Source organism: Astyanax mexicanus, unplaced genomic scaffold, assembly GCF_023375975.1.
Source record: "Astyanax mexicanus isolate ESR-SI-001 unplaced genomic scaffold, AstMex3_surface scaffold_34, whole genome shotgun sequence".
NCBI classification, from domain to species: domain Eukaryota; kingdom Metazoa; phylum Chordata; class Actinopteri; order Characiformes; family Acestrorhamphidae; genus Astyanax; species Astyanax mexicanus.
In genome coordinates, this window is record NW_026040044.1 from 3,606,752 (window position 1) to 3,708,823 (window position 102,072).

Consider the following 102,072-nt stretch of genomic DNA (forward strand, 5'->3'; position numbering starts at 1 on the left):
AAATTTTTGTCCAAACACTCTTTAGACTGGGTGACTTAAAACGTTAAATCAGTCCTGCCTGGGAACTTTATCTGAGGAGCTCCTGCTGCTGCTCCTCCCTGTATTAGTGTTTTTCAATCCATACAAGCTCAGAATCAGTCCTGGGTGCTAAATCATTTATACAGTACAGGAAATAAAACTCCCTTAAACACTGGATATGAGGTGCATAAAAACTTAAAGAGCTGTAACTATATACTTTAATAGTGTAAAGCCTCTAATGGCTTCAAGAATATCATATTATAAATAAATATTCAACTTGTGTCTTGCTTGTGCTACAAAGCATTTTAGAAATATTTATTGAATACTTAAACATTGAGTATTATAGTGTATATGGAACTATTTTAAATGCTTAGTTTTGTAAAGGAAGCTGTCTTAAAGTTGTTTGTGTTTCTCATTTTAAGTTCTGCTAATTAAGTCTGATTTCTTCATATATTGTGTAATTTTGAAACCGTCAGTATCTTGAAAAATACCATGATATAAATGACATTTTTTAGATTCTTGACCTGCTGTAAGAAAGCCAGAATAACAGTGGGAACTGTGTTGATCCACAAGGGGAAATCTGAAGACGTATTGTTTGATTTTTAGTACTGATGTAAAAAAATACAAAAAAAGTCTTTTTTTAAAGACAATTCTAAACCTACTAAACTGATCAAACTATTAAAGTGGTATTTACTGGAGTTTTAGATGGGCTAAGTGGAAAAATATATATTGTATCTATAACGTTAAATACATTTTTGTAATAATTATGAATGGCCATGATTAACCTACAGCCTTAACCTTTATTAATTTACTAATCAGCTAATTTCCTAATCTAAACAGAATTTCTGTGACCTTGTCCTAGACAACAAGGAGAAGTGAGCGAGGGAACATAGGGAACAGGAACGAAATGGAACATACCCAATCATAGCGGGACACTACCAGGCGATTCCAGCGCAGGGGGCGGGGCTTTGTCTGGATACGGGTGCAGGAAGAATGACGCGTTTTTATGTACTACGTCATTGTGCAGGAGAACCTTTGCTGCCGTGTTGCATCCTGGGAGCTGTAGTTTCCAGAGCCTGATTCAGAGCATTCGTCATACACTGCTGCGTATATGCAAATGAGAATGATGTCATATTTTTAAATAGGGATCAGGGTGAATTACAGAACGTGCAGTTCTGATCAGAATTAAACTGATAAATATTGATAATAAATAAAGAGAGGGATGTTTAATGGAGCCGGGCTGATGATGGAGAGCAGGTCTGGAGCTCGGGGTGAATCTGAGCTGTAATAAAGTGACTGATCTAATTCCTCTCATTTACTCTTGATCCCAGATCAATACTAACCAGATACTACAGAGAGAGAGAGAGAGGGAGAGAGAGAAAGAGAAGAGGGAGAATAAAAATGATGAGTTTCTTTGATTTCACCAAATTGAAAACCTCTATAATATAATCAAGAGGAAGATGGATGATCACAAACCATCAAACCACCAAACTGAACTGCTTGAATTTTTGCACCAGGAGTAAAGCAGCATAAAGTTATCCAAAAGCAGTGTGTAAGACTGGTGGAGGAGAACATGATGCCAAGATGCATGAAAAAAACTGTGATTAAAAACCAGGGTTATTCCACCAAATATTGATTTCTGAACTCTTAAAATCTCTTTATGAATATGAACTTGTTTTCTTTGCATTATTTAAGGTCTGAAAGCTCTGCATCTTTTTTTTGTTATTTCAGTCATTTCTCATTTTCTGTAAATAAATGCTCTAAATGAGAATATTTTTATTTGTAATTTGGGAGAAATGTTGTCTGTAGTTTATAGAATAAAACAACGATCATTTTACTCAAACATAAACATATAAATAGCAAAATCAGAGAAACTGATTCTCATCCATATTTATTCCTACCTAATATCAGTCTCCTATTTGCCTGTATGCATGTCTCCAGGGCAGGTCCCTTATCTATAATATAAATTAAAATATTAGGATTTATTGGAGCTGTGGGTGTAAAACAGCACTGGGATGGAATACTTGGTGTTTCATGGTTTTAAAGTAAAAACATTTCTAATTGAATATTTTTAGGATCCAGCTATTTCTGTTATAGCATTTAATTGTTATTTAACACATTCACACCACCAGGTGGTGCTGCTGTTCTTACTGCACAGTTACTTCTAAACTCTACTACACATCCTCTAATACTACACTATACTCTACTATACTAATACTGTACATCTGCCTCTAATCAATTCAGCATCACCAGGCCAGATCCCACAACTAAAAAAAAGACCTGCAATCAAATCCTTACACCAATCATCCATGATCTATTTAAAGTTACAGCCAGAATTCTAGAACTGCTGTGAGTATTTAAGAACCTTTCCAAGGAAGAATTCTAAGAATTTCTATAAGTATTCTAGATCCCTTTTTAACCCCAGCTCTAGTCACTGTGAGAATTCTAGAATGGCTGTGAATATTTTAGAACCTTTTTAAGGTCACAGTAAGAATTCTAGAGCTCCAGCTTTAGTCACTCTGAGAATTCTAGAACACCAGGTTTGGTTACTGTGAGAATTCTAGAACCTTTCTAAGGTCGCTGTGAGAACTCTACGTTTGCTATGATCATTCTGGACCCTTTCTAAGGTCGATTTTAGAATTGCTTTAAGTATTCTAGAACCTTTTCTAATGTTGCTGTGAGATTTCCTGAAATACTGTGAGCATTCTAGAACCTTTCTAAGATCACAGTAAGAATTCTAGAGCTCCAGCTTCAGGTTTAGTTACTATGAAAATTCTAGAATGGCTGTGAGTATTCTAGAACCTTTCTAAGGTCACTGTAAGAATTTTAGAATTGCTATAAGTATTCTAGAACCTTTATAAGGTCGCTGTGAGATAGAATTGCTATGAGCATTCTGGACCCTTTTTAAGGCCACTGTGAGATTCTAAAACTGCTGTGAGTATTCTAGAACCTTTCCAAGGAAGAATTCTAAGAATTTCTATAAGTATTCTAGATCCCTTTTTAACCCCAGCTCTAGTCACTGTGAGAATTCTAGAATGGCTGTGAATATTTTAGAACCTTTTTAAGGTCACAGTAAGAATTCTAGAACTCCAGCTTTAGTCACTCTGAGAATTCTAGAACACCAGGTTTGGTTACTGTGAGAATTCTAGAACCTTTCTAAGGTCGCTGTGAGAATTCTACGTTTGCTATGATCATTCTGGACCCTTTCTAAGGTCGATTTTAGAATTGCTTTAAGCATTCTAGAACCTTTTCTAATGTTGCTGTGAGATTTCCTGAAATACTGTGAGCATTCTAGAACCTTTCTAAGATCACAGTAAGAATTCTAGAGCTCCAGCCTCAGGTTTAGTTACTATGAAAATTCTAGAATGGCTGTGAGTATTCTAGAACCTTTCTAAGGTCACTGTAAGAATTTTAGAATTGCTATAAGTATTCTAGAACCTTTATAAGGTCGCTGTGAGATAGAATTGCTATGAGCATTCTGGACCCTTCTTAAGGCCACTGTGAGATTCTAAAACTGCTGTGAGTATTCTAGAACCTTTCTAAGGTCACAGTGACAATTCTAGAGCTCCAGCTTTAGTCACTTTGAAAATTCTAGAACCCCAGTTCTAGTTACTGTGAGAAGTCTTTAATTGATCTGAGTATCCTAGAACCTTTCTAAGGTCGCTGTGGGAATTCTTCAACTGCTATGAGTATTTTAGACCCTTTCTAGACCACCATGAGACTTCTAGAATATCTGAGTATTCTACAACATTCTAAGGCCACTGTAAGATTCTAAAACTGCTATGAGTATTCTAGTACCTTTCTTAGGTCACTGCAAGAATTCTAGAATATCAGTCAAAATTAAATAACTAATTATCTGATAAATCTTAAACCTCAATGATCATTTTAAAGTCACTATGGACATTCTAGAACTTCAATGATATATATAGAACCATAGTGACTTATCTCTAGTTATAGTGAGACATTGTGAACCACAATGATCATTTTAAGGTGAGTAGCGAAACGTGAGAAATGGAATGAAAAATACAGAACCACAGTAAGAATTCTAGAACAACAGTATTGCAATTGAGAAGCACTGTGAGATTTCTAAAGCCACCAGAAGATTGCGAAACTGACCATTTTAAAAGGGAACATATTATATCTCTTTTTACACTGGTTAGAATAGGTCTATGGTCTGTACAAAACATGTTCATGAGAATCTTTACACAAAAGAACAAAATCACTCTCACATAAAGAGAGATAAAAATCTCACCAGCTCAATTCCTACCTGTTTCAGTCTCTTTTAGAATGAGCTGTTTAAGGGCTCTGTCACTTTTATGCAAATAATATGTTGTTGCAGGCCACGCCCTATGTTTACACTGGGCGTTTAACACACGTTAGCATTAGCTTTTGCTAAATGGCAAAACGCAAACAAGCTAGTTCATGCCTAACTTCCTATCTGCTGACTGCAACGGACAGTAGGTACAGATCCCTCCCTCAGACAAAGTCTGCTTGCTGGCTTATCCTGCTGACTACTCAAATGGTGTTTCTTCAACTGATCTAGACGGTGGAGCTCTGGTGAGGGTTGACAGATGAGGGGTGGAGCCAGGGTGTTTTTATACAGGTTTCCTTATTGTGACATAACAATAAAGGAAGAGACTCCTGACACCAAATTCTTTCAGCTTATTCAAAGAAAACGGATGGATGGATTTTTTTGGTGTTTGGAGTGTTTCAAGGGGAAATTACCAAAGTGGAACTACAAAAGCACACAGAAAGTGAGTTTTGCATAATATGTCCTCTTTAATGTCCCTGATTTATATTTATTCTAATAATTATATGTATTTCCGAGCTACTGTAGAGTAAAAAGTTAAAAGCCACACATTTAAAAGTTCATGAAGTTCTTGTTCTCCTCACACTGATAGAAGAACCCAATTACCCTCCTCTGGACTAACAATGGATGGAAGTCTCATTTAACCATTTAAAACATCCCGAAACTTCGTCCATCTCCAGCCTTGCTGTCACGGACTACATCTCCCAGCATGCTCTCTGCCTCCTCCTCATTAAAGCTGTGCTGATAGAGGTGTGTTCTGGTTTTGCTCATTACAGAGATAACCTTTAACGTACAGGCTGGAGATTTCAGATTGGGCCGGCTGTTAAACGCAGCACCGGGTCTGAGAGGGACTAATGGGCATGTTGGGTCTGAGAGGTACATGAGGTCGTGACCCCGGATCAGAGGAGGTTTCAGGAGATAACTGCTGAAGTGCTGCTTCTGATAATCATCTCCTGATCTTATTTCTTTGAACTTTAACTTCCAGAAGAGATCCAATCCTCCTTACTGACTGAACTTCACTAGAACTGCACAGTCCAGCTCCATCACACTGCTATGAAATGCCCAGTTCTGCATGGCGAATGCTGGATAATTGAATAATTTAATAATCTGCATGTATAGGAAAGTGTAGGAAAGTGTGAAATTATTAGATTGTTTGAGTTTAATCTCTAAGTTAGAGTTAAGTTAAGTTAGAGTCTTCATCTTGAGTTCAGAGCTACAGGTTTGAGAGTTTATTCATAAGGAGTTTAAATAATGTTTAACTGTATAGCCACAGTATTGAAGGCCATAGAAGCAAGTTACCAATTTCTATACTGCAAAACTCACTGACTGTGGTATCTGCACAGGTTGCTGTGGGGTTCTGCTTTGCATGATTTCTGTGGTATCTACTCTGCATGAGTTGCTGTGGTATCTGCATGGGTTTCTGTGGTATCTGCTCTGCATGGGTTACTTTGATATCTGCATGGGTTGCTGTGGTGTCTGCTCTGCATGGGTTCCTGTGGTATCTGCATGGGTAGCTGTGGTAGCTGCATGGGTTTTTGCTTTGCATGGTGTCTGTGGCATCTGCTCTGCATTAGTTGCTGTGGTATCTGTATGAGTTGCTGTGGTATCTGCTCTGCATGGGTTACTGTGGTATCTGCTCTGCATGGGTTGCTGTGGTATCTGCTCTGCATGGGTTGCTGTGGTATCTGCTCTGCATTGGATGCTGTGGTATCTGCATGGTTTCTGTGGTATCTGCTCTGCACAAGTTTCTGAGGTATCTGCGTGGGTTGCTGTGGTATCTGTGTGGGTTGATGTGGTATCTGTATGGGTTGATGTGGTATCTGCATGGTTTCTGTGGTATCTGCTCTGCACGAGTTTCTGAGGTATCTGTGTGGGTTGCTGTGGTATCTGTGTGGGTTGCTGTGAATATACTAAAAATTGAATCAACAAGAGTGTGTAAATTGCTTTATCTACCTTTTAAAAAACTTCTCTGGGTCTACTTTTTGGGTAGTGCACCTCCTGGTGAGAGATTGTTGACTGTTAGTCATGCCTCTACGGTGCACTAAAAGACATTTTGCAAAGTTGACAGACCAAAGAATCGAGAAGAGCAGGATGGTAAAAAATGCCTGCAGTCTACTTCTTTCATACATTTTCTTTTAATTTGTTTTAACTCGTGTACAGGTTTGGGCAGGGGGTGTATTCTGAGGGTCTCTGCTGCTTCAGGGCTGAATATAGTGGATATGATGGTCACTGATGGTGTATTTGGGTCAGAAGAGCAGCGTTGTGGTGTTTATGTGGCTCTGAGGGACCGGCGTGGGCGAACAACAGCTCTGTCCTGTCAAAACACGTCAAAACATCAGCAAAACATCAAAAGAACATCACATACAGACAGAGAGAGAGAGAGAAATGGTGCCAGATTTAGTACATTTATCCAATACATACAGTACCAGTCTAAAATTTGGACAATCTTTTTCTCATTTAATGTTTTTATTCTCAATTTGTATTATTTTCTACATTGTAGATTCATATTGAAGTTATATTGATAATGGTGGAATGCATAGGCAGTTATGAAGTGAACAAAAAAGTGTTAGCTAGCTATCTATCTACATATTCACAGATGTTTATATAGATGCATCTCTGTCCTGGTACATAAATTAATTCTTAGATCCTATTTGTAAATTTTGATTACAGTGTTTTCAGTGTCCTCACACTATTAGCATAGCTGCCATTTAGCTACCTTTTATGTTTTTGCTAATTCTATGCTAAAATACATATAAAAAGTAACAGGAGTGAGTTCCAGTAAAAGGAGTGATTTTTTTTTGTCGTAAATATCAATTATTAGAACATGCAGTCAACCATTTCTTTAAAATAAAGCCTTTCTTGAGAGAAAAGCAAAGGAATTAGTGGACTTGCTTTTAAACATGCTTTTTAAATGTAACATGAGGTTTGGTAACAGGACTGAGAAAATGAACCATGTAAAAGAAACCTTGTAGGAACCTTGTAAAAAATGAGGTAAAGCTGCCCGAGTTTGACCGGTTCATGTTTTGTATAGTTAATTTTTATATTTACTAAATTAATACCTAAAATCAAAAGAGGAATTTGTTTTTTTATTCTTTATATGATTTTTATGGTAAATACAACAAATTCTAATTCAACTGCATTAATAGAAACAGCTGTATGTACAGTATTTACAGTATTTATGAAAATATTTATTAATCTATAGCAGTAACCCATAGAGAAATGTGTGTAGTACAGCCCTAGGTTATCCTGAGTTACTGGATCAATGAAGGAAAGCAGGATCCGCTGACTGCAGCCGTTATTATAATCAGCGTATACAATAAATAAATAATACACGTCGATAAATAACTGTAAGCAGCCTGCATTAACAGCTCAGCGCTGGAGTGATCTGAGTGATAAAACGTATGGAATATTCAGAGACACGGCGTTTACACTCAGCCTACAGCATACTTAATGCACCCGCCGCTACATTAACATTAGCCTGAAGCTACAACAAATCTCCTGCTGGAGCGTGACGGGTCTGAAGGACACAGGTTTAAAATGAGTGTACAGTAATCTACACAATATTCTATATGCTACAGGAAAGAGTAAAGACAGTATGTGCTCTTTAAGGGCTGTAAATAGTATTAAAGCTTAATTTTCATGATTTTATTTTAGACATATCAAAGCAATAGTTTGATGAAAACTCAAATTAATACTGGAGCTAGTGAGCTTGAGGTGTAGGGAGAGTTAGTTATGAGATTTAATCCAGTCTAGGGAAGTGTTTCCAGAGACATGAATGGAAAAAATAATATTTTAATCTTAATTAATTTAACAATTACATATTAAAATTAGTGGTGTCTTTTAATTAAAACAAATCAGTCTGATTAATCACAACAGATTTAATTGACACTAATCAAATCTTTCCTTTAATAATGGGTATTTAAATGTAAATAAAATCATCACAAAAAATAATTTTGGTAACACTTTACTTGGATGGTCCATTTTATGCTTAACTGACATTCAACTAACACTGAATTGAATGTCCATTAAATTTAACTTAACCCTATGTTGAATGTAAATGATTCAAAATAGAACCTAACACTAAACCTAACCCTAACCCTAACCTTAACCCTTAATCAACCACAAAATCAAACCCTACAACTAACCCTAACCTTAACCCTTAATCAACCATAAAATCAAACCCTACACCTAACCCTAACCTTTACCCTTAATTAACCCTAAAATCTAACCCTACACCTAACCCTAACCTTAACCCTTAATCAACCATAAAACCTAACCCTACACCTAACCCTAACCTTAACCCTTAATCAACCCTAAAATCAAACCCTACACCTAACCCTAACCTTAACCCTTAATCAACCATAAAATCGGACCCTACACCTAACCCTAACCTTAACCCTTAATCAACCATAAAATCAAACCCTACACCTAACCCTAACCTTAACCCTTAATCAACCATAAAATCGGACCCTACACCTAACCCTAACCTTAACCCTTAATCAACCATAAAATCAAACCCTACACCTAACCCTAACCTTAACCTATGCTTAAAATCGAACCCTACACCTAACCCTAACCTTAACCCTTAATCAACCATAAAATCAAACCCTACACCTAACCCTAACCTTAACCCTTAATCAACCATAAAATCAAACCCTACACCTAACCCTAACCTTAACCCTTAATCAACCATAAAATCAAACCCTACACCTAACCCTAACCTTAACCCTTAATCAACCCTAAAATCTAACCCTACACCTAACCCTAACCTTAACCCTTAATCAACCCTAAAATCTAACCCTACACCTAACCCTAACCTTAACCCTTAATCAACCATAAAATCAAACCCTACACCTAACCCTAACCTTAACCTATGCTTAAAATCGAACCCTACACCTAACCCTAACCTTAACCCTTAATCAACCATAAAATCGGACCCTACACCTAACCCTAACCTTAACCTAAGCTTAAAATCGAACCCTAAACTCAATCCTAAAATATTAAGATAAGCGTTTGGGTTAGAGTTGAATGTAGGGTTACATTCAATAGAGAATCATTTACTTTTACCTTTTAGTTCATTTGCATTTAATAGACATGTAGTTGAATGTTAGTTGAATGTCAGTTGAGCGTCAAAGAGGCCATCAAATGGACCATCCAAGTAAAGTGTTACCGTATTTTTATTAATGAAAACAATATTCTGTGATTATTTGTGCTTAAAATCATGATTAAAAATGTAAAATCATGATTAAAAATGTGCTGGTACTTCCCTGTAATTTTTGGGAGGGAGGCAGTAATATTAGTGTACTTTTTGTTGCTCTGTTATACTATCTCAGTTAGTTAGTTTTGATGCTTTTTATATGAGAATATTTTAATTAGAGTTACTGAATTTAACTGAGAGTTTAACTAAAGGAAATAAACACTTGTCTAGCTCCATATTCCACACCTTCAACAGCCTGAAAAGTCAACTACATTTGTCAATTATTATTTCGATTAGAAAACCACTAAAAGTAGAATAATGTGAAGGTTTTAGGAAAAAAACAACCATGATAAATTCAGGAATTTCAGGAATGATTTTTATTTATAAAAGTAAAACTTAATGTAAATGTTTTTAAGGAATCCTTTATGACGCTTGAGAGTAAAGACGCTTCTAAAAGTCAAAGCAAATGTAAATGTACTGTGAGGAATCCTGAAGGGTTCTAAGGGTTCAGGAAGAACCCTGTGTGATGTTTGCTTTGCTAGAACATCAGCAGCTCCATGCTAATAGCCTGGTGAAGGTTGAGGCTGCAGTTAGTTAGCATTGTGCTGATGGCTGTGGGTCTGAGGGTAGATTTAAGGCTGTGGAGCTGATGAGCTCAGCGCTGCCGGACAGACGGAGGCAGAACACTGCACTTAAATCAGAACCGACAGCAGCGGAAGAACGGGTCGGACGGGTCAGCATGTCTCAGAGAAAGAGAGACGAGATGTGGGGGAGGGGCCAGAGCCCATTGGTACCTTTACCTTATACAGATCCTCAACACTGAGCTTACTGACCACTCTAATACACAGTTTTGAACATCTCTGCTGGATTTTCTCAGTCAGCTTTATGAGGTAGAGTCTCCTGGAATTCAGGCTTTCAGTTAACAGCTGTGCTGAACTCATCAATAGTTAATTACTTGAATTTCTTGCCTCTTAAATGTGTTTGAGAGCATCAGTTGTAAAGCTGTGAAGAGGTAGAGTTTGAGTAATGTTCTAATCCAGATTATGAGAAGCAAGAAATACTCAACTAAGTAAAGAAAATGTGTAGTTGCAAAGACCATTAAAAATATTATGATGATGAAACTGGCACTCATCAGGACCGAGAGTTTCATCTGTTGTACAGGATAAGTTCATCAAAGTTACCAGCCAATCAAGCTCCCCAGATCTAAATGCTTCTTCACAGAGTATTTTGGTTTGTTTTACGCTTTTAAGTTACTACATGATTCCTTATGTGTCCCTTCATAGTCTGGATCACTTCACTATTCATTTATATTGTGTCCAAACTTTTGACTGGTACTGTATGCACTTGCGGTCCAATGAAAAACATCTACCTCAAAAACAGCAACTTTAAAAGAGTGAGATAAAACATTCTTAACTTTCAATAGAAGTCAATGTAAAAATAATTTATTTCAGGTCATTTTGGAGTTCACTTCTGTTGGTCTATTCATCAAGAAATTTTGTGTTATGTAAAAAATTATGTAGAAAACTTAAAATTTTAACTACTTGTTTCATTGGAGAGCAACAATATAACACTTTAACTCTGTATAAATGGCAAAATTTTAACATTCTAATTTATAGGAAGAGATATAATCTATATAGTATAAATGATTAGAGCTGTGTTTTGATTATACACTGGATCTGGCCAGAAGAGGGTGTAAATATGCTCCCCCCTAAAAAGGCTCTCAGACGTTTTTACTGTTGGGTAGTGTACCTCCTAGTGAGAGATTGTTGACTGCTAGACATGCCTCTACAATGCACTCAAAGACATTTTGCTGTTGACAGATTTTGAGAGGAGGGCATCAATCATTGGACTGGGAGAATAAAGATGGTCATTTTGATAAATTTACCACCATCTAGGTCATCTACACTCTAAGAAATATAAGTACAGATTTGTACTTAAAAGAGTACAAAGCTTGTCGCTGGGGCTGTACCTTATATTGAGGTACAAAAAAGTACCTTTCAGTGAAAGTACTTTTTTGTACCCATGGTTTTTGTGCCAGTATAGATTATAAAGATTATAAACATTATCATCAACTAAAAATGGCTCAAAAACTTGATGATACAAAATTGTCTGGCTTTCAAATAAAAAATGTGCAATTTAAATATATACTGTTCATTAGTACAGTGATGCAGAATACTGAATGTACCTTTTGGCTGGTTAAATGGTACAAATCTGTACTTATTGCTGTTAGAAATGACTTTGTACTTCAGAGGGAACAAATCTGACCCTGTAAAGACCAATATTGTACCTTTGAGGGTACAATTATAAAGAATGTACCTTCGAGTACAAAAAAGTACTCATATCGTACCTCTGTTTTTTAGAGTGTAGGACCAGGACTGCTACAAACTAGAAAAATTATCTTTAGCAATGAATCCGTGTTCTGTTTGGGATCTGATGATGTTCAGGTTTGAGTATGGAGTTCTCTTGGTGATTCTCTTCAATCCTGCCTTTGACGTGGACTGAAGAGTTCACAGTGTAAACTGCAGGAGTGATTAATGATCTGAGGATCATCTCATACAGTGACAGTCAGTCACTCCTAGTAGTGATAGGAGGAACACTAACAGTGATCTCAGTCATATGAACAGAACATCCTGCAGATACACATGTTGCTGCCTCTCATGCAGAACTTCCAACTGATAGCAGCATTTTTCAGCAGGATAATGCTCACCCAGACACAACAATGGTTTCCCAGGAATACAGAAACGTCTCCACCAGATTGTAGCACCTCCTCGTCCTGCCCGTCTCCAGATTTATCACCATTCAGCATTTATGGAGCAGCTGGGACTCAGCAGCTTCAGCTTCAACCTACGAGTGTAGAGCTACAGGATCTACAGGCCCAGCTGTAGCAACACCTGTTGGTAAATGTGCTGCAGGATCCATACAGAACCTGTAGAACCTGCATACCCAACCGTCTCAATCTCATCTTATATCCAGCATAGAGGAACCAACAGGGAACTAGAGCTTCCATTTAATTGTATACATATATAAGTAGTATATAAAGAGTATAAGAACAAATCCATACTGTCCAGGCAGAACCCAGACCTGTGTTTTTACTGTGTTTATGTTCATTTGTATTGATCGAGGTAATATTTGTATTGATTATGAATAATGAATATTAAATGTGCTGCAGATTTACAGACACAGGTCTGTGGTTGCTGATTTGGTTTACCCTTCACTGAGTCCTTATTATGGAAATCTCTCTCTCTCTCTCTGCTGGTAATCGGTGCTCTGTGAAAGCAGATCTCTTTGTGTGAGTGTGTGCGTGTGTGTGTGTGTGTGTGTGAGTGAGTGAGATGGAGCTGGACCAGTCAGTGCCGGTTGCACATCGATCTAACAGTAGCAGACCACTGCCTTAATGGATGAGACAATTGTTTGTGTGTGTGTGTGTGTGTGTATTCGTGTATGTGTTTAACTGTTTATTTGACGTCAGAAGCAGGTTTATCTCTTGCTTAGGCAACAGACCCCAGCCTCGGCCTTGAGGAGGACTGGACTGTGGTTATGGAGGAGGATGGATGCAGGTCAGCTGAGAACAACAGGTTCTAGCAGGAAAACTCTAGAAACAAAGTGCAGCAAGAAAAATTTAATCCCAATAAACACGTATGACAATTAGTAATAGTGAATATAGTGTATATAGAGTCTTTGGCGAAAGCCCTGTCGAAGCCCAGGTCCGCAGCGTCTGGAACCTCGCAGATCCTGCCGTACTTGTACGGCGGGGGCGGAGCCTATCCCCTGGGCAACCGGCGGGACCGAACTGGAGGCGGTGGGGAAGGAGGAGGGCGAAAACGTATGTCAGCGTCTGCAAGCAGGGGAGAACAGGTATGAGGGAGGTCTTTTAAGGACAGGTGGGAGTTGGTGATTGGCTGAGAAAAGTGGCGTGATTTCGAGTTTCCCGCTAGAACCTACGCGGAGCTTTCAGTTCCCTTAGTCACAAAACACACTTTTAATTTTTACATTTACCTAGACAAAGATTTTGTAAAATATGTAGGTAAAAATAAAGATTCAAAATGGGTTTTGATGCTCCAAAGCAGATGTGGGAACAAGTCACTAGGTTGCACTTAACAATTAAGTCTGTAGCAATGGCACTCCAGTACCAAGACAAGTCCCATGTCTTAGAACTCAAGTCCCAAGTCTTGGCACTCCAGTTTTAATCCAGTCCTAAATCCAAAGGCTTGAGACTCAAGTCTTGTCCCAAGTCTGGGCACTCAAGGCCAGAGCCAAGTCCCAAGTCTTAGCACTCAAATCCAGAACCAAGTCCTAGGTATCGGTACTCAAATCTAGAGCCAAGTCCTAGGTATCGGCACTCAAATTCAGAGCCAAGTCCTAGGTATCGGTACTCAAATCTAGAGCCAAGTCCCAAGTGTTGGTACTCCAGTCCCATGTCCAGTCGCAAGTCTTAGCACTCAAGTCCAGAGCCAAATCCCAAGTCTTGGCACTCAAGTCCCAAGCCTTGGCACTCAAGTCCCAAGCCTTGGCACTCAAATTCCAGGTCTTCTCAAAGTATCCAAAGTCCAGTCTTGATTTCCAGTTCCAAGTCAAACATCTTGGAACTCAAGTTTAGAGCCACAGCCCAAGTCTTGGCACTCAAGTGTCAAGTCAAGTTCCAAGTCCCTGTGAGGATGTGATTGCATTCAGACTTTTCTTTATTGATACATAATATGGATCACCAAGCTTTATTGACAAAGTGATTGGAATATTGCTGTTATTTGATGAATGTTTCACCCTATCGATCATGTAGTTTCTGTCAGCAACAATAGAATCAATGAATTGAATATCTTAACTTATCTTAACAACCAAACTCTTTATTTTGCAGAAGATACACTACATGAAGAAAAGCGTTGGGACAGCTGCTCATTCATTGTTTCTTATAAAATCAAGGGTATTAAAAAGAGATTATCCTGCTTTTGGAACATTGCTGTGAGACTTTGATTGCATTCAGCCACAAGAGCATTAATGGTGCCAAGTACTTGACCAATGACTATGATATTTCCAGGGTTGTCCAATAATAATGCTAAGAAGCCCTGTGATCTCAGTGTCCGGTTACTTCTGAACTGCATTTTATATCCCTGCTTTAATAAATTACACCGGCTGAATCTGTACCACCGGGTCCTGAGGTCACGGTATCTGGATGATGTTTTACACTGACTGTACAAGGCCTTCACAGATACAATCCATAAACTCAAGGACATCTTTAACACTGTGCCTCTGCAGCTCCACCTCATCTCTCAGGCACTGGATTTAAAGATGTTTCTCTAATCTGAGACAAAATTTAATTCTTGAACAATTTTTATATAAAAAAACAATCTGTCTGCAAAGAGCTGAGTCAGGACCAGAACATCCAAATCCACAGTCAGGATCAATCTACCAACAACTTCATCAGTACAGCATCCTCTTAAACCAAGGTTATTAATAGGGAATTTGTTCCCCATAGACTGCTGATAACAGGGTGCTACCTATAGGGTGCTGGTGACTGGACACTCCCCACAGAAAGCTGTACACTGCCTACAGGACACTGCCAAAAGGATGCTGCCCACAGGACACTGTTTCCAGGATGCTGCCAAAACGACTGCTGCCCACAAAATGCTGTTCATAAGATGCTGCCCACAGGACGCAGCCCACAGGATGGTGCCCATAGGACGCTACTTACAGGATATTACCCACAGGATGCTGTTCACAGGATGCTGCTCAAAGGACATTGTTTACAGGATTCTGTTCACAGGATGCTTTTCACAAGATGCTGCCAATATGACGATACCCGCAGGATGCCACAAACAGAATGCCGCCCACAGGACGCTACCCACAGGATGCTCCCCACAAGATGCTGTTCACAAGATGCTTTCCACAGGATTCTATTCAGAGGATGCTTCTCACAGGACACTGTTCACAGGATGCTGCCCACAGGATGCTACACACAGGACACTACACACAAGATGCTTTCCACAGGACGCTATTCATAGGATGCTTCTCACAAGATGCTGTTCACAGGACGCTACACACAGAATGCTTCCCACAGTACGCTACCTACAGGATGCTATTCACAGGATGCTGTTAATAGGACACTGTTCGTAGGACGCAGCTCACAAGATGCTTTCCGCAGGATGCCTTTTAAAGGACGCTGCTCACAGGACGCTAATCACAAGTCACTGTTCGTACGACCCTGTTTTATAGGACGCTGCCTACAAAACACTGCCTACAGGACACTGCCCACAAGTCGCTGTTGTTGGACTACTCTCAGAGCAGCAGTGACACTGATGTGTTTAAGAACTCCAGCAGCACTCCTGTGTCTGATACACTTAAAGAAACTGGTGAAATGATACCAGAGTAATAAAGTATGTCTAAGGTCTTATTGTTTGTGTTTTATGTGACTATTTATTATGGAGAAATAATAGTTAAAAACTGGGTATTTTACAATAAAAGGTTCATTTAAAGGGGCAGTTCAAGCAATGTTTGGCTACGTTGATTGTTGGGCTGCATTTTGTTTATATTTTAGATGGTTGATTGGTAGATTTTTGTGTGGGCTGTGGATCTTAGGAATTGTTTAAGCTTCCAGTTGTGAAAGGTAAGGTATATACTGTATACCCCTGTATTAGTGTATTTGTATATAGGGAATGTATATTTATTTGATATCACACAGATATACAGATATACCACAAGTTCCTCAGCTTTTTATGGGTTATGTTGCACTCCTGCCCTCAGTCTCAGTGGAATCTCTAGTTTGTGATGTGTTTTTGTTGCTTTGTTGTTTTAATGGGGTTTAAATCGGGACTTTGCTTGGATGGAGTTGATCGATTCACTCTTTTTTCATCCTGCCAGGATTGTTCTAAACTTGACAAGTGAAATTTTTCACGGTAATAACTGTCTCTGATGGACCAGGCGGCTGCATCTCCAGCCAACACTTAAACAGATTGGGAGAAGCATTTGCTGTGTTCACGTAGATCCTTCACGCTAACTCTGGATGATGAATGGAAGCTGAAGTTATTCTCTCCAAACTTTCCATTCGGACTATAAAAACTCCTCGTTTTTTTTCAGGGTATTGAGATGCAGGAGCTCAGGATCAGCACTCTGCATCAGGCTCTGCTGTAATGGATCTGAGGATGGATTTTTCAGCCCAATTTAATTCAGTTTTTGGACAGTGGTCTGACTGAAGCTGCAGCTTTACTGTAAATGGCCTCCGAGACCATCATTAAAGAAATATAATATTGTGTCTGTCTGTTTCTGAGGATGGAGTGATAGACGGGCAGACAGACCGAGTCAGTCAGGATGAAGGATGAGGAGCGTGCAGGCCTTTAGTGACTTTATTACTTACTGTGAGACCATGATAATAGAGCCTGAGATTATACTTAGACCAAAGGAGCTGAAAACTCAGTAGAAACTCTGAAATCAGTAGATCAGTCCAAGCCTATATATCCAGAATTATCACAACAGATCCAGCCCATAAACAGATTTATAGAATCAGTAGAGCAGATTCTGACCAAAGACTGATCAGACTCAGTCCATTTACCTCGAACCAGCACAAATGACCCCGCACACAGATCTAGAATCAGCAGAGCGGATTTAGCCATAGATCGTTTGACCTTCTCATAAAACCTTCACTCCATCCATACATTGATACATCCATCTATTGGAAATCTGTCGGTCTGTCCATTCTGCCTTTAGTCCATCCATCCATCGGTCCGTTCATTCGGCCTTCTCATAAAACCTTCAGTCCATCCATCCATCCGTCTGTCCATTTGACCTTCTCATAAAATCTTCAGTCTATCCATCCATCCATTCATACATACATCTGTCCATCCATTTGGCCTGATCTTTATATTAAATTTAATGAAGAATGGACCAATAGAAATGCTGCAAAGTTACTTTGAATAAAATCAGTTTACAGTGATTCCCATTAAAACCAACCTATCCACCTACCTACCTTTAGTCCATCCATCTATCTATCCATCCATCAATCCATTCATCAAACATTGACCGAGCTTGTTGGTTGTCTAGAAGCTGCTCAACCAATTAAACTGAACCAAATGGGTTAGTCTAGTCCAATAGATCTTAGATTTTAGATCATCAAGTATCTATTAAATGATCTTCAAAGACAATCTGAGACCATCTGAAACCTGTAGGCACTGTAAATCCATGTGCACGTGCCTGTTTTCCACTTTTCTTCATAATGTGAGTCTGATAGTGATCTTTATATTGTATCAGAATTTAATGAAGAATGAAGCACCTACAAGACACTAGGAGCACCTAAAGAAATGCTCCTACAGGACACTGAATCATACAGAAGGATCTCTATAGTTAATGTGAAGCTGCTGCTTTAGAGAGACATGCATGCATGCTTTGAAACTCCTCGTATGTGACGTCACAACACGGTAGGAGGATGGAAATGCACGCGCGCGCCACGTAGAAGCCCTCGCGCGGGTTTGGGCTGCGGATAGAGGGTGGATGGTAAAGGGGGGCGCGGGGCGCGCGCTGCGCGTGCCGGGCTGGGCTGGGCTAAGTGGTGGGCGGTGCTTCAGCTTGTTGGAGCTGCTGGAGGGAAGGAGGAGTGTGCGTGTGCGCGCGCCTGTGCGCGTGCGTGTGTCTTCCTAGAGGAGAAGACTCACTCAGCGCGCGCGAGAGAGAGAGACAGAGAGATCCACCCACCGCTGCAGTGTAAACACCCCGCGCTCGTGCCATGCCACTGCCCACCGGAGCACGCGACGCGAGCACGGGCACCACGGGATCAGCGCGAGCGCGGCCGCGGCGCGTATAAGGCCGAGGAGGAGGAGGAGAAAGAACAGGAGGATGGAGGGAGGAGGATCAGACAGATAGAAGCTCTTCTGGACCGGAGATGGGTCCGCTGGTTCCGCTGGTTCTGATGGAACTGACCCACGCCCGCAGATAAAGCCTCGAGTCCTCCGCACGCGCGCCATGGAGAAGACGCTGCACGCGGGCCTGGATAAGGCGAGCTGGGCGCGCAGGACGGGTCGGTCCGCGCAGGGTTCTGCCCCGGGATCCGGGTCCAGCTCCGGCTCCGGTTCCGGCTGCGGTTCTCCGAGCCAGGGCTCGATGGGGAGGCGCAGTAAAGCCCAGCTGGAGGGAGTTCTGAGCAAATACACCAACCTGCTGCAGGGCTGGCAGAACAGGTACAACCAGCACTACCACCTATTATACCATGTTGACCACCTATAATACCATTTAGACCACCTATACCACCATATCAACTCGAACACTTACAACACCAACACTACCACCTATAACACTACCTACAACACTAACCTGCTGCAGGGCTGGCAAAACAGGTACAACCAGCACTACCACCTATTATACCATGTTGGCCACATATAATACCATTTAGACCACCTATACCACCATATCAACTCGAACACTTACAACACCAACACTACCACCTATAACACTACCTACAACACTAACCTGCTGCAGGGCTGGCAAAACAGGTACAACCAGCACTACCACCTATTATACCATGTTGGCCACATATAATACCATTTAGACCACCTATACCACCATATCAACTCGAACACTTACAACACCAACACTACCACCTATAACACTACCTACAACACCAACCTTCTGCAGGGCTGGCAGAACAAGTACCAACACCACCTACAACACCAGCACTACGGCCTGTAATACCATATAGACAACCTATAATATCATATAGACCACCTATACCACTTACAACACTTACAACACCAACCTTCTGCAGGGCTGACAGAACAGGTACCACACTTACCACACCACCACTACCACCTAGAACACCAGCAGTACCGCCTATAATGCTATATAGACCTCCTAAATACCATCGTATCACCTAGAACACTTACAACACCAACAGTACCACCTGTAATACCATATAGATTACCTATAATACCATATGGACCAGCTGTAATGCCACCATAACACCAACACTACCACCTATAATACCATATACAATGTCTATATACCACAATACCCCATACCACCACTTATAACTCCAAGACTACCTCCTAGAACACCACATGCAACACATAGAACACCAACAGTACCACATATAACACCAACTAAACTACTTGTAACATTTAAAACACCTATAACACCAACACTACTGCCTATGACACCACTTATAACACCTACAATACAAACAATACCACTTATTACTACCATCTATAACACCACGTAGAACAGCTATAATGCCACCATGCAACCTAGAACACGTACAGCTCCAACACTACTACCTATAACACCATATATAATACATAGAACACCAGCAGTACCACCTATAACACTACCTATAATACCACCTGTAACACCTATAACACTAACACTAACAACTATGACCGTCTTAGTACCACCTATAATACCATTTATAATACCAACACCACCACAATCCCTAACACCAGTACTTGTAAAATGCTTGCTGGTTGCTGCCTCGTATTTGTCCACACTAAATTTATACTGAAGACACTGCCGTGTTGTAATTTATGAAGAATGTTTTTGGGTCAGATTTCCATCTTATGAGTTTAATCAGTGTGGTCAGTGTGCTGCAGAATTCTGCATTTTTTCAGTAAACACTTTTCCACTGTGCTCTATCTATAGAACACATAAGAATCTCCCACATTTGAAATGATAGTAGCATGTGGCCGAGTAACCTCACACATTTCTCTGCCCTGTGCTCTACTTATGACATGGGTTTATGGTCCAAACACAAAGGTCATTCTGGTTATAAAAAACGATGGAGTATTTTTGTGTTCTTAATTTAGTAATAAACACCACTGTGAGCATGTCTAGAAAAGCTCAGATAATACATTTTTGACAATAAAGCATAATTTTTGTCATTTTTATCATACCATGGTGACCACAGCTTATCCAATTCCTGGAAATGAGCATGCTTATGCTGTGCAACAATGACAGTATTTGTCTTCATGAGGAAATGCATTTTTCCATTTTACTTTATACTGTATATAAAGTACCAGTAAAAAAAGTTTATACACAAACCATAATACTCTGTATAGAAGTATTTAGGTGCTCTTATCTGAGGAGCTGTTAACTTGTGGTTTCTGAGGCTGGTAACTCATCCTCACGAACTTATCTTTTCCAACAGAGGAAACTCTTGCTCTTTCTTTCCTGAGGCGGTCCTGATGAGTGCCAGTTTCACCATTATAACATTTTTGATGGTATTTTTTGTGGTTACTGCACTTAAGGATACTTTCAAAGTTCTTGAAATTCTTCATTTGTTTCTTAAAGTCATTTTTGTTCTTTATTTAGTTGAGTATTTCAGTATTTCTTGTTTCTCATAACCTGGATTCGAACATTACTCAAATATTCACTATTCTTCACTGTATACCTGTAACTCTACCTCTTCACTACTTTACTTTAACTGATGCTCTCAAACACTTTATTAAGAGACAAGAAATTCAAGTAATTAACTCTTGATGAGTTCAGCACAGCTGTTAACTGAAAGCCTGAATTCCAGGAGACTCTACCTCATAAAACTGACTAATCTAAGCAAGAGGAGCTACTTTGAAGAATGTCAAATATAAAACATATTCTGGTTTGTTTGAACATTTTTTAGTTTAATAAACAATTACATGTTTTTCTTTATAGTTTGATGACTGTAGTATTAAAATCTACAACACAGAACATTTTAAAATAATGAAAAACACTGAATTTACTGTATATAGTATATGTATACATTGCTGCTTACTGCTAGGCATGTAAATAAGAAAATTAAAACTGAATGTGAAATATGTTTTTTTTTTTCAAACCTTATTATTTTTTTAACAATAGCATCTTTTTTTGCTTAAATATAAATATCCAGTTTACATTCCAAATCCACTATATTGCACATGAAGCCACAATTAGCACCACTGAATAATTTAAATAGTCTAAATATAAATACTTTTAATATCTTAGCAGACATACCAACAAAACACAGCATTGTTCTGTATCAATTATTTAATCTTTCTACTTATTTAGGCATTTTTGGTCAAATTATTTTAGTCGCTGAATAATGCCTTTAATTCTGTGTTTTTTCATTATTTTTTTGTATTGTAGATTAATACTAAAGTCATTTGAAATTATGTACTGAACAAAACAGTGTTAAACAAACCAGAATATTGATGAATATTCAGTGTGCACCTGTTTAATGCAGTATACAGTGATTAAACACACCCTGTGTGATTATTTGCTTTGTAATGAAGTTCACATATAAAACATATAAAAAGGGTTAAATTGCGCCTCCACTGAGTTATGCAGTGGAGACACATTTCCTGTATTATGGCCAGCTGTGCTCTGGCAGTGTGCTGCAGTGTGTTTATGGGGAGTTTTGGCTTCACAATCAGACTGACTGTGAGGATCGGCTCTGGAGTTACAGGTTTAAATAGAGCGTTTTTATGTATTTAAAACATTTCCTGTGCTGATTTATCAAATATTACATTAAAACACCAGCTGTTTCAGTGTTCTCTCAGTATTATCTGGTAATTTGTCCTCTTTTACTGTAGTAACAGATGTTGGAACATTGCTGTGAGGAGGGTTTGATTGCATTCAGCCTCAAACTCATCCAACCTAGTGCTGGGGGGGCATTACACCCCCCTGACACAGGCCTGGCGCTGGGCACCATTAGTGCTGGACTTATCTGCTCATGCCTGTTTAAGAGCGTCCCTTTAAATTAGTCAATTATTAGTTATAGAGACTATATATATATTGGCATGCCAAAAGTCATGGGACAGCAGTATGTAAACTAATCATAATAACCTGCATAAGTAGTGAGATATCTTGAATATATCTTGAAAGTGAGGTTGAACACTGATTAATCAAATCAAATTAAGTCCAATTTATTTACTGTATTAAAGCGTTTTACAGAAATACCTTTCAGTATCAACACAGAGAATCAAGATCTGAATATAACTGAAGCAAGAGAGCCAGAAGGTAACATAGACACGGAGGAAACACTAGCTTTGGTTGCGTGTAGTGGGCAGGCTAACATGCTCATGGCAAGTTCACTAGGTATAATGCAGAATAATATCGCCATAAGCTTTCATAAATTACTCTTTTTGAGTTGCATTATTAAATGTGTTATTATTGTTATTACATACAAAATCAGCGTTATGTCATGGTTGTTTGCTAAAATAGACAAAAGTTTACAGATTTTATTTGCTTCTACGTAATGTTTGAAAATATTACATTCATAAGAAAAATAGCACTGATAATTATTTTGCTGCAGTTGTATATTCTTTTTAAATAAATATGTTTCTGTGTTTTGTCATATCGCCAAGAACATTGTTATGACAAACATACCGTGTACTGGTCTCTGAATGGAGAACGAGCTAGTGCTTAGCGTAGTTAGCAGCTAATGCTAATGCTGCTCCAGCAGTGCTAGCTGGGGTTAGCAGCAGGCTACAGGCTGATAATACTCAGCTTTGAAAGGAGAAAGAGCTAGTGTTTTGCGTGGTTAGCGGCTAATGCTAATGCTGCTCCAGCAGTGCTAGCTGAGGTCCGATAATACTCACCTCTGAGTAGCAAAAAAGCTAGCGCTTAGCATGGTTAGCAGCTAATGCTAATGCTGCTCCAGCCTTGGTGCTGGAGAACTAAACTGAAACTCCTATATAACTCTGTACTTCAGCAGAGAGGCTTTACTGCTCCTTAATACCTGACTGATAGAATTCATACATAAGGAGCACCGGATTATAAGGAGCTCTGATGAATTTTTGGGGAAAATAAAGGATTTTAAGTGCATCTTATAGTGTGAAATATATGATACCCTAAAATGTAAATTGTTATATTATTATAGAGCCACGTCATCCACACCTAAAGACAATGCAACACAAAGGTTATGATGGTGACCGGCAGTGTCTGGCTTGAATTGGCTGGTGTCCTATGACATTTGGCATGTATGTCATTGTACTGTGAGTGTAGAACTTAAAACCTGGCTCCTTAAAGTGTCTAAATACTTACGTAAATATGTATAGTTATTGGATACACAGCTCTGTAAAATATTAAGAGGCCACTTCAGTTTCTGAATCAGTTTCTCTGATTTTGCTATTTATAGGTTTATGTTTGAGTAAAATGAACATTGTTGTTTTATTCTATAAACTACAGACAACATTTCTCCCAAATTACAAATAAAAATATTCTCATTTAGAGCATTTATTTACAGAAAATGAGAAATGACTGAAATAACAAAAAAAAGATGCAGAGCTTTCAGTCCTCAAATAATGCAAAGAAAACAAGTTCATATTTATAAAGTTTTAAGAGTTCAGAAATAATCAATATTTGGTGGAATAACTCTGGTTGGTTTTTAATCACATTTTTTTTTCATGCATCTTGGCATCATGTTCTCCTCCACCAGTCTTACACACTGCTTTTGTATAATTTTATGCTGCTTTACTCCTGGCTTGTAATCATCCATCTTCCTCTTGATTATATTCCAGAGGTTTTTTAATTTGGTAAAATCAAAGAAACTCATCATTTTTAAGAGTTTTTAATATTTTTTTCAGAGCTGTATATTGTTTTTTCTACACTCAGACTCCTCCAGTTACAGGTCTGTAAGTTATTAGCTGTTAACAGATGCTGGTTTGATGAGGCGTGAACGTCTCCGGACTGTGGTTATGATGTCCGGTGATGCTCCATCAGCTCCCTAATGCAGCCGTTTCCCCTCCGCCCTGATTTAGTGGAGTAAGAGCTGCTCAGCGAGGCTCAGGCTGGCCGACTGACTTGGACGGAGAAGAGCAATCCATTATTATCTCCTGAAAAACTCATCTCACTTTAGCTGTGGGTGTAGGAAAATATCAGGAAGCTTCAGTATTGTGATATTTGTTTTGCGATACTGTAACAATTGTAAAAAAAAAACTACAGTATTCTAGATTATTTATAATAGTGCATCTCAAAAAATTAGAATCTAATTTAAAAAAGTTGCTTTATTTCAGTAATTCAGTTCACAAAAATGCGAAACTCATATATTAAATAGATGTTTTAAACACACAGAGTCTCTATTTTAAGAATTTATTTCTTTTATTTTTGATGGGTTTCATGGCTTACAGCCAATGAAAACCCAGAAATCAGTGTCTCAGATAACTGTGAGCAGTGTGGGCAGTGTGCCAAGTCCTGCTGGATAATGAAATCCACATCTCTGTAAAAGTTGAGCGAGTGAGTGCTCTATAAATGGGGTGAATGAAGCTAAAAGCTAAAAACTTTAAATAACTAAAAATGAATTACTTGTTTTGAGTATTTGCTTAATTTTAGAAAGTAAAATAATGTATTTTAGTAAAAAAAGCAAAGAAAGTGTCCCGTATATTTCAGTTTATCCACAGAAAACAGGTTTTACTCTGTAAAGCTCTAGCAGCATTACTGCTACTGTGAGCTGATTGGTTGATTAGTGAGCTGATCCTGAGCTGAGATACAGGTAGAGCATGTTTAAAAGGCTTATAAATTATGAAAAATGATGTCTGTGGTTCTGAAACATTTGACATAGTTCTGTGTTGAGGACATAAATACATATTTCAGTATAAAACTGATCAGACATTTAAAAATTCTGATTTTGCTCAGTTTTGGCTTCATATGAACATGTTCATGTTGGACTCACTTTAAGTGCGTATTCTCCTCTATAGAGATTCTCTGGTTTGGCATCACTAGTTCTCGCGTGTGTTTAGTTCTGGTGTTTCTGAAGAGCAGCCAGGTGAAAGAATCGTGATCGTAATTTGTGAGCCTGTAATTAATTATCTGAACTCTAGACTAATTTATTATTTATTTATTATTTTTTATTATTTTTAACATGAAAAATCGAATTGTTATATGGATTTGTGGAATAAGGAGATGGACAGCACGCATGTATTAACGTTTAAACTAATCTCGTGTAGTCTATGTCATTACTTATTTATTTATTATTTTTATTTATTTGTAGTTTTATTTGTCTTTTTTTCTCTTATATAATTATCTGTTTGTGAGAAAACCCTCTTGTCTGAGTTCTAGTGCTGAATATTGATTTTTACCGTATTCAGAAAGTCGGCAGTTGGCAGAGTCACAGTAAGGTGTTTTTGAGCATTAAAAAAAAGCAGTATATGGTTATTTATCTAAATTTTAGTATAATGTAAATATTGATGTACAGTAATATAATAATAGGCTGTCATATTGCTTTGTGGAATAATGAGATGCATAGCACTTATGTATTTGTGTTTACAATAATGTTGTATAGCTTGTATTTTATTATTTATTTATTTATTTTTATTTAATACGAATATTTCTGTTATTGTTTAAGTTTTCCCCGTTATAATTATCTATTAATCAGAAAATCCCCGTGTCTGAGTTCCAATGAATCAGTCATGTAGTGTGAAAGGCTGTAAACTCAATGAAGGCAGGCTGAGACACACAATCACATTCATGCCTGGTTTAAACAGCAAACCGACCAGTCTGGCTCCACCTCTGGTCTCTATTTCATTGATTCTGGTTGCAAATTCAACAATATTGACTTCATTTCTATGTAGAAATTCAACAAACACAACTGCAATGTCTTTACTTTCCACAGTTATGTATTGGTTTAATCATGCAGTTAGCTTCATGCTAGCTAATTAGCTCCTGTAAGTGATTGGTGGACCACCTGCCCGAGGTCTGCTGGATATATGTGTATATGTTTGTTGGCCCAACATGCCGAGATTACCTGTGCTTCAGTGAGCTGGACTCGTGCCATGGCTGGAGGAAGTGGAGATTGTGGTGTTAGCATGAGCGCTGTGCTAACAGTGAGATCAGGCTAAAATCTTTTCTGCTCTGTAAATTCGCTGGGATTCGCTTTCCCTGCCTTTTGTTTCCTTTTCTCCTGGGCTGAAGAAACAGGAAGCCAACCCGCTGACCCCATAACAGAGCTGCACAGCCAGACGCGAGTGTGTGTGTGAGTGTGTGTAAGAGCAGCCGCGAGTGTGTGTGTGTGAGCAGAACGCACTCACAGAAATCTGTGTCCTTGGGCTAGCGCTGTTATTAGCGTAGCGTGGCCCAGTTCCTCCTGCCTCTGCTGTTCTGCTGGCGTGAATACTACTACTGCTCTCACTGTGGGGAGGTGAGGGTGGTTCTGGTAGATGTTCTGGAGAAGGTTTCCTCAGACAAGCTCTGGAACATTGATTAACCACGCCCACAAATTTGAATAAGGCCATGGTTCAATTCCCAGCCTGGGCATTTAAACTCAAACTACTCTGCATTAATTAACTACCAAAGAGTCCTTGGCTAAGACACCTAATTCTGCGCATCATCCAAGGTGGAAGCTATGTTGATGCTAAGTTGTTGGTAGGTGGTTGCTAAGGTGTTGCTAGGTCTTTGCTAAGGTGTTGCTTGATAGTAAAATACAAATATGTTTGGTCAGTAGAGTGGTGTCCCCCAAACTATATAACCAGTATGGTTGTTGCGGTAGTGGTAGATAATCTATCCAAGGTTGTAGGTATGGGGATGCTAAGCTGTTGCTGTTTGGTTGCTAAGGTGTTGCTAGGTGGTTGCTAAGGTGTTGCTTTATGGTGTAATACAAATATGTTTGGTCAATAGAGCAGTGTCCACCAAACTTTTGACCAGTAGCTGGTTCTATGATCTTGCTAAATTTGGTCTTTATAACTTAATAGCTATTGTGATGCTTGGTGGTTTCTAGGTGGTTGCTGTTGTGTTGCTATGTGATTGCTGTTGTGTTGCTATGATGTGCCTGGTTGTTGCTATGGTGTTGCTAAGTGGTAGCTAACGTGTACAAGGTGGTTCTTAATGTGTTGCGATAGTATGCCTGGTTGTTGCTATGGTGTAGACTAAGTGGTAGCTAATGTGTCCAAGGTGGATTCTATGGTGTTGCTAAGTTGTTGCTTGATGGTGAAATACGAATATGTTTTTTTCAAACGAGCAGTGTTGAGTATAGAGCCCCAAACTTTTGACCAGTAGCTGGTTCTATGCCCTTATAGACCAAATTTGGTCTATATAGCTTTATAGCAATGGTGAGGCTAAGTTGTAAATAAGTGGTTGCTAAGGTGTTGCTATATGGTTGGTATGATTTAGCTATGATGTGCCTGGTTGTTGCTATGGTGTTGCTAAGTGGTAGCTAACATGTCCATGGTGATTGCTATGGTGTTGTTAGGATATGACTGGTTATTGTATTGGTTTTGCTAAGTGGTAGCTAACATGTCCAAGGTGGTTGTTATTGTGTCGCTATGGATTGCTTGGTTGTGGCTATGGTATTGCTAAGTGGTTGCTAACATGTCCAAGGTGATTGCTATGGTGTTGTTAGGATATGACTGGTTGTTGTATTGGTTTTGCTAAGTTGTAGCTCATGTGTCCAAGGTAGTAGCTACGGTGATGCTAAGGTGTTGCCTGACACTGAAATACAAAAATATTTGGTCAATAGTGCAGTTGTCCCCCAAACTTTTTAACCAATACCTTGTCAAATTTGATCTTTATAGCTTTATAGCTATGGTGATGCTAAGTGGTTTCTAGGTGGTTGCTAAGGGGTTGCTAAGTGGTAGCTAACATGTCCAAGGTGGTTCTTATTGTGTTATGGTATGGTATGCTACGATATAATTGGTTGTTTCTGTGGTGTCGCTAAGTGATAGCCAATGTGTCCAAGATGGTAGATATGGTGATTCTAGGTGGTTACTAAGGTGGTCAATAGAGCAGTGTGACCTTGCTGAATTCGGTCTTTATAGCTTGAAAACGTGTACACTCATGTTAAGTAGTTAGTTTTGTCTGTAGTCTACAGCAGAGCGCTCGTTCTCCTCAGACAGAACCAGAACCAGAACACTGAAGCAGAAGACTGAGCCGGACTGTGAGACGGGTCGACACTTAAACCAGAAACCCGAGACACAGATCAGCTCTGACGGCTCTGCCCTTACTGAGAGCTCCTGTCATCAGAACTGACTGACTGGATGTGTTAAGAGGAAGTGTGAGAGTGTGTGTGTGTTAGTGTTTGTGATGTGTGTGTGTGTGTGTGTGTGTGTTGTTTCTGAGAAGCTTGATGGAGTAACTAGATGCACCTCTTGCTTAAAGGAAAAGTAGTTTGCTAAATTCAGATTTACACAATTTCCTCTTTTTATAGGTTTATAGTGGCTGTTAGACCAACCAAAATACTCTGTGAAGAAGCTTTTAGATGCTCTTATCTGGGGAGCTGTTTGTTAACTTGTGGTTTCTTTGAATAACACTTTCTTTGAATGTCATCTTTATAAGACTCTATAGACATACTCATAACACATTATAATGCATTCATAAGGCATTATAAACATGACTATATATATTTATAAAAATTTATAATTCATTATAGCCATGTTTATTATGCATCATGAACTGTGATTATAATGCATTAATAGCTGTGTTTATAACATGTTATACATCAATACCAAAAAACTCAGTCCCTATAATATTAATTATAGTCAATTATAATGTATTATAACAGGTCTTTGTGCGCTCTAAGTAAAGTGCCAGACTTTCATTGTAGGACTAGATTATTAATAATAGAGACATACTATTTTAACATATATATTATAAGCACAGCTTATAATGTATTATAATCACAGGTCATAAGGCTCAACAAACATGGCTATAATGGGTTATGCGTTTTTATAAACATTTATAGCCATGTTTATAATGCCTTATGAATGCATATTGATATGTTATGAATGTGGTTATAGCATCTAATAAAGATGACATTCATAGAAAGTGTTACCACTTATTCTGTACAACAGAGGATACTCTTGCTCTTTCTTTTCTGGGGCGGACCTGATGAGTGGCAGTTTCACCATCATAACATTTTTGATGGTCTAAATTCTTGAAATTCTTCTTTTCGGATTGACTGACCTTCATTTCTTTTTAAAGTATTTTTTTCTTTACTTAATTATTGATGTAAATGTAAAGTCTGGGTTTGTGCTGTTGTGTGTGCATATGTGCGTATGTAATAAGCGGGGGTGTACACACAGTGCCAGGTCTATAAAAGCTGTGGATGGTAAAATAAGTACTTTTTCAGTTAGAGTGTTAAAATGAGTGGCTCGTTTCTTTATTTCACGCCAGCAGATCATCAGCGCTGGCAGATTGCTTCAGACGGAGCTCCTGAACTGGAAAATCCGATCAGACTGAGGGTAAATTAGTTGGAAGTGGTGAACTGGGTGAAAATCGGTGTGAAATCTGATCTAATCTGATTCTCTCTGCTGTTTAAACAGAGCATCTGTGTGACACACAGCTGCCGGGTGGGATGTGTCACTATGGCTTCATCACAGGTTGCTATTGGGGTCCATTGAGGCATTATAAGCTAAGCTCAGGGGTCGTAATGACCTTATAAGGCATTATAATGCCTTATAAGGTCATTACGACCCCTGAGCTTAGAGTCCAGGGGCACTCAGGGCTGGTTACCTGAGGTGATGGCTTGATCAAAACAGGAGTTAGATATTGAAGGATGTAGCTGCATCATGATATTATTTATTGACAGAATTGTAATGATCAGAATCATTTGTCTAAATTTACTTCATTGCCACAGTTTACTGTACCAGACTGAATCCAAACCAATGTAACCCAAGCCAAAACAATCCAAGCCAAATGAATGTAACCAAATACAATCCAATCCAAACCAAACCAACCCAACCCAAACTATTCCAATCCAACCCAAACCAATCCAACATAAACCAAACCAATCTAACCCAACCTCAGTCATCCTACCCAAACCAATGTAATTTAACCCAACCCAATTCAACTTAACCTAAACCAAACCAAACCAATCCAGTCCAAACCATACCAACCCAAACCAAACCAATTCTAACCAATCCAACCCAAAACAAACCAATTTAACCCAACCCAACCTAGTACAACCCAACCCAAACCAAACCAAGCCAAGGGGGGAAACACTCTAAGTTAACAAACCTGATCCAACCAACCAACTTGATCTATCCCAAACCAAACCAAACCAGTTCAACTCAACCCAACCCACACTAAACCAAACCAAACTAACCAAACCCAACCCAACTCAAACCAAGCCAAGGGGGGACACACTCTAAGTTAACAAACCTGATCAAACCAACCAACCTGATTCAACATAAACTAATTCAACCCAATCCAAACCAAGCCAAAGGGAAACACTCTAAAATGGCATGCCTAATCCAAACAACCAACCTGATGCCCAATCCAAACCAAGCCAATTCAACCAAATCAATCCAACCCAAACTAATTTAACCTAACACAAACCAAACCAATTTAACCAAACTCAACCTAGAACAATCCAGACCAAACCAACCTAGAACAATCCAACCCAAACCAAACCAGTTCAACCCAACCCAACCTAGAACAATCCAACCCAAACCAAACACTGCTAGTTAACAAAACCATTAACGAATTTTGCCCTGACCTAATCAGAATATATACAGTGAGTTTCCTCATACAGGAAGATATTAATGGTTAAAAGTAAATCCCAGTGTTTTTATTTGGAATCTAAAGTGCTTCATCTTTTGTATTGATAATATAACAGTTTAAATCATGTTAAATTATGTTTAACAGTGAATCAGGGCAGAGTAAATATGCTTTATTTCAGGATCATCCTTTTCCTCCTCTTCCTCTGTGTTTACTCTCTCCGCCGCTGTTCAACTCGTTTCTGACCTCAGGTTGTGTTTCTGCCTCTTAACAGAGAGCCAGACTGGAGCCGTCTGTCTGAAACCTGATAAACCAAATGTCTGTCTGCAGTACTGACCCACTCTGCTTTTATACTGCTGTATAGGCTGAATGGGAGGGGTTAAACTGCTGTATAGTCTGAATGGGAGGGGCTAAACTGCTGTATAGGCTGAATGGGAGGGGTTAAACTGCTGTATAGGCTGAATGGGAGGGGTTAAACTGATGTATAGGCTGAATGGGAGGGGTTAAACTGCTGTATAGGCTGAATGGGAGGGGTTAAACTGCTATATGGACTGAATGGGAGGGGTTAAACTGCTGTATAGGCTAAATGGGAGGGGTTAAACTGCTGTATAGGCTGAATGGGAGGGGTTAAGATGCTGTATAGGCTGAATGGGAGGGGTTAAACTGCTGTATAGGCTGAATGGGAGGGGTTAAACTGATGTATAGGCTGAATGGGAGGGGCTAAACTGCTGTATAGGCTGAATGTGAGGGGTTAAACTGCTGTATAGGCTGAATGGGAGGGGTTAAACTGCTATATGGACGGAATGGGAGAGGTTAAACTGCTGTATAGGCTAAATGGGAGGGGTTAAACTGCTGTATAGGCTAAATGGGAGGGGTTAAACTGCTGTATAGGCTGAATGGGAGGGGTTAAACTGCTGTATAGTCTGAATGGGAGGGGTTAAACTGCTGTATAGGCTAAATGGGAGGGGTTAAACTGCTGTATAGGCTAAATGGGAGCGGCTAAACTGATGTATAGGCTAAATAGGAGGGGTTAAACTGCGGTATAGGCTAAATGGGAGGGGTTAAACTGCTGTATAGGCTAAATGGGAGGGGCTAAACTGCTGTATAGGTTGAATGGGTGGGATTAAACTGCTGTATAGGCTGAATGGGAGGGGTTAAACTGCTGTATAGGCTCAATGGGAGGGGTTAAACTGCTGTATAGGCTAAATGGGAGGGGGTAAACTGCTGTATAGGCTAAATGGGAGGGGTTAAACTGCTGTATAGGCTAAATGGGAGGGGGTAAACTGCTGTATAGATTGAATGGGTGGGATTAAACTGCTGTATATGGACTGAATGGGAGGGGTTAAACTGCTGTATAGGTTGAATGGGAGGGGCTAAACTGCTGTATAGGCTGAATGGGAGGGGCTAAACTGCTGTATAGGCTGAATGGGAGGGGTAAAACTGCTGTATAGGCTAAATGGGAGGGGTTAAACTGCTGTATAGGCTAAATGGGAGGGGTTAAACTGCTGTATAGGTTGAATGGGAGGGGTTAAACTGCTGTATAGGCTGAATGGGAGGGGTTAAACTGATGTATAGGCTGAATGGGAGGGGCTAAACTGCTGTATAGGCTGAATGGGAGGGGCTAAACTGCTGTATAGGTTTAATTGATGGTTTTAAACTGTGCTGAATTGGTGGTCTAAACTGCTGTGAAATATGTTTATAATGTTAATTATGAATGAGATAGTGGAATATTTTCAGCGCTGTGTTTTATCTGTTGCTGATTAATGCGTGTCTGTAATCTGGGCTGATTTTATCAGTGGAGTGGAGTATTGATTGGACCTATTAGTGTTATTAGATTGTTTGTCTCAGCAGAGCAGAGGAAGATCAGTCTGTCTGATCAGTTCTCAGATCAGCTCTTCCTCGTTCCTCTGCTGTTTATTATGTTTTAGTAGGACGTCTGGGTCTAAAGTACACTGGAAACGTCTCAAAGTTAAATATTCACCTTTTGCCCATTTATTGGGGGCAGACAGTCGTTACTCAGACTGGGTGAGATGTTTGTGTTCTTGTGTAATGCAGGAGGACTGATCGGGCGTGTTCCAATTCGCCCTTACAGTCTCTTTTTCTTCTCCTCTTTAAAAAAAAAAACTTTTTATCAGTATTAACCAAAAATATTTCAGGTTTATCCAACATATTTAACCAAAGTTTGGATGATAAGTCAGCATTTTCCACTTTTTAATGCTGCCATTCCTTCTCACAACATTTAAAAAGATGTTTTAGCACTGATAATACCAATTAATGAAGAGTTTCAGGTGATATATTTTAGCATTAGTTTTGCTTTGTTTTTGATGTGGTCTTGAATGCAACATATGTTGCTCTGAGATTTCGAAGGTGTTCTTTTAAGATTATCTTTTTGTCCTTGATCAAGACCTCATGGCATCAATTTCTTACAAAAAAGATCATGAATACTGATTGGTCTGAACACAATACACTGTATTTCCATTGTGTGATGGTCCATTAGAGTTCAGTAGAGAAGTGGATGCTGCTCTAATAAGGCCAATTCTTATATTATACTCAGCAACCAGGGTGTTGGAACAAGCAGCTCAAGCCGATTCCTATATTATACTTGGCAACCCGGGTGTTGACACAAGCGACACAGATCAATTCCCATACTATACTCAACAACCTGGGTGTTGGCACAAGTGACTCAGGTCAATTCCCATATTATACTTGGCAACTGGGGTGTTGACACAAGCGACACAGGTCAGTTCCCATATTATACTTGGCAACCAGGGTGTTGGAACAAGTGCCTCAGGTCAATTCCAATACTATACTCAGCAACCGGGGTGTTGGAACAAGTGACTTAGGTCAGTTCCCATATTATACTTGGCAACCAGGGTGTTGGAACAAGTGCCTCAGGTCAATTCTCATATTATACTCAGCAACCGGGGTGTTGGAACAAGCGACACAGGTCAATTCCCAACAAGCAGCTCAATTCGATTCCTATATACTTGGCAACCGGGGTGTTGGCATCTAATATTAAGTGGATTATTTAACTTCGTTTAATAGTGAGATGTTAAATTGTATATGACTGAGATAATAAGACGGCTGTATCTATATATTAATATCTGCAGCTCTAGTGACTGATTACACTTCGAGTTAGAGCTGGAGAGAATTGGGACACAGCCCTGTGCTTATCTAACTCTCTGAGATCCCTGCACCTGTATCCACACAGAAGCCCTACTTTCCAGCTGCAGATTCACATGACTATTAATGGTTTACTATAAACAGAGCTTTAAAAGTTTTAGTCCCCTGAGAAAATCTGAATGAAAATGGCTTGTTTAGATGGAGTCTAGTATTATTTATACTTCTCATATCAGCAGCTGGTTTGGTAAATCAGAGCTTAATGATGAAATGATGGAGCTCCATTCAGTACTGTGTGGGAGTTGGGGATGAGTTGGAGTTTACCATCCATCATCCTGATTTTACTCTAAATCTGCTTTGTGGCTGAATGCAGTCATATCCAAATATAGTAGAAAGTCTTTTCTGGACAATAGAGAAAGTTACTCCAACAAAAGCAGATTAAACACTTTTTAATAGCCTTGTTTTCAGAAGAAGCTATCCAGGTAACATGAAAAATTGACCCAAGCTGACATAATGTATGGCTGAATGTGTTTTATACCTGGCAACCAGAGTGATGGCAAAAGTGTTGTGGCCCAATTCCTATGTTATACTCTGCAACAGTGGTGCAGGCTCAGGTGGATTCCCATAGTAAACTCACTAAGCGGGATGTTGGCATATGAGGCTCAGGCCAATTCCCATAGTATACTCAGCAACTGGAGTGTTGGCAAAAGTTTTGCGGGGTGATTACCATACAGTATTATACTCGGCAACCGGGGTGTTGGCAGTTGCGGCTTGTGCCGATTCCCATAGTATACTTAGCAACCGGGGTGTTGGCACAAGCAGCTTGGGCCAGTTCCCATACTATACTCAGCAACCTGGTTGTTGGTACAAGTGGCTCAGGCCGATTCCTATATTACACTTTGCAACCGGGTGTTGGCACATGAGGCTTGGGTCGATTTCTTTATTAAACTCAGCAACCAGGTTGTTGGGCAGATGCGACTTGTGCTGATTCCCATATTATACTCTACAACCAGGGCCTTGGCATATGTGTCTAAAATCTATTCCCATATTATACTGGCAGATGCGACTTGTGCCGATTCCCATATCATACTTGGCAACAGGGGTGTAGGCACATGAGCCTGAAGCCGATTCTGATATTTTATTCTCTGAACCCGGGTATTGGCATATGTGGCTCTGGCCAATTTCCATATTACACACTGCAACTGGGTATAGGCACATGTGGCTCAGGCTGATTCCTACATTATACTCAGGAACCAGGGTGTTGGCATATGTGGCTCTGGCCGATTTACATATTATACTTGGCAACAGAGGGTGTTGACCCATGTGACTCAGATTGATTCCCATAGTATACTCATCAACCGGGGTGATGCACATGTGGCTCAGATCGATTCCCATACTGTAAAAAGCAGTCGGGGCATTGGCACATAAGGCTCGGGTCGATACCTATATTATACTCAGCAACCAGGGTGATGGCATACTGTATATCTAAGGCCAATCCCCATATTATACTCTGCAACTGGGATGTTGGCACATGTAGATTCCCATATTAAACTGTGCCAAACATTTGTGCTAGAATCTGAACTAGATTTAACCCAGATTTGGGCCAGATTTTGTGAAAATTAGTGTGAATGAGTTAAGTGTCCTATTACTTTTCTTCATATAGTGTTTCATCCTTTAAATTCTTATTTTTGTGCTCTTTAGTCGTTGTATTTCATTCTGCTCAGTCTACTCAGTGGTAAGCTAATGCTAACGCTAGCGTTGTCTGTTGAGAGTCAGTAGTTAGACTCTACAGGGGGCGCGGAGCCGGTGGGCGTCAGACGGAGTGTAATACAGCAGTCTGTTGGGATTTGGACGCTGCGGTTGTGTGATGTAAACACAAGATGGATGGTTTGACTCTCTGAGTCTGGGTTTGTGAATAATGAAGCTAACGAAGCTGAAGCAGGAGAGAGAGCAGACGCCGGGGCTCTGAGCGGGGGTGGGCGGGGTCTGGGGGGATGGAGCTGTTATCTGGGTTATTTTCAGACTCTCAGACGGTGTTGATGTTCTCTTTGTTGGGAGGTTTTTGTGTGTGAGTCATTATTTTAGTGCGGGTTTTCAGGCTGGGAGGTGGGCAGGGAAGCGTGGGCATTCACACTGTCAAAACTTCAGCTCCATCTCAAACAGTGACAGTCTGAACCGTGAAGAGCAGATAAACTTCCTGCTAGAACATTCTCAGTGTCATTCTCGGTTTTAGCGCAACTCAGGCCTTATAGTTAGAGGTGGGCGATATGGCCCTAAAATAATATCACAATATTTCATGGTATTTTTGCGATAACTATACTCTTGGCGATATGACAAAACACTAAATTATCAGGAAAAAATATATATATTATTGCATATGATATGATATGGCACACCCCTAATAATGCACTCCTAATATCTCCATGTATCCATGATACTGGACAGATATAATCTGTCTCTAGTAGATATTTAATAGGAAATGAGAACAGTGTGAATTTTCTTTTTGCTAAAAACAGTAAAAAAGTAGAACCCTGATGTGATAATTAGGGGTGGGTGATATGGTACCATATTTCAGGGTATAATATTGTTTACAATTTTCAAAAATGTTGGTGATATTGCGTACAGTACGATATGGCACACCCTACTTATAATATAACATACATTTCTCTGTGTACAAAAAAAATGCAAAAACGATCATATATAATGCCTATATTAGCGTGCCAACCCAGTAGGGGCGCTAACATCTAATTACATTTTTGGCCTAGCTCTTTTTTGTTTCGCTAGCCCTTGTTTTTGAGTGTAAGTATTTGGAAACCCTTCAAAAACCCGATACAGAAATAGAGTTATAGCAGTGGAGCGCTAAAGTTCAGCAACCTACCTGCTGCTGATTCCCTAGTTAACTTTAGGGCTTATTTTAATATTTTTTGTCTTTAGAATGGGGGCAGGTATTGCAGAAATTAATGATTATTGCCAATTTAATTAGCTAAAATTAGCTTTTATTAGCTTTAATTTTATTTTATTTTCCCATTCCACCCTAAATACTGCAGCCTCTGCCGTCTGTTGCACCATTTAAGGTGGAACATGAAAGTTAGCTAGCTTCCAAAGTAGCTACTGAGACAAGCTACTAGCAATTTTTAACATTTTTGAAAATGACCATAAAACTGAACAAAGTGAAACTACATGGTAATATAGTGGGATATTGTAAATTTGTCATGCTATTTCTCCATCAGCAGCCGGAGTCTGAGAGAGAGAGAGAGAGAGAGTACAGTAGGTCATGCTACCTCTCCATCAGCAGCCGGAGTCTGAGAGAGAGAGAGAGAGTACAGTAGGTCATGCTGTTTCTCCATCAGCAGCTGGAGTCTGAGAGAGAGAGAGAGAGAGAGAGAGTACAGTAGATCATGCTATTTCTCCATCAGCAGCTGGAGTCTGAGAGAGAGAGAGAGAGAGAGAGTACAGTAGATCATGCTATTTCTCCATCAGCAGCTGGAGTCTGAGAGAGAGAGAGAGAGAGAGAGTACAGTAGGTCATGCTGTTTCTCCATCAGCAGCTGGAGTCTGAGAGAGAGAGAGAGAGAGAGAGAGAGAGTACAGTAGGTCATGCTGTTTCTCCATCAGCAGCTGGAGTCTGAGAGAGAGAGAGAGAGAGAGAGAGAGAGAGAGAGTACAGTAGGTCATGCTGTTTCTCCATCAGCAGCTGGAGTCTGAGAGAGAGAGAGAGAGAGAGAGAGTACAGTAGGTCATGCTGTTTCTCCATCAGCAGCCGGAGACTGAGAGAGAGAGAGAGAGTACAGTAGGTCATGCTGTTTCTCCATCAGCAGCCGGAGTCTGAGAGAAAGAGAGAGAGAGAGAGAGAGTACAGTAGGTCATGCTGTTTCTGCATCAGCAGCCGGAGTCTGAGAGAGAGAGAGAGAGAGAGAGTTCAGTAGGTCATGCTGCTGTTTCTCCATCAGCAGCCGGAGACTGAGAGAGAGAGAGAGAGAGTACAGTAGATCATGCTATTTCTCCATCAGCAGCCGGAGTCTGAGAGAGAGAGAGAGAGAGAGAGAGAGTACAGTAGGTCATGCTGTTTCTGCATCAGCAGCCGGAGTCTGAGAGAGAGAGAGAGAGAGTACAGTAGATCATGCTATTTCTCCATCAGCAGCCGGAGTCTGAGAGAGAGAGAGAGAGAGTACAGTAGATCATGCTATTTCTCCATCAGCAGCCGGAGTCTGAGAGAGAGAGAGAGAGAGAGTACAGTAGATCATGCTATTTCTCCATCAGCAGCTGGAGTCTGAGAGAGAGAGAGAGAGAGAGAGTACAGTAGATCATGCTATTTCTCCATCAGCAGCTGGAGTCTGAGAGAGAGAGAGAGAGAGTACAGTAGATCATGCTATTTCTCCATCAGCAGCTGGAGTCTGAGAGAGAGAGTAGAATTTTAACTCAGCAGGGTCAGGGCTGTTGGTACAGTGTTTTACCCTCAGCAGGCTCTGATAATGTATTCACCGCTACTCATTAGCATGGTGCGTTGTTGTGTCAGCTCTTTAATGAGGCTTAAAGTAGCAGCTTGACAGAAAATGCTAATGTGGCTAATGGACGCTACTAGTCACCCATTATAGACTGTAATGCAGTGTGTAATTAACATAGTGGCTGTTCTGTTCTGTTGTTATTCAATATTTATTAATATATAAATGTATACCTGGTTTAATAAGACATTTCTGATGGTGTATGATGACCAAACTGAACTGCTTGAATTTTTGCACCAGGAGTAAAGCAGCATAATGTTATCCAAAAGCAGTGTGTAAGACTGGTGGAGGAGAACATGATGCCAAGATGCATTATAAAAAATATTGTGATTAAAAACCATGTTTATTCCATCAAATATTTATTTCTAAACTCTTAAAACTTTATGAATATGAACTTGTTGTTTTCTTTGTATTATTTGAGGTCTGAAAGCTCTGCATCTTTTTTGTTATTTCAGTCATTTCTCATTTTCTGTAAATAAATGCTCTAAATGAGAATATTTTTATTTGGAATTTGGGAGAAATGTTGTCTGTAGTTTATAGAATAAAACAACAATGTTCATTTTACTCAAATATAAACCTATAAATAACAAAACATTTTTCCAGAGCTATATATTATGTTTTATTATTTTTGGGATTCCCAATGTCTCCCCAATGTAATTCCAATGTCTCAATATTAATCATAAGTAACATTTAATTTATTTTGCAAAAGGAAATTGCATTATTATTGAAATTAATTAAAATTATATAGTACCAGTCAGTAGTTTCTGAGGCTGGTAATTCTGATGAACTTGTCCTGTGCAACAGAGGAAACACTTGCTTTTCCTTTCCTGATGAGTGCCAGTTTCACCATCATAATGTTTTTGATGGACTTTTTGTGACTGCACTTGAGAATACTTTTAAAGTTATCGAAATTGACTTTTGGATTGTCCGATCTCGCTCTTTCTTTCAAGAGGTAATCCTGATGAGTGCCAGTTTCGTCATTGTTTCGTTTCAGAAACAAAAGGGTGTCTTGAGCCTTTGACTCACTCAATATGACACCAAATGTGTTCAGGTGTTTGTAGGAATTACAACTCAATAGGTATGGAAATCTTTTGGAATGTGAATTCCTGATGAATGCCAGTTTCACCATCATAACGTTTTTGGATGGTCTTTTTTTCTGACTGCCTTTGAGGATACTTTCAAAGTTCTTTAAAATTCTTCCTTTTGGATTGAATGACCTCCATTTCTTAAACTTATTTTTTGATTATTTTCTTAACTTTTCATAGCGTTAGCGTCAGTGCTGGAGTGATTTTGGGGTCTGGCTGCAGTAGCAGTTTCTGAGCTGTGTTTTCTGTAGGGAAAAGTGTTTGAGTTGAAAGCAGGTTATTTATGGGTGTTAGAGGAGTGAGAGGCGTGGGATTCATGGTGTCAGAATGACGTTTTCTCAGACTCCCGCTCTGATTACCTGCCTGACTGAAGTGTTGCTGCTGCTGGAAATACAGCCTGAAACAGATAAAACAACAACAACAAATTAAGCCAATAATCTTAGAAGTGTTTTAAAGCTCATGTTTGGATAAACTTTCAACTACAGTGGAGGAAATAACAACCCTGTGTTTTATCCACCTGTTTTACATTTACATTTACGGTATTTAGCAGACTCCCTTATCCACAGCGACTTACAACTGCATGTTGTTTACTTCAAAATATCCATAGCTAGATATTTTTACACTAATAACAGTCTTTGCAATGTTATATGTTACTTTACAACATGTGTAATAATGCCCTGCTAAGTGCAGTTCAGCTACTGACCCAGTCTTAGAGTCTCTGTAAAACACCAAATCCACCGGAGATCCTATTTAAACCTGTAGTTACACACAGAGGTGGGTAATCCAGGTCCAGAAAGTTAATTAGTGTAAACAGAACTGTTCTAAACATCTAAACTCCTACATATCTCTATTGTACTTGGTTGCTGGTGTTTTTCCTCCATAGACTAATTCTAACCCATTTGTTACTTAGCTCTGAATTACTGGGTAAAGTATATAAACACTGATGTGTTATTCGCACAAATAACACAGGAATGAACTGCATGCTGTTTTTAGCTCTGTTATTTAGCTCCTATCTGACGAGAGGGTGTCGCCGCCCGACTTCAGCTCTGCCTGTGGGCGGTCCCGAGCCGAGGTGGGCGGGGCCATGAATACTAATTCACGGGTTGATGTAGACACGGTGCTTTTCCTGATCGACTCGTATTTCTGAATATTTCTTTTACTAGCTGCTGCAGACAATGAGGAAGAGGTTGAGGAAGAGTTTCATGTGCAGCATCATAAACAACTCAGAGAGACCCACTGTATTTCACAGACAACAAGAACAAGAGGATTTTAGTGGAAGGAGAACTTTAGGATTAGTTTAGGAACTCGTTGAAAGTCTTCAGTCGGCGTTTGAAGACTGCGAGTGACTCTGCTGTTCTGATACCCAGTGGAAGTTCGTTTCACCACCTTGGTCTTCGGATGTCATACAGGAAAAATCTGTTGACCAAGTCAGATTTGGAACATTGGTCATCCATTACTACACCAAATCCATCCTAACAGCATCATGCTTCTCCTTCTGGCAATCTGATGGACGAGTCTGTGATTGGTTGTTGCCAGGAGAATGGTACTTTTCTGACTGCATTCTCCCGAGTATATAAAGTTTGGTAGAGGGGGGATCATTATAATTATTAGGGTTTGGGGCTGTTTTTTTTTTCAGGAGTTGGGTTTGGATCCTTAGTTCTACTAAAATAAACCAAATATTGTATTGAAATTGGACAATTTCAAGCTCAAGCACATACCTTTCTGTTCTACAGACCTCCAAACTTCCTGTAGCTTCAGATTAGATCAAGAACAGTGGAGCATAGAGAAACTCATGGAATGGAGAGAGTTTAAATGAATGAGCAGCTCAATTCAATCCAAACCTCACCAAACATCAGCAAACACAATAAAAATGCAATGCAAAACATCAAATGCAGTTGTGTTAAGAGCATCACCAATGGACTCTAGAGATGAATCATGCTTCTCCTTCTGGAAATCTGATGGACAAGTCTGTGATTGGTTGTTGCCAGGAGAATGCTACTTCTCTGACTACATTGTCCCAAGAGTAAAACGTTTGGTAGAGGGGGGATCATTATAATTATTATGGAATGGGGCTGTTTTTTAGGAGTTGGGTTTGGACGCTTAGTTCTACTAAAATAAACTCTTAATGTTTCAGCAAACGAATAAATTTTGGACAAATTCAAGCTCAAGTTTGGGGACGACCACTTCCTGTTTACAGACCTCCAAACTGCATGTAGCTTTAGATTAGATCAGAAAGAGTAGAGAGTAGAGAGACTCATGGGATAGAGAGAGTTTACATGAATGAGCAGCTCAAATCCATCCAAACATCAAATGCAGTGGTGTTAAGAACATCACCAATGGACTCTAGTGACGAATCATGCTGCTCTGTCTGTGAATATGATGGAAGAGTCTGTGATTGGTTGTTGCCAGGAGAATGGTACTCTGACTGCATTCTCCAAAGTGTATAAAGTTTGGTAGAGGGGGGATCATTATAATTATTATGGTTTGAGGCTGTTCTTTTTTTAGGAGTTGGGCTCGACCTCTTAGTTCTAGTGAAAGGAATTCTTATTGCTTCAGAAAAAAGCAAGAGATTTTGGACAATTTGAAGCTCGAGTTTGGGGACGATCCCTTCCTGTTCTACACACCTTCAAACTTCATGTAGCTTCAGATTCAGATCAGGAACAGTAGAGAGTAGAGAAACTCATGGAATGGAGCTCAAATCCTTCCAAACCTCACATCTCCAAACACAGCAATGCAGACCAGTGCTGGTTACCTTTATAGGCAATATATTGTAGAGTGATCATAAGATCTAAGCTGTAAAAATGACTGAGATCAGAGAATTCAGGAGTACAGTACTGGTCACTGTGACACACACACACTGGTGTTTTAGTGGTGTGTCAAAGGGCAGCAGTAAATGGGTTTTTTTTGCTGACGGACGCTTTCTGTTCTATGAATAAAGCTTCTGTTGCTGCCCAGAAGACATCCATTACCCCCCATCACCTCCCATCACTTCCCATCCTCCTCTCTCTCTATATTACAGCATGAGTTTAACCCTTTAATCTCCTCCACAAGGAAAAGAAAGGAATGTTAAAATACACTATATTGTCTATAAAAGTATCCTGTGCTGGTCTGCATTGCACTGCATTTTGTTTAGTGATGTTTAGTGAGCTTTGGATGGAGTCTCTCTACTCTGTTCTCTCTACTGTTCTTGATCTTATCTGAAGCTACAGGAAGTTTAAAGGTCTGTGAAACAGGAAGTGGTCGTCCCCAAACTTGAGCTTGAAATCATCGAAAATCTCTTGGTTTACTGAAGCATTAAGAGTTTCTTTCACTAGAACTGAGGGGTCAAACCCAACTTTTGAAAAAGAAAACAGCCCCAAACATAATAATTATAATAGTTATAATGATCCCCCCTCTACCAAACTTTATACTCTTGGAAGAATGTAGCCAGAGAAGTACTATTCTTCTGGCAACAACCAATCACAGACTCATCCATCAGATTGCCAGATAGAGAAGAATGATTAGTCACTATAGTCCAGTGGTGATGTTCTTTACACCACTGAATTCGACCCTTTGCATTGCATTTTTATTGTGTTTGGTGATGTGAGGTTTTGGATGGAGCTGCTCATCCATATAAACTCTTCATTACACGGCCGAACCAATAAAAGAAAACCTGGATCAGAATCGAGCCCAAAACACTAGAGCTGCACAATATTGGAAAAAATTGATGTCAGAAATTTTCTTTTTTCGGCTATATATATTGCATTATTAAACAATGCAGGGCCCATGACGTCACCAGCCCCACCTTCACCCGAGCACTGTCTCGTGTCTGGACCAATCAAGAGCTGAGTCAGCGCTGAGTCTCAACTCAAAACCCGAGGAAAACCAACAGCAAAACAACAGTAATCAGCTCTTTAATCAGGCATTTAAATGGCTTTTTAAAAGGTAAATAAGAGCGTTTGATTTTCTGGGATTAAAAGCCTGAATTCAGCTGTAACTGGAAATAACTGCACTGCAAAACTGTGCTGGACTGAGGTGCACAGCTTTCCACACATGCTCACGTTTACGAGCACGTGCCCAACCATGTGGATGGAGGCCATGCGTGCGGTTACCTCGTGTTTTCAGGCAGCAGCAGCCTGTCACTCAAACAGACACAGAGACAGCGCTGTGTATCTACTTCTTCTGTCAAGAATCAAACCATTGCAACATGACCTGTTTGATTTAATTGCCTTAAGTGACATCACACGTCCAGCGATGTGACTATTGAGCATGCGCACATCACGATGACAATGCTTAAACGATATATCATGCGGCCCTACGAGTCACTGTATCGAATTGGTTTGGATCTAAATCTCCCTATAGATGTTGAAACTCTGAAGATGGTGAAGCTTTGAGGAGGAGGATGAGGAAGAGTGTAGTAGATAAAATTTAGTGAGCTGTTCCTCTGAGGAGGAGCTGAGTGGGGGGGATTGGTGGAGAAGGTGATTGATCAGCAGAGCTCTGTGTGGTATTGATTAGGGATCAGGCTGATTGAGTGATGAGCAGGATTTTGGGGATCAGTGGTAAATGTGGATGTGATGGAGGTTCAGCCGAATTGAAGGAGTTCCTGGAGGTGCTGAACAATAGTTGCTGGTATTCTTTCACACTGTGAAGCTCCAGCTCATCCTAAATTCTCGTTCTGGGTAACTGGATGCTGTAATACACCAAAGAGTCTTTGGGCTGGACTTCTAACACTACATTGAACCACCTCTGTAATAGGAATAACCTTGTAGGTCGCTCTGGGTAAGAGAGCATCACATAAATTGTATACATGTAAATCTCTACTTGACTCTGCACTCATTGTAGCGAAAGAATATATCCTTTCTGAATCAGTTTCTCTGATTTTGCTATTTATAGGTTTATATTTGAGTAAAATGAACATTGTTGTTTTATTCTATAAACTACAGACAACATTTCTCCCAAATTCCAAATAAAAATATTTTAGTCATTTAGAGCATTTATTTACAGAAAATGAGAAATGGCTGAAATAACAAAAAAAAAAAAGATGCAGAGCTTTCAGACCTCAAATAATGCAAAGAAAACAAGTTCATATCCATAAAGTTTTAAGAGTTCAGAAATCAATATTTGGTGGAATAACCCTGGTTTTTAATCACAGTTTTTTTCATGCATCTTGGCATCATGTTCTCCTCCTCCACCAGTCTTACACACTGCTTTTGGATAACTTTATGCTGCTTTACTCCTGGTGCACAAATTCAAGCAGTTCAGTTTGGTTTGAAGGCTTGTGATCATCCATCCAGGTTTTCTAATAAGTTAAGTAAAAATTATATTTTTTAAGTAGTCTCTTATTTTTTAGGGCAGTTTTTGGCAGTTTTAAAGGTCACCTTCCGCGAAAATCCGATTTTTCTTGTTTTTTTGTGGAATACAGTAGGTCTCTCCGAGTTGAATGTGTACACCTGCACATTAAACTGTTTTGCAGCCCCCATTGTCTGCAGGAGCTAAGCAAAGAAATCCCCCCTCCGAAAAACGGGTGAATTTTGAATTATCTTTCTGCCTACATAGGCAGAAACTCACAGACCAGCCCACCTTGGCTCGAGAAACTCCCAGAGGCGGAGCTGAAGCGACGCAACATCACCGCTCATCAGTTAGGAGGTGGGAGGCAGTGAGCGGCAGAGCGGCGGAGGGGCGTCGCAGTGCTCCTAGCCGATCAGAGAAGAGATATTTGCATGCTGTTTGCATGTATGAATATTCATGAGCAAAGCTGGAATCCGGTCATTTTGGACACACCCCTAAAACAGTCCATTAAAAAAGAGCTATACAGAGACACCTGAGCACTTTTTTTTTACAAAAACGGCTCACATGTCATTCATTCATACTAGAGACCACAACTAGACATTTTAAAATGAAAGAAAAAACGACGGAAGGTGACCTTTAAGGCATTTTTTACACCTGTAGTTGGTTTCTCTGGTCTGAATCAGTTGATGATTTTGTTTAATTGGAGCATATCTGCTTCAGTTTGGTTTGTTTTCATGCAGGCATAAACCTAAACACACCAAAATGTGCAACAATAAACCATGTGAGCACATTCTCTTCTCTTATTGGACAGAGCTGTCTGTCGCTGGAGCAATAAGGTAAATACAACAAGAATAATGGGATTCGCTGTGGATCCACCTGGATGTGAGCAGTGAACGCTGCACATACAACGTCTATTGTGAAACAGTTTAACATGGAGCAGCAGCAGAGATTAGGTTTAGTTAACAGCTGTAGTAATAATTACCTGGGTGATAAATCTGGTTAAACTGCACCTGAAAAGCTGAACAGCACATTTTCACCACAAACACAACCGCTCTCAGAGCCTTTTAATAGAGCCGGTGGGCCAAGCCCATTCACGCCCTCTGGTGGTAAAACCCAGTGTAATCAGGACACACCTGTAATCATTTACATATCTACCTGAGATATCTGAGGTACGTTATAGGAGCTCAGAGGATCTACAGCCAGTGTCACTGTCATACATATCGATCTTACAGCACACAGCCCTCACAAAACATCCCCCGAGTGTGTGTGTGTGTGTGTTAAAGTGTGTGTGTGTGTGTGGGGGGGGGGTTATTGACAGCTGTGTTTGTAAGCAGTTGTTCTGGTCAATACAGTTTTCCCAGCGATCAGGATAAAACTCCACTGATCTGCTGACAGAGAGAGAGAGAGAGAGAGAGAGAGAGAGAGAGAGAGAGAGAGAGAGAGAGAGATAGATAGCGAGATGTAGAGGTATAGCGAGATAGATAGATAGATGTAGAAAGAGGTAGAGTGAGGTTCTTGAGCCACAGTATCGGTTCGGTTTTGATATATATCAATATTAGAGCTTAGATTCTCTGCCCCCTGTGGGAAATCTTGGGTCAGATCAGTCATCTGTTTTTAATGCTATTTTTATTTTATATAAAGTTCTGGCGTGATAATCACAATATAACCAAGTAACCAAGTATTATCAATAACGAAAATGAACAAAATAACGAAAACTGAAAGTAAAAAAAAAACATTATCGTTAACTGAAACTAATAAAAACAGTAATAAAAAAAAAACAGATAACTAACTGGAACTGTACTGAGAGTTTATAAAACTAACTCAAACGAATTGAAATTACTGATAGAATACCCTTCGTTTTTGTGTTTGTTAATTCATGTCACGTCTGGTGCTGTAGGCGCTTCTGTTCCTTCCACACTTAACTCCAACGGAGGTTTTCCGTTAGACAACTACACTACCCAGAACGCACCACCCCCTGACATCACACACACCCGATCACGTGACACCTCACCTGCTTCCTCCAGGAAGTCCTGAATTATAATTTCGCGCAGTATAAGCACAGTCCACGCACACACCTGTGCTGCGTATTGCCTGGTTTCATCTACTTTACAAAGCGTTATTTTCTGTGATTGTATTTTATGTATGACCTTACTTTTTTGTTTTTTTTTTCGACACCAATTTTTGCCTTTGCCTCTGCTGTGGATTCTCGTGTATTTACTGGACTGTTTACGTTTCTGATTTTTGGATTATCTCTGATACTGGCTTCCCCATGTATGAACTCTGGACTGTCTCCTGTTTCTGGTATGGTCTTATCCTCTTGGTTTTTGTTTGCTGGCATTATCTGTTTTTTTTTTGTATCAGACGCACCCTGTTCCTAACTCTGTTTTAATAAAAATCTCTAAACTGGTTCCGCGAGTGTGTGTATTCCGTCCCCACCATGACAATTTATTTATAATTTATAAAAACTAGAAAACTAACTCTAAAAACCAATTAAAACTAAACTGAATTAGAACGAGAAAAGGTGAAAGCAAAATAAAATTAAACTATAATGAAACATTCAAAACTATTAAAACCTTAAGTAACAAATAAGGGGCTCAGCAGCCCCTCCCCCTGGCCATTCAGTACCATATACACTCCTATTAGGACCGAGTATCATTCCTGTCTGTTGTAAATGAATTAAACATTAATAAAACATTGGTAATCATTGATTATTCCAGTTTCTGACTTCATTTCTGAAAGTTATCTAGCGCTCCACAGCATCCTCCACCTCCCAGCTCATTAGTTACCCACTCCACACTCCGACCCGCCATGGATATTGAATATTTCGCTCTCTGAGAGCTTCATTAATCACCGCTGATTTCATGCTAGCTCATCCCACATGCTTTAATTTCCTGCAGCCGATCCATCGATCCTGCTCTAAATTACGCCCACTAGCGCTGGCTGTTAGCGATTAGCTCTGGGCTGGGCCACGGGTCTGAATTGGTTAGCATGCTGGTTGTGTTTGGTAATGAGGTGCTACTCTGTATTTGTCCTGAGTGGAGCAGCGTATTCACGTTTATTCACTTCCTGTGTTCTTACAGATGAATAATCTGCCTGCTGGAGGTGTGGAAATGAATGGTGTTTAATCTTCAGAGCTTCAGCACGACTGGCTCAGTGATGAACATTCAGTAGAAATTAAAGAAATAAATGAGGATTTGTCTTGTAACCAGATCCAGTCCAACATAAACCAGCATTTATTAGGTTTTGCACATAAATATGTTGGTTTACCAGGTTTTTGTTGGTTTACCAGGTAATTGTTGGGTTTTGAATCTAAATATGTTGGTCAACCAGCTCCAAACCAGCATTTGTTGGAGTTGCAACATAAATGTGTTGGTTTTCCAGCACTACAATGGCATATACCATCATTTGTTGGGTTGCAAACAGGAATATGTTGGATAATCAGCCCCGTATCAGCACTAGAGCAGCAATTGTTGAGCTTTAGGTCTGAATATGTTTGTCAACTTACCAGATCATCATTTTTTGGGTTTAGAACATAATTACATTGGTTATTTAACACCACACCATCAACAGACAAGCATGCTTTGGATTTTTTTGCCTGAATATGTTGGCCAACTAGCCCAGCATTTATTGGGTTTGGAACTTAAATATATTGGTTATCCAGAACTACACTGGCATAAACCATAATTGTTTTGGTTGTAAACAGAAATATGTTGGTTAATCAGCCCCATATCAACACCAGAGCAGCCATTGTTGGCTTTTAGGTCTAAATAGGTTGGGTCAACCAGAACCAGACCAGCATGTGTTGGGTTTTAAACATGGATATGTTGGTAAACTAGCACCAGACCAGCATTTGTTGGGTTTTCAACATGGATATGTTAGTATACTAGCACCAGACCAGCATTTGTTTGGTTTTAGGTCTGAATATGTTGTGGAGCATAAATATGTTGGTTATCCAGCTCTACCCTGGCATAAACCATCCTTTTTTGGAGTAGTAAACATGGGGTATGTTGGTAAATCAGCCCCATATTAGCACCAGAGCAGCAATTGTTGGGTTTTTTATGTCTGAATATGTTGGTAAACCAGCACACACCAGCATTTATTGGATTTGGAACATAAATATGTTGATCAACAAGCACTACATCATCATTAACCAGCATTTGGTGATTTTGAACATCAATATTTTGGTTAACCAGCACCACACCAGCACTGGAGCAGAATTTTTTATATTTCTTATCTGAATGCTTCTGTTTCTCTGTGTTTTTCTGTAGGTACTTTGTGTTGGATCCAGAGCTAAGTCAGCTACAGTATTTTGTGAGTGAACAGGGGCGGAGTCAAAAGCCTCGTGGCAGCCTTCCTTTGATTGGTGCATCGGTTACCCCAAGTGACGAGGCTCCCCACATGTTCATCGTCAGCTCGGCCAATGGGGAGCTTTTCAAACTCAGAGGTAATTATTGCCCTGACATTACCATCAGAGAATGTATTAGAAACTGGTCATTCTAGAGAGCATTTGAGACCCTTAGAAGAACATTCTAAAGACCATCTAAGAACATTCTAGGGACGAGTTGAGATAATAAAACATTTTCCAATCAAAGTAGAACATTCTAGAGACTATTAGAGATCAATGCAGAGCATTCTAGAGACTGTTATAGTATAGTATTTTTGTAAAGTATATATATAGTATAATATAGTATTCTTGAGACTGGAAAATATGTCTGGAGACTGAAAAAAACCTGACCACCAAAAACATTCTAGAAAATGGCCATTCTCAAGACCATTGGATAACCTAGAAAAAACAATTTAGAGACAATCAGAGAACATTCTAGAGGCAATCTGAGAGAATAGAACATTCTCCAGATCTTTCGAGAAGATTTCAAAAATCGATGTGGAACATTGTGCACACTAGTAGAGATCAAAGCAGAGCATTCTAGAGACTATTAGAGATCAAAGCAGAGCGTTCTAGAGACTATTAGAGATCAAAGCAGAGCATTCTAGAGACTATTAGAGATCAAAGCAGAGCATTCTAGAGACTATTAGAGATCAAAGCAGAGCATTCTAGAGACTATTAGAGATCAAAGCAGAGCATTCTAGAGACTATTAGAGATCAAAGCAGAGCATTCTAGAGACTATTAGAGATCAAAGCAGAGCATTCTAGAGACCACTGAAGATTAAAGTAGAATATTCTAGAGATCATTAAAGATCAAAATAGAATATTTGGAAACTTGACTGGAAAATATGATTTCTGTATACACTAAAGTAGGGATGTGCCAAATCATATCATACACAGTCTACTTTGTATTTGTTTTACTATTTACTGTATTTGCAGTTCATATTTATGCACTTAATTTGCTGCACATTCAAAGAAGAGCATTCTAGATACCGTTGGTTACCTTTGGAGAACATTCAATGAATGTTCTCCAAATATTCAATGAATGTATATGATGAAGGTGTTGTGCAGTGCTGATGCAGTAGAGGGGGAATCTGCTGGACAGGGCTGTGGATCTGTTGATGAAATAAATGGTTTGTTTTCTCTGGTTAGAGATAAATGTGGATGGAAGCAGATTTCCTCAGTCTGCTCCTCAGCCTGCTGCTCCATATGCTCCTCTATAACACACACTACAGAGCGTAACACACACTACAGAGCGTAACACACACAGCCAGGGAAAAAAAGCTAAATCAGTTAGTCACTCATGAGTAAACCCAGCTTTTTATTTAGCTTTATTTAGCTTATTGAGTGAAACCATGTGAATTAGAACCTGTGAAACCTACCAGCCTGCCTGTCCGTTAGTATACGGACACCTGCTCTTTCTGAAATTAAGGATATTAACAGGGAATTTATTTCACTTTATTGCAGTAACTGCTTATGTGACTCATAACTTATAGTTTAGGCTTAAATACAAACGGAGATACACACTGTAATACAAATAAATATATATTTATATATATAGACTCTACTATTACTACCCTAAATAAGGAAAATAATAATAATAATACTGTGATTTCAAAAAGAGAACTTTCTAGAGACCATTAGAGATCAAAATAGATTGTTCTGAATATCATTAGAGATAAAAAAACATTCTAAAGAACATTATATATCAAAGTATAGAACATTTTAGGGACGATTAGAGATCCAAGTAGCACATTCTAGAAATAGTTAGAGATCAAAGTATAACATTTTAGAGATTCTTAGATCTCAATATAGAACATTCTAAAGATCATTACAGATCAAAGTATAACATTGTAGAGATCATTAGATGTCAAAGTAAAACATTCTAGAGACCACTGGAGATCAAAGTAGAACGTTCTAAAGATCATTACAGATAAAAGTGGAACATACTAGAGAACATTGGGGATTAAAATAGAACATTACAGAGATCATTAGAGATCAAAGAAGAACATTCTAGAGATCATTAGAGATCAGTATAAATCATTCTAGAGATCATTAGAGATCAAAGTAGAGCATTCTAGAGATCATTACAGATAAAAAGTGGAACATACTAGAGATCATTACAGATCCAAGTAGAGCATTCAATAGATCATTTGGGATTAAAATAGAACATTATAGAGACCATTAGAGATCAAAGGAAAACATTCAAGAGACCATTAGAGATCAAAGGAAAACATTCTAGAGACCATTAGATATCAAAGTAGATTATAGAGCATTCTACAAATGATATTACAACAACCCTAAATAAGGAACATAATAAGTAAGTGTTTTAATGTCAACAAATTCTAGAGACCAGTAAAGATCAAAGCAGAACATTCTAGAGATACTAAGAGATCAAAGTAGAACATTCTAGAGAGTATTAGAAATCAAAGTAGAACGTCCTAGAGATCATTAGAGATAAAAGTACATTCTTGAGATCATTAGATATCAAAATAGAACATTGTAGAGACCATTAGAAATCAAAATATAACATTTCAGGGACCATTAGAGATCAAAGTAGAAATCAAAGACCTTTAGAGATCAAAGTAGAACATTCAAGAGCATAACGCTGACTAAGAAAATGCAGAGATGTTCAAAGCTGTCATTTGAGTAAGAGGTGCTACTTTGAAGAATGTAAAATAATGTTTTTCTTCAGGTGAGTCCAAACTTTTGTATAAATTGATTTGGATGGACTTTTATGGACATTTATTTGATATATATTTATTTATTTCTCATTATTTAATGAATGGATTGAACACCTGCGTCAGGTTGTGATTGGTTCTCTGACTGGGCCTTATTTACATATCAGGCTCAGTTCTACAGGCTGAGTGAACAGGTTCAGCTGTTTAATATTAATTTCAGTGCTGGTGTTTTACATTAGTGCTCTATTCTCATGTTTATTAGAGTCGTATGGCTGCTAATGACAGCTGCTCTGAGCGTGACTGCAGGGTGATTATGGGTAATTATGTGAACGCAGGTGTAAACGGTACTGAAGCTGCATTCTGGGCTGGGGTAGATTAGGCCGGGTCAGGATGGAGCTATGCGGATGGTTTTGTTCTGTTTTCGAGTGTGTTACGCTTTACTGAGTAGATACCACACTTCATGCTGATGAATGCAGCGTGACGTCAGCTGTGTGAAGAGAGAAAAGCCTGAAAAGAAGCCAAACTGAGTGAACCGGCTCTTACATCAGCTTTATATTGTAAAAATATCCGTATTTCAGTGAAAAAAGCCAAATATCCTAATTTACTCTTTTCATTTTAAACTTAATAAAGTTCAGTTTTAATATAAATGCACCCCGGCTTGCTTCAGAACTCAGCATGCAGTTATATCTCAGGCAGATTAGGTGATACCATATTTTTTACACTATAAGGTGCTTCTAAAATTCTTTAATATTCCCAAAAATCATCTGTGCTCCTTATAATCCAGTGCTCCTTATGTATGAATTCTATCAGTCAGGTATTAAGGAGCAGTTCCACTGAAGTTCCACTGAAGTACAGAGTTATACAGGAGATTCAGTTTAGTTCTCCAGCACTTAGGCTGGAGCAGTATTAGCATAAGCCGCTAACCATGCTAAACGCTAGCTCTTTCGCCATTCAGAGGTGAGTATTATCGGCCTGTAGCCTGCTGCTAACTAGGGCTGCAATGATTAGTTGATATAATCAACAATATCGAGTATTTAAATTTGACGACTACAAATTTTATTGTCGACTAAACGTTCATTTTTAACAGTACCGCATTAATAATGCTTACCGGAACACTTGGGCGACATTAGCTTATGCTAATGCGAGAATGATCATGAATCACAATATGCAAATCACTTAATCAATAATACTGCCCCCCTTGTTTGAACTGAGGGTGAAGCAAAAATCAAGAGGGGTTAGTTACACTTTAATAACACTGGGCATTCCAATTCCATCTCATTAGCGCGACCTACAGTATAATCTGATCAATGCTCTCATGAAAAGGGCATATGATTGACAGGACAGGGGCACTTCAGGGCCAATCAGATTTCAGCTTGGGCCAATGCTACTGTGGCCCCACCCCTAGAACCGCCAGTGTCATCATTGAACTGATATAAACAGGATGGTTGTTTTAAAGAATTGACCACTAACTAGTTGTTTTTGTGAACAAGAACAAGAATCCTGGACCTCTAGAAACTGTAATCATATCGTCTTTAGCAACAAATCCAGGTTCTGTTTGGGATCTGATGATGTTCAGGTTTGAGTATGGTGTTCTCGTGTTGATGCTCTTCAATCCTGCCTTAGACATGGACTAAAGAGTTCACAGTGTAAACTGCAGGAGTGATTAATGATCTGAGGATCTTCTCATACAGTGACAGTCAGTCACCCCTAGTAGTGATAGGAGGAACACTTACAGTGATCTCAGGGATATGTGAAATCTTCAGCTTCAACCTACGAGTGTAGAGCTACAGGATCTACAGGTCCAGCTGTAGCAACATCTGTGGAACCTGTAGAAGCTCCATACCCAACCGTCTCAATCTCATCTTATATCCAGAATAGAGAAACTAACAGAGAACTAGAACCTCCTTTCATTTACATTTATTATTATCCTTTCACTCTAAAATAATGTTTTTTCTCCTTTTCTCTCTCTCTCTCTCTCTCTCTCTCTTTCTCTCTCTCTCTCTTTAGCGGGTGATGGTAAAGAGCAGCAAATGTGGATCTCTCAGCTTCAGGCGTGCGCCAGACGCCTCTCAGACTCCAGTGCCAAGGTGTGTTTTAGTGCTGATAAGCTTTTATAACAGTGCTTTTTTACTTTTAAATGTCATCTGAAACAGAAATGACTGATAAACATTATTACCAACAGACCACACGCAGCTCCGCCCACAATACCTGAAATTAACTCTGTATTACATTAGAATACTAAGCCCAAATAAACATTAATAAAGTCAGTGATCAGTGAGAGTATCTACCTGTAATTAACTCTATATAACATTAGAATACTAAACTGAAATAAACATTAATAAAGTCAGTGATCAGTGAGAGTTAGTGTATACCTGTAATTAACTCTATATAACATTAGAATACTAAACCCAAATAAACATTAATAAAGTCAGTGATCAGTGAGAGTATCTACCTGTAATTAACTCTATATAGCATTAGAATACTAAACCCAAATAAACATTAATAAAGTCAGTGATCAGTGAGAGTATCTACCTGTAGTTAACTCTATATAACATTAGAATACTAAACTGAAATAATCATTAATAAACTCAGTGATCAGTGGGAGTGTCTACCTGTAATTAACTCTATATAACATTAGAATACTAAACTGAAATAAACATTAATAAACTCAGTGATCAGTGAGTGTCTACCTCTAATTAACTCTATATAACATTAGAATACTAAACCCAAATACACATTTTGTTTGTTCTTTTTGTAGGTAAAGAAACTGAAGGACTCTGATGAACATCTGTGTGTGGATCGGTCCACCAGTAACCTGGACACACAGGTATTTAAAACACACAGCAGACTAATGGATGTTTGTCGATGAGGTCAGCCCTTATGGTCAGTGTGTGTATGTGTGTGTATGTGTGTGTGTGTGTGTGTGTGTTTTGTGTATGTGTGTGTTGTGTGTGTGTGTGTGTTGCCTGATGGCTGGTAATTGAGCATTAGGTTAATTCTGCAGATAAAATAACGTGTCTGTGAGTTTTAATGCCATTAATTCTTGTTTTTGTTGAGTTAATGAAGATTTATTGGGTTTAATTATTTCTGTTGATGTGTGTGTGTTGTGTATGTGTGTGTGTGTGTGTTTGTGTGTGTGTGCATGTTGTGTGTGAGTGTGTGTTTGTTCATTATGCCCTGAGGGCAGCAGGCCTTTATTGTCACGGTGCTGTAATAACTGTGTATGCCTCACTAATCACAGGTTGCCAGTTATGTGTGTGTGTGTGTGTGTGTATGTGTGTGTGACTCAGCCATACACTGTTGAAATATCAGACACTCTACCCATCAAAAGTTTGTGTACAGGCATGTTTTAAAGGAATTTTCTTGTTAGGTTAAACGAAATTGTAATTTACTAACGATTATTTAAATAACAATAATAGAAGACCACATTTACCCAAACTTGTCCAAACCATAGAAGAAGCCATAAAACATTCAGTCATCAGATGTTTTACGAGATGAGATCTGCTAATAAACGTTTTAATTATTTGATTGCTCAATTGGTACACAATAAGCTGGGTTTTTTCCCATTTAGAAAATATTCTTTATTAATCTTAGCTAGCTAACATTAGCTAGGCTTAGCTGAAGCTCAGTGCTAACCTGTTCAGTAGAAAAGCAGCAGCTTTGTATCTGTCTTGTAGTCCTTCTGGGCTCTAAACTGTCTCCGTCTGTCAAACACTTTTTACTACAATATTTACTACAATTTTACTACCATATGTTTTGTATCCTCTAAATAGCGAAAGAGCTAGCACTCTTTAGCATGGTTAGCAGCTAATGCTAATGCCGCTCCAGCAGTGCTAGCCGGGGTTAGGAGCAGACTACAGGCCGATAATACTCACCGATTAGCAGCTAATGCTAATGCAAACAAGGTGATGGAGATACAGCAGGAGCATCGTCTGGTTTTTGAGAGTGAAAAGTGCTCTCAGATAATCCCTTTATAATGACCTGCTCTGTGTTTAAGCTGCACTCCACGCTTCACTCCAGCTGCTCAGCCTTAAAGTAGCACTATCGTTAACCTGAAACCCGAGCCTCGGCCAGAGTGGCCTCCATACGCCTGGTCCGGCTCCCCATTAAACTAAACGTCTGAATAACGTCTGAACTGACCTTCATACCTGGAAACCTGACTCCAGGGTCTTACAGCACACTGGATTTAATTTAGATACAGTGGCAGCAGACTGATCTACACATAGCACTGTTTGTTCAAAAGTTTCTTCAAGGATTCACACAGCAGGTAAAAATAGCCTAAATCTGGTTTGTTTTTACCAAATCTGATGTTTATTTTTAGCTGTTCACGCTGTATGACTTGCCAAATTTAAGTTCTATAAAATGTGTATTGTACGTTCTGCTCATTATCCTTTAGAACCAACTAATAAAATGTATAATTATTTAGTGTCAATCAAACTCACATAGTGGGAAATCACTATATTTTTTATGGCTGTTACATATCTGTATTTATTATCAGTCACATACGCTTGATGTATTGAACCCAGGCAGCATATCTTCGCATATGTCCATTGAAAAGTCCAAGTATCTCCAAAACAGCAACTTTAAAGGATAAAACCTTTACAGAAAAAAACTTCTAAACTTTCAATGGAAGTCGATGCGAAAAGAATTCATTTCAGGTCGTTTTGAAGTATTTCTATTGGTTCATTTATCAATAAACTTTGCCACAGTGTAAGGGACAGTTTGTCTGTTCAAATTATGTAGTAAACTAAAAATCCACAAAAATGGAGTGTTTTTCATTGGAAAGGAATAATATAATCTGTAATATGTACTCAGCAACACACAACTATAGCAGCCTGTAAGGAATGACTACACACTGAAGGTGGGTAAGAGGTGGGAGGACACGCCCAATATTCAAATACATGACCAACATCAGGGAAAAAAAAAACCTGCAGAATTGCTCAGTAGACTGTGATCAACTTAAAGAGTCAAACTAGAGTTCAGCTACAATTTGTTCATTTAGCCAAAAGAGTTTATTTAATCAGAACAACTTTTAAGAAGAAGCTTAAAAATATTAGTTGAGGCATTTTAATATATTTAATTCAATATTTTTTTTGCTTAGCTGACTTAAAATCACATTAAGGAGAACAATTTTAAGTTATTTTTTTTTACAGTGTATCAGGTCAGAGGATGAGCTCAGAGATCATTGGTTGTTTTAATAAAGAACATCTTAGCCTTTGCTAAGACATGTTCCTGTTGCCTTTGTGCCTCTTAGGAGGTTCTCCCTTTGATTCTTGGTTCCTCTCAGTTCTTTTAAGTTTTCCTTTTCCAAAAAAAGTTGTGAAACTCTGTGTATAAATCTGTTAATCAGCTTTATATCACAGACTCCGTATCTCCTGATGGTGTTCAGATCACCTTGTCATCAGGGTGCTGCTCCTGTTGCCTGGAGATGCCGTTTCCTGGTGGCTCGGTTGCGTCTCCGTCCTGTTGGCCAGCAGAGTTCTGGTTGCCTAGCGCCTGAACAGTCTGTTATCTCTGCCCACTCTCACTGCAGGACTCTTCCTAATGCAGACCTCGCCACGCTGTGCCCGCGGGCACGAGAGGAGATCCTGCCCAGTCAGCAGAGGAGCACCAGTTCTGAGGAGAGGACTCTTTAGGATGGGTCTTTCCTGCAGACCCTCAGGATAAAATCACTTTATAATGTCCCTCAGTACAAGTTCTGGTTGTGATAAATGGTATTGCTAAGAGGTTGCTAGGTGGTTGCTATGGTGTTGCAATGGTGTCTGAAGTTGTTGCTAGTGGTTACTAAGGTGTTTCTGTGGTATTTGTGTTGATTGCTGTGTAGTTTCTAAGTGGATGCTAGGTGGTTGCTATGGTGTTGGGATTATATCTGTGTTGCTTGCTATGTAGTTTCTAAGTGGTTGCTAGGTGGTTGCTAAATGGTTGCTAGGTAGTTGTTATGATGCTGCTATAGTATCCGTGTTGGTTGCTATGTAGTTTCTAAATGGTTGCTAGGTGGTTGCTAAAGTATTGCTAGGTGGTTGCTAATGTGTGTCTATGGTGTCTGTGGTGGTTGCTATGGTGTTGCTACATGGTTGATTTGCAATGCACAACCATAACTATAATTCATTTATTTCCATTATGACTCTTAAGTGCTGAAACTGTTCAGGAGAAAATGATGAGCTCTGTGTGCGTCTTGTAGTCCATCTAGGCTCCAAGCTGTTTCCCCCTATTAAATATTTTTGCATTTAATTTATTTACTGGTGTTTTTACTCCATCTCTGATCATGGAGTTGTTGTTTTTTTTTTTGTTAGAAGGATGTTGAGGCCACAGAACATTGTGGTCACCTGCTATTGCTTTTGGTGTGTTCCATAGCTGGCAACCCTGTTTGTGGAAATGGGGCTTGTTTTCATTAAATTAATAAAAGTTTTGCCATTTTAAAACTGGCTAGTGCGCCCTCTAGTGGGTAAAGATTCTGTTACACTGAGCTTAAATTAAAATCTCTCTCTCTCTCTCTCTCTCTCTCTTTCTCAGGGGCGAGTGTGTAGTTTCTCTCTTCTCTCCTCTTCTTCGTCTCCTGGAGTTCAGAGACACCATTCTGCTGCTCCGAGTAACATCATCACCATCACCCACACCCACCACAAATCCCCCGCCGCCGCCCGCCGCAGCAAAGCCCCCTACCCACACACACTGCTGGAGGTTAAAGAGGTCAGTACACACCTATACACACACACCTATACACACACTGCTGGAAGTTAAAGGTCTCTCTGAGTTGTTTATGATGTTGCACATGAAACTCTTCCTCTTCCTCATTCTCTGCAGCAGCTAGTAAAAGAAAATAATCTGAAAAACGAGTCGATCAGGAAAAGCACCGTGTCTACATCAGCCCGTGAATTAGTATTCATGGCCCCGCCCACCTCGGCTCGGCATCGACGCCGTCTCGTCAGATAGGAGCTAACAGTGCTAGGGACAGCATGCAGTTCATTCCTGTGTTATTTGTGCGAATAACACATCAGTGTTTATATACTTTACCCAGTAATTCAGAGCTAAGAAACAAATGGTTAGAATTAGTCTATGAAGGAAAAACACCACCAGCCAAGTACAATTGAGACAGATAGGTGTATGTTTACAACAGTTCTGTTTACACTAGTTAAAAGTAAAAATCCACCTGGACTACCCACCTCTGTGTGTGAGTAACTATAGGTTTAAATAGGATCTCCGGTGAATTTGGTGTTTTACAGAGACTCTAAGACTAGGTCAGTGGCTGAACTGCACTTAGCAGTGTCACATGTTGTAAAGTAACATATGACATTGTAAAGACTGTTATTAGTGTAAAAATGTCTTTATTTCTTTTCTTTTTTTTAAACGTTTCTAACTGTTTTTCGTCTCGCTGCCTCCTGGTGTCGCAGTGCTGTTAGCCAATCAGAGGCGATATGTTTGCATGTATGAATATTCATGAGCAAGAGCCGAAATCCTATCGTTTCTCCTCGTCCACTCCTCCACAGGACTAAAGCAGTGTTATACCGGATCACCGGAGCACTTTTTTTCACAAAAAAAAAACAAAACAAAAAAGCTCACATGCTATTCATTCATACTAGAGACACAACTGGACATTTTTTTTAAATGAATAAAAAAAAATGATGCAGAAGTCGAGTGAGTTCTGGAGTTTTTCCAGAACTGAAATATGTTTTAGTGGAACATATTTCAGAATCTGTGTGAAAGATTCACCATGAACGTCTTCTCAGAATACTCTTTAAGAGTGTGAAATGAAGGTAGGCTTACGGGTTTCTGTTTCTGGCGTTAGGTAAGCTGTGTTCAGGTGTGTTTTGATGAGACTGACACCTTAAGCTGTGTTTAGAGTGTGGGTCGGGCTGAGGGGGTTCTGCTGCTTCCTGTCTGTTTATGGAGGTTTTTTAGGACAGACTTTGTTGTGGATCTGCAGCAGTATTTCTGTCAGCCGTCGTCCAGCGTCCGGATTTCTTTATAAACCTGTATGGGATTAGGATACAGCAGCCAGAAGATGCTCAGAGCTTTAGAGCTTCTGTACAGTCATGCTGTGAGGAGTAAAATCCATAAAAAACGAAGGAAAAACTGGATACGTGGAGGATTATCTGATTCCTTTTGTATTTCGATATTTGATCAGCATGAAAAAAAAAGTTTTTCTATGAATTTTATCAGTCAGGTTGTAAGGTAATACACAGATCAGTTAGATACTGTAGATACTGGGTACCTCATTGCACTCTCTGATTCTGTAAGTACTTGGGGTACTGTAGAGTACCCTAAAATATTATTACTGTATTACTGTAGGTTACTATGCAGTACCGTAGAGCACCACACAAATCAGTCATCTCTGATTCTGTAGAATGGATGGGGTACCGTAGAGTACTAAAGGCTTCTGTAGGGTATTTAGAACCCAGTTTATTGTTAAGTGCTAGCAGTGGTGTAAGGTAGAAATGTAGAATGGAATATTCCCATAGGGAACCATGGAGTACTAGATAACTTTTATGTCCTCTATTGCTAAGTGTACATCATTATTAAAAAAATAAATAAAAGTGTCCACTAAATGTAATGTAATGCACTTTTAGCCTCGAAAACTGATTTAAAAACGTGCAACTTGACTTACGAAGTGTAAAACTATTACTTTACTATTAGTGAGCTCAAAATAGCTGGGCTTTGTAACGGAACGCAGACGGGAGGCGGACGTGAGAGCGGGTAAGACAAACTGGATTTATTAAATAACAAATGAACAAACAAACAAACAAGGAACAAATGAGAGATAAAGGTAACATAAACAAACAGGAAAGACAAGGATGAACTTAACTAGACAGGAAATAAACTAAACAAACAAGGAAACAAACTAGAAATAAACAAGGATAAACAGAGAATATATACCGGACAAATAACTAAGTAACGAGAAAATAACTAGAGAAAAACACGGATAAACAAACAACATGGGAAGGTGCAAAGACCGACAAATACAGACTGAAACACAGGGCTATAAATAGACAAGAACACACACGGGAAGTAGAAACACCTGGGGCTAGATGGCGGAGCTACAAATTACACACAGGTGAATGGAAAATAACTGAGGAACACACTGGGAAATGCAGAAACACAGGGAAACAGAGCAAGGGCGTGACAGCTTTAGTTTTTTCCCCTGTTTTAAATACTGTTTTGACTCTGGATTTATAGAACGCAAAGTCTCGCAATTATAGACAGTGGCGTGCAAAATTATTTGCCCCCCTACAGATCTCTTTTATTTTTGCTTTTTTGTCATAATGATATTTTTACAATGATCAAACTAACTTTAAAATCAGACAAATATAACCTGAGTAAAAGATAAAAAGCACTTTTAAAATGAAGAAATATATTTTTTTGTGTAAAAAAAGTGTTTGCCCTCTAAACCTAACAACTGTTAAACTGACTGTGTTTGGGGGGGGGGGGGGGGCAGGTATGCGCTCTCTGCTGCAGTGATGTTAGCCAATCAGAGGCGATATATTTGCATGTATGAATATTCATAAGTAAGAGCTGAAATCCTGTCTGTCTTCAGAGACCACTAATCCAGTGAACTAAAGCAGGGCTAAATAGAAACACCTAAGCACTTTTTTTCACAAAAAAATGATAGATCATACTAGAGACACAACTAGACTGTTTAAAATGTATTTAAAAACGATGGAATGAGATCTTTAATTCAGACACAAGAACATCCTGTTTAAGATCATCCACATTAGACTTTAACTAGACCCTTCATTTAGTTTATTAATCCATTCAGAGGTGAACTTTTTGTTTGTGTGCTTTGGGTCATTGTCCTGCTGCAGAATCCAAGTACGCCTGAGCTTGAGGTCACGAACATATTTTCCAGGATTTTCTGGTAAACAGCAGAATTCCTGCTTCCATCTATTTTGTCTGATACTTAAATTTGTTTGATAATTTGAAAAATGTAAGTATGACCAAGATGAAAAATCAAAATAAATCTGTAAGGGAGCAAATATTTTTTTCACACCACTGTACAGAGTGTGGATTATCCTCATAAAATAATGAATATTATTAACAAAATGCCTCAAAAGATGAATCTCCAGACTGCTGGTAGTGTTGTATCTGATTACCTGGCCTGTTTTTATTGCAGAGCTCAGAACAGTGGGATATCAGATCAGTTACATTTCACCTACTTTCCTCACAGTGGGTTACATTACATAACTCTATTATACATCCAGTATAGCACAACCTACATACCTACACTCTCTCAGTCTAACTCTAAATCTCTCAAACTCTCAGCCCAGAGAATCTTACAATAGGTTCTTAGATTTTGATCTGTTTATTTTCACAGCTTGTTCAGTATCAGAGGGTTTAATATCTTTATTTTTTGGAAGACCCACAGCTAAGACTAAAATAATTGCACACTTGTTACACGGCCAAAAGGCATCAAATCATTATTAAATCATTATTTCATGCACAAGAGTGCACTTAGTACGGTGCATAGCTTCAAAATGAAAACGCAAGTTTCAGATTCTGTATAAAAATAAAGAAATAAAGTATGTAGGAAGATTTGATTTCCTGCACAGAGAGATAAAAATGCTCAGCATCTGGAGATACTGGTTACTGAAAACCTGGAGATGAAGATAAACTAAAAAAGCTACCAAACACCCTGAGACTAAGATTCCTAGAGCCCTGTTTTAGTGATCTATAGCGCACCGGTCAATTGCGTGTCCTACAGCTTGATTTAGGGGCGTGTCGTTGTGTCTTTGGTATCATGAGGGCACAAAAAAATACATCTTGCACAGCTCAAAACACCCAAAAGTCATGTACTTATTCTCTTAATTATTCATGGGTGTGGTTAATTTTGGGCGAAACATGTAATAAACCAATCAGTGTGTCAGTTGCTCATCATTCCCTTTAAGAGTCAGGTGAGCTCTGACTTTGGCGTGTTCGTATCTTAACAGCGCAGCGCTTTTACGCTTCTCAGCAGAGGAAAATGAGCTGCTGGTTGACGCTGTGAAGGTTCGCCAGCAGCTCATTTAAGAGAACAGTAATGTTATTTTATTCTTTATTCTGTTTATTGTTGAGTTAAAAGTTGGGTTTGCGCTCTGCAGTGTGTGTGTTTGAGGACTGTTGTCAGGGTTTAAATCAGTCAGTGGAGCTCCTGTGTTTTCTGTTACTAAGATAGATATAACAAAACTCCAGAAATGGGTAACAATTTAATAGGATGGTCCATTTGATGGCCTCTTTGATGCACAACTGACATTCAACTAACCTTCAACTACATGTCTATTAAATGCAAATGAACTGAAAGGTGAAAGTAAATGATTCTCTAGTGAATATAACCCTACATTCAACTCTAATCCAAACGCTTATCTTAATATTTTAGGATTGGGTTTAGGGTTAGATTTTAAGCTTAGGTTAAGGTTATGGTTAGGGTTAGGTGTAGGGTTAGATTTTAAGCTTAGGTTAAGGTTATGGTTAGGGATAGGTGAAGGGTTAGATTTTATGGTTGATTAAGGGTTAAGGTTAGGGTTAGATTTTATGGTTGATTAAGGGTTAAGGTTAGGGTTAGGTGTAGGGTTAGATTTTATGGTTGATTAAGGGTTAAGGTTAGGGTTAGGTGTAGGGTTAGATTTTAGAGTTGATTAAGGGTTAAGGTTAGGGTTAGATTTTATGGTTGATTAAGGGTTAAGGTTAGGGTTAGGTGTAGGGTTAGATTTTAGAGTTGATTAAGGGTTAAGGTTAGGGTTAGGTGTAGGGTTAGATTTTAGGGTTGATTAATGGTTAAGGTTAGGGTTAGGTGTAGGGTTTGATTTTAGGGTTGATTAAGGGTTAAGGTTAGGGTTAGATTTTATGGTTGATTAAGGGTTAAGGTTAGGGTTAGGTGTAGGGTTAGATTTTAGGGTTGATTAATGGTTAAGGTTAGGTGTAGGGTTTGATTTTAGGGTTGATTAAGGGTTAAGGTTAGGGTTAGATTTTATGGTTGATTAAGGGTTAAGGTTAGGGTTAGGTGTAGGGTTTGATTTTAGGGTTGATTAAGGGTTAAGTTTAGGGTTAGGTGTAGGGTTTGATTTTAGGGTTGATTAAGGGTTAAGTTTAGGGTTAGGTGTAGGGTTAGATTTTAGGGTTGATTAATGGTTAAGGTTAGGGTTAGGTGTAGGGTTTGATTTTAGGGTTGATTAAGGGTTAAGGTTAGGGTTAGATTTTATGGTTGATTAAGGGTTAAGGTTAGGGTTAGGTGTAGGGTTTGATTTTATGGTTGATTAAGGGTTAAGGTTAGGGTTAGGTGTAGGGTTTGATTTTAGGGTTGATTAAGGGTTAAGGTTAGGGTTAGGTGTAGGGTTTGATTTTATGGTTGATTAAGGGTTAAGGTTAGGGTTAGGTGTAGGGTTAGATTTTAGGGTTGATTAAGGGTTAAGGTTAGGGTTAGGTGTAGGGTTTGATTTTATGGTTGATTAAGGGTTAAGGTTAGGGTTAGATTTTAGGGTTGATTAAGGGTTAAGGTTAGGGTTAGGTGTAGGGTTTGATTTTATGGTTGATTAAGGGTTAAGGTTAGGGTTAGGTTTAGGGTTAGGTTCTATTTTGAATCTTTTACATTCAACATAGGGTTAAGTTCAATTTACAAGGACACCAAGAAATTCAGGATGAAGATATCAATCAAATTTCGACAATGGTCCTTAATCAAGTCAAGATGAAATTACCCCCTATATTAGAATGAAGATACCCAGTGTATTTGCTAAGATGATGGGTATATTCACAATGTCTTTGTTTCAAAATGAAGCTACCCAGCCTCTTATGACAAATATATACAATGACAATATACAATTTTCTTTAAGATGAAGATACACCCAGTTTTGAAAAGATATCCAGCAAACCGAGGACACTGTACATACTGTAGAATATAAAATAGAGTACAATGTATTTCTGTAGAGTACTCACTGATTCTGTAAAATAGATGGGGTACTCTGGAGGAACTTAAGCCCTAACCGGATAGGATTATTATCTCAGGGGGTTCTGGGGTCATTTTCTCTTTTATGTTTTTTTTATCCTCTGTGATTTTATTCCCGTCCACAACGATCATGTACGTGTTTTTCTCAGATCTCCTCTGAGATAAAAAATTACAGGCTAAATTATCTACTGTTGTTCTCTGATTTCCTGTAATCGTGGTCCTCCGGTAATTTTAGTCCCGTCCGGACGCACATCTCTGAGTTTCTTCTCTTCGCATTTAATAAAACAGCTATTTGTCCACTGCCGTGCACCGTAATTACACTTCGGGCTTATCGTGGTTTCCACAGAGATCCACGTTAAAAACACAACAGTGAGTGGAAATGGAGGAGCTACTGAACGCTGTGATGTTATATGATCGAGAGAAAAAGCCTAAAAACTCACTTGCAGTCCGGATGCAGGAGTTTTATCATTGAGTAGAAGTCAGAAATATTTTTTTCACAGACATCCCCCCTGAGAAACTGATAATTTGAGTATCTTCACCTTGAATCTTTGTGTATCTTTGTTTGGAGATGAAGATATTCAACATCTGGAGGGAAATATTCCCAGCATCTGTAATGTGAAGGATACCCAAAGGTTTGAGATGATTTCTGGTACTATTAGTGGATCTCAAAAAATTTGAATATCATTGTAAAGTTACTTTATTTCAGTAATTCAGTTAAAATATGAAACTCATATATTATATAGATGAATTAAACACAGAGTGATCTATTTTAAGCATTTATTTATTTTATTAAAGCCCAAAAATCAGTCTCTCAGAAAATTAGAATATTATATAATAAGACCAATTGGTACTTTTGGCAGTGTGGGCAGTGTGCCAAGTCCTGCTGGAAAATGAAATCCTGATCAGAGGGAAGCTGTAAGATATGAAGTGCTGTAAGATTTTGTAGGAAAACAAAACTGCACTGACTTTAGACTTGATAATAAAACACAGTGGATCAACAGCAGCAGATCACATGACTCTCCAAACCATCACTGATTGGTGGAAACTTCACACTAGACCTCGAGCAGTTTGGACTGTGTGTCTCTCCACTCTTCCTCCAGACTCTGATCCCTTTATTTACTTTAAATGAAATGTAAAATCTACTGATGATCAGTGATGGTTTGGTTGATTTAAAATGATTAATTGTAATATTAAGACCTGATTAATCTGATATATAAAGATAAAGTCTGTTCCTTTAAACTTGTTTATTTAGCCACAAAAGCAGCTTTAAATAATGAAATATCAGTTTTTGAGGAGCTTGTCACACTTTCAGCTCTCAGACAACAGAGCACACTGTGACCAGCCCCGCGGTGACTACACACACACACACACACACACACACACACACACACACACACTCACCACAGTCTCTACCTTTACCCTGGTGACTCATACATCAGGGTGTATTTGTGGTGACACAGAAGCAGCACTCTCACAGATGAAAGGCATGAGTGTGTGAGTGTGTGTGTGTGTGTGTGAGAGTGTGTGTGTGTGTATACGGTAGTAGATCTGAATGTACTGATGAAGTTTTAGCTGTAATTAAATGTTTAGTTCAGGCTTTAGAGTCACGACTGAATCTGCATGCAGACAGCAGGTGTGTGTCTGTGAAAGACGCATTTCGATGCTCATTGCTATCTTACACCTCATCAACAGTTTGTTTTCATGCATTGCGCACACATGGACTTCAGTCATATATTAACGCTGATGGACGTGGTGGTCTGGAAGTAAAGTATGTGCAGGTACATTTCTGGTGAGTTTCTGTCTTGGTGGCTGATTAAAACCCTGACAACAGTCAACAGTCAGGAAACACTTCTCCCAGAGCCTTCAGCATTTAACTATAAAATATAATATACTTAAAAATCTGCACGGTAACTATAATTTATTATTAGTTATATTTATTTCTGACAGTTATAAGGATTTAAATTTATGTTCAGTACATGGACTTAATAATTGTAGCTTAATATAATAGATATACAAATTTTGCTGTTTGAGAATTTTAACAGATAATTATTCTCACTCATTCTCTCATATTCTCTCTCAAATAAAAAATTAAAAGAGAGAAGCTCTTCGACTGAACATAAATGTATTTTATTTCACTACGCTATTATTTAACTGAAAATGACTTTTATATGTTTTATATTTGAAAAACATTAAAGCACATTGCCGCCACGCTCTCACATCTTGCGCTGCTCATTAGTTTTTCAACATTTTAGAGTTAAATTTACGATAAAGCTAAATGTTCGCTTTATAGTAGTTTCTTACAACTAGGTTACATTTATTAAAATATTAAATATATTAATTCATTAATTTTGCTGGATATCCGTGTTTGCTGTTTTATATAGAGCTTTAATTAGAACCTAATTCAATCAAATCCTCAGAGCTACAGTTGTGGTCAAAAGTTTACATACACTTGTAAAAAAACATAATGTTATGGCTGTCTTGAGTTTTCAATAAGTTCTACAACTCTTATTTTTCTGTGATAGAGTGATCGGAACACATACATGTTTGTCACAAAAAACAGTCATAAAATTTGGTTCTTTCATAAATTTATTATGGGTCTGCTGAAAATGTCACCAAATCTGCTGGGTCAAAAATATACATACAGCAACAAAATTTGTCAATTTTGGTGATGTAGCGAGTTGTGTCAATCAAATTAGCTTCATGTCATGGCCTCTTCACTTCTTGTAAGTGATTCTGATTGACTACAGCTGTTGACTTCTCATGAGCCCATTTAAATAGGGCTCATTTGACCCAGTGATTAGACTCAGCTACAAAAGCTACAATGGGAAAGTCAAAGGAACTCAGTGTGGATCTGAAAAAGCGAATTATTGACTTGAACAAGTCAGGGAAGTCACTTGGAGCCATTTCAAAGCAGCTACAGGTCCCAAGAGCAACTGTGCAGACAATTATACGCAAGTATAAAGTGCATGGAACAGTTGTGTCACTGCCACGATCAGGAAGAAAACGCAAGCTATCACATGCTGCCGAGAGGAGATTGGTCAGGATGGTCAAGAGTCAACCAAGAATCACCATGAAGCAGGTCTGCAAGGATTTGGAAGCTGATGGAACACAGGTGTCAGTCTCCACAGTCAAGCGTGTTTTACATCGCCATGGACTGAGAGGCTGCCGTGCAAGAAAGAAGCCCTTGCTACAGAAAAGGCACCTTAAGACTCGGCTGAAGTTTGCTGCTGATCACATGGACAAAGATAAAACCTTCTGGAGGAAAGTTCTCTGGTCAGACGAAACAAAAATTGAGCTGTTTGGCCACAACACCCAGCAATATGTTTGGAGGAGAAAAGGTGAGGCCTTTAATCCCAGGAACACCATGCCTACTGTCAAGCATGGTGGTGGTAGTATTATGCTCTGGGGATGTTTTGCTGCCAGTGGAACTGGTTCTTTGCAGAAAGTAAATGGGATAATGAAGAAGGAGGATTACCTCCAAATTCTGCAGGAAAACTTAAAACCATCAGCCCGAAGGTTGGGTCTTGGGCGCAGTTGGGTGTTCCAACAAGACAATGACCCAAAACACACATCAAAAGTGGTAAAGGAATGGCTAAACCAGGCTAGAATTAAGGTTTTAGAATGGCCTTCCCAAAGTCCTGACTTAAACCCCATTGAGAACATGTGGACAGTGCTAAAGAAACGGGTTCATGCAAGAAAACCATCACATTTAGCTGAACTGCACCAATTCTGTCAAGAAGAGTGGTCAAACATTCGACCTGAAGCTTGCCAGGAGCTTGTGGATGGCTACCAAAAGCGCCTAGTTGCCGTGAAAATGGCCAAGGGACATGTAACCAAATACTAATGTTGCTGTATGTATATTTTTGACCCAGCAGATTTGGTGACATTTTCAGCAGACCCATAATAAATTTATGAAAGAACCAAATTTTATGACTGTTTTTTGTGACAAACATGTATGTGTTCCGATCACTCTATCACAGAAAAATAAGAGTTGTAGAACTTATTGAAAACTCAAGACAGCCATAACATTATGTTTTTTTACAAGTGTATGTAAACTTTTGACCACAACTGTATGCTCTGAAATCTATTCCATGCAGTCTTTTCTGTAAATTAAAGACAGTTAAACTCTTTCAGTACCCTTGATTTCAGTAGAAACCTTTTGAATAAGCAGGTGTCCCAATACTTTTGGACCCTTTAGTTTACATTAAGGCTTGTCAAAAGTCACGGGACAGCAGTATGTGTCAGGCTTGGAAATGAGTGAACACTGTGCCATTGTGCTCATGGCAAGGCCAGGTGAATTATGGAGTTACAGTGGCTTTTAAAAGTATTCATACCCCGTTAATTGTTGCACATTTTGTCACCTTAATTCCACAAACTTAAATGTATTTTATTAACATTTTAAGTGATAGACCAACACAAAATAGCACATAATTGTCAAAAATGTAATTAAATTAAAGTCTGAGAAGTTCACTCCTGTATCAATTTATTATTATAGCTGTAAGTGCTTTGGGGTTTGTCTCTACCAGCTTTGATCATCTATAGATTTTATAGATTTTTCCTCATTCTTCTTTATAAATCAGCTGAAGATCAGTCAGGTTGGATGGAGAGTGTTGGTCTGTGAACAGCAGTTTTCATTTCTCTCCACAGAAGATCAATGAGATTTAAGACTGGATCATTCTAACACATGAATATTCTTTAATCTAAATCATTAAATCATTCCACTGTAGCTCTGTTTAGCTGTATGTTTAGGGTCATCGTCTTGCTGGAAGATCTCAAGTCTTTTACAGCCTCCAACAGCTTTTCTTCTTCCAGGATTGTTCTGTATTTATTTATCTCCATCCATCTTCCCTCCATCAACTCTGACCAGCTTCCTAAATCTGTCCCTGCTGAAGAAAAGCATATCCTCACAGCATGATGCTGCCACCACCATGTTTCACAGTGTAGTGGGGATCAGGGTGTGTTCAGGGTGATGAGAAGTGTTACTTTCCCGCCATACATAGTGCTTTGCATTTAGGCTGAAAAATGTAACTTTGGTCTGATCTGACCACAGAACTACAAACTGCAAACAGCACTTCTTACGTCTTTCTTTCAACAATGGTTTTATTCTTGACGCTCTTCCATAAAGATCAGATTTGTGGAGAGCAGGACTTATAGTTGTCTTGTGGACTGTAGATTCTCCTGATCCACCTGAGCTATGGATCTCTGCAGCTCCTCCAGAGTGACCATGGGTCTCTTGGCTACTTCTCTGAGCAGTGCTCTTCTTGCTAGATCTCTCAGTTTGTCTGGATCATGGCCATGTCTTATTGGTAGGTTTGTAGAAACAGTTGTAGAATATTTTTTTTTAGGTTCATTGTTTTTTGGATGATGAATTGATGGAACAGAGCTGCTTGGGATGTGTTTTTATAATCTAACCCTGCTTTAATCTTCTTCTCCACAACTTTATCTCTGATCTGTCTGGTAAGTTCTTTGGTCTTCATGATGCTGTTTGCTCACTAGTGTTCACTAACAAACCACTGAGGCCTTCACAGAACAGCTGTATTTATACTGAGACTAAATTACACACAGCTGCATTAACTCTATTAAATAATTAAGTTAAGACTTCTGAAGCCGATTGATTGCACTGATTGATTTTATTTAGGGGCTTCAGAGTAAAGGGGGCTGAATACTTTTGCAAGCCACTGTATGGGGGTTGTAGTTGTCACACCCCAGCCTGTGCCTTATGTGTCTTATGTTTTTCGTTTTTTGGTTCCATGTGCTCCTGTCCTCTGTTCTTTGGTGTTCCCACCTGTCCCATTTTTTACCCTGTCCCCTCGTTTCCTTCCCCAGGTGTTTCCTGTTTCCCAGTTTGCATATATACCCCACTTGTTCCAATGTTCTCGGTTGTGCTTTGCGTTTGATTCCCGCCTCTGTGTTTTTCCCTGTCAATTTAAAACCTGCATTGGCACACTGATTGGTTTATTTTACGTTATGCCCAAAATGAATTGATTAATGATTAATTAAGTCAATTAGTACATGTCTTTTGCACGCCCTAAATCCAGCTGCAAATAGGGCCCTAATTGGTGGTTCTTTGTTTGTTTTTAAGACATCGAAAAATGAACGTAACTTTCATTTGCATCCAGCCTCCAATGTGTTACAGCATTGAGTCTTTTAACATGTTGTTCCCACCAGATAAATCTCTCTATCTCTCTCTCTGCAGGTGATGTCCCAGGCCGAGGCCCGTCAGAAGACCCTGGTGCAGTCTATAGACGGTTTACCCCGCAGAGGCTCGGTGTCCTGTCTGGATCAGGACCTCCTGCTGCTCAAAGCCACTTCAGCCGCCACCCTCAGCTGCCTGGGGGAGTGCCTGAGCATACTGCAGCACAGCCACGCCCACAGCCACGCCCATAACTCCACCTCTGGTGAGTCCGACACGGACCCTGTAAAGACTCTGGGCCCCCAGGGGCCCTCGCTCAGCCCTGATTGCGAGGCTGAGAAGGGCCTGGGTGAGATAGACTGTGGCCCCTGCCCGTACATCACGGGCCCCGTGCAACTCAACATGTGCAACAAGTGTTGCTGAAGGGGTTGTTCTTTCTTTCTTTCTTTCTTTCTTTCTTTCTTTCTTTCGTTCGTTCGTTTGTTTTTTGATGTTTGTTGCATGTTTTTCAGGGTGTGAATCTCCAGAATTAGTGTATCTGATTCCAGTTCTGCAGGAAATCATACAATATATGATTTTTTTAAATATTGAAATTTTAAAATCATCTTAAAATATACATTAAATGCACTAAATCCACTATCCAAATGTTAGGTTTTTGTATTGTGTTGCAGTAACACTTCAGTGTGGGCGGGGCATTATAACGCCATTTTTTGGCCTTAATACATCAATAGTCAGATATGAACCTGATAATTATTATTACTACATTTAGTATTACTTTTATTTTGGGATGTTCTGCTCATATCGCTAAGCTGTTAGTGTTCCTCGTATCACTACTATAAGGAACATCGGATTTTAAGGCGCACTGTGCAACACTAGTACGGAACAGGGGTGTTTTCATGTTCCCTTTCTAATTCAGCAGGCCTCGTCACTGAGTGGTTAGCGGCTAATGCTAGTACTGCTCAAGCTGTGCTAGCCAGGGTTAGCAGCAGGCTACAAGCTGATAGTACTTACCTCTGAACGGCAAAAGAGCTAGCGCTTAGCACGGTTAGCAGCTAATGCTGCTCCAGCAGTGCTAGCCAAGGTTATCAGGAGGCTACAGGCTGATAAACCTCACCTCTGAACAGTGAAAGAGTTAGAGATTAGCATGGTTAGCGGCTAATGCTAATGCTGCTTCAGCAGTGCCAACCGGGGTTAGCACCAGGCTACAGGCCGGTAATATCTCTCTAAATGGCGAAAGACAGACAAAGGCATGGGCCATGCGTAACCCCCCACTTAGTACACACACATGAACACACAGCAGCACAAACCCAACTTTCACATTAAAAATTAAACACACCCACGATTAATTAAGAGAATTAATACATTACTTTTGCTTTACAATTTCGAGCTGAGCAAGGTGTACTTTTCCCGTCTTTACGATAGCAAAGACACACTGACACTGACCCTAAATCAAGCTACAGGGCTTAAATATAATGAAGTGTTACTGTCTGTACAGTTATTTAGGAATTGATTCAGTGCAACATGAAAGTTCATGTTTTTAGTTAATCTTAAGTATTTTAATACAAATCAGGATTATTTTATACATAATATATTTAATAATGTACAGAACTCTCCAACATGCCTACAATACTGCAAATGCATGTATTGTTTTTTATTGAGAAAAGAAAAAATATATATTAAATAGTATAATAGAATAATAAATCAGTGCTGTTCTGTAGGCTGCAGAGCGTTTTGGCTGAGTATATACTGAATGAAATTAAATGAAATTAACTGCAAATGACAGATTGATTTTGGTACGAAAATCGATGCAGTTGAATTTCCACCCTCAGACTGATGCATCACTGTGATTGGATGCATCTGTACACCCCCTACATGTTGTTTCTGTTGGGTATTTTTACTGTCGTTTGTGTTACTGTTGTATTTTGCCCATCTGTGAGTGTGTTTTCAGTCTACTGTATTGTTTTATTTGTGTCGTCTGCCATATTGTATCATTTTTACTCAGCACTGTGTGACTAAAGGGCTAAATATCTCACAGCCTGTCAGTGCATGTCAGCTGTGTGTGTGTGTTTAGAGTGTGTGTGTGTGTGTGTGAGTACATTAATCTGCTGCACTTGGTTTCCAGTGCTGGAGTTTCCACATGCCAAAGAACACACAGTGGTGCCTGCTCATTTCCTGTTATCGACATAGAAAAAATTATCCAATAAAACATCTCAAATTTAAACCTGGCTTTAAAAGTGGCTTTCTTAACTCCTTTTAACCTGTTATTCATGCATGCGTTACAAAAGATACTTTAATTGTTACTGAAAAGCTTTAATGGCAAATGACTTATATCTAAAAACTTAAATTTACACTAATAAAATGTTCATTTCTTTCGCAGGCTCATTCTGACAGACTGTAATACACTACAGGAAGTGTAGAGGGCGCTCTATAATGCTCTATAATTCTTTAGAATGTTCGTATGATTCATACGCTCATTTTTACAGACTCTAATAAACTACAGGAAGCGTAGGGGGCGCTCTATAATGCTCTATAATGTTCATGTGATCCACAACACACTCATTCTAACAGACTGTAATACACTACAGGAAGCGGAGGGGGAAGCTCTATAATGCACTATAATGCTCTATATTGTTCATATGATCCCCATGCTCATTCTGACTGAGAGTAATACACAACAGGAAGTGTAGGGGGCGCTCTATAATGCTCTATAATGTTCATATGATCCACAACACGCTTATTCTGACAGAGTGTAATACACTACAGGAAGTGTAGGACGTGCTCTATAATGCTCTATAATGTTCATATGATCCACAACACGCTCATTCTGACAGACTGTAATACACTACAGGAAGTGTAGGGGCGCTCTATAATGCTCTATAATGTTCATATGATCCACAGCACGCTTATTCTGACAGAGTGTAATACACTACAGGAAGCGTAGGGGGCGCTCTATAGTTCTTTATAATGTTCATATGATCCACACGCTCATTCTGAAAGACTGTAATACACTACAGGAAGCATAGGGGGCGCTCTATAATACTCTATAATGTACATATGATTCACACACTCGTTCTGACAGACTATAATACACTACAGGAAGAGTAGGGGGCGCTCTATAATACTCTGTAATGTTCATGTGATTCATATATGATGCATATGTTTTATAATAGTTAACTATAGTCTGGTCTCAGTGTTGTAGACTGTAAGAACAAGTTACTATAGTTGTAATTTGTGTTTCTGAGAGTATATAGACTATATACTGACTGGATCCAGCTGCTTACATTTATATTACTGTAATCTTATATGACTAATAATAAATACAGATATGTAACAGTCATAAATTTAGAGTTCCCAGTTGCTTAAACTTAAATGTACGGTAAATATAGTGTTGCAATAAACTACATGAGTTTGATTAATGTTAAACCTGTGATTGAAACAACTTACTTTTTTTAGTTGATCCTAAAGGATAGTCAGATGGACTCATAATACACATTTTTAGAACTTAAATTAGGCCAACTAAAAACATAAAGTGAAATTTTAAGTTGTGAGATATAGGGCCCTATTGTACACCCTGTGCAAGGTGCGTTGCAGAGCTTATTGCTATCTTACACCCTATTAAAAGTCTATTTTCACACCTTGCACACGCGCCGTTAAAATAGTGTCAGAGTTTAGGAATAAATCTACACTGATGTTTCGACACATAATTTACCCTGATAAATCACTTTTTACACCGTTATCCAGCTCAAAGTCGCTCCACACCTCCTTACTAGAATCCGGAGAGCCCTGACATTTAAAACGAGGCATTAATGACTTAAAAAGTGCAGAAGAAGCTTATTAAAACCACTCTTTACATCCTATAGTGCTAGCTTCAGCTCCGAGCGCCACCATTACTGTACTGATAATGACATAGACATATATATATATATATATATATATATATATATATATATATATACATAGACTCTGCATAGCGTAGCAGCCGGCAGGCTATACAGAGTCTATGTATATATTTTTTTATACATATGAAAAATGAATTATCTGAACTAAAGGTTTCTAGTTGGCACAACTTGTGGTGGTTTTCTTCAAAAAGCCTTGCAGTTCTCTAGATCTTTCTGCAGTGAGCTCTGTGGTTCGTCCAGCGTTCAGGAAGTTAAGTGACCCGTTCAGACTCAGAGGCGGGACTCTCCTGGGGAATCTCCCTGTCTCGTCTCGTCTCGGTCTCGCTCTGTGCCGAGGCCGAGTGAAGATTCAGACGGAGATAAAACAGATATAATCCGTAATAAGGTCAGAGCTGAGGTTACAGGCTGCCGTATTGCTGATGAATGTAATTAGTTTTCTGATTTAATGGAACGTTTCCTTCCTCAGTCAGTTTCCTGAACTGTGAGGGTTTAGCTGAGCTCCCACACCCACAGCATTCAGACTCTTAACTGGGGGCTGATTGGCTGGACAGCAGAAGATCTGCTAATTAATATAATATAATTTCACACACTCATACAGTTCTTGCACAGGTTTATAGAGTTCAGTGCTACACATTAGCTTCCTAAATGTTACTTTGAGTCTGTAGTATTGCAAGCTAACTAACAGCTACTGTACATACAGTATGGACACACCTTCTCTTTTTCAATGCGTTTTCTTTATTTTCATGACTATTTACATTGTAGATTCTCACTGAAGCATCAAAACTATGAATGAACACATGTGGAGTTTTATGTACTTAACTTAAAAGTGAAATAACTAAAAAAAAAGTATATTCTAGTTTCTTCAAAACAGCACCCCTTTGCTCTGATTACTGCTTTGCACACTCTTGGCATCACTCTCTCAATGAGCTTCTTGAAGAGGTGGCCACCTGAAATGAAAGTTTTCCAACAGTCTTGAAGGAAGGAAGGAGTTCCCAGAGGTGTTTATTAGCACTTGTTGCCCCTTTGCCTTCTTCACTCTGTGCTCCAGCTCACCCCAAACCATCTGGATTGGGTTCAGGTCCGGTGACTGTGGAGGTTCAGCTCATTTTTTTTGTTAGGGACATAAAACTCCACATGTGTTCATTCATAGTTTTGATGCTTCAGTGAGAATCTACAATGTAAATAATCATGAAAATAAAGAAAACGCATTGAATGAGAAGGTGTGTCCAAACTTTTGGCCTGTACTGTAATTAGCTAGTAATTCTATATTTGACTAAAGTTTTAAATCGTGTGTTTTTTGATTGGTATAAGTATAGACATTTCCAATGAAATTCGGTAACAATACTTTGCTTGGATGGTCCATTGTTGCCTTGATACCTTTAAGTTGCTCAACTCTCATTCAGCTTAAAGTCAGTTAAATGCCTCTGCATTCTTAGTTGAACGTAGTTTAACCTAAACCCTAACTCTAACTCAATCTCTAACTCAATCTCCTAAACATAGTGGCAGCATTTAGCCCCCTGGACCACTTGATGCCCTTCTAAGGATCATTTACATTCAGATGAGAGTTCGGTTGCATTTAATAATAGAATAGACATTCAGTTAAATGTTAGATGAGCACCTATGAGGCATTCATAATGGACCGTCTGAGTAAAGTGATGCCAGAAATTCTACCAATGCCTGAAATAATAGCAGCATGCCAAGAACAACAGAAGAAAACGAAGTAGAATAATCCGAATATTGATATTCTGAGGGGAATTTGGGCATCATAGTCAAGGAGTACCTTTTTATATATATCATAAAATCCAAATTTCATTGGCTGTAAAAATGGATTTTTGGACACAATGGTGGCTAATATCAACCCTAGCAGCAGTTGAGTGGGCTGAAGACTTTTACACCTATTTCCCAAATTTACTATATTTGGATGGTCCATTATAGATGTCTCATAAATGCTCAACTAACATTCAACAGTATGTCTAACAGATCTCTAAGGTGAAAATAAATAAATATCAATTATGTGTAACCTTGCACCCAATTCTAATCCTTACTGTAATATTAACATTAAATTAAAAATAAGACTACCTTTATAAAGGATTTATAAATGGTTTACAATTAGTTTATTAATTAATGGTTACTAATTAGGTTGTAAATGCCTTAAAAAATCATTAATAATCAGTAGAATCAGTAGAAAGGGCAACAATATAGATGGCTGTAGGTTTACTGTTGGGTCATTGTTGCCCTTTCTACATATGTGTTATAAGTGATTATTAATCATTTTAAAGGCATTTACAACCTAATTAGTAACCATGAATAAATTATTTGGTAACCATTTATAAACCCTTTATTAAGGTAGTCTTATTTTAAAGTGATACCATTTTAGGGTAAGGTTTAGGGTTAGATTTAAGGTTAAGATTTTGGTTTAGGGCTGGGTTTTAGGGTTGATTTATGGTTAAGGTTAGGGTTAGATTTAAGGTTAAGGTTAGGGTTAAGGGTTAGATTTAAGGTTAAGGGTTAGATTTTAGCTTAAGGTTTAGGTTTGGGATAGGTTTAAGGCTGGGTTTTAGGGTTGATTTTTGGTTAAGAATAGGGTTAAGGGTTAGATTTAAGGTTAGGTTTAGGTTCGGGATAGGTTTAAGGCTGGGTTTTAGGGTTGATTTTTGGTTAAAGTTAGGGTTTAGGGTTAGATTTAAGGTTAAGGGTTAGATTTAAGGTTAAGGTTTTGGTTTACGGCTGCGTTTTAGGGTTGATTTTTGGTTAGATTTAAGGTTAAGGGTTAGATTTAAGGTTAAGGTTTTGGTTTATGGCTGGGTTTTAGGGTTGATTTTTGGTTAAGGTTAGGTTTAAGGGTTAGATTTAAGGTAAAGGTTAGATTAAAGGTTAAGGTTTCGGTTTAGGGCTGGGTTTTAGGGTTGATTTTTGGTTAAGGTTAGGGTTAAGGGTTAGATTTAAGGTTAAGAGTTAGATTTAAAGTTAAGGTTTTGGTTTACGGCTGGGTGGGTTGATTTTTGGTTAAGGTTAAGGTTAAGGGTTAGATTTAAGGTTAAGGGTTAGATTTAAGGTTTTGGTTTACGGGTGGGTTTTAGGGTTGATTTTTGGTTAAGGTTAAGGTTAAGGGTTAGATTTAAGGTTAAGGGTTAGATTTAAGGTTTTGGTTTACAGGTGGGTTTTAGGGTTGATTTTTGGTTAAGGTTAGGGTTAAGGGTTAGATTTAAGGTTAAGGGTTAGATTTAAGGTTAAGGTTTTGGTTTATGGCTGGGTTTTAGGGTTGATTTTTGGTTAAGGTTAGGGTTAAGGGTTAGATTTAAGGTTAAAGGTTAGATTAAAGGTTAAGGTTTCGGTTTAGGGCTGGGTTTTAGGGTTGATTTTTGGTTAAGGTTAGGGTTAAGGGTTAGATTTAAGGTTAAGGGTTAGATTTAAGGTTAAGAGTTAGATTTAAAGTTAAGGTTTTGGTTTACGGCTGGGTGGGTTGATTTTTGGTTAAGGTTAAGGTTAAGGGTTAGATTTAAGGTTAAGGGTTAGATTTAAGGTTTTGGTTTACGGGTGGGTTTTAGGGTTGATTTTTGGTTAAGGGTTAGATTTAAGGTTAAGGGTTAGATTTAAGGTTAAGGTTTTGGTTTAGGGCTGGGTTTTAGGGTTGATTTTTGGTTAAGGTTAAGGTTTAGGGTTAGATTTAAGGTTTAAGGTTTAGGGCTTGGCTCAGTTTAATGTTAGTTAAGCATCTATAAGGTGTCTATAATGGGACCATACAATAAACTGCTATATAATAGGCATTAGGGTATACATAGCTTAAATCCAGTTGATTTTCTAACCTTTTAATTTATTAACCCAGCTTCTCAATACACTATACATTCAGCTGTAAGCTTGAGTATTATGGGGTGTATAGTGGAACTGTTGGAGATATCTGAGGTAATATTGGATTAAACTGGTTTAAAGCTAGTGGGAGGGTGCAGGGTTTACCACCAGCACATTTAGCCAAGTGGGAAACTATAAAGCAGGTAATGGAAACATTTCTTCTCTGCATGTTTCACTGAATTTGTGAATCACACTTCACCTCCAGATCTGCATCAGTGTGTTGTTGCCTGTTCTCTTCTCCTGCATGACTGGATGGATGTTTCTGTTTGCCTTGATTCTTTAATTCACTGTCAGATTGTTTGGAATGGTTTGTCTACGTTTTTCCAGAACAATCCAAAACCATTATTAATGCTCAGATCCATCAGTTTAATTTAAGTTTAACCATTAAATTCCTAAAGAAGTCTTTCTGTTCTATTAAGGTTTTAAGTATAAATCATTTTACTGTAGCATTTTGGAGTAATCAAACAAAATATATCCATTTAATTTTGCCTAAACAAGATTTTGTAGTCCTATAAAGCCAGCAAATCAATCTGTTATTAAAGTACACCATAAGAGTATTGAAGAAGTTTTTCTGTTCTATTAATGCTATAGGTATAAAGTGATTTTACTGTAGCATTTTGGAGTAATGGGAGGTCAAACCTAGGAAAAATGTCTATTTGGATTTGCATAAAGCAAATTTTGGAGTCCAATAAAACTAGCAAATCAATCTGTTATCAAATTATACCATTAAATTCTTGAAGAAGTCTTTCTATACTATTAATTACAGAAGTATAAAGTGTTTTTACTGTAGCATTTTGGAGTAATGGGAGGTCAAACCTAGGAAAAATGTCCATTCAGTTTTGCATAAAGCGGATTTTAGAATTCTATAAAAACAGGAAATCAAATTGTTATCAAACAATACGATAGAACTCTAAAAAAAGCTTTTCTATAGTATTAATTTTGTTAGTATCAAGTGATTTTACTGCAGCATTTTGGAGTAATAGGAGGTCAAACTTAGGAAAAATATCCATTTAATTTTGATTAAACCAGATTTGCAGTCCTATAAAACCATCAAATCAAACTGTTATCAAATTATACCATACAATTACAAAAGAATCTTTCTATACTAATAATCTTATAAGTATAAAATGATGTTACTCTAGCGTTTTGGAGTAATAGGATGCCAAACTTAGGAAACATGTCCATTAAATACTACATAAAGCAGATTCTGGAGTTTTATAAAACCAGCAAATTAAAATGTTATAATATCACACCATTACATTTCCTGAAGAATTCCTTATATACTATTAATCTTATAAGTATAAAGTGATTGTACTGTAGCGTTTTGGAGTAATGAGAGGTCAAACATAGGAAAAATGTCCATTCAATTTTGCTATAATCAGAATTTGGAGTCCTATAAAACCAGCAAATCAAACTGTTATCAAATCACACTGTTACATTATTTTAGAAGCCTTTCTGCAGTATTAATTTTATTACAAGTATCTATTGATTGTAATGTAGAATTGTTTTAATGGGAGGTCAAACTTAGAAAAAATATCCATTCGGTTTTGCATAAAGCAGATTTTAAAGTTCTATAAAAACAGCCAATCAAACTTTTAATAAAGCACACCATTAAATCCCTGAAGAAGTCTTTCTGTACTATTAATGCTATAGGTATGAAGTGATTTTACTGTAGCATTTTGGAGTAATGGGAGGTCAAACTTAAGAAAAATTCCTATTTGGTTTTGCATAAACCAGAATTTGACATGACTGAATTATTGGTTCTTCTAAGGCATTGCTCAATAAACCATTTGTAGAATCCTTATTTTTAAGAGTTTACATTGAGAAGTTGAAAATCTTCAGTCATTCAATGTATAATGTATTAAATCCCGCCCAGAGAGCACAAAGACAGACCAATCAGAATGTAAATCACGCCCAAAGAGCTCAATCAGGATGCCTCTTGCGTCACAGACTCATTCAGTCTTGCTTGATCGCTTCCAAAATCAAAAATTGCATGAGCAGCTTCCAGGAGATTGTATGTGAAATATGATTTGATGGCGGGAGAATCACAGTAGTCACTGGAGAGGTGGGATGTCTGCAAATAAGATATAAAATGCCCAAATAAGGTATTTATGATTCGATGCTTGAAGCAATTGTTTCTCACTGAATGATGATTATGGTGATGAAACTGATGATGATGTTAAGTGATGGTGATGATGCTGATGATAATCCCCTGTTACTCATGGCCTTAAAATTCTACTTAAATCCATTCTGTTCTAAAATCTGCTTCTGCTAGAAGTTTAGTGTGGGTTTTAACCATCTCCTGGACCAGCCTGAAGCTACCATACCCAAGCTCTACCTCTGGAAAACCTTCTTATAAGGACAAAGTTAACCAGCTAAACAAAGCTAACGTGGCTAAAGCCATGTTCATTGCTAGTTAGCACTTTACCACGAAAATTAACCAAGCAGTGCTGTTGCTAAAGGAAAATTAGTGCTAGCTAACGTTGCTGGTTAGCGTTGCCCCTTTAAGAAGGATGCCTCGCAGTGCGGCTCAGAAATGCTAATGTGGCTAATGCATTATGGAAGATGCTAGCGCTGTTCCAGCTGCTGGAATGTCTGAAACAGCAGGGCTGAGTTTTTTCACTGTGGGCTTTTTTTCTTAAAGCAATAACGGTGTGAAAAATCATATTTACATATAAACTCCTTATTTCTGATGTAAATTATGGAAAAAAAGAAGAGAGATCACTTCAGTTTCAGAATTGTACTATTTATAGGTTTATATTTGAGTAAAATGAACATTGTTGTTTTATTCTATAAACTACAGACAACATTTCTCCCAAATTCCAAATAAAAATATTCTCATTTAGAGCATTTATTTACAGAAAATGAGAAATGGCTGAAATAACAAAAAAGATGCAGAGCTTTCAGACCTCAAATAATGTAAAGAAAACAAGTTCATATTCATAAATATTTAAGAGTTCAGAAATAATCAATATTTGGTGGAATAACCCTGTTTTTAATCACAGTTTTTTTCATGCATCTTGGCATCATCTTCTCCTCCACCAGTCTTACACACTGCTTTTGGATAACTTTATGCTGCTTTACTCCTGGTGCAAAAATTCAAGCAGTTCAGTTTGGTGGTTTGATGGTTTGTGATCATCCATCTTCCTCTTGATTATATTCCAGAGGTTTTCAATTTGGTTTTTAAGTGGTCTCTTATTTTTTTCCAAAGCTATATACTGTAAAATGAAGCTATGCTAACGTACCCTTTCTAATAGAATTCTTGCCAATAGAATAGGAATATTGTTAATGCTATATCTCCAACAAAAGCAAGATAAACTCTTTTTAATACCCTTAATTACAGAAGAAACAATGGTGTTCCAGTACTTTTCTCCATTCTCAGAATAGAGTATATTAGCCTTGTAGCTCCAGTGCTGTGAATCTGATTTTCCACCAATCACTAATAGCTTTAATTTAAATATATATATATATATAAATATATATATATGTATTAAACATGTGGATGGTTTCTCAGTGCTGGTTGTGGTTCAGGAGCTTCAGGCTGGTTCAGGATCAGTTCAGGGTTCCTGATCTGCTCTGATGTTCTGATGATCTTCTCTCTGTAGATGGATCTCACGTGTGGACCGTCCCCAAGACGCCATCGGTGGAGTGCGTGAGGAACGGGGGCGTGGCCCCCCTGCTCTCAGCAGAGCCCTCGCCGTCACTCAGGAACACAGGCCTCGCCCCCTGCGCTGAGGTAACGCTGAGGCTCTGGTGGTTCTGTTCCCAGACCCACTTTACTCACAGGGGTTGGGCATTAAAACTGAAACACCTAGTTTTAATCCGGGTTAGCACCCGAACATCCCTTTCAGACAGCTTCCTCTTACAGCGTCCACAGTTAATCCTGTTGGATGTGGTTGGTCCTTCTTGGTGGTATGCTGACATTACTCTGGATACCGTGGCTCTTGATACATCACAAAGACTTGCTGTCTTGGTCACAGATGCTCCAGCAAGACGTGCACCAACAATTTGTCCTCTTTTGAACTCTGGTATGTCACCCATAATGTTGTGTGCATTGCAATATTTAGAGCAGAACTGTGCTCTTACCCTGCTAATTGAACCTTCACACTCTGCTCTTACTGGTGCAATGTGCAATTAATGAAGATTGAACACCAGGCTGCTCCAATTTAGACATGAAACATAAAATCCCACACTAAAATGATATATTGTGTATATATAAATGTATATTTACTCTCTTTACTCAGACACTGTAAGTAGGTCAGACCTCCTACTGACGTCCCGCAGGACTCGGGTCACACCACTGACTGTCTACACACTGCGCTCAGCCTGTCTGTGTGTGTGTGTGTGTGTGTGTGTGTGTGTGACTCTTGTTCTTTCATACAGAAACTCTCCAACAAACTCACATCAATTATGTTTTATAGTTTATTGATTGATTTGTTGTTTATTAATTTAATTACTTTATTTATTTGGACATCCATGCACTTTTCCACTAGCCCTCATCCATCCATCTATCCATCCATCCTTCTGAAAAAAACTTCAGTCTACACATCCATGGATCCATCCATCCATCCATCTATAAATAAACCCATACATACATCAATACATTCATACAGCTACCTTCCAAAACAAACATTTATCCATTCAGCCTTCTCATAAAACTACCAATGTATCCATTCACCTACCCATCTATACATCCGTCCATCCATATGGCCTTTTCATAAAACCTTTAGTCCATTCATCTATCCATCCATCCATACATACTTCCATCTATTTGGCCTTTTTATAAATCCCTCAGTCCATCCATCTATCCATCCATTCATTCATCCATCTGCCTGTCTATCCATCCATTCAGCCTTCTATTCAAACTGTCAATCCATCCATTGATTAATTTGACCTTCTTATAAAACCTTCAGTCCATCCATCCATCCTCTCTTTTTCCTTGCATCCACCTACCTATCCATCTGTTCAGTCATTCATCTGTCTGTCCATCCATCCGTCCATTTAGCTTTCTATTCAAACTTTTAATTCCATCGATTCGGCCTTCTCATAAAACCTTCAGTCCATCCATCCATTCATCTATCCATCTATCCATCCTCTATCCATACCTCCATATTTCCATCCATTCAGCCTTTTCATAAAACATTCAGCCTATCCATCCATTCATCCATCTACCTACCCATCCATCTATCCATTCATCCATCCGTCCGTCCGTACATCTGGCCTTCTTTTCAAACTTTCAATCCCTACATCCACCTACGCATCCATCCATTCTGCCTTCTCATAATACATTCAGGCCATCCATCCATTCATCCATTCATTTATCCACTTATCCATCCATCCATCCATCCATCCATCCATCCATCCATCCATCCATCCATCCATCTGTCTGTCCATTTATCTGCTCACCTACCCATCCATCTATTTGGCCTTTTTATAAATCCCTCAGTCCATCGATCTATCCATTCATTCATCCATCTGTCCGTCCATCTGTCCATTTAGCCTTCTATTCAAACTTTCAATCCATTTATTCATTTATTTGGCCTTCTTATAAAACCTTCAGTCCATCCATCCTCTCTTTTTCCTTCCATCCATCCATCCATTCTGCCTTTTCATAAAACCTTTAGTCCATCCATCCATCCATCCATCCACCTACCTATCCATCTGTCCAGTCATTCATCTGTTTGTGCATCCATCCGTCCATTTGGCTTTCTATTCAAATTTTAATTCCATTTATTCGGCCTTCTCATAAAACCTTCAGTCCCTCCATCCATTCATCTATCCATCCTCTATCCATACATCCATATTTCCATCCATTCAGCCTATCCATCCATTAATCCATCCACCTATCCATTCATCCATCCGTCCGTTCGTCCATCTGGCCTTCTTTTCAAACTTTCAATCCCTACATCCACCTACCCATCCATCCATTCAGCCTTCTCATAATACCTTCAGTCCATCCATCCATCCATTCATCCATTCATTTATCCACTTATCCATTCATCCATCCATCCATCCATCCATCCATCTGTCCATTTATCTGCTCACCTACCCATCCATCCATTTGGCCTTCACATAAAACCTTCAGTCCATCCATCCATCTATCTGTCCATTTATCTACTCACCTACCAATCTATCCATCCACCTACCCATCTATCCATACATTCGGCCTTCTTATAAAACCTTCAGCCCATACATCCACCCTTTTGGCTTTTATAAAAAAAAACCTCTCACATACATTAATGCATGCATATATCTACCTACCTCCATCCATCCATTCATCCATCTATCCATTCATCCATCCATCCATCTGTCCATGTATACATACACACATTGATCTATATCTCACCCAAACCTTCTTCCATTCATTCATTCATTCATTAATTCATTCATTCTTCCATCCATTCATCCACCTTTTCATCCATTCATTCATTCATTCATCCATCCATCCATCCATTCGTCTATATTTCTCTCTATCCACACTGATATCCCTCTCTCTCTCTCTACAGAGTTCAGTGATCTACAGTAGAGTCTCTCTGAGTGAAACAGGTCCAGCTGTTTTACTGGGTCACGCATGGTGCTCCCACATGGCTGAACGGGTGTGTGTGAATGTATACTGTGTGAGTGTGTGTATAAAGTGTGTGTGTGTGTGTGTGAATGTATGGTGTGTGAGGGTATAAAGTGTGTGTGTGTATATTGTGTGTGTGTGTGAGGTATCTGTAGTGTGAGTCAGTGCAGTGCTGTGGTATTTTTCTCAGTAACGGCGTCTGAATCCCGACAGTCTCATTACAGCCGGGTGGAATTAGAGCTCATAAATCTGTTATAAGCTCGTCATAACAGCGCTGCTGACCCGACCCGACACAACCCAGCTCTACACGCATTATAACCATAACAGTACATCATTTATAGAATCCATTAGAGTCAGGGGGGCTGTGGTATTTTATAGAATAATAATAAAAACAACTTGATTTATATATTTTACATTTTTTTCAACATACAGGTTTTTATTAAAATGCAACCCTTCAATACCATAAATGGCATAAATATATTTTTTCTTTCTTTTTGCAGAAAATGCGATTTAAATATACAATTTAAATACAATACCATTTAAAACTAAATCTTAAACATCTTAAACGCTCAAGCAGACATACAGTACCTACAAATCAATTAATTTATTTGAGCAGGGCTAATCTTATCATTGATTTACCTCAGCAGTGCTATTCAAGTGACTTGTGACTGAATTTCACACAGAGAAAGGGAGCCAGCTAAAGCTAAGTTAGCTTAGCTAGCATTACTATCCTAGTCCTGTACAGCGCGTATCTTTTAGCTGGAAAACTAAGCGTAAACACAAAGCGTAAAATGAACTTAAACCTGCCGTTTGTTGGCTCCCTGCCAGATCTTTCTGCAGCACTGCTAAAAAAAATGTTTTGTATAAATAATTTGCCTCCTCAACACTGAACATATTTTTTTCCTGGTTTTTAACGTTGAATCATTTCGGTTACCAAATATTTGGTGCTTTTATGCTCTAAATGTCATTCTAAATCTTACGTGAGCATAGTTAAATTAAGGAAGAATAAAATGTCTTATTTTCAAAATACTGCAAATCCAAGACATTACAGAAATCACTGGAATGAAGATTCACTTGTTTTAATGATTTTAATATTATGGCTGATCCTGAATTCCAAAACACTACAATAAATATGGTTTTTAACCTGAATAAAATTTTTTTTATTTATTATGATGCTGTAGAGCCACATTTGAGAACCTTTTAAAATACGGTTCTATAAAAGCTATCTTACTATATATTAAATATGTAATCCATCCGTCTATCCATCCATCCATCCATCCAGCCGTCTATCCTTCCATCCACCTACCCATCCATCCATCCATCCATCAATCCATCCATATGGCCTTCTTATGAAACCTTCAATCCATTCATCCATCCACCTACCCATCCATCCATCCATTAGGCCTTCTCATAAAAAATACAGTCCTTCCATCCATCCCTCTATGCATCCACTTACCCATCCATCCACCTACCCATCCATCTACCCATCCATCCATCCTTTTGACCTTCTTATTAAACCTTCAGCCCACCCATCCATTCATCCATCCATCCATCCATCCATCCATCCACCTACCCATCAATCCATCCATATGGCCTTCTTATGAAACCATTAGTCCATCCATCCATTAGGCATCCACAATCCATCTATGCATCCACCTACCCATCCATCCATATGGCCTTCTAAAACCCTTTATTCTTTCAGTGCTAAAGTTGTACATTGAAGTGTATAAGAGTTTTATACTCTTATTTTCGGTGTAGTTTTATATAGTAAGAGAGAGAGAAAGTGTTTCCCTGGATCAGAACGTTCTCTCCGCTCCTCAGGTTCAGATGAAGGACGAGGCTCTGCGGTTTGAATAATCAGATTTAGATGTGATTAGATTTGTACTGTTTAATAAGCACAGTCTTCTGTAGTCTCAGCTGTATATCTGAGGTTTGGGCGCCACCTGGAGGACGTGTGTGGTGTTACAGCACAGGGTTGAGATGCTACAGTAGTGGAACTGTCTGGATATGTGTTTTTACAGATATAAAGAGTCTGATTACAGTAATCTGCAGATAATAAATTACAGATAATATCCACTGATTTGGGAACATACTGTTTATAAAGAACAGTCCAATCAAATTAGTATTACTTAGATATAAGTAATGCTTAGATGATCAGTTTTACTCATCTCTGCTGGATTTTCTCAGTCAGTTTTATGAGGTAGAGTCTCCTGGAATTCAGGCTTTCAGTTAACAGCTGTGCTGAACTCATCAAGAGTTAATTACTTGAATTTCTTGCCTCTTAATAATGTGTTTGAGAGCATCAGTTAAAGTAAAGTAGTGAAGAGGTAGAGTTACAGGTATACAGTGAATAGTGAATATTTGAGGAATGTTCGAATCCAGATTATGAGAAGCAACAACTACTCAACTAAGTAAAGGAAAGAATTTAAGAAGAAATGAAGGTCAGTCAATCTGAAAAGAAGCATTTTAAGAATTTTGAAAGTATCCTCAAGTGCAGTCACTGCAAAAAAGACCATAAAAAACATTATAATGTTGAAACTGGCACTCATCAGGAGCACTCCAGAAAAGGAAAAGCAAGAGTTTCCTCTGTTGCACAGAATAAGTTCATCAGTTACCAGCCTCAGAAACTGCAAGTTGTGTGTGTATGTGTGTGTGTGTGTGTGTGTGTGTGTGTGCAGCAGGCAGGTGTAGAACTGGTCTCTCCCAGTGAGGAGGTGATGGATACGGAGGAGAACGTGGAGGAGGAGCTGGGGGTTCTGGATGATCAGAGGAGCGTCATCCTCCACCTACTGTCCCAACTCAAACTGGGCATGGACCTCACACGGGTACACACACACAAACACACACACACTACACACACACTATACACACTATACACACACACACACACACACTATACACACACACACACTATACACACACACACACACACACAAACAGACAAATTATTACAAATATTATTACGTTAGTTGTTTTATCTCCTTTGTCTGTTACTCATAGATATATTGATCAGATGGTTCTACTGTTGGCTTTACTGATGGTTCTTAATAAAGTTTATATCAGGATGGTCAATGCAATTTGTCCTGTAGTTGGTTCTGCAGATTGTCCTGCAATTTGTCCTGTAATTGGTCCTACAGTTGGCAACATCTCTACCAGACCAGACTTCTGTAGCAAGTCTTTCAGGTGGTTCTGTAGTTAGTTTTACAATCTGTCCTACAGATGGGTCCTGTAGTTAGTCTTACAGTTAGTCTTACAGTTGGTTGTACAGTTGTACTACAGTTGGTCCTAGTAATAGTCCTGCAGTTTATCTTACAGTTGGTCCTACAGTTGGTCCTAGTAATAGTCCTGCAGTTTATCTTATAGTTGCTCCCACAGTTGGTCCTAGTAATAGTCCTGCAGTTTATCTTACAGTTGGTCTTGCGGTTAGTCCTACAGTTGGTCCTAGTGATAATCCTGCAGTTTATCTTATAGTTGGTCCTACTGTTGGTCCTGAAGTTAGTCTTACACTTGGTCCTACAGCTGGTCCTGCAGTTGGTTCTACAGTTGGCTATAGTGATAATCCTGCAGTTAGTCTTTTAGTTGGTCCTAAACTTTGGTTCTATAAATGATCTTTGAATCTTACAATTGGTCCGACAGATTACATTTAGTCTAGACTACATTTAGTCTTACAATTGGTCCAACAGATAGTCCTGTAGTTGGTATTACAGTTGGTCCTAGTGATAGTCCTGCAGTTAGTCTTATAGGTGGCCTTACAGTTGGTCCTGTAACCAGGCCTATTATTAGTCTATCAGATGGTTGTTCATATGGTCTTCTTCTTTTGGTCCTCCAGCCCAGACCATACTAATACAGAGTTTGTCCTGCAGTTGTTTTTATAGTCCTGTAGTTGTGTGTAATTTTCCTGGATTCACCTGGTCTGTATCTTGTCTCTGCTCAGGTGGTTCTGCCCACGTTTATCCTGGAGAAGCGCTCTCTGCTGGAGATGTACGCTAACTTCATGGCTCACCCGGACCTGTTCCTGGCGGTGTCGATGGGGGCGTCGCCGGAGGAGCGCATGGTGCGGTTTGTGGAGTACTACCTGACCTCCTTCCACGAGGGACGGAAAGGAGCCGTGGCCAAGAAGCCGTATAACCCCATCCTGGGGGAGACGTTCCACTGTTCCTGGGAGGTTCCCCGGGACCGAGTCCGACCCCTCAGGACTCAAACGCAGGACTCCAGCCCGGGGACGGATCCGGGGGAGGCGGCGGGGGCGGGGTCAGGGAATTACCGGGTCCGGTTCGTGGCTGAACAGGTTTCCCATCATCCTCCTGTGTCGGCGTTTTACTGCGAGTGCCGGGAGAGGGCCATGTGTGTGAACGTTCACATCTGGACCAAGAGCAAGTTCATGGGCATGTCTGTGGGCGTGTCCATGGTGGGGGAAGGTGAGACTGTTTCTAATGGTTTTAATGAAGTTTTTAAGATTTTTCTGTGATGATTTGTATATTAGAGACCCTTTGGTACTGTGGATATGTGAGGAGCTTCTCCTCAGGTGTCTGAAGCCCTTCTAGATCCTTCTATATATGGTTCTATGGGTTGTCCTTCAGACCAAACCACAATAATATAGTTAGACATATACAGCTCTGGAAAAAAATAAGAGACAATGAGTTTATTTAATTTTTCCAAATTAAAAACCTCTGGAATATAATCAAGAGGAAGATGGATGATCACAAACCATCAAACCACCAAACTGAACTGCTTGAATTTTTGCACCAGGAGTAAAGCAGCATAAAGTTATCCAAAAGCAGTGTGTAAGACTGTTGGAGGAGAACATGATGCCAAGATGCATGAAAAAAAACTGTGATTAAAAACCAGGGTTATTCCACCAAATATTGATTTCTGAACTCTTAAAACTTTATGAATATGAACTTGTTTTCTTTGCATTATTTGAGGTCTGAAAGCTCTGCATCTTTTTTTATTCCAACCATTTCTCATTTTCTGTAAATAAATGCTCTAAATGAGAATATTTTTATTTGGAATTTGGGAGATACAATCTCAGTAATATGCTGATGCCCCCTACATGTGCTACTGCATATAGTTAATCCTACAGGTAGTCCTGCCGTTGCTTTTATATTTAGTCTATCAAACCAGACACCAGTAATATACAGTGTATCCTACAGATAGTCCTGCAGTTGGTCCTACTAATGGTTCTATAGTTGGTTTAATATTTAATCCTACAGGTTGTCTTGCAGTTGGTTCTATAGTTAGTCTTTCAGACCAGATTCCAATAAGAGGTAAGTTCTACAGGTGATCTTCTAGTAGGTCCTACAGTGAACCCTACAGGTTGTCATGTTTTTAAATGGAAGAAACTGGTTCCATAGTTGGTCTTATTGTTGGATCATCCTGATACTGTATGATTCTGGCTGACCTTCTTTCTCAGGGAACCCAATGTAGTTCAGATTTGTGCTTTACTATGTAACTTAAAGTTGGGGGTCACGCAAATAATTTTGTGTTTTCCATGAAAAGTCACACTTATTCACCACCATACGTTGTGAAATGAATAGAAAATAGAGTCAAGACATTGACAAGGTTAGAAATAATGATTTGTATTTGAAATAACATTGTTTTTACATCAAACTTTGCTTTCATCAAAGAATCCTCCATTTGCAGCAATTACAGCATTGCACACCTTTGGCATTCTAGCTGTTAATTTGTTGAGGTAAGCTGGAGAAATTGCACCCCACGCTTCTAGAAGCAGCTCCCACAAGTTGGATTGGCTGGATGGGCACTTCTGGCGTACCATAGGGTCAAGCTGCTCCCACAACAGCTCAATGGGGTTCAGATCTGGTGACTGCGCTGGCCACTCCATTACCAATAGAATACCAGCTGCCTGCTTCTGCTGTAAATAGTTCTTGCACAATTTGGAGGTGTGTTTAGGGTCATTGTCCTGTTGTAGGACGAAATTGGCTCCGATCAGGCGCTGTCCACTGGGTATGGCATGGCGTTGCAAAATGGAGTGATAGCCTTCCTTATTCAGAATCCCTTTTACCCTGTACAAATCTCCCACCTTACCAGCACCAAAGCAACCCCAGACCATCACATTACCTCCACCATGCTTAACAGATGGCGTCAGGCATTCTTCCAGCATCTTGTCATTTGTTCTGCGTCTCACAAACGTTCTTCTTTGTGATCCAAACACCTCAAACTTGGATTCATCCGTCCACAACACTTTTTTCCAGTCTTCCTCTGTCCAATGTCTGTGTTCTTTTGCCCATCTTAATCTTTTTCTTTTATTAGCCAGTCTCAGATATGGCTTTTTCTTTGCCACTCTGCCCTGAAGCCCAAAATCCCGCAGCCGCCTCTTCACTGTAGATGTTGACACTGGTGGTTTGCGGGTACTATTTAATGAAGATGCCAGTTGGGGACCTGTGAGGCGTCTGTTTCTCAAACTAGAGACTCTAATGTACTTATCTTCTTGCTTAGTTGTGCAACGCGGCCTCCCACTTCTTTTTCTACTCTGGTTAGAGCCTGTTTGTGCTGTCCTCTGAAGGGAGTAGTACACACCGTTGTAGGAAATCTTCAATTTCTTAGCAATTTCTCGCATGGAATAGCCTTCATTTCTAAGAACAAGAATAGACTGTCGAGTTTCAGATGAAAGTTCTCTTTTTCTGGCCATTTTGAGCGTTTAATTGACCCCACAAATGTGATGCTCCAGAAACTCAATCTGCTCAAAGGAAGGTCAGTTTTGTAGCTTCTGTAATGAGCTAGACTGTTTTCAGGTGTGTGAACATGATTGCACAAGGGTTTTCTAATCATCAATTAGCCGTCTGAGCCAATGAGCAAACACATTGTACCATTAGAACACTGGAGTGATAGTTGCTGGAAATGGGCCTCTATACACCTATGTAGATATTGCACCAAAACCAGACATTTGCAGCTAGAATAGTCATTTACCACATTAGCAATGTACAGAGTGTATTTGTTTAAAGTTAGGACTAGTTTAAAGTTATCTTCATTGAAAAGTACAGTGCTTTTCCTTCAAAAATAAGGACGTTTCAAAGTGACCCCAAACTTTTGAACGGTAGTGTACATCACATTACATAGGACTAGAGCAGAATTGGTATTATCTAGGGGGAACTTGAGGAGCGGTTTGAAAAGAGAAGCTTTGTTCTATGAAGATTTTAGAAAACTCAGTCTCTGACTGAAACATACTGTGAAAGCTCCACACTGCCCTCTGGTGGAGAACACTAGTATACTTCGTTGGGTATAAAAATATATATTTTAATATACTGTACTACAATTTTTTTTTACATTTAAATGTTGTTTAACACTTTGTCCTATAATTTACTTATGTTTATATTTTCCTAATTATAACTACAGAGCATTGAAATATATTGTAACTGTTATATTAATGTAATATCTAAATATATGTTTGAAACATTTGACCAATGTAGTAATTAAATTTACTACTATTTCTAAAAAAGTTACGATACATTGTAATTTAAGTGAACTACTGTAACAGCTGTTTTTAACACTCTTTGCTAAATAAGTATTTCAGAAATATATTGAATTGCATGAAATTAAAAGTGCCCTTTACAGTAGTCTGTTTATTTTAAATACATTATATTGTACTTTTAAAAAAATATGATCAAAGTTTACTTTCAAACATTTAATTAAAGCATAATATTACTGTACTTTTAATATATTTTAGGTAAGTAAATACATCTGTTAGTATATTTACAGCATATTAAGACATTTCTCGCTACCACTTTAAAATAAGACTACCTTTATAAAGGGTTTATAAATAGTTTACAATTAGTTTATTAATGGTTACTAATTTGTAAAGGCCTTCATTAATCATTAATAATCATTTATAACACATACATAGAAAGGCCATAATATAGATGGCTGTGGGTTCACTATTTGACAAACAACAGGTCATTGTTGCCCTTTCTATGTATGTGTTATAACTGATTATTAATGATTTTTAAGGCATTTACAACCTAATTAGTAACCATTAATAAACTAATTGTAAACCATTTATAAACCCTTTATAAAGGTAGACTTATTTTAAAGTGGTACCCACTTCTCAATACGTTTTAATGAAGTACATTAAGTATATATTGAGTATATATATTTTTCACCAGGTTAGTAAGTAATGTATATTAATTGAGTGTGTATAAATGCTGTGCAGGTGTGCTGAGTCTCCTGGATCATGATGAAGAGTACGTCTTCACCCTGCCCTCAGCCTACGCCCGCTCCATCCTCACCGTCCCCTGGGTGGAGCTCGGGGGGAAAATCTCCATCAGCTGTGTGAAGAGTGGATACTCCGCCACCGTCACCTTCCACACCAAACCTTTCTACGGAGGAAAAGTTCACAGGTGAGTCTCACCTGAGGAGGAAGAAATGATGGAATCCTATTATTATTTACTGTATATCTGGAGCTGATACACAGTTTTCTGTCTTATGAGAAAAAGTATTGGGTCATGTGACTCTCAGGTGTGATACATTAACCATTTCAGACCTGAATTATGTGCCAGTGATGGAAAAAAATATAGAAAAAAAAAATAAACATAATAATGTTGTTTTCTGTCTGTAATGAACACAAATGAAGACTAATATTCTAATCTAAAATCTATATAAACATTAAATCCAATTAACTAAAATTCCGTATACTGGATTGGGAGCCTATTCTTAACTTTATTATTTTAGATTTGATATTGACCTTTTTGTTCACAAACCATCTCTAAACACTAAAATAAACATAATAAAAAGTGTGATTAAAATCAATACAATTACTAAAAATGAGCTCTTTTAATTAGCCTCTTTGCTGTCAGCTCTAATACTGTTTTTTCTTTTCCAGTACAGTGTGGGCGGGGTAAGATATCGTTGGCTCATTAATAGTCTATTCTGATTAAAAACAGTGTTTTGGGCAACAAAACATTTGAAAAAAAAAAAAACATCATATCCATTGTAATGGACACAGGGTCTGAAAGGGCTAATGCTTCCAACAAATAATAAACAGTCTTAGTTTCAGTTTCAGTTTCAGATTTGTGTTTTTATAGTTAAAAAAGTAACCAACATAAAAACCAGAAAGCTATGAAAGTTTATGGGTGAAAAACAAGCAAATGTGAAGCTGAAATGGAAAATCAATCAGAGCCATTAGAGCACAAATATTGTTCATATCCAGAACAACTGTATGGAAAATCCTGAAGAAGAAAGTCATCACTGGTGTACTAAGTAACAGATGTTGAACAGGTAGACCAAGAAAAAAAACAACAGCACTGAATGACAGAAATATTTTGAAAGCTGTATAGAAAGACCCTAAAACAACCTCCAGAGGGCAGAAGTGAAGATATCACAATCTACTGTTCACAGAAAAAGACTTCATGAACTAAAGTACAGAGGCTTCCTCAGTAGATAATAACTAATTAGACTAATTAGAAAGAGGAACAGGAAGTACAGAGACAAAGTTTTATCTACTAATGAGACAAAGATTAACCTATTTTAAATGATCTCAGCAGTAAAATATCTGTATTTTGTCTTTTATTTTAAAGAAAGATACAACTAAAATAAAACCAAGATACAACACTGCCAAAAATACATCGAATTTATCAGGAGCAAAAAGTGGACAGTTTTATATAGACTGGCTATATAAGTCATATGCTACGCATTTTACCTGCTAAAGAGGAGACTGAAGGGAGTAACCCCAACCAACACCAACTGGAAGAGGCTACAGATAAAAATACTTTTACTCACAAGAAAATTGTGTGGGTTCATACGGAGAAGCTGCTGAATCCTGTGAACTGTGTAGTTTCCTCTTTTGATTAGTCGAATTAGTCGCATATGTTTTAATGTTTTTTTAGTTTGGAGCAGAAATAAGAGAATTGACTTTTTCTGTTCCGATACTGTTGGAGGGAAAGTGTAGGTGTTTCTAATAAAATGTCCAATAAAGGGATAAGTAAGCGGGTATAATTAAGCGTATGCTGAGTGAATAATGCTTTTGTGTGTGTGTGTGTGTAATGTGTGTTTGTGTATAATCTGTGTGTGTAGGGTAACGGCGGAGGTGAAGCAGAACTCCAGTGGTACTATAGTGTGTAAGGCTCAGGGCGAGTGGAACGGGACGCTGGAGTTCAGCTACAGCAGCGCCGAAACCAAAGTTATCGAGACGTCCAAACTTCCTGTAATTAAGAAGCTGATCCGTCCTGTAGAGAAACAGAGCCGCACCGAGTCCAGGTCAGTTCTGTTCACTGCGTACATTTAACACACAATATTAACACATCTATTACTACTTTCATTAGTACTTTCTGCAGTGTGGGCAGTGTGCCAAGTCCTGCTGGAACATGAAATCCACATCTCCATAATAAAAGTTGTCAGTAGCAGAGGTTCAGCATGAAGTGCTGTAAGATTTTGACTTTAGACTAAAGATAATAAAACACAGTGGATCAACACCAGCAGATGACAGACATGCCTCTCCAAACCATCACTGATCATCAGTAAATTTTACATTTCATTTAAAGTAAATGAAGGGAGCAGAGTCTGGAGGAAGAGTGGAGAGACACACAGTCCAAACTGCTTGAGGTCTAGTGTGAAGTTTCCACCAATCAGTGATGGTTTGGAGAGACATGTCTGTCATCTGCTGGTGTTGATCCACTGTGTTTTATTATCAAGTCTAAAGTCAAAATCTTACAGCACTTCATGCTGAACCTCTGCTACTGACAACTTTTATGGAGATGAGGATTTCATTTTCCAGCAGGACTTGGCACACTGCCCACACTGCTCCAAATATACCAATTGGTCTTATATAATATTCAAATTCTCTGAGACACTGATTTTGGGGTTTTCATTGGCTTTAAGCTTCATAATCATCAACAATAAAAGAAATAAACTTTTAAAATAGACCACTCTGTGTTTAATACATCTATATAATATATGAGTTTTATATTTTGAACTGAATTACTGAAATAATAAAGTAACTTTTTAATAATATTCTAATTGTGTGTGTGTGTGTGTGTGTGTGTGTAGGCGTCTGTGGCAGCATGTAACCCGAGCGCTGAAAGAGGGGAATATAGACGAAGCGACGGAACACAAACACCAGCTGGAGGAAGGACAGCGAGAGGAGGAGAAACAGAGAACCACCAGCAGCTCCCCCTGCTGGACCCCCAAACACTTCACCAAACAGGTAACCATAGCAACCCAACCTCAAACATACCTTACAAACAGGTAACCATAGCAACCCGACCTCAATCACACTTCACAAAGAGGTAACCATAGCAACCCAACCCCAATCACACAACCTCACAAACAGGTAACCACAGCAACTTAACCTCAGTCACACCTCACAAACAGGTAATCATAGCAACTCAGCCTCAATCAACTTCACAAACAGGTAACCATAGCAACCCAACCTCAATCACACCTCACAAACAGGTAATCATAGCAACCCAACCTCAATCACACCTCACAAACAGGTAACCATAGCAACCCAACCTCAATCACACCTCACAAACAGGTAACCATAGCAACCCAACCTTAAACAACCCCAATCACACCTCACAAATAGGTAACCCTAGCAACCATAGCAATAATATAAAATAATAGTGTTAAAAGACCAATATTTAGTTCAGTCTTGGTTCTTCTGCAGTGTGAAACACTTTTCTATACGGTTTGGACTTTTAGACCAATTACAAAAAGTTGAGCCAGGTGGTGATTCTGTATCTACTGTAACTGTAGATTAACCCGTTATTTATAAACAGTGATAAAAGGAACTTTAGGGGAAATCTGTTCTACACTCATTCTGCTGCGGGACAAACCTGCACTTGAAGAATAGTAATGTATTGTAGAAGGAAGGGAGAATTTGTACTTGTTAATTATTGCTATCTTTTAACCCACCATCACCACCACCATGCATCGCTATCTTGGCAACACAGCAGCACAAACCCAACTTTTACATCAACAATAAACAGAATAGTAAATAAAAAAGAACATTATTATAATTTAATTTAAATAAACCTGTTAAGAAAGTTTATTTGCCAGTTATTTTATATTTATTTTAAAAAATATCAGCGCTTCTGGCATTGTTGTAATGTTTTATTAGTATTATATAAGTTTTATAAGTGTTGTGTTGTTAGGTCAGGGCCTAAAGTGACGGGACGTTAAGAGAAAGATTATAAAACTGAATGTCATAGTGACCTCAACATTATTACCACACCAATGTGTGTAAAATATTGATATTTCTTATGTTTAATGCAAATAAACCAGCCTTAATAAAACAGACATTGAAAGTGAATAATTGAAAACATTTAATTTGTATGTATTGTCTTTAATTAAGAAATGACAGCAAATATGCATTATTACAAAACTAGTGTCAATCTTAATTTTCTTACAGACTGGGGTCAAACAATTTGACACTGAATGGGGTCAAATTGACCCCAAATATAATAGGAGGGTTAAAGAATTAGTACAGGACTGTGCAAGGTGTACTTTTCTCGTCGTTACGATAGCAAAGACTGATAAAGAATTGTTTATTCCTCTGCAGGGCGACGGCTGGGTCTACAATAACCCTTTATGGAAGACACACTGACCCGTCCTCTGGACTCTGACTCTAAAAGCTGGACTCTCAGATCCACACTGTCCTCAGTCTCAGGTCCAGGAGGACGGAGGGACGCAGGACGGATGTGGACAGTCAGGACCAAACAGTAGAACCAGGCAGAAGATCTGCTGTGGATCATTATATCATTATATATCTGCTGCCTGTTAATGTGGAGATCAGGACCCTAAACTCTTACTGTACAGATATAGAACTACGTTATAGTTATAGGCTAATTTTATATACCAGTATTATATATTAAACAGTGTATATGATATGTAGAATATCTCTATTTTTCACCCGAGCCTTCAGTTTGCATTCACACCTACCCGTTCATACTGTCTCTGCAGTGCTTTTCCACGTGGTGATCTTTTTTTTTATTCGTCAGGACATGGAGATCTAGATGTTCTAGATGTTTTACCACAAAAAAATCACGTTAACATCCTGGAAATGTTAATTTTGTAAGGGTTTAAATGAGAATTCTGCTGTTTTTTGTTCATAATTCTCTGCATAATTCAGTGTTCTCATATAATTCAATATTATTTCGATATATATTTTTTCTCATACCAAATAAATGATAGAATTTACTGTAGCACCATTACATAAACAGTACAGTGTTTATTAGATTGTCTGCAGGAGAAACATATTTATGTATTTATGTTTATTCTGTCACATTGCACTTTTGTTCACATCGAGGCCTCACTTTCACATTAATCACATTAATCACAATGTACTGATAGTTATTGATATATTAAAACTTTATATTTAATAATACTTCTTCCTGGTGCATAATCTAAAAACAAGTGGAATTTAAGAAATATTTTATAAGTCATTTAGCCCACTTAACTAAGTGTCTTAGCAGACAAAAATGGATGATCACAATCATTTTTTGCACCAGGAGTAAAGCAGCATAAAGTTATCCAAAAGCAGTGTGTAAGACTGGTGGAGGAGAACATGATGCCAAGATGCATGAAATTATAACTGTGATTAAAAACCACCAGGGTTATTCCACCAAATATTGATTATTTCTGAACTCTTAAAACTTTATGAATATGAACTTGTTTTCTTTCCATTATTTGAAGTATCTAAGCTCTGTATCTTTTTGTTATTTCAGCCATTTCTCATTTTCTGCAAATAAATATAGAATAAAACAACAATGTCCATTTTACTCAAACATAAACCTATAAATAGTGAAATCATATATATATATATATATACAGGACAGTGAAAAAGTATTTGCCCCCTTACAGATTTATTTTGTTTTTGCATTTTTGTCATACTGATAAAACAACCTCTATTATCAGACAAAGATAATGTGAATAAATATATAAAAAGCACTTTTTTAACAGATTATTTAATTGGGTTGGATATTTTTTTTCCTTTAATAAATAAACGTTTTATTTAGAAAGTGCTTTTTATACTTACTCAGACTTTCTTAGTCTGATATTAAAGTTTGCTTGATAATCTCAAAAAGTATCAGGATGACAAAAAAGCCTTAAAATTACACAGATATTTTGTGATACAAATTTTGGAATACTGACATGAAATCATCAATAATTTAAAGTGCTTCTGGTTTTATGTAGGAAAAAGTCTGTGAATTGAAAAACACGTTGAAGCATGACTAAGCCTAAAGCCTAACACTGCCATTCCTCAATGAAAAGCATGGTGGCGGTAGCATCATGTTATATGGATACGTTTTTTAAGCAGGGACTGGGCATCAGCATTAGTCATTAGTGAGGTCAGCATGTTTTATGTTTTATGTTTTTAGGTGAAATTAAAAAATGAAATATTCTCTAGACTTTTACATTTTACATATTTCTGTTTGTTACAAGATGAATAAATGAAAAGAATCAGAAAATCAAGTAATCAATTGGGTTGGGCAATATAAAATATTCAATATAAAATATAAAAAAAAAATAAAAACCTATTTCTCTTCACTGGTGTAATTTTACAAATTTAGCTTTTAACAGACAGAAAATTGAACTAGATTTTAACTGAATGGATTCATTACCAGGGGTGTCCAAAAATGCTTGGAGATGTAGTGCACCTTCTAACACGAGCTTGTCTGATGGGATTGAATATTAATGCAAGTTTATCACAAGGGCAAGTTGTAATAAAATACCTTTAAAGGGTTTAAAGGCTCACCCTATTTTGTTTTTTTCTTTTTCTATTATTTTTCAAATTCATTATTATTCACACAGTGCATCTGTTTGGTGTATAAAATGTCCTGACTGTTATTTGCTACGGCTCGTTATTCCACTGCTAATAAACAAAATAAACCAGGAAATTCTGACTAAAGCTGTGGTGTTACTGTACTAAACTGAAGATCTGGAGGTTTTAAATGTTTAAAAGTACCTGGGAACCTAAATCTGAGTTTCCTTCTAAGCTTATAAGTTATTTTTCTAAGCTAAACTTGGAGAGATAAAGCTAAACCTGGAGAGATAAAGCTAAACCTGGAGAGATAAAGCTAAACCTGGAGAGATAAAGCTAAACCTGGAGAGATAAAGATAAACCTGGAGAGATAAAGCTAAACCTGGAGAGATAAAGCTAAACCTGGAGAGATAAAGATAAACCTGGAGAGATAAAGCTAAACCTGGAGAGATAAAGCTAAACCTGGAGAGATAAAGCTAAACCTGGAGAGATAAAGATAAACCTGGAGAGATAAAGCTAAACCTGGAGAGATAAAGATAAACCTGGAGAGATAAAGCTAAACCTGGAGAGATAAAGCTAAACCTGGAGAGATAAAGCTAAACCTGGAGAGATAAAGATAAACCTGGAGAGATAAAGCTAAACCTGGAGAGATAAAGATAAACCTGGTGAGATAAAGCTAAACCTGGAGAGATAAAGCTAAACCTGGAGAGATAAAGCTAAACCTGGAGAGATAAAGCTAAACCTGGAGAGATAAAGATAAACCTGGAGAGATAAAGCTAAACCTGGAGAGATAAAGCTAAACCTGGAGAGATAAAGATAAACCTGGAGAGATAAAGATAAACCTGGAGAGATAAAGCTAAACCTGGAGAGATAAAGCTAAACCTGGAGAGATAAAGATAAACCTGGAGAGATAAAGCTAAACCTGGAGAGATAAAGCTAAACCTGGAGAGATAAAGCTAAACCTGGAGAGATAAAGCTAAACCTGGAGAGATAAAGCTAAACCTGGAGAGCTAAAGCTAATCCTGGAGAGATAAAGATAAACCTGGAGAGATAAAGCTAAACCTGGAGAGATAAAGCTAAACCTGGAGAGATAAAGCTAAACCTGGAGAGATAAAGATAAACCTGGAGAGATAAAGCTAAACCTGGAGAGATAAAGATAAACCTGGTGAGATAAAGCTAAACCTGGAGAGATAAAGCTAAACCTGGAGAGATAAAGATAAACCTGGAGAGATAAAGATAAACCTGGAGAGATAAAGCTAAACCTGGAGAGATAAAGCTAAACCTGGAGAGATAAAGATAAACCTGGAGAGATAAAGATAAACCTGGAGAGATAAAGCTAAACCTGGAGAGATAAAGCTAAACCTGGAGAGATAAAGCTAAACCTGGAGAGATAAAGCTAAACCTGGAGAGATAAAGCTAAACTTGGATATCTAAAACTAAACTTAGAGATCTAAAATTAAACTTTGAAATTTAAAACTAAACCTGGAGAGCTAAAACTAAACCTGGAGATCTAAAGCTAAACCAAAAGAGCTAAAGCTAAACCAGGAGATATAAAACTAAACCTGGAGAGCTAAAACTAAATCTTAAGATCTAAACCTAAACCTGGAGATCTAAAACTAAAAATGGAGAGGTAAAACTAAATCTGGAAAGATAAAGCTAAACATGGAGAGATAAAGCTGAAGCTAAACCTATATCAAATGCTAATTTTCACTAAAATTGTCCCCCTTGTGGAGCAGCTTGACGTGACAGGGTGGATGCATGCATAACAGGAAATGAAAGTTTAAAAACGTAGCTTTTTCTGTTTTTTTCTAGTTTTAGAAACACACAATTTTTTAATCACATTTTTGCTTTTAGTTTTTATTAAAAAAGAAACTGCATTTGGAATTGGTTGAGTTTTTTTTTTAACGTACGGAAACGCTGCCCTCCTCTGGTCGGCTTCAGCAATGCACCGATAAACGTAGCATGTCCACAGGAAGTACTGTAAAGTCTCAGTTTCCAAGGGATTGTGGGAAATATGTAAATGTAACAGCAGGTCGAACTAGTAGTTTTTCTTCGTAAAAGTTTCATTTTCTTTTATCTTGTCCGGTATTGT

At 38.6% G+C, this 102,072-nt stretch overlaps 1 protein-coding gene across 1 annotated transcript; it reads left to right on the plus strand.

The window, feature by feature from the left end:
• Window positions 1-18,098: 18,098 nt before the first annotated feature.
• Window positions 18,099-98,831, plus strand: LOC125790057 (oxysterol-binding protein-related protein 10-like). Its single transcript, XM_049473171.1, has 13 exons — window positions 18,099-18,679; window positions 49,118-49,293; window positions 53,922-54,001; window positions 54,673-54,741; window positions 58,428-58,601; window positions 71,018-71,219; window positions 82,308-82,438; window positions 87,949-88,092; window positions 89,202-89,685; window positions 93,435-93,621; window positions 95,294-95,476; window positions 96,266-96,422; window positions 97,779-98,831. The coding sequence occupies exons 1-13, from the start codon at window positions 18,465-18,467 to the stop codon at window positions 97,821-97,823; spliced, it is 2,247 nt and encodes a 748-aa protein (XP_049329128.1). The 5' UTR covers window positions 18,099-18,464; the 3' UTR covers window positions 97,824-98,831.
• The last annotated feature ends 3,241 nt before the right edge of the window (window positions 98,832-102,072 follow it).

Excerpts from the sequence above, each read along its gene's own strand:
- LOC125790057 (XM_049473171.1), top strand. The coding sequence starts at position 18,465 with ATGGAGAAGACGCTGCACGCGGGCCTGGATAAGGCGAGCTGGGCGCGC. Across the intron at positions 54,002-54,672 it reads TCTCAGACTCCAGTGCCAAG|GTAAAGAAACTGAAGGACTC; the intron begins GTGTGTTTTAGT and ends TTCTTTTTGTAG. Across the intron at positions 89,686-93,434 it reads CGTGTCCATGGTGGGGGAAG|GTGTGCTGAGTCTCCTGGAT; the intron begins GTGAGACTGTTT and ends AATGCTGTGCAG.